The sequence below is a fragment of the Bos grunniens genome, chromosome 3, assembly GCF_055505025.1.
Source record: "Bos grunniens cultivar Pamir isolate PY7600 chromosome 3, Bosgru_T2T1.0, whole genome shotgun sequence".
Classification (NCBI taxonomy): Eukaryota; Metazoa; Chordata; class Mammalia; order Artiodactyla; family Bovidae; genus Bos; species Bos grunniens.
This window is the reverse complement of record NC_141167.1, coordinates 22,405,405-22,549,583: the sequence shown is the minus strand read 5'-3', so window position 1 is coordinate 22,549,583 and position 144,179 is coordinate 22,405,405. Positions and strand designations below refer to the sequence as shown.

At 40.4% G+C, this 144,179-nt stretch overlaps 2 protein-coding genes, 2 long non-coding RNA genes and 1 other non-coding gene across 25 annotated transcripts; 3 read left to right on the top strand and 2 right to left on the bottom strand.

The window, feature by feature from the left end:
- Positions 1–34,480: 34,480 nt before the first annotated feature.
- On the bottom strand, positions 34,481–70,722 carry CMPK1 (cytidine/uridine monophosphate kinase 1). Of its 3 annotated transcripts, none has more exons than XM_086387154.1 (6): positions 70,514–70,722; positions 42,992–43,138; positions 39,005–39,157; positions 37,641–37,717; positions 37,308–37,404; positions 34,481–35,568 (listed from the first exon to the last, which is right to left on the bottom strand). In XM_086387154.1, exons 1-6 carry the CDS (start codon positions 70,682–70,684, stop codon positions 35,527–35,529), a joined length of 687 nt encoding a protein of 228 aa, XP_086243280.1. In that variant the 5' UTR covers positions 70,685–70,722; the 3' UTR covers positions 34,481–35,526. The 3 variants fall into 3 exon arrangements, with proteins under 3 accessions (XP_086243280.1, XP_086243285.1, XP_086243284.1); XM_086387159.1 differs by lacking the exon at positions 70,514–70,722 and adding an exon at positions 70,009–70,435; XM_086387158.1 differs by lacking the exon at positions 70,514–70,722 and adding an exon at positions 68,694–68,931.
- Positions 70,140–71,569, top strand: LOC147375289 (uncharacterized). The gene is made up of 2 exons (XR_015158702.1): positions 70,140–70,238; positions 71,454–71,569. It is a non-coding gene; the product is annotated as an uncharacterized LOC147375289 (long non-coding RNA).
- Positions 71,570–83,018: 11,449 nt separating this feature from the next.
- STIL (STIL centriolar assembly protein) lies at positions 83,019–137,085 on the top strand. 17 transcript variants are annotated; one of them, XR_015158693.1, is made up of 19 exons: positions 83,148–83,359; positions 86,611–86,697; positions 90,211–90,318; positions 92,627–92,739; positions 93,417–93,604; positions 94,421–94,668; positions 97,672–97,755; positions 99,090–99,176; positions 105,117–105,267; positions 107,196–107,305; positions 110,200–110,302; positions 111,950–112,064; positions 113,125–113,217; positions 113,907–114,090; positions 117,180–117,345; positions 120,706–120,937; positions 125,141–125,351; positions 126,450–126,700; positions 135,601–136,199. XR_015158693.1 is itself a non-coding variant. In XM_086387129.1 (17 exons), exons 2-17 carry the CDS (start codon positions 86,654–86,656, stop codon positions 136,388–136,390), a joined length of 3,864 nt encoding a protein of 1,287 aa, XP_086243255.1. In that variant the 5' UTR covers positions 83,019–83,359; positions 86,611–86,653; the 3' UTR covers positions 136,391–137,085. The 17 variants fall into 17 exon arrangements, 9 of the variants coding, with proteins under 9 accessions (XP_086243255.1, XP_086243252.1, XP_086243270.1 ...); XR_015158692.1 differs by lacking the exon at positions 110,200–110,302 and having other exon boundaries at positions 111,950–112,052; positions 135,601–137,085; XR_015158690.1 differs by lacking the exon at positions 110,200–110,302 and having other exon boundaries at positions 135,601–137,085.
- LOC147375288 (U6 spliceosomal RNA) lies at positions 111,774–111,880 on the top strand. Its single transcript, XR_015161773.1, has one exon. It is a non-coding gene; the product is annotated as a U6 spliceosomal RNA (small nuclear RNA).
- Positions 137,086–138,310: 1,225 nt separating the features above from the next.
- On the bottom strand, positions 138,311–142,499 carry LOC147375286 (uncharacterized). Of its 3 annotated transcripts, XR_015158699.1 has the most exons (4): positions 142,350–142,499; positions 140,295–140,545; positions 138,812–138,941; positions 138,311–138,589 (listed from the first exon to the last, which is right to left on the bottom strand). It is a non-coding gene; the product is annotated as an uncharacterized LOC147375286 (long non-coding RNA). The 3 variants fall into 3 exon arrangements; XR_015158700.1 differs by lacking the exon at positions 142,350–142,499 and having other exon boundaries at positions 140,354–140,545; XR_015158701.1 differs by lacking the exon at positions 142,350–142,499 and having other exon boundaries at positions 138,311–138,563; positions 140,354–140,545.
- Between the last annotated feature and the right edge of the window lie 1,680 nt (positions 142,500–144,179).

The window sequence follows — 144,179 nt, the reverse complement described above, 5'->3', positions numbered from 1 at the left end:
GAGGATCTTCCGGACCCAGTGATTGAACCCAGGTCTCTTGTGTGTCCTGCATTGGCAGGTGAGTTCTTTACCACTAGTGCCATCTGGAAAGCTCCAGAAATGCCAGACTCACAGCTCATTGGGGAAGGTGGTGATGAGGAGGTCCCTTATTCTTTATTAAAATCTATTTGTAGGAAATACCACCACCTACCACACTGTTCAAAAGAGATGTAACCCTGAGCCTATTTCAGGAAACTTTTCCAAAGTGACAGGAAAGCCAGACATGGCTTGGAGGGAACTAAGGGATAAAAGAGCCTTGTCTTAAAGAGGCTTGTCTGTCTTAGAGCTAGGCAAGTTCAAGGGAGCAGGGCTGAGACTAGGTAAGACTATGGAAGTGGCCCAAATTTAAGGGAGTGCTCACTCTCAGGGTGATGCAAGTGCAGGGTCAGCATTTAAGAGCCAGTGCCTCCTTAAATTTGGAGCCCTAGGTGTCTCTCCCCAGTTTTGGCTGCTGTGGAGGGCCCCTGGGTACAGATGATCAAAGCTAGCTACATCAGCCAGAGGGCCTAGGGCTTCAAATTCCAAACTCAAAGCTCAACAGCCCACTCTCCCAGCTCCAATCTCAGCAGATAATATAACAGCCACCATTACTGAGCATTGTGTATGTGGTAAACACATACATTAGCTCACTTAAATGTGAATACCTTGTGAGGTCGCACTGTAATTATCCCTGTTTTGCAGATAAGGAAACTAAGGTTTTGAGAGGTTAAAAGACTTGCCTGACTTCACAAAGCTAGTAAGTGGCAGGTGGGATTAAACCAAGAGTTCAGTGCACCAGCACACCATCATACCATGATATTTTAAAGCTGAGACTATTGAAATAATTAACTCTAGAGTCCTTCCAGCTCTCACAACTTCATCTGCAAAATTGGTGCCTAGCCTGTCTCTCCTGACCTCCAAGTCAGCATATCCAAGTGTCCATTTAACATAACCCTCAACCCAGGGCACCCCCAAATCCATCTTCCTCCCCATCCTGCAGTCCAAATCTCAGCCAATGGACCCTTTGCCCCTTACCACCCAGATCAGAAATATTGGGCATCATCTCAGGCTCCTCCCTCCCCCATCACTCCCCATATCTGAGCAATCCGCAAGTCCTGTCGATTCCACATGGATCCAAATCCGTCCTTCCTTCAGTTCTCGTGGCCTCCGTTTCACCCACATCATTGATCGAGCACTTCTGTGCCATGTCCTTTGCCAGTGCTCAGGGGAGACAGAGTGAAGAGATGGACACCCAGACAACTACCAACCACTTTGAGAGAGACAGGCAGAGAGGACCGAGAAGCAGAGAGGAAGGAGAAGATGACACTAGAGAGATCTAGAGACAACCACCCTCCCACCACAAGTGAAGAATCAGCCTGGTTTACACACGAAAAGACCCCACCTCGGTCCCCTCTCCACCTTGCATCCTGCTGCCTGGCACAGGCCTTGGGAGCATAAGATGGTGCAGCCACAGTGAACAGCTCACCAAAGAGGAAGGCAAGACGGGCAGCTGCAGCAGCAGAGAGCCTGGCTTCAAGAGCCGAATCCAGGGCCAATTGCTCATTTGAGCCTCAGTTTCCTCACCTGCCAAAGAGGGACCACAATAGACCCGCTCGGTGTTGTTATGAGATTCAAATGAGATCATGTATGAAAGTGCCTGGCCCACACTGGCACCTGGTAGTAGACTTTTTAAATAAGAGATTTATTTTCTACTACACACCTGGCATTTCTGGTATTAAACCAGGAAGGGCAGGAGAGAGGCAGAGCCACAGAAATGATTTTAGCACCTGCGTGTATTCAGCCAGGTGCAGCAGAATGCTGCAGCTATTCTCAGGCAGGAAACCAGAGCCATTGTCTCCCCTTCCCTTAGGGCTGAAGCCCCCCTCCAAAGACCCCTACCATAGCCTCCGGGGGTCGGGAGTAGGTTATGGGAGAATGACTCTTACTACCTCCCTTGGCAGACTGAAATTTTCTTGTATTATCAATTTTCCAGTCCATGTGTAAAGTCTGGGACATATAGTGTATGTTGAGTAAGTGATACTGAATGTATGGTTGGCTGTGCCACTCTTGGGGAGAGTGGGGGCAGGGAGCTGGGCCAAAGGGGTGAGAACCCAGACTTTTCCAGTTCTCTGTGTCTGCCTGGCCCCCTCCTTTGGGCCTGCTTCCCGGAGCCAAGCAGGCCGGTGTCAGGGGGTGGCCCAAGGGCTAATCCTTGTTTTCAGCGTGGCTGGGCCCTCTTTTCACAGGCCCTGGGCCGGACGGGATGCGGCTGAGCATCCGGGCATAAGATGGCCAGTGAAGGCAGCCCCTTTCTCATGGGCCTGGATTCCAGGCGGCCCAGCGTCTGAGTGGAGCCCCTGGGGCGGGAGGAACACAGTGGCTGGGCTGGGCAGGCCTTTGTCTGACCATGCTGGGTGGATATTCAGGCTGGCAGGAGGGATTAATGGCCAGGGATTGGCCCTGGGGCCGGCCTTCCCACTGCCCTTTAGAGGCCAAAGGCCCAGGTCAGGGCACACAGTGTTGATGGCTCACTAGATAGGAGTGGAAATTCCCACCCTGTCCAAAGCTGTTAGCGTCAGCCCCCAAGGCTCCCTGCCCCCAGCCCCACCTCTGCAGAGGCACCATGAGCCAAGAGGGGCTTCGAGGCAAGGAGCAGAGGGTGGAGGCCAGAGCTTCCCAGCCACTCTGCCTGGGAGAGAGGGCTGAGGCTGAAAGTTATCTTGGGTCTTTGCCCCAAGATTCACAGCCACCGTAAGAGGGCCCCCAACTTCCTCTCCAGAGCTCTGGAGAAAAAGAGCTATGTTAACCCAGTGAGGGTCCAAAGGACCAGCCTGAGCTGTCACTAGGCCCTGAAAGGCTTCCTAGGATATTCTTCAAATACCCTAGTTTGACGGAGAAGTCACTGGCAACCCACTCCAGTACTCTTGCCTGGCAAATCCCACGGATGGAGGAGCCTGGTAGGCTTCGGTCGCTAAGAGTCAGACACAACTGAATGACTTCACTTTCACTTTTCACTTTCATGCATTAGAGAAGGAAATGGCAACCCACTCCAGTGTTCTTGCCTGGAGAATCCCAGGGACGGGGGAGCCTGGTGGGCTGCCATCTATGGGGTTGCACAGAGTTGGACACGACTGAAGTGACTTAGCAGCAGCAGCAGCACCCTAGTTTGAGACCACTTTAGTCATTTATTCCTAAAGCCCTCCATCACAGCTGCCACAGAACCCATAGCCCAGAGGCTGAAAAGGGGCTTAGGAACTCAAGGAATTCTTGGAGACACCCCCACCCCAGCCCTGACACCCAGGGATCCCAAGGGCTGCTTCAGGGCCTCTTCCCTCTTACCTCTAACACCAGAGCTGCCCAAGATACTGCTCCTTCCTCAGAAGTCAGGGGCAGAGAGTTGCAGCCTGGTGAGGGGGCATGTTGGGTGCCCAGTCTGGGATGCCTTTTCTAACCAGGCTGCTCCTGAACCAGGGATGAAAAGAGCAGCCCCACCCTTACCCACAGAGCCTGAACTCTGCAACACTCTCTGGGCTGAGTGGCCTGCACCAGCCTTGGAGAACGGAACAGGGGCAGCAGGCCTGTCTCTGGAGAGAGAGCATTAGCGAAGAACCCAGGAGGAGGCTGCCCCTTGTTTTGCGTCTTCATTCCTCAAGCACTCTCATTCAGCAAATTCCAAGCACCTGTGTCTAGACTGTCCTAGGTGCTGGGTCAGTGATGAGCCAGACTGTCCTCTGCCTTCACTATGCCCTGGAGAGGGCAGCCATGCAGCCACTGCCCATACAGGGTGGTCAGTGTGTGATACAGGCAGAGAAGGGATGGTAGGGGCACAGAAAAGGGATCCCACCCAGCCTGGCAAAGCCAGAGGGCTTCCTGGAGAGGGTGGAAGTCCAGCTGCAGGGGGGCAGGCCCAGGCTGGATGAGGGCTCATTCTCTATGCCCCCACCTCATCTCATCACTGCACTTACTGAATTCCATGCGTCTGTCTCCCGCATTACGGGTACTGTGTCTCACTCATATTGGAATCCCTGGCACTTACTATAGTGCCTGGTACAAGTTGATAGTGGATAAATGTGAATCAAATGGTCAGAAGGATGGCTAAGTACTGGGACAAGAAAATCGAGGGTGCAAAGACGAGAGCATATAGTCCCTTCTGGGAAGTGCAAGACTTTCAGTATTTTTCTACGAAAAATGAGATGAGCTCAATATCCATGACAACCTAATTGGGCAAAGAATTTGCAAAAGAATAGATACATGTATGGGTATAACTGAATCACTTTGTTGTATACCTGAAACTAACACAATATTGTTAATCAACTGTGTGCTCCAATATAAAGTAAAAAGCTAAAAAAATTGGATGAGCTGAATACCTATAAAATTCTTAGGACACTGCCTGACACATCAATACTGCTTGTTGGCTATTTTAACTTTTTTAAATGATTATTTTCAATAAAGCTTTAAATTATTTGCTTATTTTAGTGAAAACATTGAACTTTTGAATACATTTATTAATAGAACATAGGTCTTGGTAAGTGGTACCTATGACTCTAACAGCTTTTCTAAGATGAAGAATATGTATTTTTCTGACAAAATTTTGTGAAAAAGACAAAAGTTGTGAACCAAATAATAAATATTGTAAAGCATATCAAAATAAGCAGAGCAAAAATGTGATGAAAAAAATCACTTGGTCTTTTAGTAAAAGTTTGTTATCTAAAAACACTATGAACTGTTTGTTGTTGTTACTATTATTGTTTACTGTGGCTAGTGTAGGACATCGGGGTACTGAGACAGAGAAGGTAGGTGGAGTCAGATTATAGATGACTTTATTTGCCAGGTTTCAGAGATTACATCTTTCTAGAGACAACAGGAAGGCTTGGAGTATTTTCCAGCAGGGGAGTGACAAGGTCGGATCCGTTGTTTAGATCAGTGTGACAGCAGATGGACTGAAGCGGGAAGGGGCCGGCCGCTAAGAGACCAGGCAGCTAAGGCCCAGCATGTGATGCTGTGTGAATCGAGGCTCCAGTTCTGGGGAAGCAGCAGACTCTTCATAGCCATTTACTCCTCGCCAGGGCAGAGGGGGCCTCCAGTGCCCATCTCAGAGAGCGCCTTAAACCCCAGCTGTGTCACACATCCAGGAACTGGCCATCCCCCTCTACGCCTTTCTCTCCCTCTCTGACCACCTCCATTCACCAAGATCCATTAGTTCTCTGAGGTTTGTCTCAAGCACTTTCTTCTCTTGTCCCTCTGTCTTAGTCCTCATTAAGGCCGACATGAGCTCCCACACTGCCGACTGCAGTGGCCTCCTGGCTGGGCTCCCTACCTTCCACTCAGACCCCTTCTGTCCTCAGCCACTAGAGAAGGGCCTCATCGGTTGAACATGGTAGGCGTCTCCCCACCAGCTCAAGAATCAGACCGAGTCCCTAACCCGGCTGGCGGCAGCCACACCACCTGACTCCCCTGAGGCCCCACTGCCTATGTCTCCCCTGTCTCCCCGTGCTCTGCTTCTCCCTGAGCACACACGTGTTCTTTACAGACCCACTGTCAGCAGACTGCCAGGTCCTCTCCCACCCTGAGCCTTTGTTGGCCAAATTGAGCAAACCACTTTGCCAGCTTGGCTACAAAGGCAGTCTCATTTACTTCTCCAGTCAGCCCCTTGATCTCCTAAGATCCTAACTAACAGGAAAGTCCATCTTTCTCTCTGAAAGATTCCACCCAGCCTGCCCAGTGGACCCCTCCTTGTCCTCTGAGAACAGTTCACAGGAGATAGGGCTTCCCTGGTAGCTAAGCTTGTAAAGAATCTGCCTGCAGTGCAGGAGACCCTGGTTCGATTCCTGAGTCAGGAAGTTCTCCTGGAGAAGGGATAGGCTACCCCCTCTAGTATTCTTGGGGGCTTTCCTGGTGGTTCAGTTGGTAAAGAATTTGCCTGCAATGCATGAGACCTGGGTTCAGTCCCTGGGTTGGGAAGATCCCCAGGAGTAGGGCATGGCAACCCACTCCAGTATTCTTCCCTGGAGAATCCCCATGCCGAGAGGAGCCTGGCAGGCTACAGTCCATGGGGTCGCAAAGAGTCAGACACGACTGAACGATTAAGCACTAGCACACAGAAGATAACCATTTTATCCTCCGGAAAACCTTCCCCAGTTTCCCCTTCCTTTCTCCTTCTGCCCGCGCCCCTGACTCAACTGAGCCTTCAGACATGCTCTGCGTCTGTGTTCCTCTGTGCCCAATTCATCCTTGGACCCTGTGCCAGGCCACAGAGCTGCCCAGCTCACGGAGCTTTGCTGAGTGACTGACTGACTACCTCACTGAATGAATGAACAAACCACCACAAGTGTCTGGAATGGCAACAGATCCGGGCACCTGATTTCCAGCTGGGAACCTGCCTCCTGCCCTTGCAGCCTCTCTGCTCAGCTTCATGGCTCTGGGCTGAGACCCCCCACGCGATCCTTGCCTCGGCTGGGTCCAGACTTGATTCAGGCTCAGCCCTGAGGGTGTAATTCCAGCCACTACTAAACCACACACCTGGCATCTGAAGCATGTTCCGTATCATTTGTGGCTGTCAGTGTTCTGCCATCCTCCTCACCCTCAACCTAGGCAGTTTCAGGGTTCTCATGCCTCCCTGCTTCTCATTTCCAGGGTAGCTGATGGGGAGCAGTACTGTCAGCCAGGCCAGCTGATGAGCCAAGGGAGCCTGGGCTGGAAAAGAGCAAGTTAGACTCCACCGCTCATTTGCTATGTGAGCCTGAGCAAGTTGCACAACTCCCGTGGCCCATGTTAGACACATAAACCCGCAGGGCCTGAAGAGGATCTGGGCCAATGATTCCCAATCTAGAGGCCCTTTAGCTAAAACAAGGCATCTGGAAACCACGTGGCACCCTGTGCTGTCTGTAAAGAGGATGCACAGTGTGTCTCACACACAAGTATGAATGTTTTGCAAATGGATGTGGAAGCTGCTGTGACTGAGAAAAACCCACAGGGCAAAGCTTTGTAGTCGTTTTAATTTTTAATCCATCAGTGGATATTAGAAGCACAACTGCTATCATATGGGGCAGCAGAGAGGTATTTGTTAATCCCCATTCTTAAACTACCGCTTTAGTCCAATATGCCTTCTTCACAGTTTTGTATATTGAGGTCCAGGAAAGAAAGAGGTTTGCCTAAAGTCTCAAAGCCAGTCAGTGCAAAGCCAGAAATGGAGCCTAGGTCTCTGACCCCCAACTCCTCCTTCTCTGCATTTATTCAACGGTATTTATTAGCACCTGCCTGTGCGGGACCCTACCCTGGGCACCAGGGAGCCAGTGATGGAGACCCGCCATCCTAGCCTCAGGCACTGACATTCTGTCCGGGAGAGGTGACACTGAACAAAGACTTTATCCTAACTCCCCAAAGGAGCCTGGGAGGACTGGAATCAGGAAGTGATGTGATAAGATTCCTGTTGTCTAATAACCACTGCATTTGCAATGTGGATGATAGACCGGAAGGGTTTTATCATTTAGGATATTATTTAGGATGTTTTGGACTACAGGTACAGAAAAACTCAACTCAGAGTGATCTAGGCTGTAGGGAAATATGTTTTATCCCTGACAAGGTCAGAGATAGGATGCAGTGAGGGCTCTGGCTCTCCTCTGTGATTCTCTTGGCTCTGCTGTCCCTCATGGGTTGGCTTCATTATCAGGCTGGTGATTGGATAATTATAGCACCCAGAACTACAGCAGTGATTTGCAAGTATCCTATGCCTCTTTCTTAGGAGAGGAAAGCTCCCCTCTCCATACCCCAATGTCTCCTCAGCTCTCATTGGCCAGAACTGGATCACTTCCCCACTCCTAAAACAACTACCGGGAGAGGGGAATGCTAGGTTTGACTAGGACTAATCAGTACCTATTTCCCATGAAGTGATGGGACTGGATGCCGTGATCTTCGTTTTCTGAATGTTGAGCTTTAAGCCAACTTTTTCACTCTCCACTTTCACTTTTATCAAGAGGCTTTTGAGTTCCTCTTCACTTTCTGCCATAAAGGTGGTGTCATCTGCATATCTGAGGTTATTGATATTTCTCCCGGCAATCTTGATTCCAGCTTGTGTTTCTTCCAGTCCAGCGTATCTCATGATGTACTCTGCATATAAGTTAAATAAGCAGGGTGACAATATACAGCCTTGACGTACTCCTTTTCCTATTTGGAACCAGTCTGTTGTTCCATGTCCAGTTCTAACTGTTGCTTCCTGACCTGCATACAGATTTCTCAAGAGGGAGGTCAGGTGGTCTGGTATTCCCATCTCTTTCAGAATTTTCCACAGTTTATTGTGATCCACACAGTCAAAGTCTTTGGCATAGTCAATAAAGCAGAAATAGATGTTTTTCTGGAACTCTCTTGCTTTTTCCATGATCCAGCAGATGTTGGCAATTTGATCTCTGGTTCCTCTGCCTTTTCTAAAACCAGCTTGAACATCAGGAAGTTCACCGTCATGGGAAATAGATGGGGAAACAGTGGAAACAGTGTCAGACTTTATTTTTTTGGGCTCCCAAATCACTGCAGATGGTGACTGCAGCTGTGAAATTAAAAGACGCTTACTCCTTGGAAGGAAAGTTATGTCCAACCTAGATAGCATATTCAAAAGCAGAGACATTACTTTGCCAAAAAAGGTCCGTCTAGTCAAGGCTATGGTTTTTCCTGTGGTCATGTATGGATGTGAGAGTTAGACTGTGAAGAAGGCTGAGCACCGAAGAATTGATGCTTTTGAACTGTGGTGTTGGAGAAGACTCTTGAGAGTCCCTTGGCCTGCAAGGAGATCCAACCAGTCCATTCTAAAGGAGATCAGCCCTGGGATTTCTTTGGAAGGAATGATGCTAAAGCTGAAACTCCAGTACTTTGGCCACCTCATGCGAAGAGTTGACTCATTGGAAAAGACTCTGATGCTGGGAGGGATTGGGGGCAGGGAGGAGAAGGGGACGACAGAGGATGAGATGGCTGGATGGCATCACTGACTCGATGGACGTGAGTCTGAGTGAACTCTGGAAGTTGGTGATGGACACGGAGGCCTGGTGTGCTGCAATTCATGGGGTCGCAAAGAGTTGAGGAACATGACTGAGCGACTGAACTGAACTGAACTGAACTGAATCAGTACCTAGGTGGTGCTAGTGGTAAAGAACCCGCCTGCCAATGTAGAAGATATAAGAGACGTGGGTTTGATCCCTGAATTGGGAATATCCCCTGGAGGAGGGCATGGCAACCCACTCCAGTATTCTTGCCTGGAGAATCCCATGGACAGAGGAGCCCAGTGGGCTACAGTCCATAGAGTCACAAAGAGTCGGACTTGACTGAGGCTACTTAGCATGCCTGCATGCATGCAATCAGAACCTACCCACCCGCAGAACTGGGAATGAGTCACTTTCCTATCAGCAGGGTTGCTGTGGGGAAGAAAGTGGATACTGAAAACAAACAGATTCCCTTAGGAAAGAGGGAAGGACAAAGACTGATATAAAGAGACAAGCAAGAAGGCTGGAAGCCCAGCCTCGAGTCCACTGAAAAGACCAGCTTCCATACAGCACTCGCCTCATTGCATCATACAAGACACTCACAGATGTCTGCTTACCCACCAGGCTCTCAGTTCCTTGAAGGCAAGGCCTGGAATTCAACCTCTTGTGGATCCAGGCACTGGAATCACCAGAGAGGAAGAGGAGTGGTTATAAAAGCCAATGTATTCCACTAGCAGGAAGCACGGGCTCCCATCTGAGAAGGGCCCCAAGCACGGACCAGGGAAGATAACCCTGTGGACCATCACCCGGCTGGGTGAGCTGGGGCCATCATCTTGGCCTCCCTGAGCCACAGTTTCTCCTTTAGAGACCTGGGAGAGGATGTTCTTGCTCTTTAACCACACTCAGCTCCCACAGTCTTCCATCTCTATCACCATGGATGAGCCAGTGGGTGGGGGATGAGTGAGGAGGGGTTAAGCAAAAGGGAGTAGAGGGAGACGGCAGGTGAAAAGACTAGAACTGGAGTGCTGGAGCCGGTCGGCCAGCCGGTGAGGTTAGCCAATCTCCTCCCAGCACTGCCCTCAGTGACTTGTTGGTAGTTTGAAATTGGCCACGGTGGGAGGTTTTGCACCAGAAATTGGCAAACGCTACAAATCAGAACCTACTCCCCTCTATTTTGTGCCCCCCCATACCCCAAATCCAGCTGTTAAACATTCAGCAGCCCACCACTTGGCAAAGTTCCAGTGATTAAAATAATAAAGCTCAGATAAGGCTGAGATTCTTCTTTGTGGCTCTCAGGGGGCTCCAGGAGGGAGGGCCTCGAGGGCAGGGCCTGGGAGGGGGTGAGGATCAGGCATTGACCTGTGGTCTCTCTAGAAGCCATTATCTCACACTTCTGGAACTCTGTGCCTGTGTCCAGCACTAAGCCAAGAGTCTTACAGGACATCCCTAACACAGTGGTCTGTGAACCAGGCCTGACCATCGCCGTCATTCTATCCTGAGTTCCAATACTCAGTTCACACTATTTGATTCAGTAATTCCCCTGGCTAGGAATTCACCATAAGGGATGTGCTCAACAAGTCAGGTTTATTCAAGGATGGTCATTCACTGTATTATTTATAATAGGGGAAAATTTGAACCTACTGTCTTGCAGTAGGTTGGGTCTATTCCTGCAAACATTAGGCAAGTAGGGGAAGAAGAACATTTTTGAGGACTTTCTAAGGACATGAGGAAACATTTATGATATAATGTTAAATATAAAAAACAGCATGTAAAAGTTACATAGTACAATACCAATGTTTGTGTATGTGTATATACATGGAAAAAGAATGGGAAGAAAACGCACAACAATATCAAAAGCTTTATCTCTAGACAATAGATTGGGGTGATTTTTTTTCTAATTTTTTAGAAATTAAAACTATAAACATTATTTGCCAAGTTGTGCTCTTAAGACATATACATTTTGCTGTGTTTACATGTGCTAATGATTCAGTAAAAATTTTTTAAAATTTCTACACATCTGATACACCAGAAACCAATAGCAGTTGCCACAGGCAGAAGAAAAACGGTGTGGTTATAAAGCAGGAGTGAGAGAGGGAGACTTTATCCCTTTTCCATTTGTATTCTTTGAACTGGAGATCATATGAGTGTATCACCTATTCGAAGATGGATTGATTAAATTAAAAAAAAACATAATAAGCATGCGTGAGTTCATTAACAAGAGGAAAAATATTAATTTCCAAAAGCATCCTGTTTACAGATGAATGAGTGGAGACTAGCAGAGGTTGGGGTACTGCCCAGAGTCACCCAGCCAGGAGACAGTTCCAAGCCCAGGGCCCCAGGGGCAGCTGTCGCTGGGTGTGTCTGGGGCTTTGAGTGTACAAATTACTGCTTCCCTATAGGCTCCTTACTCATTATAGATGCAGAAGCTGAAGATACTTAAGTTTAGCGTCCACCTCCCTCACCCCACTGCTTCTCAGGTGGTGCCGTGGTAAAGAATCCACCCGATAAAACAGGAAATGCAAGAGATGTGGGTTTGATCCCTGAGTCAGGAAGATCCCCTGGAGGAGAAAATGGCAATCCACTTCACTATTCTTGCCTGGAGAATCCCACGGACAGAGGAGCCTGGAGGGCTACAGTCCACGGGGCCACACAGAATCAGACGTGACTGACTGAGCATGCACACCTCCACCCCACTGTCACCTGGAGTGCTGGTGCCCAGCGTCCCACTGGGCGCCCTTCTCCCCCGACTCTACCCCTGGTGGGCAGGGGCCATGTCCACAGCAGTCTGTAGAGATTCCCCTAGACTGCTTTTATGAGACCCAGAAGGGCAATCACTTTGCCCACCCCAGGCCACCCTATGTCTCCCTAAGGACTAGAATCCAAGGAGGAGTCCAGAATCTTGGGTGGGAAGAAGGAAGGGCTCTCCTAGAGGCAAGAAGCAAGAAGCAGCATCTGGAACAGTTTCTGCTTTGGAGCAAGCGCGCAGTCATTAGTACGGCTTTGGCATGTTTAAGACAATAACTGCATATTTTCTCCAGGGTGCATTGTGAACCACTGTTGCTCAGAATGTAATGAGTATGTTTCCTACGAGGTGGGGATGTTTACACTCCTCCCAGGCCTGCCTGGGCTGCTCTTCTGTCATCTGCTTGGCCGTAGGTTCCAGGCCTCCCTATTTTTATATGGATCCAACAGCGCTGGGACCAGTGGCCGAATGCAGCTGTGAGCGTGGCTTTCATGATGGTACCAAGGATCAGTGGAGCAGCTTACTAGGGGAAGCATCCTTCATTCCAGTGCTTTTCTGTGGTCTAAAGTCACTTCTTTTTATCCGTGTTCAAAGACTTCACCCTGGGGATTTTACAAGCTTTAAAAAAAAACAAAAGGAGTTTTTCTTGTTCTCGCAGAAGTTAAATGGGTGGAAAATACAAATAAAAGGTCAACTCCTATGTCCCCTCCCCTCTGGCCTTAGGCAGCCACTTTCTCCCATTCTCCTTTAGGCCCTTACAAGCCAGGTTCTTCTGCCTGGAGGGCCTGTCCTCCTCTCTCCACATCCACCCCTCTCTGAAAAACTCAGCTCATGCCACCTCCTCCAGGAAGCCTTCTAAATGGGGATACGTCTCCTCTGACTTCCCCACAGTGTTTGTGCTTCCCTTTCCCAAAGCCATTACCTCACTCAGTACTCAAATGCTTGCCTAACTCCTCCCCTGCCTAACTCTGTGAGTCTTGAGAACAGGCGATGGGAATTATTCCTTTACCAATAGTCTGTGTCGAACATGGGGTCAGGGACAGAACAGATGCACAAGTGATACTGACTGATTAATTGATAGAATAAATTAATGAACATAGTAATAGAGCATCAGAGATCAAGGGGGCATCAGCCCCATCATTTTACAGATAAGGAGAGTGAGGCTTAGAAAGGGAAGGGAGAAGGCATGATCAGGAGCCACTGGTTGCAGACGACAGAATACCAAGTCAAACTAACTTAAGAAAAACAAGGCGGGTGTACTGGCGCATTAATCATGGCAAGGATGAAACTGGATTTAGGGACATCAGGACCAAGTAGTCAAACATCCCTTTATGTCAGCATCACTGTGCCAGACCACTTTCTCCACAAGGTTGAGACCTGGCTGTTGGCAAGCCCCAATCTCTCACAGTTCTACAAACAGAGACAAAAGAGCTGCACTTGAAAAAAATCCCCCAAGAGGCACCTTGAATGATCCAATTTGGGACCCATGCTCACGCCTTGCAAATCACTGTCAGAGGGTGGCAGCTCCGAACTGAAGGAGGAGCAATTCTCCCAAACGCACGAGGGCATCCCAGCCATGACCCTTGAGGGATATCAATGTGGACTGGGCAGCCACCACCGTTTATATCTACTAGAGTCACTAGCATTTGTTGAGCATCTCTGTACCCCACCCACGTTAGATATTTTCCCGCCCACTCTCTTACAATAATTCTGTGAGGTGGATATATTTACTCCCATTTCACAAATGAGAAAACCTAGATTTGAAGAGGACAATTGGCCCAAAGTCTAAGAGAGTTAAGGAACCCAGTAAGACACTTAGTCCCACCCTCCGCTGAGTATAAATGAAGAGCCTTCAGCCACCCGCGAGGGTAGGGACTTGCTTGAAGTCACAGAGTAGGTCAGTAGCATAGTTTGGAACTGGAATTCATGAGCACGTGGTCACATCACAGTTTTATATACGTAACAGGCCTCTTCTGGGTATCTGCTCTGCTCATGATAACTCCCTTCTCTCAGAACAGCCCACCCACCAATCCCCAGGGCTACGAGGAATGACGCCAGAGGGTAGTCTGGCAGTCATGTTAGCAAAATGTGGCCCTGTTCTCCTCCCAAAGCCGGTTGGGCCAAGAGTGGGACACCAGCTCTTGTTGGTTCAGTCATCCTCTCTTGGGAATGTGGAAATTCTTTTCACGTGGCTGGACATGACAGGTGCTGTGAGCAGCCACGTTTCCCCCATCTGATCAGTGGGGCAAAGGAGGCCAGTTCGGGAAGAGAAAAGAACAGAGAGGCAGAGACAGAGGCGGGGAGAGTCCCCACCCCTGTGGTCATGAGCTGGGTAAAGTCCTTTACCATGTTAGGTCACTTGAGACTCTAAGTACCTTGTAATCAACCCCCATTTCCTGTGTTTAAACAGATGCTGGTGGATTTCTTTTCTTAAATTAATTTTATTGGAGTATAGTTGATTTACAATGCTGTGTTGGTTTCTGCTATGCAGCAAAGTTAATCCATTATACATATACATATATTAAACAGACTAGTGGAAAGTGGCATCCTTCTACAGTATGTGGCAAAGTGCCTTTACTCAAAGGCGGGGGGTGGTCACTGAGTGAAGTCACATGGTTACTTCAGGTATTTCAGGCGGTCTGGTGAAGAGGCCTGTGTAGGCTGGAATGGTCAGAAGGGCTTTACTGGAGCAAGCAGGACTCCTCTGTCCGTCCTTGAAGGATAGGATGCATGTAAGCAGGGCAAGAGGCAGGAGCACTTCCAGGGGACACTTGAGATGATGCAAGAGAGGCTAATTTGAAGGAGTCAAATGTAGGGCTAAGCAGAGCAGTGAAGGAGCAAACAAGAAGGATGGTGCTCTTCTGGTCCCCTGGGAGCCATGGAGAGCTCCAGTGGATGTCTAGTGGATACGGGGAAGGATTGGGAGGAATTAGCCCCTGGGAGGGTTTCTCAGGGTTCAGTTCAGTCCAGTTGCTTAGTCGTGTCCGACTCTTTGCGATCCCATGGACTGAAGCACGCCAGGCCTCCCTGTCCATCACCAACTCCCGGAGTTCACTCAAACTCATGTCCATCGAGTCGGTGATGCCATCCAGCCATCTCATCCTCTGTCATTCCCTTCTCCTCCTGCCCCCAATCCCTCCCGGCATCAGAGTCTTTTCCAATGAGTCAACTCTTCGCATGAGGTGGCCAAAGTTGGTTACAAACTGAATCACTGCGGTGAAAGCAATTACATCCCACCTGTGCTCTAGGCTGACATCAGGCATTTTGCCATTTCCTGCCAGCCTCTCACTCTCCAGCCCCTCACTCTCCAGCCTCTGTGACTTTGTGCAGTTCTACCAGCCAGGGGACTCAGTGGTAAAGACTCCACCTGCCAATCCAGGAGACATTGGAGACATATGTTCAGTCCCTGGGTTGGAAGATCCCCTGGAAGAGGAAATGACAACCCACTCCAGTATTCTTGCCAGGAAAATCCCATGGACAGAGGAGCCTGGTAGGCTACATGGGGTTGCAAAAGAGTCTGACACGACTAAGCAACTGAGAACACACACGCACACCAGCCTAGGAGCCCTTCCATCCAATCTCAGCCCAGCTCAAAGCCACCTTAACCCAAAGCCTTTCCTGCCACCACCCCAACCCCCAAAGTGTAATCCAGGCTTTCTTTATGTGGTTCCCACTTGGACCCTCTACTGTGTAGTTTACATAGTAATTATCTGTGTAAGTATCTGTTGCCCCCACTAGAATGTGAGCCCTGAGGCCAGGATTCAGATCTGATTCATTGCTTATCTATTGCCCGCAAGTGGAGTTGGCCCCCAGTACGGGAAAGTTTGCTACATACCCGAGGGTAGCCATCGTCCACGCTAACCATGGGAAGAAGTGGTATGTTTGCTGCCTCCTTAACCTCCCGCTCCCACTTACCAATCGAGAGAGAGAGCAAGATGTGAGGGAGCAGGGAGTTCGTCCTCCCATGGAGGGCTGTGGAGTTGGGAGCTGTATGGGGCTATGTGTGCGTGCGTGTGTGTGCACATGTGTATGTGTGCACGGGTCTCTGCTGGGAGCTCTCTCTAGGTTGTCAGTCAAGGAGGGCTCCCCCCAGAGCTGGGCAGTTGGCAGCACTAGCTGTGTCACTAGCTATGGTGGCCACCCCTGGCCCCAAGTGTCATTCTAGTCACATGGTCTTCTGTTGGGCTAGCAGGCATCAGGCCTGGAGGCTGATGGAAGACATAATCAATAGCTCCAGAGCCAACCCCATTTGGCTCAGAGCCCAGGAGGGGCTGGGGCTCAGCAGAAATCAATCTAATCTTCTGTCACATGATGCCCCCAAAGATCCTGTTCATCTCTGTTAACCTGCAGTTGACAGTCAGATTAATCAGATGTTTCCCTTCCTCACACTGCTCCCCAAGGCTTGTGAGCGGCCTGGAGAGGCGGTGGAGCAGCCGCATGAAAAAGAGACTGGATGCTCAAAGTTTGGACAAAGAGGAAAGGGGCCAGAGATGAGCTGGCCTTGCTGAGCACCTACAGATTCCAGCTCTGACCAGCACTTCTTCCCTTCCTCCCAACAGGCCTAGCTGTCCCTTCGCCAGCACACAGACATGGATCCTAGTGCTCTGGCCCTGAGGTGGTTTGCCCTAGGGTGAGTGGCTGTGAAGAGGCAGAGCGGAGACCTGAACCCAGTCTGTCAATGGCTGCCCTCTTGTCATGGAATCCTGTTGTCTTTAGAGGCTCTAGAAGTGGCACCCCAAGCTTCTCCAGCATCTTTTCTTCCCAAAACTTCATGCCCCAAATCCTCATGACGCTACACGTCCAATACTCTCACAAGCAGAATTTTTATGCCAGCTTTCTGCCAGTTGGCCTGCCTGGCCCTCTGTCAAGTCACCCTCATTCTACCTGCCATGTGCTCACCAGCATTTACTGCAGTTGTGTCACTTGGTCCTACAGGTGTGTGCCTGCGTGCTCAGTCATGTCCGACTCTGTGACACCATGGACTGTAGCCCACCAGGCTCCCCTGTCCATGGGATTTTCCAGGCAACAATACTGGAGTGAGTTGGCGATTTTTTCATCTAGAGGATCTTTCCAACCCAGGGATCAAACCCACATCTCCTGTATCTCCTGCATTGGCAGGAAAATTCTTTACCACTGAGCCACTGAGAAGCCCGTCCTATAGGTGACCATTTGCCTAATGTCTGCCTCTGCCACCAGACTCTGAGTCCCATGAGGGAAGGGGCTGTATCTTTTCCGCTGCTGTCTCCCCATTGTTCATTCACTCAACAGAACGTAGGGCTCTGGCCCTGAGGTGACCTGCCCCAGGGTGAGTGGTCGTGAAGAGACAGAGTGGGCACTTGAACCCAGTTTGCGGACGGCTGCCCACTTGTCAAGGAGTCTTGTTGCCTTTAGCGGGTCTAGAAGTGGCTTTCCATGAGCTAGGGTCCACCTGTGTTCCCCCCTTGGGATCTCCCCTCCCCTCCCGTCCTTTAGCTCAGATGTTGCCAGTGGGCACAGCAAGATTCCTCTCTCCTCCTTGAGGTCCTCCAGCTGAGCCTCAGGGATGTTGGGCCCTCGGGCACTTGTCTGCCTTCCTCAGGCAGCACCAGTGACAAAGAGGCCCAGGGAGCAGGCTTTCAAGGAAACACTGTGGTGAGGCATTTGGAGTGATGTTCGGTTGGGCCAGGAGGCTGTTGAGGGTGGCAGGCTCTCTGTGGGCACGGTCCTGGATTCCAGGGAGCCAAGGCCAAGGCAGGCCAAGAATTCCTTGCCTTAATTTTTTGCCTCTAATTCCTCCCAGAAATGAGGCGTGTCAGTCCTCAAATTCTTGGGTTTTTACGAGGCGATTATGGTGATTACTGTAAATCTCCCGTGTGTTGTTTTCAAAGGGGCAATTAAGTGGAGGAACCAGGCACCATTTTCATTTCTCATTAAGTGATTAGGGTTTGTTTGGCAAATCCCAACATCTGTGGCTAGAGGCAGGCTCTGCTGAACTTGACTTGGACAGCATACGGCCTCCACACACGGTAAGCGTCCAGCACTTCCTTTTTGCCCTGGCTTCTCCTGGCGTGAAGGAATTGGAAGGAATCCTTCCATTGTGCCGAGGAAACTCAAGCGCAGGATGGGGGACTCATCCACTAATATTGCACCACTAGCAAGCTCTAGCAGAGAAGGCAATGGCACCCCACTCCAGTGTTCTTGCCTGGAGAATCCCAGGGACGGGGGAGCCTGATGGGCTGCCATCTATGGGGTCGCACAGAGTCGGACATGACTGAAGCGACTTAGCAGCAGCAGCAGCAAGCTCTAGAGCCAGGTCCTGCCTCCCAGAGTAGGTCTTCAGGCAGTACACCATGCTTCCATCTAAAGAAGGATTTTTCGAGAAGCTTGTACCCACTGAGGCAACTTCTGGAAGGAACAGTGAGGACTCCTTCTTTAGCATAGGGTCATCTCCCCACCTGCTGCTTCTTTCTCCTAGAACAACCATCGCATCAACAAGTAGAGCAGACACCGTTGGCTGCCCACACAATAATGATTCCCGGCCTCCTATTCTTTTGCTGGCCTCCTGCTAAAGAGGCTATACCCAGACTGCCTTGTGGTTAGGAGATGCTGTGTGATCCAGTTCTGGCCGACTGAGAATATGGGGGATTCTGCTGGGGGACTTCTGGGTAGACAAAGGTCAAAGTCACTCAAGGAGAAATTTGCTGCATACTCACTCTGTCATGTCCGCTTTTAGATGTGGTTGTTTATAATGATGCTCATAGTTGAGGCAGCCATCTTATAACTTGAGGCAACAGGCTGGAGAAAGAAAGCCAACTGTTCCAGTCATCTTTTGCTATGTAACAAATTACCTCCCCAAATTCAGAGTCTTAAAACAACAGTTTCATATTATCCTTCACCATTTGGTACATTGGCTGGGCTCAAATAGATGGTTCTCACTTGAGGTCTCCTCTGGTAGAGGCTAGGCCAGGAGGCATCTACAGGCCCACCTGGCCCAGACATCCTGGGTGGCTCCCTCACATAGCTGGCGGTTCCTGCCAGATGTCCAGTGAGAGCTCAGCCAGGACTCCTGACCAGGACGCCTGCACAGGGCCTCTGCGTGGAGCCTGGGTGGCTCCCAGTGTGGATGTCCGAGAGCGTTTCACGCACTAGCTAAGCATTTAAGAGGCCCAGACAGATGCCACAAGGATTATGACCTAAACTTCAAAGTTCAAAATGTCATTTCCACTACATTTTATGGGTTAAGCTAGTCACTAAGGCCAGCCCAGATTCAAGTGGAAGAGAATTAGACTCCATCTCTTTATGTAAACTTTATTGAAGTATAGTTGATACACAATTTTGTATTATTAATTTTTGCTGTACAGTAAAGTGACTATAATATATATATATATATTCTTTTCTATTAAGGTTTACCACAGGATATTGAATATAGTTTCCTGTAGGGAACTAAACAGTAGGACCTTACTGTTTATCCATCCCATATATAATAGTTTATATAGGAGCCAGGTCCTATATATATTACACCTGCTAATCCCACATTTTCAGGCCTTCCCTCTCCTCGCCCCACTCCCCCTTGGCAACCAGAAGTCTGTTCTCTGTGTCTGTCAGTCTGTTTCTGTTTCATAAATAGGTTCATTTGTGGTGCATTTTAGATTCCACAAAGAAGTGATATATATTTGTCTTTATCTTTCTGACTGACTTTGCTTAGTGTGATAATTTCTAGGTCCATTCATGTTGTTGCAGATGGCATTATGTCCTTTTTATGGCTGAGTAATATTCCATTTTCAGCTCTTGATGAAAGCAGGGCAGGGTCACACCGCAGAAGAGCAAGGGGCATGGAAAATATTATTGTTTCCATCTTTGGAAAATGTAATCTGCCATACCCACACCCTGAGGATGATTATACGGAAGAGGGAAAGAGTCATGGTCCTTGTTACCTCTGAGCTACCTCACAGTCTTTAGACTTAAGTAAATACCTAATGTTCTAAAGGCTTAAGCCATAGTAGGTTGGATTTTCTGTCAAAGTCCGAAGCAAGAAGCAAACATGATCAGCAAAGACTTTCTGGAGAAGGTGGAGCTTAAACTGGACATTTCAAAATCATTTCAAACTCTTAGACTTTGGTACTAGATACTCCTAGGTCTGAGTTCAGGTTCTGGATTTACTACTAGCTATATGATTCTGAGCAAGTTTGCCTCTGTGAGTTTCAATTCCCTCATTTGAAAACTAGGAATAATAAAACTTGGCTCTAAGTTCATTCTGAGAATTAAATGAGATGATACCTAATAAGAGCTTAGCATGAGACCCGACACAGAGTAAGTGGTCTGTAAATGTTATTTATCATTGTTATTTTATCATGTTATTGAGATGAGGAAGAGAAACCCAGCTTGCTATGTGTGGTTCCTGACATCATTGCTGATGCTATTGAGGGGACGTGTCAGGAAAGCACTTTGTGAGGGACTTAGCTGCCTCTGGGAGTGCCCAGCTTCCACCTTTGGGGGCACAGGCAGAGCTCAGGGGCCCCGTGAGGGAGGCTGCAGAAGGGCTTCTGCCTTGGGAGAAGATGGACTGCCCCTTAGAGCTCAGTAAGGAGGAAGAGGACCTGATGGGAGGGACCTGGGTGGGACCCTGGGCAATCAGCTTTAGAGTTGTTTGTGAGGCCTTCCTCTATGGAAACCAGCCCAAGTTGGGACAGGGAGCCGTCCTCTGCAGGTGTGGTGACCAATTTGTTCCAGTTTGCACGTGTCCTTCCTGTCCTAGCACTGAAAATTCCACATCATCTGGGGAGCTGCCCAGTACAGGGCAAACCAGGCTGGCTGGTCAGCTCTTTTTGCCGGGGGTCCTCCGGCTGGAGCACACCATTCTGCAGAGGGTCCCCTGGATGGAGCACACCAGGACTTAGGGAGTCCTCCTCCGGGAGGCCTGGGATGCAAAGCCACCTCCAGGGCAACCTGGTTTTACAGTCTCTAAGTCAGGGACAACAACAGTCCCTCGGCCATCACAGGCTGCGCTTCCAGGCCCGGGGGTAGCGGGTGTAGTGCAGAGAAGTAGCAGGCGCTCTCCAGCCATAGTTGGCCGGTCTCAGTCCTCTGTCCGACTCAGGCGTGTCCGACTTTGCAAACCAATGGACTGTAGCCCACCACATTTTTCTGTCGTGGGATTCCCCAGGCAAGAACACTAGAGTGGGTTGCCATTTCTTCCTCCAGGGAATTTTCCCGACTTATGATCAAACCACATCTCTTATGTTTCCTGCATCAACAGGCAGATTCTTTACCAATGGTGGGAAGCCCTCAGTTTTCCGGGAGAGATAAATCTGTGCTATTATTACCAGTAGGATCATTTTAGCACCTCAAGGCATGGAAGATACACACTTATGCCTGAGATAGAGCTTCCCTAAGCTAAGTCCTAGAACCGAGATCCCACCATCACTTGCTTTTTCTGGCCACACCACAGTTCAGTTCAGTTCAGTCGCTCAGTCGTGTCCAACTCTTTGCGACCCCATGAATTGCAGCATGCCAGGCCTCCCTGTCCATCACCAACTCCCAGAGTTCACTCAAACTCACGTCCATCGAGTCAGTGATGCCATCCAGCCATCTCATCCTCTGTCGTCCCCTTCTCCTCCTGCCCCCAATCTCTCCCAGCATCAGAGTCTTTTCCAATGAGTCAACTCTTCGCATGAGGTGGCCAAAGTACTGGAGTTTCAGCTTTAGCATCACCACAAGGCATGTGGGATTTTAGTTCTCCAACCAGGAAGTGAACCCGTTGCCCCTTGCAACACAAGCATGAAACCCTAACCACTGGACTGCTAGGGAAGTCCCCCACCATTGGGTTCAAGCCAATGGGACTGTGTTCTCTGAAGTTCTAATCTGACATGCAACCTCAGAGTAGTTTACAGTCCTTTCCTGAGGAGGAGCCCGGAAAGGTAAGAAAGAGGTGCCTGGGGCCAGGGAAGGGGAGAGAGAGCACAGGAGACACACTTGGAGGACCTCACAACTGGGTCAGTGCTATCATCAGCTGGATAGTGAGAAAGAGCTTTGGGCTGACATATCCCCGAGGATGATAAAATTGCTTGCTTGTTTTATCCCCCTTTTTCTTGAGAGACTTTTAAAGTGACTATTAAGGAATACAAAGGATGTAAACCCACAACAATAAAGGTAATGGGTGAGGTAACCTTAGTAGACAGATATTACAACAAATTTCAGGACAATAGAAAGCAGATGGAGGGGGAACTGATGCAGTGAGCAGAGAAAGCCTTAGGACAGAGTGCACAGAGGGGAAGATACGGTAAAGGAATGAGGCAGTTTGACCTGCAGATTAATTAAAAGTCTACATTGAACGGTATCTCCCCAACCTTGGGCACCGAGCACCAAGAGAACAGGGTCTACTCTCCAGGGGGAGACCAGGGGGCTTCTGGAACAATCTAACGCTCCCATGTTCTAGCATCAGGGTTGGGAGTGGAGGAAGTCCACTGCTATAGACTGACCGACTGCCCAATCAACTTGAGGCATACAGACTAATTAGCAGCTCTTTAGTACTTCAATTGTAAATGTGAATGGATAGCCAAAGATTGCCACACATTTGAGGAAAGCCACCAAACTGAGAGTAAGACAAACACGAGTCCAGAGGAAATGAAAGTAATGCAGGGAGCAGAAAAGAACTAAAAAAAAAAAAAAAAAAGTTTCACACTCTTAATAGCATCCTCATGGAGATTCAAGGAGATAGTATATCCATAAAATAAAAACTAGATGGTATGAAGAAAAAAGAAACAACCAGAGTACAAGAGAGAGCTCTTGAAAACTTAAATATATATTTTAAATTTTAATAGGTGTCAATGTTTTCAAGTTGAAATTTCTCAGAGAGTGAAATAAAAAGATAAGGAGGTAGTAAATATGAGAGAAAAGATGAGAGACAGAGGACCAATACAAGAAGTTAAAAATCCAACAGATAGGAATTCTAGCAAAAACAGATAAAAATGGAGAAATTATTTAAAAGTTACCTAAGAAAATTTCCCATAAACAAAGTTCACAAAACCTCCATATTTTTTATAATTTTATTTATTTATTTTTCGCTGTGCTGGGTCTTCATTGCTGCACAGGCTTTTCTGTGCTTGCAGCGAGTGGAGGCTACTCTCAAGTTGCAGTGGGTGGGCTTCTCATTGCAGTGGCTTCTCTTGTTGCAGACATGGGCTCTAGGGCACGTGGGTTTCAGTAGCTGTGACATGTGGGCTCAGTCTTGTGGCTCCCAGGCTCTAGACCACAGGCTCAGTAGTTGTGGCACACGGGCTTACTTTCCCACAGTATATGGGATCTTCCACGGGATCTAACCCATGTCTCCTGCTTTGGCAGGTGGATTTTTTTTTTTTTTTTTACCACTGAGCCACCAAGGAAACCCCAAGCCTCCATATTAAAAGAGCACAATATGTGCCCCCAAAATGAGTGAAAAAGCAGTCTGCATTCGGATAGCATATCCTGAAACTTTAAAACACAGGTTTAAAGAGGAGATCTAAAACCTTTCAGAGGGGAGAAAAATAAAAACAGGGAAAAAGATCACAAAGGAATAGTAATCAGAGTGACTTCAGAATTCTCAGCAGCAACACAGGATAGTAGAAGTTAGTGGAGAAATACCTCCAAGTGCTGAAGGAATAGAGTCGTATGAACCATCAAGTATACAGATATAGTAAAGACAGAGAGAGAGATGCCAGGATTCAGAATTTTTATGTCCTATTCACCCTTCCTCAGGGTTACTTAGAAGGGAAGTGACAGATATCCAGCAGGGATATGTGAAGGGAAGTGACAGATATCCAGCAGGCTTGGACACTAGCAGAGCACGACAGAGCATGAGACTAGAAGGCCTTGGAAGGAAGTCTGGGGAGAGAGGAGACTGGGTGAAAGAGAGACCGGATAAGTATGTGGGAGAGCTAAGAGGCAGTTAGGAATCTGAACGGAAAAAGTGGCATAAGAAAGAATACGCATTCCAGGAATCACCACCTCTTCCATGAATGATGGTAGCACAACTACGTGCACAGCAGTTTATTAGTTTCTGAGTCTGGGGATGCATCTATAAACAAAGCATTAAAGACGACAGACCAGCAGAAGAGGAAGTCAGGAGTTTGAAGCATGAGGAAGAGTATGTCTTTTCTGACTGGAAAATGGAGGGGCACGTGGGAAGGACCTGAGCACAGCCTCGCACTACGTGTGTCCCGTGACTAATGGTCATCAAGAAAACAGGTATCTCAGTCCTACAACTGCAAGGAATTGACTTTGGCCACACTTTTCTGTGTGGAAGCCTGGAAGTGGATTATTTCCTGATTTTCTACATGAAACCTTGATTTCAGCTTTGTGATACTGTGAGCTGAGAACCCAAATTTCTTACCTATACAACTGTGAGGTAACAAGTGGGTGACATTTAAATTCACCAAGTTTGCAATGATTTATTAGGCAGCAATACAAAACGAAGACCTCTGGCATGCCTTTCCCTTCCCTGCCTCCCCCAAACTCTTAGTTTATTTATGTTCTAAGAGGTGTTTTAGCCCACAGGCTCTCAGACTGCAGCTAGGCAGACCTGGGCTAGAATTAGAATTTCACCTCTGTGAAGATGAGCAGTCATGAACACAGTAAACATTCAATAAACAGAACTATGATGATTGTTCTTATTCATTCTGTGAGTCTCAGTTCAGCTGTCACTCCCCTCTGTAAATATTTCCCTGACTCCCCAGCTCATGCCTCTGGAAAGTTTATTACATCCTCTCCTGTACTTTGTACTTACTGTACTATTGCATGCCTCATACTGTACTGATTAAAGCCGTTACTAGAACTGGACATGGAACAACACACTGGTTCCAATTTGGGAAAGGAATACGTCAAGGCTGTATATTGTCACCCTGCTTATTTAACTTATATGCAGAGTACATCATAAGAAACACTGGGCTGGATGAGGCACAAGCTGGAATCAAGATTGCCAGGAGAAATACCAATAACCTCAGATATGCAGATGACACCACCCTTATGGCAAAAAGTGAAGAACTAAAGAGCCTCTGGCTGAAAGTGAAAGAGGAGAGTGAAAAAGTTGGCTTAAAACTCAACATTCAGAAAACTAAGATCATGGTATCTGGTCCCATCAATTCATGGCAAATAGATGGGGAAACAATGGAAACAGTGACAGACTTTATTTTGGGGGGGGGCTCCAAAATCACTGCAGATGGTAACTGCAGCCATGAAATTAAAAGATGCTTACTCCTTGGAAGAAAAGCTATGACAAACCTAGACAGCATATTAAAAAGCAGAGACATTACTTTGCCAACAAAAGTCCGTCTAGTCAAAGCTATGGTTTTTCCGGTAGTTATGAATGGATGTGAGAGTTGGACTATAAAGCAAGCTGAGCGCCAAAGAATTGATGCTTTTGAACTGTGGTGTTGGAGAAGACTCTTGAGAGTCGCTTGAACTGCAAGGAGATCCAACCAGTCCACCCTAAAGGAAATCAGTCCTGAATATTCATTGGAAGGACTGATGTTGAAGCTGAAACTCCAGTACTTTGGCCATGTGCAAAGAACTGACTCATTGGAAAAGACCCTGATGCTGGGAAAGATTGAAAGCATGAGGAGAAGGAGACGACAGAGGATGAGATGGTTGGATGGCATCACCAACTCGATGGACATGAGTTTGAGTAAGCTCTGGGAGTTGGTGATGGACAGGGAAGCCTGGCATGCTGCAGTCCATGGGGTTGGAAAGAGTCAGACACAGCTGAGTGGCTGAATTGAACTGAGACTGCTAATTCATTGAAGGGCAAAATCCTGGTCTGTCTGGAGCCTGCCATAGCCCCTGTCATGAAGAAAGAGTCCTGAGAATGTTTATTGAAGAAGAACAGAGGAACTTTCTAGAACCAGTGAGGGGGGCTGCTTAGGGAAGGGTAAGTTCTATTACTAGGGTAGCTACCTGTCAGGTGGTGCTGGAAAGGGTTGACTTCATGACATCTGGGTTCTTTCTGCCTTCACTGCGTTTTGATGCTGGGATCTGTTCCATAAAAGCACACAAAAAGCCTGGAGGCAGGTGCTAGCTGGTGAGCGACCTCTCCAGCTGAAGTCAGTGGAAGAGGCAGAGTCAGGTGTGAGCGGGGCATCAACTCATCTGTTCAATTATTTTAACACACATGGTTAACTCTGGCTGTCCTACGCAGGCAGATGCTGAAGTAGACTTTGAAAAGTAGGTGGGATTTTGACAGGTGCCCCTGGGAGAGAAGTTTTGATAGAGGTCACATTATGATCAAGACCTGACAGATCCAATTCTCCAAAGAGCACTCTGAGGACTGCGCAAGGGGTTCTGAAGTATGCTTTCAGCTAGGAGGGAGGAGGGAAGGAGACATGTGCTTGTTTCCATGGTTCGAGACAGGGACAAGGTGAGAATGAATACAGGAAGGTGCAGGCTTGTAGGTATAGAAAAAACTGACTGGGAACACTACTAGCAAAAAAAGTGGATGCAGTATGGATCCTGGGTGCCCCTTGGTGGCCACACTGAATAACTACACCTGGTAACAGCCAGGCATAGCCGGTGCCCAGCAGAGTATTTCACTTACCTCTGGACAGGGAGGACCCACTCACCCACCTTGGAAGGCCACCTGTTGCATTAGTATCTGGGGTTGTGTGTCTGTGTGCTTGTGTTGCCCAACTGTGTAGGTATATACATGACTCTGCAACCCATGGACCATATAGTCCGCCAGGCTCCTCTGTCCATGGAATTCTCCAGGGAAGAATACTAGAGTGGGTAGCCATGCTCTTCTCCAGGGGATATTCCCGACCCCAGGGATCGAACCTGGGTCTCCTGCATTGCATCTGAGTCACCAAGGAAGGCCATATGAGTACATGCAAGTGCATTTGTCTGTGTCTGAGTATGTGTGCTGATGCCTGTGATTGGGCACATTTTTATTTTTGCATGCGTGTATGTACTAGTACCCAAGCAGGCATTTGTGTGTGCTGATGCCAGGGTGTGCATCTGTATATTTGTATATTTATCTGTTGTCCCATTGCTCGTGTCTGAGAGCATGTGTGTTAACGCAAATTTGGGGGCCTTGGCTTTCTTTTCTGTCACACATTGAAATAGTTAAGCTCCATAATCTTATTGTTTGTTTAAAGTTTGCTCTTGGATGCAGGCCTGTTTGAGAATAACTAGCAGATGCAAAAAGCATCCATTATGTATTTTTGCAATTAGCCGAAAACCCAGAAACTTTTTCTTAAATAACAGACACAATTCTGTGGGCTGCTTATTGCTGGGAGCCACCTCCTCTCTCCGGCTTGCCTGAATCGGCATTGGGCCCAGCCCCAACCCAGGCCAAGCCAAGGAGGGTTTGCACACTGTCCCCAGCGAGATGGAAAAACCATTAAGAGTTCAGAATAGAACTCAAGGGACAGCTTACAGTGAGGAGGAGAAAGAGAAGAATAAAGAGGAGGGCTGAGGGGAGGAAAAGTACAGCCTCCAAAATCTGAGAAGCGTTTGTCACACCAGCTCGTCCAGCCTAGCAGCTATCCAGGTTCTGGTCTGGATGCAGCAGAACAGACACAGGACAAATCTATATTCTTTTAGTTTTTTTATGGCTTGTTCATTGTTATTTCCCCGCCTTCTCCTTGCATATTCCCGTCTCCTGTTGTTTGGAACACGGTCTCCCCTGCCCCTCGAGCAGTCTCACTGCCATCCTTTTGCTAGTGCTGTTTCTTTCCCTCTCTCGGAACACACTTCTCTCCTCCAATGCAAACCAGGCACCTCCTGACCACCAGCAGTATTACCATTAGCAAACTTCATTGAGTACCTATCCCAGGTGCTGAGAAGGGGCCCTGGGAGACAGAAATAGAAGTTTAGGGAAACTTTGCTTTGAGTTCTTATGTGAAGGCAGAGTCTCATTTCTCAGTTTCTCCTCTCCACTTCTATGGACAGAGAGCTGTTCTGTGTCCTGGGTTTCAGGAGAGATCAGAGAATGTGGTTGGGGTTCAGGTGGACTTCAGACTGAGATTACAACTTGAATAGGATGGTCTGTGAATACATTGCTGGGCTAGAAGAATCTAAAGCATCCTGCAGAGCAGGCTCCTAGGCTCTGCTTCCTCCAGTGATGGGAAACTCATCAAATTCTCAAGCAGATCAGTTAACTGCTGGGTGGCTCTGACTTTCAAAAGTCTTCCTTACGTTGCTTCTGGTGCCCTTGCTCTGCCTGCAAGCCCACACTAAACATAGCTACTCCGTTTTTCTTTAGGCTAAAGAAAGTGACAGAGGCCTCCTGGGCTCACCTTTTGTTTTTTTTTGTTTTTTCACCTTAACTTTCAAGACAGTGACAGCTGCTAAGTGAGATGAAGGCAGCTCCACTATGTCAAGTTGGCATTCATTTGACAGCTTCTTTAGTGGGGGACCATTTGTGATTTTCTCAAAGTATTTCTCTCCCCTAAACCCATGAGCTTCAGATGGCAGGCTAGGCAAATGTTTGATCTATAAGCTTCCATTAAGGTTGTTATCAATTTGTCAATTCATCACACATTGAGCACCATGCTAGGCATTACGGAAACAAATACCAAGAACACGTAGTCCCTTGCCTGTAGAGAAGCAAGGCTGGGGATTTCCAGTACTGCCTCTGGCCACTCTGTTTAGCACACTGGTTCTCAGAGTACCTATACCAGCATCACCTGGAACTTTAAAAGAAATACAAATTCTTGGACCATACCTCAAATAGACTGAACCACAGAAATTCTGGGTATGGGCCAGCAATCTGGGTTTAATAAGCCTTCCAAATGCTTCTGATACATTTGAAAGTTTGAGAACCACTGGTTTAGATTCACCTGGGGAACCCTTAAATCAGAATTTCTGGAGTCTGAGGCATTTTTTTTTCTATTTTTCAAGAGTTTTATTGATAATTTTATTTATTTATTGGCTGTTCTTAGGTCTTCATTGCTGCACAGGCTTTTCTCTAGCTGTGGCAAGCAGGGGCTACTCTCTAGTTGCGATGAGTGAGCTTCTCATTGCGGTGGCTTCTCTTGTTGCTAAGCACAGGCTCTAGGATATGCGGGCTCCAGGAGTTGCAGCACAAGGGCTCAGTAGTTGTGGTTCCTGGACTTTAGAGCACAGGCTCAGTAGCTGTGGCACATGGGCTTTGTTCCTCCATGGCATGTGGGATCTTCCCAGACCAGGGATTGAACCCATATCCCCTGTATTGGCACTGAGCCATCAGGGAAGTCCAGCATTGGTTTAAAAAAAAAAATGGTTTAAAAGACATTGACTAAAATTGAAGCACATGAATAAAATCTATTAAAAACTATAGGTCTGGTGCATCACAAGATGAATTGCTTGCTTTTCCAAGTCCTTGATAGTAATGATGGGGATAATAGCATACTGGTGTTAAGCAATGGGAGCTGGTTCTAGGCCTAATTCTGCTTCTAAGTAACTGGGGGCAGGGGGCATTGAGGAAGACACCTTCCTTCTTTCAATACCAATAAAATGTATTAATAATAAAATCTATTAAGAATATACTCTGTGCCAAGTTAGTTAAGAGAATAAAGAAATACAACTAAGACCTTTTAGAGACTTCTTTCCCAAAGACTCCATTTATCAAGAACTATTATATAATGATAATTACTGAGTGACAACAATGTGCAGGTCCTGGAAAAGAAAAGAGAGATGACAAGACAGACAACTTTTCTGCTCTCCTGGCACTTGTAATCTAGCACAGATCAACAGGAAGTACACTGAGAAAACTTCATAAATTGTGCATATGTGCAATAGAGAAGATAAATGAGGGTAATGGGCTAGTGACAGAGGAAGTCTGGTAAGCTGTTAGAGTCACACTTCAAAACTGGGCTTAAGAACAGGGCAGCAGGGACTACTAGAGAGACAGGAGGCAGATGTGACCAGGTCCAGAGGTCTGGGCTCCAGCTCCAGACTCACAACTATCAAGCTGTAAAGATCATGGGGCAGCTGACTTGGGCTCCTTGGACCTCAGTTTAATCACCCATGAAACAGGTTGGTAAGTGAATCATCGCAACCTGCCTTGTTGGGAAAACAAAATTAGATCAGCGGTAAAAAGGTTCTCCATAATTAAAAGCACTCTACAGAAACAGAAGACAGTTTAGAAACCAGGGGCTGTATACTGTATTCCTAACAAGTCTGCCTCAAAGATGTTTTGAAGGAACGGATGACCAGATTTTTAACTGACTCTCTGATCTCAGTCACAGGGTTAGCATCTCTGACATTTGGCTTGCTATGTGATCAATTAACTCAATGAAGATGGCAGATCCTTGCATGAATGTAATCACACACTGTAATAATGCCTCCTGTTGCATCTATTATTTTAGCAACTGGCCATAATTTGTGTATTATCATATAAAAGAATGATTTAGCTGATGACTATAAAATGGCTGCTTTCTTAAGTCAAAGACACAATCTAAACTCAGAAACATCATGAAATTACTAAAAGTTAAAAGTAAATAGACAGATGGTGTTAAGGGCATCACCTTAACAGCTGAAACCCATTTTCATTAACAAAACACTCATGGAGAGGAGTGGGAATGAGATTTATGATCAGGAAGACTTCTTGACAGATTAAGAATTGGTGGTTGGTAGGAGTGATTATGGGTGGAATAAGTAAGTTCCTACAAAAGCCAACATGTATGAAGTAGTTCAGTTCAGTTCAGTTGCTCAGTTGTGTCTGACTCTCTGTGACCCCATGAACTGCAGCATGCCAGGCCTCCCTGTCCATCACCAACTCCCGGAGTCTACCCAAACCCACGTCCATCGAGTCGGTGATGCCATCCAACCATCTCATCCTCTGTCGTTCCCCTTTCCTCCCGCCCTCAATCTTTCCCAGCATCAGGGTCTTTTCCAATGAGTCAGCTCTTTGTATCAGGTGGCCAAAGTATTGGAGTTTCAGCTTCAGCATCAGTCCTTCCAATGAACACCCAGGATGGACTGGTTGGATCTCCTTGCAGTTCAAGTGACTCTCAAGAGTCTTCTCCAACACCACAGTTCAAAAGCATCAATTCTTCGGTGCTCAGCTTTCTTCACAGTCCAACACTCACATCCATACATGACCGCTGGAAAAACCATAGCTTTGACTAGACTGACCTTTGTTGACAAAGTAATGTCTCTGCTTTTCAATATGCTGTCTAGGTTGGTCATAAGGAGTAAGTGTCTTTTAATTTCATGGCTGCAATCACCATCTGCAGTGATTTTGGAGCCCAGAAAAATCAAGTCAGCCACTGTTTCCCCATCTATTTGCCATGAAGTGATGGGACCAAATGCCATGATCTTAGTTTTCTGAATGTTGAGCTTTAAGCCAACTTTTTCACTCTCCTCTTTCACTTTCATTAAGAGGCTCTTTAGTTCTTCTTCACTTTTTGCCATAAGGGTGGTGTCATCTGCATATCTGAGGTTATTGATATTTCTCCCAGCACAGGGCTCAATCAACTCCACTTCTCTATACAAATGGTTTTATTCTCCCTACCCTCCCTACCCTAGCCCATCCTATAAATTTGTGAATCCTCCATTAGCACACAGTAACAACGACAGCCTCAAGTCAGCTCCTTCTCTAAAAGGCCCTGAACAGAGGAAGGAATCCAGATACAGTCTCTGCTCAACCATGTTTGATATTAAATATGACAAAGACATTCTGACACAGCATTTGACGCCAGGGGTTTTTTGATACCGTTGTTTTAACTTGGTCATCTTGATGTGGGAATACTGACTCAATCTAAAAGTTAGCCATGAAACTTTAGCATATTCCCCCTCAAATAATGTAAATAATGTGTTCATCTTGACCACCATCCCAGATGAGGATAGGATGATGGTTGTGCTTTTCTGCATATTTTGACAAAGCCATTTTGATGCAGATCTGTAACGCTCATAGGTACTCTGGCCAAGTTCTGGCAGCTGCTTTGGAGCCACTTAAACTAATAAACAACGTAGGGTGAGCCATGCACAACAGCTTTGTGCTTTTCAGCACTAATTGCTGGACCGATTCAATGTCTTTTTCCTCTGGCTCAGGAAGCCCTTGGAGCCAGCTGGCTGTGGGATGGCCAGTTCTACCCGTAGTCCTCAAAGGGTTGCAAGGATTTACCAACTACTAAGGAAACTTATCCAATTCAGGAGTTTTCTTGGAAGTCCATCCTGAGTCCACTGTAGCAATTTCCCCCCCTTAATTTCATAGACGCTGCTACTGAAAGTATATTTCTTCCAGGGAGCCTTTTAAAACTAACTGTATGAGTCTTCCCAAAGCTCACATACATGGCTTTTTTTTTTTTGGTTGGTGCGACATGTAGGGTTTTATTTCCTGACCAGGGGTTGAATCCTCACCCGCTGCAGTGGGAACACAGTCTTTAACCTCTGGACCACCAGAAAAGTCCCATACATGGCTTTTTTTGAATTTTACTTTCTCAATTTAAATGTGGTTAATCAACCAAATGAGAATATATCTACTATTTCCACAGTATGCTGCTTAACTGCTTGATTTCACTGTGGAGAAGACAGCTCTTAAAGTTTCTTAGGGTTATCTCCCATTAGTGTTAGGATACAGTAATCTGCTATTCCTCTGGTTGGTGTCAAAAGCCAGTGTTAGGAAGTTGCATGAAGTTACCTCAAAATGTATCACACAAAAAAACACAATTTCCTGTGACTGCAAGAACCTCACCACCTAGAGAAATGCTGATTTATTACCCTTGTCTCCCTCAATAGTACAAAATAATTGAGCACTCTTCTCTTATGCCTGGGTCTTAGGCAAAGTCATAAAAGCCTCTTAAAGAATGAATGAGATGGCAGGGATCCCATAAAAGTTTGAGTCCTGGTGATAGCCTGCAGCTGACATGGCTGACATAGAGCACAGTATAGTAGCCAGAAATTCAACTTACTCCTTCAGCTCTCCCCAGAACAGGAAAGATGGTGACCTGCAGAACTTAGCTAGGGTTCAGAATTAAAATCACAATCAAAATAGCCACACCTTTTCAAAGGAAAGTAGACTTAAATCCAAGAGAGTATGAAATCAGAGATGAAGAAATAAAGGGATAAGTGATTAAGACCATTTTTGCCTTTTCCTTTGGTGTACAATGAATTAACTTCCTTTCTTTCATTTAAAAAAGTGTTCAGAATTAAGAAGTACTTAATTAAGCTGAAGTGTGAAAGCAGGCTATGGAAAACTGCAATAAGCTACATAAGAATGACAAGTTAGCCAACAGAAAACATCTGAAGTTCTATCCGTATCAGAGTCTTAGTTTCATACAGAAAACTCTTGGAAGACAGAGTATAAGTTGTAGCACTATGGCCTGTGCAATTAGTAAATATCTGTAGATAAAGCACCAAACCTTCAAGACGCTGACCTTGTCTGGCCAATACTGTCAGCCACTATTATCTCCAGGGACCACTGGAATGTCAGGCAACCACTTAAATTACATGGACAAAGCTATAGGCCCACAAAAAAACCTGCATCCTGATACATGTTGCTTGCTGCCAATTTCCCCCTCAAAGAGACAGCAATTGATATTGCAGGCCAGTAATGAATTAGGCTACTTGTGCCTCAATCTTGATTACGTCTTGAAAGAACGGGATAAAGTCATGCTTTCTGCTTAATTCAAGACACATAAACATAACACACAGAGCAGAAAATTCTCTTGGATTCTGAACTCTGCTTTTCCTTTGAGGACTCACATGCTAAATATGATACTTCTTGACCTTCAATATGCTTGAGAGAATAGAAATCTGAACCAGCAAAAGGCAAAGGCCATAGCACAAAATTTACTGGGATTACTCACTAAATAATTCATACACATCCAGTATCACTGAATGAAAATAATGTTGGCTAATTTTTTTCAAAAACAGCAAGGATTTCTTTGGGATCCTTAAAGTCAAAAGGTTCTTGATAACTATCTTTAATAAATGGAACGACCAAACTGGTCAGATGTATCTCAATCAACTCCTAAACTCAATATTGCTAACATGTTTTCCTACTTGAAAAGCAAAGCTTCATAACTCAGTAATTTAATTACCATGTTTCTAGGTTTTTGTTCTTAAATGCCACAGAAAGATATTTAATGAAGGGAAGCAAAGCACCTAGTCTCAGCAGTCTTCTTAAAAACCTTAGTTTGCTTTCACAATATCAATGTAAATATTTAGATTCCCATCAGATGGGGATTTCTTCACTTATGTGAGTAGGAATGGTCTCAAAAATCTTAAGTCTTTACTCTTGCTTCAGACTACAGATGTTTGAACTACCAATAAAATCCTCAGTATTGGCTAGACTGAATCACTAGATAAGAATTCTTTACAATCTCTTCCAAGAAACCAAGGTAATCTTAACACAGATTTTAGTGGTCAATATGTTACAGTACTTATGGATACTTTGTTTTCTGTGGTATGTTGCAAATTCATCATTAATAAATTTCATAATAGAAATAATAAACCTATTCCAATATAACATTCATAAACTGTCCTCACTATTCCCAATGACTTTAAATATAAAATCTAATTACACAGAGTCTACATTCCTTGCCCAATTTAACCCCATATACCAAATAGTGTTAAGTGCTGAAAATGAGAAACATTTTAATAAATTTCATATTAAGAACTTTGGATACCACTCTGCATTAGTGATGGCAGAAAAAGATAAGGAGAAAACAAAATTTTCAGAGATTTTTAAAGGAAGAATAAACTTAAGAGAAAATTCCTTTGGATTGTATAGCTCTTTAAAAATTCTCTACCTTTTTCTTCAACATGATGCCAAAAAAAAAAAAAAGAATTTACTGAATAAAAGTAGCCAGGAAGGGAATCAAACATTTATAAGATAAATTTATTATTTTTCTGGCCAAAGTGCAATGATTTTTAAATCTTCTTAAACAACTATGAAAAAAAGTATTCAAGACAATAAAATACAAATGGAAAATTTAACCATTAAATTTCTTCTGCTTTGTACTAAACCCTATACTTAATCTAGAAAATAAAAACATTTTGAAGTATTACTAAAACACTAACCGAATCACTTTTATAAATCTAAGTACATGCATTTCAAGGTTCCACTGCTACGGATTTTGTTAAGATCAGTTTAATCATTAATAACATTATATAATAGAGCAAAAGGAACACATGTTGTTAGATGTGATCCCTGACCAATACCCTCAAATTTATATCAGAATAAAGCTGACAATTCCACCAGGCTTTGAACCCCTAGTGCCCCTATCCCAATCCTGGAAGCAAAGACTATGCCCTGTCACACAACTTTGTACAAGCTGTAGTAAAACAAAGTCTAAATTTTCTTACCTTTCTATAGGAAACAGTCAGTTATTTGATAAATACTAAAACACTTCTAAGACTTAATTTTATGAGTTTGTTTACCAAACACATTGTGCAAGAACTGACTACACAAAAAGTTCCTTTGGAATTTGGTCCACAAATTCACTTATGCAGGTTGGAAATTTAAAACCTGCAAGGGAAAGAAGACATGGGGAATCCCTAATTCAAACATATTGCAATTACTACAGGGATATTCACACATACTAAAAAGTTTTGCTCACAAAAGGCACAAACTATATAAGGGATATTCTTTCTGAATAAAAACAAAGAACTACTTAATACCCTTCTTTGTTTTGTGAGCACCATAGCTAAGATGAAGTTAGACTCAAATTCACTGTCTACTCCCGTGACCAAAAAAAAAATCTTTTTAAATTGAAGATAAAAAATTTAATTTGTCTTACTACATACTTTCCAGCCATTAACTGAGATATAATTATGAAACATTAAAATTGCCTTAAAAGGGGGTTGTGACAGCAGCTATCAAAGCAATATTCAAGCATGATTTCAAGGATGCTTTCGGGTTCAGAGTTAGCCTTCTTTGTCAAAAATCTTCACAACTTCATCAAAAACCTAAAATGGAAAAAAGATAATAATTTAAAAAAGCAGATATTGTTAAAACATCATATGTCTAAGTTTCTGTTAAAACAGTAAATTTTATATTAATTTTCAAAATGGATCATTAAAAAACACATAATTTCTTAGTTTCATCTGCTTTACTTTAGACAGTAGTACAATATCATAAACAATACATATAAAATTATGAACATGATGTTTCAATTTTATTAGTGCTTTAGGACAAAACAAACTTCTTAACAGGCTACCAATAACATGATAGAAAGTAAAGTGGCTTATCTTCCTAGTTCTGATTCTAAAACACTATGTCTTCTAATGTATTCAGTTCAGTTCAGTCGCTCAGTCGTGTCCGACTCTTTGCAACCCCATGAATCACAGCATGCCAGGCCTCCCTGTCCATCACCAATTCCCAGAGTTCACTCAAACTCATGTGCATCAAGTCGGTGATGCCATCCAGCCATCTCATCCTCTGTCGTCCCCTTCTCCTCCTGTCCCCAATTCCTCCCAGCATCAGGGTCTTTTCCAATGAGTCAACTCTTCACATGAGGTGGCCAAAGTATTGGAGCTTCAGCTTCAGCATCAGTCCTTCCAATGAACACCCAGGACCGATCTCCTTTAGGATGGACTGGTTGGATCTCCTTGCAGGCCAAGGGACTCTCAAGAGTCTTCTCCAACACCACAGTTCAAAAGCATCAATTCTTCGGCGCTCAGCTTTCTTTACAGTCCAACTGTCACATCCATACATGACCATTGGAAAAACCATAGCCTTGACTAGACGGACCTTTGTTGGCAAAGTAATATCTCTGCTTTTATTACCTCACCTCTATAGGAAGCGGACATGGATAATAAGTCAGAAATGACTATATGATGTAAAGAAAAAAAAAAGGTCCAGGGACTTCCCTGGTGGTCCAGGGGTTAAGAGTCCACCTTTCAATGTAGGTGACATAAGTTTGATCCCTGGTTGGGGAACTAAGATCCCACATGCCACGGGGCAACTAAGCCGTGCGCTGCAGCTACTGAGCCCATGAGCTCCATCTAGAGAGGCCATGTACCACAACTAGAGATGCTGCATGCCCAGTGAAAGATCCTGTGCACAGTAACCAAGACCCAACACAGTTAAAATAAGCAAATTAAAAAAAAAAAAAGTCCGGAGGAAGATGATTCAGGGAATCAGAGACACTAGGACTTAAGAGAAACTAGAAATAGTGACTGAACACTGAGGGCTTGCAAACCACAGTTCAGAGACCACTGATTCACGAAGGAAGAGACAAGCATTGAGTTGTGGAAACCCTGCACCTCTGGAGCTACATACTCTAGGATGGAAGTGGTGAAAACAGTTGGGGCAATTCAGCTAGATGATTTCATGTTACAGATTTTTCAAAAATGATCATGGTCCAAATCACAGCTCTGAAGATGCCAATTTTCCAGTGCTCAAAAAAAGAGGTTAGAAATAATAAACCACCTACTTCTTACAAAGAACAAGTCTGAAATTGTAAAACCGACTTTAGATTCTATTCAAAAATATACCTGAAACTAACACAATATTGTAAATCAATAAAACATACATATATCAATTAGAAAAAAAAGAAAAAGCTTAGCATTTCCTTCAGTCTCCAGTGTTCTGAAAAGCAAAATAATCTGTCATAACACTGTATTTCTTTTTCTCCTGCATACTGCTTCCCTCCCCTCCCAAAATCACATTTTACTTTACTTTTAGGCAGGTTAGGGGTACTCACTTCATCAACAGATTTAGAAGCATCTATTTTCCTGACTTTCCCCATTTCTTCATACAAGTCAATAATTGGCTTTGTTGACTGAAGATAGGTTTGAATTCTGCAAAAGAAGCAAATATTGCAAGGTCCTAAGTATACTTCTCTCCCTGGCTATAGATCAGGGGACAATACAGAATAAAACCCAAATGACACCCTCCCTTATCATCTTTTTAGACAAGCCATTCTATATTTAAGCGTGACATTTTCTATTTCTGGACCAAAATGCGTTAAGTGTTGAATCTGTTACTCAAGTTTCAAACTGAGGCACAGTGGGTATGGGTAAAAACTGCAAAGTACCTCTTTTCCAAGCTCTCTCTGTTGTCATCACTTCTACCACTACTCTTTCCCCTCTCAAGACATCGTTCAACACAGATCTAAAAACAGAAATGTATAAAAGTTATTTTTTAAAAGATATTAATTTGGCAGTCTTCTGGCAATCTTTTAAACCTGAAAAGAGAACAAAGTTTGAAGAGATTACCAACAAAACCCTGCTTTAAACCCAATGTGTCTAATTCATTAATCAACATGCAAAGTTGAAACATGTGGTTCAATTTATATAAACTAGGTTAAATAAGTACAGAGCATAATAAGAATTCATTCATGACTCAGTTTTTCCTGTGTACTTTTTTTTCAAACCGCAATAAAAAGATGATCTCTATGTGTATGGTTCCATCTAGGATATATTATTAACTTATTAGGTATGAATTACATGCCTCAAACTTTGTTCCATTTTTGCTTATTTTCAATAATTCCATAAATATCTAAATACTTGAGTCAACATATTTGCATTTGAATAAAGTATCCCTTGTTAATCGTGAATAAACATTCCTTAGTTATAAAGCTGTGGTAACATTCTAAAAGTAACTTTGAAGAATAAGTGAAAACATATTTTTGGGGGTTGGAAGAAGAGAGTTACGTTTTAAAACAACTCAAAAGCTGCAGCAAGTCTCTCCACCACAAGCACATTTGCAATTCAACCTAAGAATAGTCAACTTCCTTCAAGGCACTACTGCTGATTCTTATTCTTTCAGGCTGTTGGCATTAATTTAATAAAGTTTATATTACAGCTGTCAAACAGAGTCAGGTCTTTTAATTAAATGATTCCCCCCGCCCCAAAAAAGGATTCCAAGAAATTCATTCAGCTATTCAAAAGTACGTCTGAGTACGTTATTAGAAGTGCCAGAAAGAAAGTCTTCTTTCCTGCTTTTTTCAATATCATTTCACTCTTAAAAGACAAATCAGGCTATCTTAGATGTTTCTTTAAAAAAGAAAGATTTCCCAACTTCCCCAAAATGTGTTTCTTTTCCACTAAGCAACACTCTAAGGCAAGATACTCTCTGAAAATAGTGTCTACTCAAGAAGTAACAGTGCAGCTTCATTACCTAATATTATTATGAGTCAATTCTTAATTCAAAACAAAACAAGCTCTTGTTATTTTGAAAATAAGGCAAATTTTAGGCCCACAAGGTTGCTGATGCCAAACAGCTTTCAATAATTCAACAGTAAGACAATGCTGTTCTGTCCATCCAACTTACCAGTTCAAAAAATACTGTTGCCAATATAAAATGTAAATGTAAGTAAAATAAATCACTTTCTTTTTCTCTAATAGTTGACCATCAGCTGTTTAAATGCCCATGTTGGCAGATGAAGATTTTCATTACCTCATTATTACAGTCAAAAAATAAAACAAAAGATACATCAGCTTTCCCATCCATGGTCTTATTCCAGCCTTGAAGGTTGTCCTGATTTCTTGGAAACCCATCAATCAAGAATTTATTCTTCTGAGCATTGGCTGCCATTGTCTGATCCATTTCCTAAAAAAAAAGGAAGATTTGAATTCAATGCTACATTAACAAAATGCAATTTCTTAAGCAGAGTATGTTTTATTATTATTCTTTATATCGTAAATGTGGAGAGTACACAGGAAAAAAAAATTTAAAGGAAATAACATGTTTGCCTCCAGCCGACAAGAGTTATGGATATGTATCCCTCTCCCATTTTATACACATACACACACAATTTTTTTTCTATAGTTTAAAAATTTTCTATAGTAAGCATATATTATTTTCATAAAATTATTAACAGCAAGAAAAGAAAAATAAGCATTAATCAATATTCTTGCTCCAGCTACTAGAGACCCATATCTTACTTTCCTTTTCCTCTTCCCAAGTCATTTAGCTATGGTAGGGAGTACACTGCTTCTATAGGTACTCAGATTCTCTGCAGTAATTCAAGTACAACTGCAAAAAACTTTGGACATATAAACTGTTAGCAATGCTATTAGTGTAGGAGTAAATACTTTTTTTTTCATAACTGAAGCTAATTTAAACCTAAATGCCGGACTTCCCTGGTGATCCAGGGGCTAAGGACTCCGAGCTCCCAATGCAGGGGGCCCTGGTTTGATCCCTGGTCAGGGAACTAGATCCCACATGCTGCAACTAAGACCTAGTGCAGTAAAATAAAGAAATATTAAAAAATAAATAAATAAACCTAAATGCCACTGGCTACCCCAAAACACAGGTAGCAAGAGAAACAATACATTCAGAAAGATAGCAAGAATTATTTCACCATCCTCTTCCCAAGTCTGAATTCAGGTAGAATGTGGAAATCTGTGAATGGGAGATACAGATCTTGAGTCTCTAATTCTTTTCACTATCAACCACCATGGGATAAGCACAGATGTATGACCTTGGCAAACTCCAGAGGAGTTTCTATTCTAAAGCAAACCAACAACCAGTTCCCTCAGTGCTCAAACAATCCTGGTTCCTCAAGAAGAACAATGGCTGTCAGGACGTAAATTCCTTTATCTGGGGGTTGGCTTTATCCTAGTATCTAGCATCTCCAATATTCACAAAACTTTCACAGAATGCTTTTGTGTCCCTGCTATAGCATTTCTATCCCAATTATGGTAGTAGAAGATATCTGAAGAGGCACACTGATACTCTACTCACTCAACATAACACTCATTTAAGGTCTAACCATCACGGAACATGAAGAGCAAGGTCATGGCCTCTGGAAGGCTTATAGTCCAGTGGTTAACAAATATGTGTAACTCAGTGTGCTAAGTTCTATACTGAGGTATGCAAGGATGCTGTGATAAAACCAAGAAGCCGGCACAAACTACCTGTGGAACCACCAGAAAGAGTTTTACTGAAGTGATGGCAGTGAAGCTGAATTCTGAATAATAAAATGGCAGGCAGGCAGGGATCAAGGTACTCCAGAATGTGTCAACTGGATGTTAAAGGCTCAGAAATGAGGAAGCATAACAGCTTTGATGAATCTGAAATAAGCTGGTAGAGGTGAACCTTAGGATGCATGTAGAGAGTGGCAGGAGATATGACTAGAAAGTTGTTTTTTCAGTCGCTAAATCATGTCGACTCCATGAGACCCCATGGCCTGTAGCACACCAGGCCTCCCTCTCCCTCACTATTTCAAGTTTTCCCAAGTTCATGTCCACTGAACTGGTGATGCCATCCAACCATCTCTTCCTCTGCTGCCCTCTTCTCCTTTTGCCTTCAATCTTTTCCAGCATCAGGGTCTTTTCCAACGAGTCGACTGTTTGCATCATGTGGCCAGACTATTGGAGTTTCAGCTTCAGCATCAGTTCTTACAATGAGTATTCAGAGTTGATTTCCCTTAGGATTGACTGGTTTGATCTCCTTGCAGTCCAAGGGACTCTCAAAGAGTCTTCTCCAGCATCACAATTTGAAAGCATCAATTCTTTTGTGTTCAGCCTTCTTTATGGTCCAACTCTCACATCCATATATGATTACTGGAAAAACCATAGCTTTGACTATATGGACCTATGTTGGCAAAGTGATGTCTTTGCTTTTTAATACGGTGTCTAGATTTGTCATAGCCTTCCTTCCAAGAAGCAAGCTAGACTAGAAAGTGGGTAGGGCCAAAATTAATGAAGAACTTGTACCACACTAAGCTTTTGGTTTTTATTCTGCAAACAATACAGGACCACTGAGAGATTTTAAGCAGTAGGAGAACATGTTCCCATCACCTTTAAAAAAAAAAACCTCTGACCACACCATAAAGGATGAATAAAGAGACAAAGATGGATCAAGGGCAAAAGACTAATGATAAGGCTCTAGTGATAGTCCAAGTAAGAAAAAGAGAAGATTTGAATTAAGATGATAGTAGCAATAAAGAAAAAATGCTAAATAGAAGAGGGTAAAGAGAAAGATAATTGAAAGGATCTACTCACTGAACAGATTTGGGAAAGTGAGGAAAAGGTAGAAATAAAGGATGGATCCCAGATTGCTGGCCTGCGCAGCTGGGTAGATGGTATTAACCAGGATACGAAATAAAGGGTGATCACATTTTAGATGATACAGTCAGCCTTTGGCATGATGATTTTGAGACACTTGTTGAGACACTCAGATGGATGCCTAATAGTTAGAAACATAGGTCTGGTTCAGAAAAAAAAGATCTGTGCTAGAGTTACAGATTTTGGCATCATTAGCACAGTGAAAACCTTGGGCATGGATAATACCATCCAGCAAGAAATGTATAAAATAAGAGGCGCACCAAGGATGAAACCTGAGAAGCATCATGGTTTGCAGAAGACTTATTAAAGGAGACTTAAGAAATAGCAGTCACTGAAGGAGGAAGAGAATCAAGAGACATTGTGTCACAGAGAACAAGGAGGAACAAGTTTCAAAAAGACAGTAAGTTAAAAGAAAAATGACTGAAAATATCCCCTAGATTTGATAAGAGAAGATCACTGGTAATATCAGAATAGTTTAGGTGAAAAGGGAAATAGAATCTTGGTGCCAAGAGCTGAAGAGCAGAAACGGAAAAAGTAAAAAATATAGATTACTCTTTCACAACTAGGTATAAAAGTGGAGAAAGGGCATTACATTCAGAGGATAAGGAGAGAGGATTTTGTTAGTCTGAATGGTAGCGGGTTACTCTAATCTCTGAGACAAGAGGTAAGAATGTGTGTGAATGAGCCACTCTTCAAGTTTCTCTGGTTCCAGTCAGAAGCTCATACATCTCTTTTCCATCAACTTTCAACTATTTCTTGCTGTTCCCACTTATCCATTTCTCCTTCACATTTCTTGTACGTGAAAATGCCTATTAATGATTATAATCTTGAGAATCTTTAGTGGAGAGTCATGTAGACCCAAGGTATCTGGTTTTCAGATGGGACCTATTTTAGTCTGATAGCTGTTAGTCTCAGCATTTCGCACTGAAGATGGGGATGAATATACCAGAAAAGGAAACATCACGACTGAGAGAATGGCAACAGTGGGAGGGTCATGGGAGGGAGGGACAGGGGGAAGGAAGAAAGGAAGGAAGGAAACAGAAAAGAGAAAGGAGGAGGGGGAGAAGAGGAGGAGAAAAGGAAGAAGAAACAGAAACAGGAGGATGGACTGTCTGCACACTGGGAAGGGTCAAGTGCACACAAATGAATGTTGAGTTGTAGCTGATCCTAGACCAAGGCAGAGAATGCTTCCTTCTGTCCAACTGCTTCCCAGGCGAAAGTGGAATTTCCAGTTCTGCCATTCTTGACTACCATGACCACCCTCCACAAGCAAGAAATTCAATACTCTAATTTTTCCATTACTCAAAGAAAGGGAAGATTTAATTTCTCATTTCCTTGTTGGTTTAAATTGGTTGGCATTCACACTTCTTACCCTCCTTAACAAACTGATGGTTATCTCAACTGGCACAATCTTTCCATCTTTAATGTACTTTTCAATGAGTTCACCATACTGTGAATCTGGGTTTTTCCTTTCATCACGGAGAAGTTCTCCTGCAGAAAGGTGTGTGTAGCCATATTTCTGAAAGAAAAAACACATAGAAAAAAATAAAAATACATTCAACCCAGTGATAGGACTATTGCTTTTTTCCCTTCATGGAAATTTCTATATTCTAATTTTTCTACAATGAACAAGCTTTGCTTATATAATAAAATAAATAATAAGGAAAAATTTTAGAGAGATTTCATACAATCCCATTTGCTTAAAAAATATCCTTAACCTACATAGGGCATGGTAGCTATAATGTTCAAAATCATGCAATCATCCCCAAATTTATATAACTATTTAAGGATTAATACTCATTATATACCTTCACAAATACAAAGTTTAAATGTAATCAAGAATATTCAAAGAAAGGCCTAAAAAAATCTATATAATTCAAGGCAAAGCACCCCCCCCCCCGCCACCCAAATCTTACCCCAGTTGGCTGTACCCACCTTCTGTAAAATCTTTCCTTTCCTTCCTTAAATTCAACACATCTAAATTGAACTTGTCAGCACTTACACAAACCCCATTCTTCTGCTTTGTTCCCTTTCTCAGTAAATAGTACAAGTCCTACCCCCGCCACAAAATTAGCTTTCCTGACCACTCTGGAGAGTGGACACACAATTAAATAGTCTTAGAATATCACTGTCTCTCCATCTAGATCAGTATTTTCCTTATCATTCTCAAAGTCCATTTCCTACCTCTCTGGGTGTGACTAGAGAGGTCTCATCTGTAAAATGGGAATACAGATACCTATTTTGCAATTTAGTAGTGATGATTAAATAAGATAATGTATGTAAAATGCCTACCAAAGAGCCTGATATATAGTAGGAGATAAAAGCCAACAATTATCTCCTTGCCATCATGAAGATACTTAAATAATTTGGAAACATTTTTGTACTGTATATACACACCATCTTATATTATTATATATATGTTTGTATGCATGTATATGTATTCACTTTAGAGGTTCAGATAGAAAGACCAATAAAAGGACTTAAGAGTGATAATAGATATGAATATATTGCAAAAGGTCAGTAGTACATTAGTAGTATGGCTAGTAGTATGACTGTGATGACTGTATTACTGAGGTTTACAAATGATGTATTAGGTCAGGGTATAGGTTAATAGTTGAACTATTACATAAAACGATATAGTGTTATTCTGCCACTTCTGCATGGTTAGAAAGTGAAACCAATACAGATCTGAGAGACAATTACTGAAAAGCTTCTTCCCCCACATGAACTTGCATGTTTTCTTTTATTAAATCAAAAGAGCTATAAAATCTATTTTTACTCTCAAATATCAGGATATTGAGATCTATATTCAATGTTCAGTTACAACAATCATCACATCCCAAACTCTTAGAACTCCCTAAATGAATTTTTATCTCATCCATATTAAATGTACAGTAAACATTTGATAAATTTTATCTTTAATTTCAATGTTAAGATTTGAGACAGTTCACACTCCCACCATTCTCCCTCCAAAATAGAATGTTTCAATCATACATTTTACAAAAAAAATAACTCTCTCAATTATTCATGCTATAGTGAGTTTTCTCTCTGTGTTTTTCTCTTTTTTTGGACTGCAGAAGCCAAACATTCTTTACCCCTTTTCCATTTCCAAAAATTGCTGGCTAAACTTGCTCTTGTTTACTAAAAGTAAGCTAACAATAAGGTAGTCAGCAAAGGAAAACAAACTCTAAATAGTTTATTTGCTGACTAAAATTGGATATAAAGTTTGATGAGAGTAAATAAAACCACAGCATTGCTCATGTCTCTCTTAGGCATATAGCTCGTTGCAATAGAAGAAATGATCCAAAGTGTATTCAGTTGTTGTAACAGGCTTTTAAAAACACTCCCATCATTTACAGAAAATGGAAATACAAAAGTACCTAATTATTTAAACTGTTATTTTAAAATTATCTTCACACCACACCATTTTAAAATGCCGATTTTTTATCACCAAGTATAAGCTATACCAAGTATACTTTTGAAAAACGAGTATGGAAAAGACTATTGAGAAAAATGAGATGTGACCTACTTTGCCATTTACTATGTACAAATTTCAGAAAGCATTTTGCAACTACTGTCCACAAAACTTTATAGCAGCTTCATTTCCCACTGCTTACTTTGGCTCCTACTTGGAAGTCTCTGCTTGCCGGATGCTTTCATCTGGTCTAGAGATTATAGCATATGGTTATATTGAATAAATGCAGAGACAAACAGGACTACCCGACGGCAAACACTCAGTGAAACACCACCGATACAGACTGCTCTGTACAGACTGCCTTGGATGGAGGAACAACACATACATTTAGAAACCCAGCTAGTAATTTAGAAATTAGTATACACACTTTTTGTTTCCTAACACTGAAGAGCTCAAATTTGCAAGCTTATATTACATTACAATGGGTTTTGGCATGTCACTTTTTAAAAAGAGAGACTAGCTGTACATTGTATAAGTGTACAAATAATATTTTTTTTAAATTACATAAAAAACAACCTTATTGGCAAAGTTCAAGGAGACAAGGAATTTAAATAAATATAATCATGTCAAATCTGTATATATATCTTTCTATTTCTCATCTACATTCATTTATAAAAACTATTCTATCTACCAGTTACTTTTTTATACTATATTTTTCTTAAGGATTTTGCTGAAGCTTTCCTCTTACCACAGAGTTTCTACAACAAAAAAGCAACTATCACTTACACACTAGTTATTATGGTATCTAATAATAGGTAGACTTTAAACAGCATGTTTTCAAAGCATTCTGCTGTCATTAAGTAGTCACTGATGCCAATTTTGAGGAAAGCAAGAATGGCTGTTTCTCAGGTTTAATCAAAATGTTTTCACATTCTCTGAAATTTCCTAGTAATTAAAATCTAGTAGGTTACTAATTATAGCCTTAAAAGCAACACTCAAACCACAGCAGGTTATAAATACTATAAACTATAATAACTGCAATTACAAGCTACCGTTCAGCTAAAATTAGTAGTTTTCTAGTGACAAATGTATAAACAATTCATTTATTAGAGTAATCATCAAAATTTTTACTTTCATTTTCTCCTTTAAGATGTTGAGAAACAACTCAATGACTTCTACAAATCAGGCACTAAGATTAGGAGAGAGGAAAAAAGCACTACTTCTCAACAAGTACAGAATAGCACCCTATGTTACTACAAATAGACAAATGTTGACAACTTCATAGTATCAAATTTCAAATTATCTCAATAACTTCTCTTTCCATCTTTCTAAATTCAGGCAATGTCATTCTACGTGAATAGAAATAACAAGAAAAACAATCAAGACCAAAACCAAAGGAAAAAAAAACAAGTTCAAGGTACAAATGATGCATAAATGGCAAGTCCTTGGGGCAGGAAGAAATCCAGATGCCAGGCAATTCCTCTTGTGAGTATGGCAATTAGAAAGTAGAAGGAACACAGCAGAGATAGCAGATACAGATATATTTTTAAAGCAACCAAGTGAGTTAAAACTGTTGGTGTCCTTTAAACAGCTGACACATGTATGAAGCATCTAAGTTTACTTTGCACTCCCTGTAAGATTCCTGAACTTTCAAAATCTAGTTCTGATTCTGTACTGTCAACAATGCACCTTCAGCGTAACGCCTAGAAATGCTACCTGGGGCCATTCAGACTCATCGGTTTGGCACTTGTTGCAAACAATAGCTTTAGAGCTTAGGGCATCCCAGCAACATTTCATGTAAGGCTGTCATTTACTTCAAAGGCTTTTCCAATAGAACTTCTTCCAATTGCTGAAATGTATGACTAGCAGTTTTCAGTAACTTTATCTGCCAGTCTTGGAGAACTTTCTTTTGACTGTAAGAACTGCTATACAGTGCCCAGATGCTTAAAACTGGTCAACTGTTTAGGGCTCCTTCCAGTTTTACCCAGAGAGGGTTAAAAAAAGGATTTTTCTTATCATCACCATTATATGGAGGTTAGGAAAGAGAGAAAGAGGTGTGGATAGAGAGAGAGAAAGGGAGGGGGTAGAAAAGAGGAAGGAAGGAGGGATGAAAGGAAGGAAAGAAGACAGAGCGACTATCCAGTGGGAGAAAGGCTAAAAAGAATATCTGATTCAAATTGCCAGTGGATTTCCAATCTCATTTTTAGTTCGCCCTCACTGTATTTCCAAATATGTACATCACATTTGACCATGCCTATTTAATTACAAATCGGCATATTAACTACAAACTATGAAAGTTATAAACCAAGCTAAATCTTTTCTTAGGCAAAATCTTTAGCAGACAGACTCCAAATTAACATGAAGCATATTTCTTTCTCTAATTAAAGAGTGATATTTTAAAAGCTTACATCCTGCAAAAGAGAAAAGAGGAGGGATATAACCCATTCAACTGTAGACAATTAAAGCACTATTTCATTTTCCTCAATGTTTGCTACTCATGTAAGAAAACCTTAATTCAGGCAATACGTGGAACTTATTTTAAATCCACAAGTATTTACTGAGTCTCTACAAAGTGCCAGGCAAAAACGCTAATTTGGGGAGATATTTAGGTTATACTCACAAAGGATGTAATAGTGATTTACATATTTAAAGTGAGTTGAACTCTACTATTAATTAATAGAGTCAATTTTTCATATTTGCATTAACTTTCCCCAAGGAATTCAGTCTCTACCAGCACTGTCTGCTTGGGGAATGATAAGAAGGTTAGCAGGTTGGTGCAAATGTAATTGAGGCTTTGAACTGTGACTTTTAAATCATTATAACTAGGCTTAAATATCTTTATTAATCAAAATAGGAACCATTACAATCAACACAATCTTGCCAATGAGAAATGTTTATTCCTGTAGCATAAAAATCCATGCTTAGGGATTCGAAGAACTCTTGGAAAGCATTTTCTGTCTCCTGCTGGTTGTGGAAGCATTTTCCCTGCAAAATGTTGTTGAAATGCTTGATGTAGCAGTAGTCAGTTGGCAAGAGGTCAGGGGAATACGGTGGATGATGCAAAACTTGGTAGTCCAATTCATTCAACTTCTGAAGCGTTGGCTGTGCAACGTGCACTCAGGCACTGCTGTGGAGAAGAACTGGGCCCTTTCTGTTGACTAATGCCAGCTGCAGGCACTGCAGTTTTCGGTGCATCTCATCGATTTGCTGAGCATACTTCTCATATGTAATGGTTTTGCCAGGATTCAGAAACCCGTAGTAGATCAGTCAGGCAGCAGACCATCAAACAGTGACTATGACCCTTTTTTGGTGCAAGTTTGGCTGTGAGAAGTGCTTTGGAGCTGTTTGCCAGTCCAACCACTGAGCTGGTCATCGCTGGTTGTTGAATAAAATCCACTTTTCATTGCACAGCACAACCCGATTGAGAAATGGTTCATTGTTGCTGCACAGAGTAAGAGAAGACTTCAAAGAACACTTCAAAATGACGATTTTCTTGATTTGCAGTCAGCTCATGAGGCACCCACTTACCAAGTTTTTTCACCTTTCCAATCTGTTTCAAATACCAAATGATTGTAGAATGGTCGACGTTGAGTTCTTCAGTAATTTCTTGTGTAGTTTTAAGAGGATCAGCTTCAATGATGGCTCTCAGTTGGTCGCTGTCAACTTTTGATGGCCAGCCACTGTGCTCCTCATCTTCAAGGCTCTCGTCTCTTTGTGAAACTTCTTGAACCACCACTGTACTATATGTTCATTATCAGTTTCTGCGCCAAATGCGTTGTTGATGTTGTGAGTTGTCTCCGCTGCTTCACGACCCACTTTGAACTCAAATAAGAAAATCATTCAAATTTGCTTTTTGTTTAACATCATTTCCCTAGTCTAAAATAAATATAAAACAAGTAATAAGTCATTAGCAAAGAAATATGCACTTAAATGATGTATAACATAACCGCATTTAAGAATGTATTTCAATATCAAAAAGCAAACTTCAAAAATGCAAAAACCGCAATTACTTTTGCACCAATCTAACAGAACAATAAATAAAACTTAAAGAGCGGTTGGTCTAGAAGCTACGAGACAGACTGTTCTCTCATTTGTGTAGGCCTCAATGCTCCTCTAACATTTTGCAGGCAGCTTCTCAGAACAGAGGACTTTGGCACCTGATTTACATACCAAACGGCCCCTACAGCAACCGTGAATGGGAATTTTCACATTCCAATTTCATTCTAGTTGGTCATTTCCAGTATTTTTATTTCTTTTAAGTCATTTCATCCATTAATTAATTAATGGCTTAATCCACAGTCCCTATATCAGAAAGGGATGGAAAACAGTCGAAGATGAAGGAAGGTGAGGCCCAGAAACCTCCAGTGGTTCCAGGAGATTAGGGGTAATATTTTGAAAATTTCCAACATTAATGGATAGGCACAGAGGTCTTATTAACCTTAACCATTTATCTTATTAACTAAATGATCAATTCTTAAAGTCACTGCAGAGCCTACAAACAACACACTCACATCAGCACAATACAAATATTGTTGCAGGTGGTCTAAGAGCCTAGAATTCAGGAAATTTATTTAACCTTTCTTAGATCTCAGTTTCTTCATTTCTAAAATAGAAATAATATCTATACTACCAGAAATCATACCTATACTGTACTACACAACAGCCACAGCCAAACATCATTGTCAGCTGTTAAAATCAGAAGCCTCTCCTGAAGAACACGCTCCTAAAAATGTGGTCTACACTACTAGATTCAAGACCTACCATGAGAGTACTCAGATCAGGGAAGAGTTATAGTAATTTGAATAGGCTATTCTTGGAGCAAACTCCAAGATAACCAGTGGCTAAACTACAAATTACATACCAATAAAGGTGCAAAGTCAAAGAGTAACTACAGAATAAGAAAAGTATGATACATGAATCCAATTCACTATGCAAATATCCTCAAACACACAGGCTCCAAAAACTGGCATCATAGATGTATTTAAGTACACTAAAAACTTATGAGAACCTACAACAATGTGTTTATCTTGTTTACTTTCTTCTTATAAACAAATAGGTCAATAGCCTTCCAATCAACTAGCGATGGCTAATTAGAAGATGTACCTTTTAAAAGATCCTATTCAAGTCAACTTACCTCAGTTTAAAAAATCCTACACAGTACTAAACAGTACTAAAAACTTAAATTTAGGGATACTAATATGTAAGAATTATATGGAGAAACTAGAAACACTTAAAATCAGTATCATAAAAAGAAGGCATAGATAATGGATAGAAAGATTCAATACAGTAGATATATAAATTTTCCACAAATTAATCTATAAATTGATAGCAACCTCAATCAAAATTCAACTGGGATTATTTATTTTTTAATGAAACTTGATGAGTTGATTCTCAAGTTTAATATAAGGGGTAAATGTGAGATCATGACCAAATTCAAAAATATTAACAAACACAAATGTGAACTTGTCCTACCAGGTGACATAAAATATTACAAAGCTATAGTAATTAAAGCAGTATGAAAAAAATTTTTTTTAATTTTAAATGGACATGAATTTAAAATAAATAAATAAAACAGTATGATACTGGTCTAAAAATAGCCAAACATAACAATGAAACTCAACAGAGTCCAAAAACAGACCTAAGTATAAATGGGAATTCAATAAATGATAGTTATTATCTAAAGATCAACAGAGAAAAGATGAACTATTTAATAAATGATACTATGCAACTGGCTACCATCTGAAAAAAAAATTAGATTCTTGCACATCATATGCAAAACTAAATTTCAGGTAATTAAAGTTCTATAACAACACAATACAAGCAAAACAAAACAACAACAAAACCCAATCACAGGACAGTACCAGGGGGAAATAAGATTGTGAGAAAGACACTCCAAAATAAGAATCAAAATGGCATGTTTGACCATATAAATAATAAAAACTTCTGAACAAAGAAAGACAACATAGATATAACCAAATGACAAGCAACAGACTGGGAGAAAATACTTTCACCATACAAAGGTGACAGGGTAATATACACTGTATATAAAGACGTCCTACTAACAAAGAAAAATGCTCAATACAAAAGTGGGCAAAGGATAAGAACAAACAATTCAAAGAAAAGGAGAGAATAGATGCTCAACCTTACCAGTAATCACGAAAATGCAAATTAAAGCAATTTCATTTTTCACACATCAGATTGGTTAAAATAAAAAGATGTATCTGGCTATGGCAAGGACCAGGATATAAACTGCCTAAGCAGTTTTAGAGGGCAATTCGGTAGTCTAACAAAATTTAAGTCTGTATACCCTTTGGCTCAGTGATGCCATTTCTAGGAGTTGAGCTACTGAAACAGTTGTGCATGTGCATAAAGACACATGTACATGGCAGTTTATGTTAGCATCATTTGTAAACAGAAAATCTAAATGCCCACAAATATATGAATAGTTAAATAGATTATTGTATATATTATGAATAGAGTAGAGCTATCTACATGTGCTGATATGGAAAGCTATCCAAGATATACTGTTAAGCCAAGAAATGCATGGCACGGAACAAAAGGCAATATTTGTGCATGCATTTTTATCTGTGTATAAATATATCAAAAAAGGACCAGAAAGCCACACATAAAAATGCTGATAGATGATTACATAAGGAGAATAAGGAAGCTAAGGTTAATTAGAGAACTTTCAGTTTTTACTTTATGTACTTTCAAATTGTTTGAATCTCAAAGTACATGTATACATATAAACTTTAAAATTTTTTTAATTTAAAAAAGGTTATATTCTATCTACACGTCTCTAAATGGCAAATATCACAAAGTAAGACTGATGATTTAAGTGTTTTATTAATACCAGATCCTAAGAGAACAGCAAAATAAATAGCCTAACATTAGGAATAAATATTTCTACATAAAAAGTTATCCAATTCCATGAAAAAAGAAAAACAGTACCTGCACAATCACAAACTTATTTAGAATTTAAAACTACATCACTGTTGAGAATAGCAGCAAAAATCAATTCAAATGTTTGGATAAAAATTTCCTTGGAAAGTGATCCATTCCTCAAACAAAGGAGAAACAAAGTATAATATAGCAACACAGAAACACACTGCATGGGCATGAAGTCAAGAGTTATAGAAGGAGACAGAAAACAGTCCAGTTTTATAGCCTAGAAACAGATGGAAATTTAGAGACACACTGAGTTGAGGATCCAAAAGGCACAGCAGCAGAATTTTAAAAGGAAACATATTTCAGTGAAGCCTTACACTAGGCACTTGAGTTCAAAATTATAAGCAGGATGTTCTGGAAATGACACCGCCATGGCAGACAATGTAACCACACTACTTCTAGTCTCCAAAATGACCCCTTGGCGCATTTTCAGAACTTTACTGTGCCAACCTCTCTCAACCGTTTTTTCTTTTTCTTTTTAAGAAAGAGAAAATTAATCTAGCTTAGACAACAAAGAATCATCTTCATTTTTAGTTCATCAACCTGTGCTAATAGGAGGTGTGAAGAAAATCAATATTTAGCTTCAAAAAGTAGTACGTTTTTAAAAAAACTTTGGTATAAAATTTACCTTTATGATTACATTTTTCTTAATCGAAAATTAAAGTCAGTCTACAAATACATATTTTTGATGGTATAGCTATCAAATTCTAGCCTGGCCTGGGATTTAACATTGACTACAGACAAATTAAAAGACGCTTACTCCTTGGAAGGAGAGTTACGACCAACCTAGATAGCATATTAAAAAGCAGAGACATTACTTTGCCAACAAAGGTCCGTCTAGTCAAGGCTATGGTTTTTCCAGTGGTCATGTATGGATGTGAGAGTTGCACTGTGAAGAAAGCTGAGTGCAGAAGAATTGATGCTTTTGAACTGTGGTGTTGGAGAAGACTCTTGAGAGTCCCTTGGACTGCAAGGAGATCTAACCAGCCCATTCTAAAGGAGATCAGCCCTGGGTGTTCTTTGGAAGGAGTGATGCTAAAGCTGAAACTCCAATACTTTGGCCACCTCATGCGAAGAGTTGACTTATTGGAAAAGACTCTGATGCTGGGAGGAATTGGGGGCAGGAGGAGAAGGGGACGACAGAGGATGAGATGGCTGGATGGCATCACCGCCTCGATGGACCTGAGTTTGAGTAAACTCCGGGAGTTGGTGATGGACAGGGAAGCCTGGCGTGCTGCAGTTCATGGGGTCGCAAAGAGTTGGACACGACTGAGTGACTGAACTAAACAGACAACTATACCCATTTATATAATGTAGACCAGAATATAAGGGATTCTTGTTTCTTGATGAGAATCTGACTTTCTCACATGCAGGAAATGTCCTAGTAAGTGATGAGCTTATGGGTAATTTTTATGGAAAACTTTCTTCCCTGACGTAACTACACAACAGGAAGAATGCTGGAAACCACTGTGAAAAATGGACAACCTCTCCCATCTCTCTAGTCTGACTTGGTGAAAGTTGCTCAGTTGTGCCCGACTCTTTGAGACCCCATGGACTATACAGTCCATGGAATTCTCAGGCCAGAACACTGGAGTGGGTAGTGGTTTAGTTGCTAAGTCGTGTCCGACTCTTATGACCCCATGAGCCATAGCCTGCCTTTCCCTTCTCCAGAGCATCTTCCCAACCCAGGGATGGAACCAGGTCTCCCACAATGCAGGCGGATTCTTCTGCAGCTGAGCCACAAGGGAAGCCCAAGAATACTGGAGTGGGTAGCCTATCCCTTCTCCAGCAGATCTTCCCAACCCAGGAATTGAATGCAGGGGTCTCTGGCATTGCAGGCAGATTTTTTACCAACTGAGGTTAGACCCAATTATGCCCTGGAATCAGTCAAGGAAGTAACACAAATCTATTACTCCCACTCTTCCTTTCTGCCTACACTATCCCCTCTCTCTTCCACCCTCAACTCTCAGTCTCAGGCACAATACAGACACTCACCAATTATACCTCTTTTACAGTTTTGGCCTCACTATCAATCTTTTAATCTCTGCTCCATAGGCAATAGAAAGCATACTGTATGTTCTAAAGTGCAAGATATCAGACTTCATCAAAGTTAAAATTTCTGTGCTTTCAAGGGCACTACCACGAAAATGAAAATATGACCCACAGGATAGAAAAAAACATTTATAAATAATATATCTGGATAAGGGACTTATACCAAAAATATATTTTTAAAACTTTACAATTTAGTAATAAAAACCCAGCTTTAAAAGTTACAAAAGACAGTTTTTAAAATGCAATATTCTGCAGGGAAGAAAAAGGACAAATGATCCAAACAGACATTTCTCCAAAGAAGATAAAGAAATGGCCAATAAGTATGGGAAAGTTGCTCAACATCATCAGTCATCAGGGAAATGCAAATCAAAACCATAATGAGACACCAATTCACACCCATTAGGATGGCTATTTATTTATTTTCCTTATGCCTTGATTCAAGCAATTTATTCATGTGAATTTCCTCTCCCTATGTGGTCACTGCAGAAATTTCATTTCGGATGGCTATTTAAAAAAAAAAGGCCATGTGAGACATGAAAGATGCTCACAGCATTAAGGCATTAGGGAAATGCAAGTCAAAACCACAATAAGATACCACTGTACACCTACTGGAGTGGTGATAATTAATCAAACAAATATAACATGATAAGTGTTGGTGAAGATAAAGAAACCACACATCATTGGTAGGAAGGAAAAATGGCACAGCTGCTGGGGAAAATAGTTTGGCAGTTCCTCAAACAAGTTAAACAGAATTATATGATCCGACAATTCCACTCCTAGCTATATAACCAAACGACTGAAACAGACGCTTGCATGTCAGTGTTCACTGCAGCACGACTCAAAATAGTGCAAAGGTGCAAGCGCTCATCCAACGACAGATGAATGGATAAACAATACGTAATATACATATAGAGTGAACCATCATACAGCCATAAAAAGGAATGGATGAAACTTAAAAACATTATGCTAAGTGAAATAAGCTGTAAAAAAAAAAAAAAAAAAAAACAGGGGGGAACAAATACTGTATGATTCTACTCACACAACGTACCAAAAACAGGCAAATTCAGAGGAAAAATTAGACTAGAAGTTACTAGCGGCTAGGGGAAGGGATGAATGGGAAATTATTGCCTAAAGGTAGAGTCTTTGGTGTGAAGAGAAAGTTTTAGAAATCGTGGTGATGGTTGCACAACATTATAAATGCAATTTATACCACTGAATTACACACTTAAAGTGGTTGAAATAGCAAATTTCATGATATATTTTGTGTGTGTGCTTAGTCGCTCAGTGGTGTCTGACTCTTTGCGAACCCATAGACTATAGCCCAGCCAGGCTCCGCTGTCCATGGGGATTCTCCAGGCACGGATACTGGAGTGGGTTGCCATGCCCTTCTCCAGGCCAATCTTCCCAACCCAGAGACCGAACCCAGATCTTCGGTATTTCAGGCAGATTCTTAACCATCTGAGCCATCAGGGAAACCGTTGATATATTTTATCACAATTTAAAAAAAATTAGTAACATAATAACATATCAAAACCTTTGAATTGTACACTTCAAGTGCATGAGTTGTATGGTATGTAAATTATATTTCCAAGTTATTTTTTTTAAAAACACAGAATATGATTTCTGAAAAATCAGAAACAAAATGTCTAAAACAAAGAACCAATTAATTAATGTATGTAATCTATAGAATATGATATCATCATATAGATTATGTGGTAAAAGTACATTTACTAACATGATAATATGCTTGTGATATTATAAGTAAAAAGCAGGTTTCCAGAGTATGAGCCTACTAAAAAAAAAAATCTCTGGAAATATATGTCCCCAAATATTCATTAATGGTGGTCTTTTCTGGGTGGTAAGATTCCTGGTGATTTTTACACTGTTGTTTTACTCATCTGTATTTTCTAATTTTTCTATAATGTATGTGTACTATTTGTATAATTAAAAAGTAACCAAAAGTAAAAGCACTTGCATAGTTAATAAGACAGTTAAGGTATATATCCAGGCTTAGCTTAGACACCCAGTCATTAGGTCATTTGCTCCATTTGGCATCGAGTAACCTATTTTGAATATAAAGAGCATTTATACTATAAGCTTTTCCCTAAATCTAGTTGCCCATTCTAGGATTTTTAATCTAAGCTAACTCCAAATATTTTCTCTAAGTAGAAAGACCTTTCATATTTGGTAGACTCTAAAATACCACCTCGAGTTTTTAAAAATCTGTAAACTGACTAGTGTGGGTAATCATTTCCTTATGCCATAGTAAACAATGGGAATACAATGCTTCCTTAAACTACTTTAATCTAAATTACTCTTTGATCTCTTTACCATAGACCTTTTCTAAAATAATGTTACTCTTTACACATTTTACTGAGGGCCATGTACTGTGCTGAACACAGTAGATGCATTATGGCATTTCATCTTTATAACAACCCAGTGAAGCTGGCATTATTATCATCACTTTACAAATGAAGACACAGAATCAGAAAAGTTAAGCAATATGGCCATAAGTGGCAGACTGAGATTTGAGCCAACATCTGATTTCAAAGTCTACATTCTTTCTAATACTATACTATATTGTAACAAAGTTGGCTCAACATCCCATTTCTTAAATATTTTTAATTAAAAAAATTCATACACACAATTGTTCCATTTCAAAAAGCTATTCCTTTTCCCGCCTTTACACATACTTTGTTACCACTCTGAAGTTCTATGTAAATATGAAATTCAGTGGGAATTTATTAAGTACAATTCCTTGGTGCTCCCATTCATATAGCATACAATGGCAAAGAATATATACCTATTCATAGTGACTGAATAATATACCTCCTGAATGTGACTACATAGGATTACAGGATTACTATCTAACATTGAAGTCTCAGTATAGAGATCTGTTTTGGGGCTTTCCAGACCATTTACTTTCAAACTCCTCATTTTACAGAAGGGGAAACTGAGATAAGCTGACTTGCTAATTAGCGGAAACTGGCACTTGAACCCAGGTCTTGTGACTTTCAGTGACTATTACTCCACAGTGGACCTCTGAGGTAATTCCTAGGTGACAGACAAGGAGACAGAATCTTGCCATCAAGGTACTGTAGTCTTTGCATGCAGAATCTGCTGCTGCTGCTGCTACTAAGTCGCTTCAGTTGTGTCCGACTCTGTGGGACCCCAGAGACGGCAGCCCACCAGGCTCCCTCGTCCCTGGGATTCTCCAGGCAAGAACACTGGAGTGGGTTGCCATTTCCTTCTCCAATGTGTGAAAGTGAAAAGTGAAAGTGAAGTCGCTCAGTTGTGTCCGACTCTTCATGACCCCATGGACTGCAGCATACCAGGCTTCTCCGCCCATGGGATTTTCCAGGCAAGAGTACTGGAGTGGGTTGCCATTGCCTTCTCCACAGAATCTGCTAGTGGAAACTAAAACGGAGACTTCAAGTTGATGGACTTTATTATTTTGTTGTATCCTAGCAAGGAGATGAGATCAGGAACTTTATCCACATACAGAGTCAGGCATATCTGACCCACCACTCAGCCAGATTCTGACCATCCTTGCTTCATTTGCTTCATTCTTGCCTTTTCCCACTCCTGACACCATTTCCACTTGCCTCATCCAATAATCATTCAATAAGTAGCAAATAAAAATTTCCAATTTAAAAACCTAAATTAGGACTTCCCTAGTAACACAGTGGATAAGAACCTACCTACCAAGGCAGGGGACATGGGTTGGATCCCTGGTCCAGGAAGATTTCACATGCTTTGGAGCAACGGAGCCTATGTGCCACAACTATTGAGCTCTAGAGCCTGGGAGCTGTAATTATTGAAATCCATGCCTAGAGCCTGTGCTCCGCAACAAAGAGTAGTCCCGGCTCACCACAACTAGAGGAAGTACATGCAAAGCAATGAAGACCCTGAATAGCCAAAAATAAATAAATGAAAATTATTTTTAAAATAAAAAACTAAATTAGCCATCAAGTCAATTCCCAATTACATATTATCTGGGCTGTCTCTTTACTCCCAGTAGACACCAAGAGGAAAAAATTCATGTTATTATCAATATCTACCTAAACTATACTTAATTATAAAGGTAAGTCCTATAGGCCAAATTAAATACACAGAACTTTCCAGTGACAAACACCAATGACTACTACTTACATCATGGAAGTTCCAAACAAAAAGTGAGCAAGGAAGGAGCCTTTTTGTGAAGTCCCAAACTGAGCATATTTAATTGCTTGTTGGTATAGAATACACCCTAATGATGAATAGAACCAACTTACTGGTCTTCTGGAGATGGCTGATGGAAACCAAGCAGGGAACCCTGTATTTTTTGGGGACCCAGTCCCTCAAAGTTTCTGAGAATGGAACATAGTAACTGGGAGTTCTTCCTTTACCAAAGTTCAACAAGCAGCAACAACCTGTCAGCAAACAGTATGTCCAATCACACCTGTTCTCTATTAAATTCTAAACGCTCTTATCACATGTTTAGTCTGTAAATATGTTCTTAATTTAACTGAAATGTTAGAGTCAATACATTTTCATATGGTAACTGGGCTAAAAGTACTAGCTTTAAAGCTAAGAAGAGTCAGTGTGATCAAGTTAATATGACACAAAGAATAAGACAGTTATCCCCTGCCCCCTGCTATGGTTTTTTCAGTAGTCATGTAAGGATGTAGGAGTTGGACCATAAGGAAGGCTGAACGCTGAAGAAATGATGCTTTTGAACAGCAGTGTTGGAGAAGACTCTTTAGAGTCTGTTGGACTGCAAGAAGATCAAATCAGTGAATCTTAAAGGAAACCAACCCTGCATATTCATTGGAGGGACTGATGCCGAAGCTGAATCTCTAATATTCTGGCCACCTGATGCAAAGGGCCAACTCATTGGAAAAGACCCTGATGCTGGGAAAGACAGAGAGCAAGAGGAGAAGGGGGTGACAGAGGATGAGATGGCTGGATGACGTCACTGACTCAATGGATGTGAGTTTGAGCAAACTCAGGGAGATAGCGAAGGACAGGGAAGCCTGGTGCTGCAGGGTTGCAAAGTGTAGGACATGACCTAAAGACTGAACAATAACCCCTGCTTCCACCCTTTTTCCCTTATCTGGTCTAAAAGTCTCACGACAAGAGAAGTTTCTCTGAAATGCTCTGAATTTCAATTCAGAAGGACACGGTTACAAATACGATAATCCTAAAAAAAAAAAAAAAAAATACTGTACTCCGTTGTGACTTTCAAAGAGCTTTCAGATTGCAGTCCTCTCCAATTAGCATATTAACTAGAATGTGGTGTTTACTTGACTACCATCACTAAAAACATTAACCCGAAGGATGTCAATGAAGTAGATTTCAGTGGGAATAAGGATACGGAGAAGAACCAGAACTAAAGAGGTGTTCTGAGCTAGGGCAGACTTAGGTAGAGGTGTCTAATTTTGATGGGGCTGGAATATTCATTCAAAATCCCTCTGAGCACAGCACACTCATGTAGTTATTAACATATAATGTTATTATTATTACCTTTCAAAGCATGACTGAGCTGGCCAAAAAAGACTAATTCAACTTCATATAAATAAGAAAGCACAAGTCCAGAGGAATCAGAGAGTGCTGGATTTGTGGCTGCCCTGGGGATGTCCCCATCCCCAAATCACAAGTGGCTGGAGCCTAGGATTTAATAGGCCACAAAGAAGGGAGAAGAGACAAAGACTGAGGCCTAAGTAGGATTGGAGTTCAGATCAATGAGTTCCACATAAAGTCAGGTGCTTGACCTAGGAAAAGAGAACCTACCATGCAGAGAAAACAGCAAAATTTCCTAACCACAAGCCTATACTGATTAAAGAAACTTCTAAAGGATATACTTCAAGAAAGAAAATGATCTCAGTGAGAAGGTCTGAGGTGCAAAAATAAATTGTTAATAAAGAAAGTGGTATGTATTTTTATTTTTATAACAATTTATTATTATTATAATTATGCATATTATTCCCGGAGAAGGCGATGGTACCCCACTCCAATACTCTTGCCTGGAAAATCCCATGGATGGAGGAGCCTGGTAGGCTGCAGTCCATGGGGTCGCAAAGAGTTGGACACAACTGAGCGACTTCACTTTCATGTTTCACTTTCACGAATTGGAGAAGGACATGGCAACCTACTCCAGTGTTCTTGCCTGGAGAATCCCAGGGATGGGGGAGCCTGGTGGGCTGCCGTTTATGGGGTCGTACAGAGTCAGACATGACTGAAGCGACTTAGCAGCAGCAGCAGCAGCATGCATATTATTCCAAACAAACATTTGTATAAAACATTAACAGGTCATTTGTAGGGATTAAAAAAAAAAGTCAATATAGAATTTAAAATCCTAAAAAAAAGAGAAAACAGAATAAGATAGAAAATAGAGTCAAGTGTCCTAAGGTCTATTGTTTAGAGAAGAGTAAAAATATTAATATTAGACTCAAGTTAAATAATATGTGTGCTTAAAATTTCTAGTGTAACCACTAAAAAGAGACTGTATAGCTTCCAAAGTAGGAAGGAATAAATCACGAGGAAAAAAAATCTTAAGCAACTCAAAAGAAGGTTGAGGAAGTAGGGGTGGCAGAAAAGCAGGTAAAACTAACACAGGAAAAGTAAAATGATGATGATAATAATAAACATATTTATAAAGGACTTACCATGTACCAGGCACTGCTCTAAGTACTAATATGTACATTAGCTCATATACTCCTCACAAACCATTCTGAGGTAGATAGTATATATTATTAATATTCCCATTTTACAAGTGAGGAAATTGAGGCACAGAAACTAAACCTTTGCTAAGATCTCACACACAGCATGTGTTATGATCAAGATTCATACCTGGACAGTCTAACTCTCGAGTCTCAACTCTACATGCTGCCTAATAGACAATACACTAGTGTGACAGTTTGACGTTTGTTTATGTCCTTTCAAATCCATTTTTCTTCAGTGTAACAACCAAGAATGCCAACCAAAGTGTAGCTACTTACATTGCTCAAGATACTTCCTTCACTGACTATGGACAGGCAAGCACAGAACAGGGAAGGAGAGAGACGCCCACGTTATGAGAAGTGACTAATGCAAAGCAGGCACTGTGCCAGACATTTTACTACGTGGATTCTCTTGGTTAATCCTCATAATCACCCTAAGAGTAGATTAGTATCACAAATGTCCAGAGGAGAAAACCAAAGAGCCAAAAATTTAAATAACTCACAAAATGGCAAAAATCTTTTATGACTGGCTTTAAAATCTACTTAACAAATGTTTATTGAGCATCAACTTATGCCAGACATTGTACTATACACTAAAGATGTGAGAGTAAATTTAGAAATCTTAAGGCTCTCACCCTTATGGAGCTTATGGTCTAATGGAGGAGACAATCCAATAATCATAAAGTTAAAGGTGGTCTGCAAACTGTTATGTTTGCATATGTATAACTATATGTTATAAAGGACAACATAATTAAAAACTGGTAACTATCATAAAGGACAAAATAATTACAACTGATAGAGCCCAAAATTGAGAAATCTGACCTAGTCTAACAATTGAGGGCTAGTTTCACTGAGGAAGTAATTTTTAGCTCATGGTTCCCAAACTGTATGCCACAGTGCCCTGGAGCACTGCAGCGAATTCACAAGAGTGCCCTGGATTTACATTTTTAAGCAAAACAGAGCAACACTGAACATCTATTAGATATCATGTGAACTATTAGCTCAGGGTAGCTCACAATTTCAACTTTAGATCATGCACATTCTTTTTGAAGACACATCTTTGTGATGCTGACTTTTTGGTGGGCAGTTGCTGTAATAAAAATAAGTGCCACATGAAAATTAAAGTGGAAAAGGAAATGAGGATGGAAGTGGCCAATCTGATTCCAAGGTATGAGAAACTGGACAGTGCCTAACAGGCACATATTAGTAAGTGATCGAGAATGAAATAAAGCTGCTTTATTTTAGCTTATTTAGCTAAAATTTATTTAGCTGCTTTATTTTTCTTTTAGCTTATATGTACTTTTTCTCTAAACAGCTACTAGATTGTTAGAAAATACCTAAGCATTGTTTGGATCTAATTACTGGATAAATATAATTAATTAATAAATAAATATAATTACTTAATAAATATATTTATTTTGAACTAAGTTGTTTGTGAAAAAAAGTACAGAGACACGAAGGACACTATGAACTGTGAATGTTTGGGAATCTTCGTATTACGCTAAGAACTGAAGAATAAGTAGGCTTTTCAAACACCATGCAGTAGAATGAGCAACAGCAAAAGACAGGGTCCCTATCCTTGAAGACATTACAATCTAGTTTGGGAGGCAGAACTAAAAGATAAATAATTTTTCGTTTGTTTTGTTTTTGGCCACACTGCATGGCTTGAGGGATCTCAGTTCCCTGGCCAGAGACTGAACCCAGGCTACAGCAGTGAAAAGTCCAGAATCCTAACCACTAGGTCACCAGGGAACTCCCAATAAACAATTTTAAAACAATTTGTTAAACTTTAATATTTGCAAAAATCTTTCATATCCTTTCTCATGAAATTATATTAAGTACATGTCTATCTTCACTGTAAATTAAGAGCCCCTTACTCCTTGGAAGGAAAGTTATGACCAACCTAAGATAGCATATTCAAAAGCAGAGACATTACTTTGCCAACAAAGGTCCGTCTAGTCAAGGCTATGGTTTTTCCAGTGGTCATGTATGGATGTGAGAGTTGGACTGTGAAGAAGGCTGAGCGCTGAAGAATTGATGCTTTTGAACTGTGGTGTTGGAGAAGACTCTTGAGAGTCCCTTGGACTGCAAGGAGATCCAACCAGTCCATTCTGAAGGAGATCAGCCCTGGGATTTCTTTGGAAGGAATGATGCTAAAGCTGAAACTCCAGTACTTTGGCCACCTCATGCGAAGAGTTGACTCATTGGAAAAGACTCTGATGCTGGGAGGGATTGGGGGCAGGAGGAGAAGGGGACGACAGAGGATGAGATGGCTGGATGGCATCACTGACTCGACGGACGTGAGTCTGAGTGAACTCCGGGAGTTGATGGACACGGAGGCCTGGAGAGCTGCGATTCATGGGGTTGCAAAGAGTCGAACACGACTGAGCGACTGAACTGAACTGAACTGAGAGGTTAGTATTTCCCAACACAGAGCAAATAGTTTGCATTTAGGAAGTGTTTTCTGGGTCAGTCTCACTTGCATCAGTTTACTCTCCTTAGGCTTTTCTCAGAATTGAAAGCTCCAACTCCTCTGTGCAAGGGTAACTCTGCTTTAAGTGTTCTCCACTACAACACATCTCCTGGCTGCTTCTTTCCTATTGTCCTTCAAAAGTCAGCTCATACATATTCACTGCCCCCCAGGAAGCTTTCCCTGACCAAATGAACTATAATTTAAATGTCCCTTATCTAAACGGTCTATTTGGTTTCTTTCCATCATAGGATTTACCACTCTTTTCCTGTAGTAGTCACTGTTTAACTTTCATATGTCCCAGCTCATTGTAAACTTTCGACAGCAGGGTCCATGCCTTATTCACCTTAGCAACTATCATAGTGCCCAGCTCTCAAAGACTGTTTTCTGAATAAATAACAAGTACAGGGAAATTTTTTTTAAGTCTAATTATGCCTTTCACCTTAATGGACTTCTTGGGGAAAAAATGAGTTATTCAGGAAAACTCTGAGGAGGAGATTAACAAATATGCAAAAATTAAAATGACTGATAACTATCCAGTGCTAGTAAAAAAAAAAAAATCATACACCGCTGTAGAAATGTAATTAAGTACAATATTTTTGAAAAGTAATCAAACTATTATCAATTAAAATTAAAAATGCATTTATCTTCTGACTTAGCAATCCTATTTTTAGGAATCTTGCTTGCAAAAATAAAAGCATCCATATGCAATATTATATTTACAAGGAAGTTTACTGAAGCACTGTTTGCAACAGCAAAATAATTCCTGAAAAGTATGCTAAATGCCTAGCAATAGTGGGGGAATGGTACAACTATGCTACGGTAACATCCATATTATGGACTGTTCTGTAGCTACTGATAAAAATGAGTTAAGAGGAGAGCCATGGTACATTCCATAAAAAATAGAATAATCCCACTTGGAAGTAAAAAAGGTAAACATATGCACTTTTATTTGTAAAAGTACTGAGAAAGAGTTAATACCAGACAGTTAATACTGGTGACCTCAGGTTAGAGCCAACAACAACTATGTATTACAATTGTAACAACTATGTATTACAATTGTAACTTAAAACGGAAAGAAAAAAAAATAGAGTTTTCAAAAGTAAGAACAGTAAATAATCTGAATATACTCTCCCTCCTCCAAATTCTTAAGGACAACAAAAACTCCACAATACAGTTACCTTTAATGAGATGACAGTGATCTGGGAGAGTTGAGGATTCTATGGACTCTCTTTTTAGAGACGATTTAAACTTTTCTTTAAACTTAAAATCTAGTTGTCCAGTGGATCTTCCTAGTTTCTTTAATGAGTGATAGTTTGCTTTGGGGATTTGTAATCAGGAGTTTGATAATTTTAGAATGCTCATCAGATTTTTACAACTATACCATTTACTCACTGAGAGTAAACTGAAGTGTTAACATGAGAAATCAGAGGAGGTTTCAAACGAACACGATCCTGAAACTGGAAGCACTGCTACTTGGGCGCCCCCTGGGGACTGAGTTTTAAATTTTTTTACATCCTCAAGACAAACTGGTGTGCTATATAACTGTTCGTTCAAAGAACACTTACTAAGCACCTATTATGTACCAGGCACAATGTTCAACACTAGAGACAAAAAGATAAATAAAATAGAGTTTCTGATTTCTATAATGCATACTTAAAGTATCACCCAAAACTTTCTAAGTACAGCAGGAAACAATGGAAACAGTGTCAGACTTTATTTTCTTGGGCTCCAAAATCACTGCAGATGGTGACTGTAGCCATTAAATTAAAAGACACTTGCTCCTTGGAAGAAAAGCTATGACAAACCTAGACAGCATATTAAAAAGCAGACACGTTACTTTCCCAACAAAAGTCCATATAGTCAAAGCTATGGTTTTTCCAGTAGTCACATATGAATGTGAGACGTTGGACCATAAGGAAAGCTGAGTGCCGAAGAACTGATGCTTTTGAACTGTGGTGTTGGAAAAAGACTCTTGAGAGTCCCCTGGAAAGCAAGGAGATTAAGCCAGTCAATTCTGGAAATCAACCTTGAATGTTCATTGGGAGGACTGATGTTGAAGCTGAAGCTCCAATACTTTGGCCACCTGATGTAAAGAACTGACTTACTGGAAAAGACCCTGATGCTGAAGTGGACGACAGAGGATGAGATGGTTGGATGGCATCGCCGACTAGATGAACATGAGTTTGAGTAAACTCTGGGAGCTGGTGATGGACAGGGAGGCCTGGCGTGCTGCAGTCCGTGGGGTTGCAGAGTCAGACACAACTGAGCGACTGAACTGATCAGCATGTAGAATACAAAATATAAACTACTCATAGAGGTCCTGGAGGAAATTATAACACAGAAGATGATAAAAATGCTGTTGGGGTGCTTCAAAAAGGAATTTGGCATGAATATAAGCTTTAGCATAATTTGTTCATTTAACCAAAATGTTCACCATCTTTAAAAGACAGTAGATTTAAACATCTCAGATAACAGATGCAAAATTGTGGTTATTGTTTTTGGACAAGTTTAGGTTATGGCATCATGATTTTTCTTGGGCCAAAACAATACAAACAAAGCTTAATTTAAAAAATTAAAAACTGACATGGTATCCTAACATCAGATTTTTGTTGTTGTTGTTCAGTCTTTAAGTCATGTCCCACTCTTTGTGACCCCATGGACTGCCACACACCAGGCTTCCCTGTGCTTCACCATCTTCCAGAGTTTGCTCAAACTCATGTCCATTGAGTCAGTGATGCTATCCAAGTATCTCATCCTCTCTTGTCCCCTTTAGTCACAATAATAATAACTCCACTCTGAGAACTTGAGTCTTGATTGCACTGATTTAGGAAATGGTTAATCTTCATAAACAAAATGAGGATGAGAAAACAGACTTAAAACAATTAGTTATAAAATGAAACTGATTTTCCAGGCAAGAGTACTGGAGTGGGGTGCCATTGCCTTCTCCGGAAACTGAAAAAGATCAGTTCAAATAAATGGGCAAAATTTAACCTCAAAGCCTCCTTCCAATCTTTCCTTCCCAGTTCACAACACTTTCAGAAGATACTGTATCAGATTTGCCTTTTCTTCCTCAAGGTCTGGGAGAGCAAGAAGCAGAGGTAGAATTCACAGCCAGAAAAACAAAACAACAACTAACAAGCAACAGCTTCCCTCTGTGACACAACCACAATCCCAAAGTCCCAGGACATTAGAGAGCCAGACAGTCTCAGGTTCTGTGGCCAGGGCCCAAAGAAGTACTTCTGGTGGCCTGAGTTGGAAATCAATTTAATTTTCCCAAAGGAATAATTCTATTTCAGCCACATTTCAGGTACCCTGTGAGCTGAATTAGCAATGGCATGATAGTTGGGGACTTCAACCTTTATTATATAACTTTTTCCCTACAGAAAAATAATTAGTTCCAAAAATTATATTGTTTGGGATTCAGCTTACATTTGCCTGTATAATAAAGCATTGAGTCAAAATGCAATAGACTCATAAAAGAAAAAACAAAAACAAAAAACCTCTGACTTGACTGACCATAGACATTCCACTGTTTAATCTGCTAGAAGACAGCAATTACTAAATTATAAACTATTTGGAATAAAAAGTAACAGTTTAAAAGAGTTTAAGTTCATATAATTGTTGAAATTTTAAAGAATAGGATAATATAGTATAGAACATATTTCATCACGGAAATCTTCTAATTCTTCTAATTAAGGTTTAAAATCTTGCCAGCCATTATCAAACAGAGTAAAGAATAAATACTAGTTACAGAATGTAGAGATAATGTTTAATCCAGTGGAGTAATATGGGTATCATTAGCTTGGGTGTAAACACTTAAAAGTCACATCATGAGTCAGAAACAAAATATTTAAATGCTTTCAAATACATCAATCATAAACCAATTTTTAAAAGTAATACTACAGTGTACTTTGAAGTAAAAATAACCAATCTCATAAATTAAGAACAGGAACTCTAAAATAGAGGTAAAAAATTATTTGTATCTACTTATACCAGATATTTTATCTCATTTTATATTCACAAATGCCATACCAGATAGGTATTATTTCTCCCTTTTACAGAGGAACCAAGCTAAGAGTAACAATTTCTCTGGGACTAAAGTGATAGCAAATGGAATAGTTAGGGTTATAGTCTGAACCTACATTTGTTTTAATTCTAGTAAATGGCTCATCAGAATTCAAGAAAATATTTGCAAACAAAGTAACAAGGGATTAATCTCCTAAATATACAAATAGCTCATGCAGCTCAATATAAAAAAAAAAAACAACAAAAATTCCAATCAAAAAATGGGTAGAAGATCTAAACAGACATTTCTCCAAAGAAAACATCAGATGGCTGAAAGGCATCACTACATCATCACAAACTGTTAGAGAAATGGAAATCAAAGCTACTATGAGGTGTCGCCTCACACCAGTCAGAATGGCCATCAATAAATCTACAAACAATAAATGCTGGAGACGGTGTGGAGAAAAGGGAATCCTCCTTCATTGTTGGTGAAATGTAATCTGGTACAGCCACTATGGAGAACAGCACGGAAGCTCCTTAAAAAACTAAAAATAAAGCTACCATATGATCCAGCAATCCCACTCCTGGGCATATCTGGAGAGAACCATCATTCAGAAACACATGCACCTCAACGTTTACTGCAGCACTATTTACAATCACCAGGATATGGAAATAAACTAACCATTCACAGAGGAATGGATGAAAAAGATGTGATACATATATACAATGCAGTATTAATCCACCATAATAAAGAAGGAAACAGTGTCATTTGCCACAACATGAATGGACCTAAAAACTGTCACACTGAGTGAAGAAGTCAGAGAAAAATGAGAATCATATAATATCACTTACATGTGGAATCCAAAAAATTTGGTACAAAACAGAGAGTCACAGATATAGAAAACAAACTTACCAATGGGGAAGGAAATGAAGGAGGGATAAATTGAGATATTAGGATTGACATACACACACTACTGTGTATAGAATGCTTCCCTGGTAGCTCAGCTGGTAAAGAATCCACTTACAATGCAGAAGACCCTGGTTCGATTCCTGGATCAGGAAGATTCCCTAGAGAAGGGAGGGATAGGCTACCCACTCCAGTATTCTTGGGCTTCCCTGGTGGCTCAGACAGTAAAGAATCAGCCTGCAATGTGGGAGACCTGGGTTGGGAAGATCCCCTGGAGGAGGGCATGGCAACCCACTCCAGTATTCTTGCCTGGAGAATCCCCATGGACAGAGGAGCCTGGTGGGCTATGGTCCATGGGGTCCCAAAGAGTCAGACAGGACTGAGCAACTAAGCTAGACACTAACGTATATAGAACAGATAACCGAAAGGGACATACTGTATACTATAGGAAACTCTACTCAATACTCTGTGATGATCTGTATGGGAAAAGAATCTTTAAATAGGTGGATATATGTATCAGTTCAGTTGCTCAGTCGTGTCTGACTCTTTGTGACTCCATGGACTGCAGCATACCAGGCCTCCGTGTCCATCACCAACTCCCGAAGCCTCCTCAAACTCATGACCATCGTGTCGGTGATGCCATCCAACCATCTCATCCTCTGTCGTCCCCTTCTCCTGCCTTCAATCTTTCCCAGCATCAGGGTCTTTTCCAGTGAGTCAGTTCTTCACATCAGGTGGCCAAATATTGGAGTTTCAGCTTCAGGATCAAGTCCTTCATGTAAAACTGACTCACATTGCTCTATACCTGAAACTGTCACAACACTGTAAATCAACTATACTCCAGGAAAAATTAAAACAAAAACAAACAAAAATAAAGTCTTTTCTCCTTCCCCTATCATGCCATTTACATGAGTTATTTCATACATACAACAAAAACTTGAAATAAATTGTCATGTCTTTTAAAAAGTGAAAAGAACCAACAAAAATAAGGAGAAACTTTTTTTTATCTATTTCTTGGTTGATTTAGTTCCACTTATATTTCTACAACTGATCAACAATTATCAATACAGCTATAAAACACACAATGAAGATATTTATGTTACCATCTGACTATTTCTGGATGCTCTTTAGAGAATAAAATATAGTACAGGAGTGGGTTGTATGAACCTGAGAGAGGAGTAAAATCCCAAAGCTAATAAAAGCCATGAGTTTGAGCAAGCTCGGGCAGTTGGTGATGGACAGGGAAGCCCCGCGTGCTGCAGTCCATGGATACGACTGAGCAACTGAACCGAATTGAATAAAAGCCATTTCCTGGAACAGAGGAGGGAATAATTTTAGAAGTTCTGGGTCAAAATCTTTTGGTCTGAGTTTCACAAGAATTCTCTGGTGTTTTACAGCACGACTGGTCCCCTCTTCTGTTTCTAGATATCTCTTGTCTTCCTCCTCTCCCAAACATTCCCCGGATTCTCCAGTAAGTCTTTCATCCACACTGCAGCTAACCACATATCTATTCGAAAATTGTTAACGGAATTGAACCGGTAACCTTATCACACTTTGGGGGGGAGGGGGAGAATAACACCATTTTAGAGTTGGGAGGCATTTCACATTGAGTTTAAATCTGCGTGCACAGCCTCTACTATTCTAGTGGGGACAACGGAGACTCGGAGAGAGGAAGTGACCTGGCCACAGACTAGGCGTGAGTTGGCAGCTGGGCCAGAGGTTGAAGTTTCATCTCATACTCCACGCTTTTCCAACCTCACGAAAGCGGGTTGGGCTTTAGGGCTGGGTACTAGCCATGACGGGTTTAGAAAAAGCAATCAGCAGATCCCAGAACACCTAAAGCCCTGTCGCCCGGGCTCCTTTCTAGAGTAAAGACCAGTATAGTTACCTGTTTAGAGTTCAGAGGGCCTGTGGGAAGGGGAGGGCTGAAAAAACCGGTCTCTCCTGAGGCAGCTGTGGGCACACCCCGACCTCTAACCCAAATCGACACAGCTGCCGCCTCCACCCGCCCCACAACCAGTGGTACTCCGACCTTCTACGCGCTCGGGGTCCATGGAAGCGGACCCTCCTGGGATCCCTCTCCCAGCCCACTCTCGAGACGAACTTGGCCCCCAAAATGTAAGGGAAGAGGGGTGCAGGAACAAAGCAACCCCAAGCGATCCCCTTCCTTTCTGGGCGCCCCCGGGGCGGGCGGACGTGGACTACCAGTCCCGACATGCAGCGCGCCAGCGGCCCCTCGACCACCGCCAAGTCCGCGGTGCATCGGCCGCCGGGACTCGTAGTCCGCGGTTCCGGGGTGGGGTGGGGGGTGGCGCGGACAGCCACGCGCGGCGGGACGGGCCAGCCCGGTGTCCGGTCAAGCCCAGGGAGCCTGCTGGCTGCCCGGGCCTCACCTCAACGATGCGGGCGCACTGGGTCCCCTTGCCGGCGCCGGGACCGCCAAGAACGAACACGACCTGCGGCTTCATGAAGCGATGCGGGAAGAGGAAAAGTGGCCGGCCGGTCAGCAGCGGAAAGCTAAGGCCTAGGACGTGCAGCAGCCGGCGGCCGCAGCGGCTAAGCATGCACCGCGGCTGTGTTGGACGCTGAGAGAGCTGACAGCAGCCGGGCCGGCGTTGGCGCGGGGCGGGGCGCGGAGAAGGGGGCGGGCCGAGCCGGCTCCTGCCGCGGCCCCGCCGCCTTAGCTGCCGAGGCGTCCGCGCTGCAGACGGAAGGGGCGGGGCTTCCGCTGCTCTTTCGTTGGCCGCGCCCGAGTCCTCCCCGCCCCTCTGAGGGCTCATTCATTCGTTCTGTCCGCGGGTGTTGAGCCAGCTAGTGTAGGGCTTGTGCTGGCGCCTGGCACATGGCCTACGGGAGAGCACGATCCATTGTATCTGCTCTCAAGTTTAAATTCCAGAGGGTAGGCAGCCGACCTGAACAAATCAACACGAATAAATAAATGCAAATAGCAATATTGGCTTTGAAGGAACCAAACGGAGGAATAACAAGAGATGAATGTAATTTGGCTATGGTAGTCAGACTTCTGAAGAGATGATATATAAGCCAAGACGTAAGGATAGGAAAGAGCAAAGCTAGGCAAACACTGAGACAGAGGGTCCCACAAAGAGAAAAAAGGCTAGTTTTTGCAAAACACCTAAGACTTTAAACTGAGAGCACTTGAAAGGCCCATACGATCAGTGCTATGTGAAACGAGGGAGGGAATGAAAGGCGGAAGAGTTTGGCTGATGATCGGTCAGTCAGGCCCTTTGGTTAAGGAAAGGAGTTTGAATTATATGCTAATTGCAGTGGGAAGTCCTTCTAACTATAACTCCATTTCCCTGCCCCTTGCATTAGGAAACATTTTCGAGAAGAAAAAGAGTTCAGTGAATGAGTCTTAGTGAGTAGACCTTTAAATGTTGGAGAGAGGAGGAGGAACCCAAGAAGGCAGAGCCATAAAGGTAAGAAGAAAACCAGAATACGTTGTTCCAGCAAAGAGAGTGTATGGGGTGGGATTGTAGTGGTGTAGTAGTCAACACTGTGTTAAACACAAATGAGTACAGATAAAACAGCATTTGGCAACAGGGGGACTTACAAAGAGTTCTGCCCAAAGCAAGTCATACATTATATCTAATTTGAAGCCTGATTGAAAATGGAGTGGATAGGAGATGAGTAAATGAAAATAATAGAGAAAATAAGGGTCAAGACAAAGTTTATTTAGGATGGGTTATAGCAGCCATGCTGTCTAATATGGTAGCCCTTACCACATATGGGTATTTAAATTAATTACATTAAAAATAATTAAAAATTCAGTTCTTCAGTTGTAATAACAACATTTTAACAGCTCAGTAATCACATGTGTTTGTTTAGTGGAAATTGTATTGAACAGCATACATACCAACCCTGTCATCACAAAAAGTTCTGCTGGTCAATGCTATACTCAAGCTCATGCTTAAGGGGTTAGGAATGATTTGAAAGAAAGAAAGAGAGGTAACCCCTTGAGGAGAAAAATCAGATGAGCAAGTCCAAAGGACTTGGACACATCTAAGACACCTGGAGGACCTTAGATGACTTGAAAGTCCTAGATAGGAAGATGTTCATTTGTAACAGGAATAACAAGAAGAGTAGAGTTCAGGAAGATTTGAAGGTAGGAAGGGTTCCTGTCTGATAACTTTCTTTTTCTTGTAATGAAAGGGCAATATTACCTGAGGGGAAGGGGAAGGGACTAGGATATCTGAGGAGAGAAAAGGTATGAAATAGACATCTTTGATAGTATAAAGTGTGTTTTTCTAAAGAAAACTAATCAATAGGACTTCTGGGAAGTATTAAAAGCTCATTTGGTTTTTGAGATCATGGATTTAAAATCATTAAAGACATTAGACTATTCAGGCACAGGCAGAGAGAAGGGCAGGCAAACAGTTGGGCTAATCCAGGATTGGGGTTTTGCTAGGCAAGTAAAACAGAAAGAGAGAAGACTAAGGGAATGTTTGCAAGAGAATGTTTTTGATGGTTTATGCAGAATCAAGGACCTTCCTGGTAGCTCAGATGGTGAAGAATCCACCTACAATGCAGGAGACCCCGAATCAATTCCTGGGTCTCGAAATTCCCCTGGAGAAGTGATAGGCTACCCACTCCAGTAATTCTTACCTGGAGAATCCCCATGGACCCAGGAGCCTGGCAGGCTACAGTCCATGGGGTCGTAAAGAGTTGGATACGACTGAGCGACTGAGCCAGCACAGCACATGCAGAATCAAAATCAGGCAGAAAAGCAAATGGTGGCATGTGAGGGCTAACAGTGGAGAAGTGGACAGGAACCAGGGAAGATATTAGAAGTACTGATGTCAAAGAATGGTGGCAGTGGAGTACTTGAGCACATGAGCTGGTGATCTGAGTGGAATGTTTGGAACTGAAGTATCAAAGGTTGTGAGTTTCTGCTGCTGATGATATCTGGGATGAGCCCATGGGAGTGGAAGACTGAAGCAGATACACACCCTGTTATTAGAATTGAGAGGCCAGGGTGTTCAATTTATCATCCAGGTAGAAGTTTAAGTGAGATAGTACTGGCTTGAAGAGAGAGACTACAAGAGTGAAATTAAGTTCTTGAGGGCAGAGTGCCAGGAAGGGATACAGACAGGAGGGGAGGATGGTGGCACAGCCTTATCTGGCTACCACCACTCTCTTTCTCCCTGTACAACCCTTTTCCTCTTCCCTCACACACTATTTTCGGCCTCTTTTCATCTTTTCCCCCATCTTGTCCACTTTTTTTTTTTTTTACTTATTTCCAATCCTCCTCCCCTTCTTTTCCCATTTCTGACTTCCCTTCCTTCTCCCCATCTACTTCTCTTTTCCATTTCTTCTCTCCACCCTCTTTCTTTGCCTCTCTAATCCCTTCTCCCTTCAGTCCCTTGTTTTTCCCTTGTTTATTGAGCCCTATCATAGTTACTATTATATTGATTTAATGACATAGATGTTACTATTATACTCATTTTGCAAATGAAACCAAAGCCAAAAGTTGTCTGAAGACAGCTGGCCAGTAAGCAGCAGGAGCTGGAATTCAGCTGGATGTTTTCATTGTTGTTGCTATAGAGTCAGCATTATCTCCTTTAAAAGCAGAGAACATCAAGGCTGAAAGGAATGGTAGAGTTGTTAAGTCCAAAGTCTTCATGTTACCATATGGTGTCAGGTAACAAAGTACATTCCTGGTCCAAGATCTTTTCCCACTTAGTACAGTAAATATTAGGACTCAAGGAGGATTAATAGGCAAGGACATCTGACTTAGAATAGGGAGACCTAAGTTTTAGTCTCTATGCTACCAATAAATCACTGTAACCTTAGGAAACTCCTGCTAATCTTGGAACTTCAGTTTTTCATCTTCCAACTAGGAAATGGAGAGAATGGTGAAATGAAAGCATTGGTATAGATGACCTCACACCATCCTACTGTGTTTAGTTTTTTGATGAGAAGAAGGACAGTTATCCAATTGCTGCTACTGTGCCTCTTGAAGGTATGTCCTGGTACTTAGCATAGGGATCTGCGAACTTTTTCTGTAAAAAGCCAGACAATAAATATTTTAGGTCTTGGGTGGCTTAGCATCTCCATTCAGCTACACAACTTTGCCATTATAGTAAAAAGCAGCCTCAGATCATACATAAACAAATGAATGTGATAATGTTCCAAAAAACTTTTTTTATGGACACTGAAATTTGAATTTGCACCTGCCTCAAAATGTTATTCTCTCATTTTTTAAATCCACTTAAAAATGTAAAAACCACTGCTAGGGTGTAAGTCTATACCAAAACAGGTGCCCACAGGCTATAGTTGCTGCCCTCTGGCCTGGCAGAATGCCTGGTGGTAAAAGTCCAATTCAAGCTCAGAGGAAGTCTCCCAATCTTCCACCTGCCAGGGAGGAGGATGTAGGATATATGTCAGCTGAAAATGAGAATGACTGGTCATATTATTATGAGGTGGTAGGAGTACAAAAAAAGGCCATATTGAAGCAAATGTGCCTCTTTTCTTTTGGGCATGACTTTTCTCTATCTCATCTGGTATAATTGCCAGAGCTGAAAGATGTTACAGGGATGGGATCTGTGGAAAAGGGTCTAGGAGGCTATTCTTTGGTTTTTGATGAAGGCCTTGTGCCCTTTTTACATAAATTAGGAAAGAGACAAAAAGATAATCATTCTAGCTCCCACGATAGAGACCACCAGAACTAAGGATTCCACATAGGAAGGAGTCTGGGTGCAAAACTTCATTGTATACTTATAGCAATTTGTAGTAACTTTTCTTTGACTCCCTGGAGAATTTGACTACAAGGGCTCAGTACTTAGTATCTTGCACTGTGCCCATCTCCTGCCAACCATGTTAGGCAACTAAGGAAAATTAACTAAAGAAGAAAGATATTAAAAAAATGAAACCTAGATACCCATCTCTACCAAGGGTTTTCCAGAAAGATCAGGGCTAAGCAGAAAACAACGTATTATTTGTTGTCTCTTTGGGCCTACTCTGGTTATCTTTTGCTATATAACAAACCTTAATGGATTACAAGGAATGTTTGGTATGGGAACCCTGCCCCCAGCCCAAATATCACACACTTTTGGTGACCAGAGTGTTCAGTGTGAGTAGTGCTGTGGGTAGAGAGGAGACACATGGAAGAGGTTTTCCAAAACACCTGTTTATTACACCAGGTGGTCCCATGGAGCCAAGCCAAGGAGGCAAGCATTCATAAAAGACACTGTGCTACTCTGATGCTCGAACATTTAACCTGTCTGCTTGTCCACAGTGAAAGGTCTAATTCTTAGCACCTTAGTCCTGAATTTGTCCCCAAAGAATTCATTTTGCTTTAGCCTTATATCAGTGCTCTTAATCTGTGGAGGTGGCAGAGATTCAGTGAGTTCCCCCTCGATGCAAACAATCAGACCCAAAATAGGAATGTGCCAATGAGTATATATTGAATAAATGGCTATCACCTAATAGAAGCTATTCTCTACCTAAATCCATAGATTGAATCCATAGATTAAATACATTCGATTAATATCTATTGAATATCCACTATGTGCCAAGCATTTCACTCTATTACTTAGTTTTGGGATGACATTCAAACTTTTCAATAATTAATACAATCAGAATATTTGTTGCGATTTCTGTGCCAGGATTTGCTATGCCGGCGTCAGTCCTCTAGTTGTGGGATCATGAGGAGGTCCTAGGTGTCCCAAGTTCTCAGGGAAGTAGCTATATCCAACTCACATGGAAATAATTCACTTTTAACCACCAACACAATATTACCAGTTGTGTGTTGGCTGAATATTGGCCTTGCCTTATAAAATACACATAATGAAGTTAGTGCTGTCATTTTGCAGATGGAAAAAGAGCCAGGAAGTGGAAGTACTTTATTTAAAGACACAGAGGCAGTTAGCTAGCAAAGTCAAATTCAAACTTAGAATGTACAGCTTCAAAATATGCCTTCATCCTATACAGTACTGAACCTTTAGGAGGTAAAAAGTTCCATAGGCACAAAATCCATTCAAAGTAAGTTCTGTAACAGATGTGAAGACTGATCTCGAAAGATGTAAAAATAAGAGCTATCCTCAAAACTCACTCCTACCCATATGTGTTTATTTATCAAGTACATTAAGTCTTTGGAACATATATTCAGTATGTGCATATTACCACCAGAGTATAGCTGTGTTCATAGGGAACTCTCAAGGGTCTTAAGAAGTAGGGCCTTTTCACCACTTATGTCCTATTTATCATACTTGCACTTTAAATATCTGTTCCATACTTTGATTTTTCCATTTTTGACAACATCTGTTTGACGTGCTATTCATTTTTCAGGATTCAGCTCAGATTTTACCTCCTTTGGGAAGCGCTGTCTAAATTCCCAAGACTGGGTTAGGTGCCCCTCTTTTGTGTTTCTACACCCACTACCACCACCCGGCCCACACTTACTCCATCCCATGTTTACTTCTGTTGTAGCACTGTGGTGTACTGTGTATCCACACACTTGGTTTAGAGCTCCTTGAAGGCAGAGACTATGTCTGATGATTCTATACAACATAACAAATGTGTTACTGTTACAACGTGATTTACTCTCTTAAGGAAACTCCAAGGTTCTTGGAAGATTTAGAGTATGTAACTTGGCTCCTGCCACTCAAGTTCTATCTACAGTGGTTTTTGACAACTGCTGCCCTGTAATTCCTTTCTTGAGTATAGCTAGGAACTGGTTTCTAGGATCAGTTTGGGTGATGGAGCAAAGACAGGGCAGGTGTGTGGGTGGCACAGGTGGGTAGGTGGCAGGCCATATGCTTTGCCCTGAGGCCTTCATAGCCATCTATTACATTGTGATCTATTTCCTGGAGGGATGCTTAGCCCATTACATAACCTGATGCTTAATGGAGGTTCTAAAAGGAAGACTCGATGTTATTCAGATTTGCACTTATTGCTGTAATGTTTTATCAAAGTACCTTTTATCAAAGATTCTGAGAGCACTGGTTAAAAGAAACATGATTTTTTAAAAGCTGATGTGCCAAATGTGGCAACAGACAATTCACCTACCCTCCTGGGAGTGATGCTGTCAGCTGAGCTCAGTCTGCATACTGCAGAATGGCAGGCTAACCAGTGAAGGGAAATGATGGTCTTCAGCAGGTCTTCCAGCGTTTTTTGCCTATTACAACTTTGCAAGCCTAGGTAGTTTGCTTATACCCACAGTTTCTTTGCCTGCAAAATCAGGATGGTGGTTAAAAAAAAAAATCAGCTGAGCCATTATTTACAGAGAATTTACCAATATGTTATTTGATCTTTCTTGTCTTTATTCCAAAACACTTCAAGCTTTCAAAAAATAAGTAAAATGAGTCAACATGACTTGACACATTGTTATTATTACCTCTCCCAAGAGGTTTGAGTCTCAAAGAAATTCTACATAAATTGACAGATTAACAATCCTCCTTAAAAATATGATGTTCCTTAAAAGCAAAGCTGTAGTCATTTTCTAAAAGCACCAGTCCAGCTTAGCTTAGAAGTGTAAATAGAGACAGGGAAAGTTGGGTGTTTTGTAAATAAGGGCAGAACTGGTAACTGATTCCAGCTTCCCTGTTCCTGGTGATAACAATAGCTCTTTAATTCCCATGACGAGCCTGTTAGCAGGCACATCAGGGTTTATAACACTGAACATTTACCAGGTCTAATCTTAAAGACCATGTCATATGTTCAGGGACTGTAAGGGAATAGGAAAAATGAAAACAATTGTTATGTTAGAATGTAGAACTTTGGATTAATTTTTCCCTTTACATTTTTTTTTTAATTTATAGTGTTGTTTGTGCAACAACTTTAAAAAACACATTTTTTAAAAAGCATGACATACTGGAAATGATTCTCTGTGAAGCAAATTAAAGCTCTTAAAATTTGAAAAATAAGACTGATAGCTTTTCTGTGTAGGGGCCAGTAGCCGTAGCAATTCCATGGTGTCCTGAAATGACATAAAACAGGTGGATCAGTGGTAAAGAATCCGCCTGCCAAGTAGGAGATACTTGTTTGATCCCTCGGTCAGGAAGATCCCTGGGAGAAGGAAATGGCAGCCTACTCCAGCATTCTTGCCTGGGGAATCCCATGGACAGAGGAGCCTGGCAGGCTACAGTCCATGGAGTTGCAAAGACTTGGACGTGACTTAGCCACTAAACAGCAGCAGCAGCCTATATAAACAAGGATCAAAGAATACCACGGTATGTATTCAGTCTATCTAATAGGCTGCAATCTAACAATAATTCATATTTGCTTTGGATAATTACCTCTTATTACATGCCCCTATAAAATTGGGCTTTCCTTGTTCTTTGCTTAAGAACACATCCTTCCAATCCCCCATGCCATTTAGCACAAAGCTTAATTTGTAGTAGAACCTTGGTAGAGCATCTGTAGATTTGAGTTCACTAAGCTTATTCTCTAATTTAACAAATTACTCCTTTCATCTTTATGTATGTACAGCAATGTGTTGCTTATTTATTAACACTGTCAGTTGTTAGTACAGCTGGTACACTTAATATATATAGGTAGTCTTTTAATTAATTTTCACACTATTATGATTTAACTCTTTTTTATGATGATGTACAATATGCAAAAAAGGAAAATCAATCTTAAAGAGTTTAAATGACAGAACTGGGGCCAAATGCCCAGGGTCAATGCTTGTTACATTGTATCATATTCCACAAAATTTTTAATACCTAAGGAATAAGCCCTTTGGATTCCTCCAGCTTGTCCTAAATAGGAAGCTGAATCATTCCAATTCAAAAATGAAGTCAGTAATTACTTGTAATTCAGTTTTAAGAATATCTACTCTATCCATCAGAGAAGGCAATGGCACTCCACTTCAGTACTCTTGCCTGGAAACTCCCATGGACAGAGGAGCCTGGTAGGCTGCAGTCCATGGGGTCTCGAAGAGTTGGACATGACTGAGTGACTTCACTTTCACTTTTCACTTTCATGCATTGGAGAAGGAAATGGCAACCCACCCCAGTGTTCTTGCCTGGAGAATCCCAGGGACAGGGGAGCCTGGTGGGCTGCCGTCTATGGGGTCACACAGAGTCGGACACGACTGAAGCAACTTAGCAGCAGCAGCAGCACTCTAGCCATAGCATTTTTTTTAATCCATAGCATTGAATGTATATCCTGCTTAGAAGTCCAGTGGTAATAAAATGTTTAATTGAAGTCTGAGTTATTATATCATGAGAAATGCTGGGCTGGAAGAAGCACAAGCTGGAATCAAGATTGCCAGGAGAAATATCAATAACCTCAGATACGCAGATGACACCACCCTTATGGCGGAAAGTGAAGAGGAACTAAAAAGCCTCTTGATGAAAGTGAAAGAGGAGAGTGAAAAAGTTGGCTTAAAACTCAACATTCAGAAAACAAAGATCATGGCATCTGGTCCCATCACTTCATGGGAAATAGATGGGGAAACAGTGGAAACAGTGTCAGACTTTGTTTTTTGGGGCTCCAAAATCACTGCAGATGGTGACTGCAGCCATGAAATTAAAAGACGCTTAGTCCTTGGAAGGAAAGTTAGGACCAACCTAGATAGCATATTGAAAAGCAGAGACATTACTTTGCCAACAAAGGTCCGTCTAGTCAAGGCTATGGTTTTTCCAGTGGTCACGTATGGATGTGAGTTGGACTGTGAAGAAGGCTGAGCACTGAAGAATTGATGCTTTTGAACTGTGGTGCTGGAGAAGACTCTTGAGAGTCCCTTGGACTGCAAGGAGATCCAACCACTCCATTCTGAAGGAGATCAGCCCTGGGATTTCTTTGGAAGGAATGATGCTAAAGCTGAAACTCCAGTACTTTGGCCACCTCATGCGAAGAGTTGACTCATTGGAAAAGACTCTGATGCTGGAAGGGATTAGGGGCAGGAGGAGAAGGGTACGACAGAGGATGAGATGGCTGGATGGCATCACTGACTCGATGGATGTGAGTCTGGGTGAACTCCAGGAGTTGGTGATAGACAGGGAGGCCTGGCGTGCTGCAATTCATGGGGTCGCAAAGAGTTGGACACGACTGAGTGACTGAACTGAACTGAGTTATTATTAAGCATATAAGAAGGCATTTATTTATTGCTGTTGTTCAAAAAATTAGCATATACTTCAATTCTCCTCTTGCCCATTCCTTTCTTAGTTTTTTTTTTTTTTGATAGGTAAGAAGTGGATTTGTTTAGAGAGAAACACACTCCACAGAATGTGGGCCATCACAAAGGGCGAGTGTGGCGGCCCCTTTCTTCTTTTTAAACAGACTTTATTTCTAAGAACAGTTTTAGATTAACAGGAAACTTGAGAATATAGTACAGATTCTCATTACCCACCCTGAGAGTCCCCTGTTATTAACAGGTCATATTTAATATGGTACATGTGTTATAGTTACCTATCCAATATTGGTCACTATTATTACTTAAGGTCCAGAATTTATTTACATTTTCTTAGTTTTCAACCTGGTCTGCTTTTTCTCTTTCATGATTCCAGTCTTGATACTGCATTACATTTAGTTATCTCTTTAGGCTCCTCTTAGTTAGTTTCTCAGACTTTCCTTGTTTTGATAACCTTGAGTTTTGAGAAGTACAGGTCAGACATTTATTAGGGTTCCTCACTGTTGAAATTTGTATGATGTTTTTCTCAAGATAAGTTTGGATTTATAGGTTATTGGAAGGAAGACCACACAGGTAAAGTGCCATTTTCATCATATCATATCAAGTATATACAATATCAGCATGACTATTAATATTGACCTTGATCACATGGCTGAAGTACTAATGGTCAGGTTTCTCCACTGTTAAGTTACTCTTTCCTCCACTCCTTAACATACTGTCCACTTTGGAAAGATGTCACTATGTCCAGCCTACACCTAAGGAATAGGGAGTTGTGTGTTATGCTTGCCCCTTCCTTTTTGTTTAATTCATATCATCTTACGTTTCTCTTTCAGATATTTTAAAGTAGTTCTTAAAAAAAAAACACAAATCATAAGGAGCCCACACAAAGTTATTTTTTACATCCTAAGTTCAATCTCTAATCAAATTTTGAATCTGCCTTCAAAATATATGCAGAATCCAGTAACCTCTCACCACCTCCATTGCCACCATTCCAGTTCAAGCTGTCAATCTCTCCTTTATGTCATTGCAGCAGCTAACTAGTCTCCTTGCTTCTGCCTTTGCCCCCTACAGTTTATTCTCTATGTGGCAACCATCAGTTCAGTTCAGTTCAGTCGCTCAGTCGTGTCCGACTCTTTGCGACCCCATGAATCCCAGCGCGCCAGGCCTCCCTGTCCATCACCAACTCCCGGAGTTCACCCAGACTCACATCCATCGAGTCAGTGATGCCATCCAGCCATTTCATCCTCTTTCGTCCCCTTCCATAGTGATGCTTTTAAAACCTAAAATCAGATCTTGACAGTCCCCTATTTCAAATCTTCCTTTGACTTCCTGTAGAACTCAAGACTGTAGCTAAGTCCTTGAAATGCCCCATGATCTACCAACACCTCCTGTCCTTCAACTGTTGATAGTCTTCTAACCCATTTTGCTCAGCACAGACTGGTCTCCTGCCCTTCCTTGAAGATGTCAGAAAATGCTCACCCCAGGGCCTTTGCACTTAATGTAAACCATGGCAGCCATCAAAGTGTGTCACTTGGATCTATCTCTAGAAAGAACGTGACAATTAGCAGCAAACAATACACTTGGCTGGCAGCCTCTTGTTGTGGTCTTCCAGATCTGCCTTAACGATGGTGCTTGCTCTTTATGGTAAGTTCCAGGCAATGACTGGGCACAGCAAGGGTTCTGGTCATTTCTGCCTAATGTGGGATTCCTCTCATGGGCAATCTTTGCTCTAGAGTTCTCCACTGGGTCATCCAAGGCTTTGTCAGACATGCATCACTGTCTGAGGCTCTTCCTGCTCATACACCAGATCTGAGGAACTCACCAGCATTTCTCTTAAAATGTGTTCCCTAGATTCTAGGAATTTTTCCAGGAAAGCAGAGATTGACACTGGAGCACATATTTCTTGGCTTGTTTGATACATTTTTCAAGATAGTGTTTTCACTCTCTCAAAAGGGTGGATGCACAGTCGTACAAAACAGCCTACAAGTGCAGTTCAGACATTAAGACACTCCCACATTGCTCAGGAAACTAACAAAAGTCTAGAGAAATGTAAGTGACATTTCAAATCTGGACTCTGCACTATCTACCTGTGTGATCTTCTACATGTCCTCCCTTGTTAAATAGGGACAGTAATACCTACTTCTGCTATTCAGACAATCGATTAAGATAATGGCGGTGAAGGCGCGATTATCAACACTTGTGAAGATAACTATAAATCATCACACTAATACTAATATCATATGTCATATATACAATACCAATACCATACCTAATACCAATATTCATTATGGAGGGTGGTGGTTTAGTCACTTGTGTCCAACTCTTGCAACCCTATGGACTGTGGACTGCCAGGCTCCTCTGTCCATGGGATTTCCCAGGCAAGACTACTAGAGTAAGTGGCCATTTCCTTCTTCAGGGGATCTTCCCAACCCAGGGACTCCTGCATTGCTGACACATTCCTTACCAACTGAGCCATCAGAGAAGCCCATTCATTGTGAAGGTAAGTATAAATAGCTTACAAATGGCCACGTTCTTTTCGGTTCAAACAGGAAGGAATTAAAATCTTTTATGTTGAGAGGCGAGTATGATTCTTAGGAAAGAAATTGGAAGAAGTCGGAACTTCCCCTCTTTTTGTGCATTTAATCAAGGCGTTTGGTTCACTTCTAGCCGCCGAGAGTGAACCAGAGAAGCCAGTACTTCCGGCTTCCTCTGCCATCTCATCCGCCCGGCGGGGCTTTTTCATTGCGCGTGCGCAAGTCCCGCCCCACCCCGGAACTTAACCGTTGACGAAATTGAAGTGTTTAAATCCTCCGGAATCTGATCCAGGAGCGCGGGTGGCGCCCTTCTTTCTCCACGGAGGTTTAGGATTGGTCGGCGTCGGACCGGTGCAGGGCGCTGATTGGCTGTTGCACCATAGCGTCGCGGAGACCGGGAGTGTCAAGTCCGGCACCGCCCCTTCTCCCTGATGGGTTGGGCTTCCGACCAGTCAGCAGGCGTGGCGCGGGCTTCGGTTTCGCGAGCTTGTATTTGCCGCCCCGGTTCCCGCGACCCTCAACGTCCCAGAGGCGGGGCGAGTTGGCAGAGGTTCTCCTTGGACTCTGTTCCGGCCCAGCAAACAAACCTCAACTCGGCGGAGATTGCGGTGAGTATTTTTGTGCTTCAGTTCCCCCGGGGGCCTCTGCGAGCCTGGGGGACGAGGGTGGGCAACCCTCTGCTGCCTGTTTTGGGTTCAGCGGACTAGGAGCCTGGACTAATGACGCAAAGGGAATCGGGACGATGAATTCCTTGGGAATCATTTGTACTTAGGTATGTGAACAAAGTTTTCAATCGATAACATGCTATCATATTAAGTTTTTACTGTAAAAATGTCTGGACGGAAGCCCAGTATGCTCGGACAGCTGCATAGTATTGAGTGATAGTTGCTCATTCTTGCCTGACTCTTTGCAACCCCATGGACTGTAGCCTGCCAGGCTCCTCTGTCCATGGAATTCTCCAGGCAAGATTGCTGGAGTGGGTTGCCATTTCCTTCTCCAGCTACATAGTAAGGGATCGGTTAACGTTTAAAGTTCGTGGTCGGCTGGAAGTGATTTATAAATAACAAAGCGTGAAAATGCTGTGGGTGTGAACACAGTCGGTAGTAACACCACCATGGTATCTAGGAGACGGTTTCACAGAGGAGTTGATATTCGGATTGGATTGTGAAGGATGATGAGTTTACCAGGGCCTTCCAAATAAAAGGGACAGTAGGTGTGCGTGGATACTGCCAGTATCCACTGAATGTGATGTAGGAGTGAACGGATGTGTGGGATAATAGGATGGGGCCAGGTTCTGAAAGTCCTTTATTCTGCAGAAGAGCCGGAGCTTCCCTGGTGGCTCAGACTGTAAAAAGTCTGCCTGCAAATCAGGAGACCTGGTTCAACCCCAGGGTCAAGGAGGATCCCCTGGAGAAGGGAATGGCAACCCACTCCAGTGTTCTTGCCTGAAGAATTCCATGGACAAAAGAGCCTGGCGGGCTAGTCCATGGGGGTCACAGAGTCGGACACGACTGAGTAATTGGATGGACATTGAAAGAAGACGTAAAGAAAGCTGAATGCTGAAGAATTGATGCTTTTGAATTGTGGTGTTGGAGAAAACTCTTTGAGAGTCCCTTGGACTGTAAGGAGATCCAGCCAGTCCATCCTAAAGGAAATCAGTCCTGAATATTCATTGGAAGGACTGATGTTGAAGCTGAAACTCCAATATTTTGGCCACCTGATGTGAAGAGCTGACTCATTTGAAAAAACCCTGATGCTGAGAAAGATTGAGGGCAGGAGGAGAAGGGGAAGACAGAGGATGAGATGGTTGGATGGCATCACCGACTCAATGGACATGGGTTTGGGTGAACTCCGGAGTTGGTGATGGACAGGGAGGCCTGGCGTGCTGCAGTTCATGGGGTTGCACAGAGTTGGACAGACTGAGTGATTGAACTGAACTGAATTGAAAGAAGAGCCATCAACTCTTTAAGCCAGAGAATAACTTGGTCAGATTTATATAGCAATAATTCCCTGGTGGCTCAAATGGTAAAGAATCTGCCAGCAGTGCAGGAGATCCAGGTTCCATCCCTGGGTCGGGAATGGCTACCCACTCCAGTTTTCTTGCCCGGAGAATTCCATAGACAGAGGAGCCTGGCTGGCTACAGTCCTTAGGGTCACAAAGAGTTGGACACAACTAAGCAACTAATGCTTTTCAACCCTTTTTGACTGAGCACAAAGGCAGCCCTTCTGGTAGCACTGTGGAGACTTTTCAGTAAATCTGGTGAGAGCTAATAAAGTCAGGAACTGAGGCAGTGGAGATGGACAGTTTATATTGGGGAAGAGGGAGAAAGGAGAGAGAAGGATGACTTGATGGTTTCCATTTGATACACAACTATGCCATTATCCAGGGAGAATGTTTTGCTAGGTATAAGTGTTACATGATATTACTTTCACTACATTAGCTTTAATTGCTTGTGTGTTACTATCAATTAACTGTCTCCTATGGGTTTTTTTTTGAAATGAGAAATAATAGGTCAACATTTTTGATTTATCTTAATGCATAAAGGAAGAAGAGACAGATAAGGAGTTTTAAGACTCTTTTGTTTAATAAAGAAAAACGGCACTTTATTACTTCTGAAAGTTACAACTATCAATCTGAATATTGTTGTCCATGACAACCAAGTAGCATAGAAGGACTTTAAAGTTTAAAACATGCATTCCATAGAAGCTGCATGAAGTCCAGATACCTCTAAGAGGGACATTTTATCAACCTTACAAGGGCACTTTAAATAGGATTTGGTTTTTGTAAATATTTCCAGATTCTGACTTTAACTAAAAAAATTTTCTGAATGACTTCTGCACCAGAATGAATAACTCTCTCCTTCCTTACCTTGCTTTTAAACAATTCTTGTTAGGATTGAAGTAGAATACACAGGGCCTAAAGATTCTAACTCTAAGATTTGATAAAAGAACATAGCAAATAATGAGCTGTGAAGAAAGGACTTTGGGGTCTGTGTTTTGCTTTTATAATATTTAGATGTCGATATCCGATGGGTAGGACTTCCCAGCGGCTCAGTGGTAAAGAATCCGCCTGCAATGCAGGAGACCTAGGGTTTGATTCCTGAGTGGGGAAGATCCCCTGGAGAAGGAAATGGGGACCCACTCCAGTGTTCTTGCCTGGGAAATCTCATGGACAGAGGAGGCTTGTGGGCTAGAGTCTACAGGGTTGCAGAGTCAGACTTGACTTAGTGACTAAACAGCAACAAGAATCCAGTAGGCAATTAGAAATACAGATGTGAAACTTGGAAGAGAGGCAGACACTGAGAGTTTGGTATGTTTGCTTCGGAAGCAATGGGAGTGGATGAGATTGCCCAGAGAATGTATGAGGAGCCAAGAAAAGACCACTGACTTGGCACTAATACAGGTTAGTTTGTGGGTATGCAGTATTTGTCTCCTATCTCCACAAGCTTGAAAATTTGTTGACTTTATTATAGACCAAATAAATATCTAGCCCAAATTGTTCCTATTTGCTGTTTTGTGGTTTTCTGACTATTATGAAGCTTTTGGTTAAAGTCTCATGTATTAAATACTACCTGCCCTACCCAGCTCACTAAATTAATACAAGGATCTTGGTGCAGAATCTTAATAAATAGATAGTTGGTGGGATTTGCTGCCTAGAATAAATATTAACATTAATTTATAGGCCGAATACTACAAAGTAGTGATCCGAATTCATAAGCACTTTATCTTATTCATCTATGGATGAAGACACTTCATATAAGTAACCTAATTTTGTCTGTTATTTTGCTAATATGTGGTTAAATCATGTTTCTTTTTATTTTTTTGTCACTCATTAGTAATATTCTCTTTATTTCTTTAGGTTTCTGAGCATGTGAAATTGAATAAATCATTCACCAACTATCATGGAGTCTACATATCCTCTTGCAGGGCCCCAGATAAATACCAGGTATAGAAATATTTTTACAGAATGTGCTTTTCACAGTTACTCACATAATTTGGGTTGGAAGAGAGGAGAAAAAAATAATCTTTAGAATCAGGAAAATCTGGGTCCATATCCCAGCTTTACCATTTATTAGGTGGGTGACCATGATCAAGTTATTTAACTTCTCTAAGCTTCAATTTCCTCATCTATAAATTGGGGACAGTAATCTCTATCAGAAGGTTATTGTGAAGGGTTAAATAAGACTACTAAACTAAAGGGTCTGGGACATTGTAGACATTCAGTAAATCTTAGTCGCATTTCCTCCTTTCCTTATTTTAGTTTCACAGAGGGTCTTTGTATTGATGAAAAATAGTACCTGAACTTTTGAGGCTAAAGATCACATACATATTTATTTACATCCTAGACAAATGGGAAAACGGTTGAGTTCCTTCCCTCTTATAAACTCTAATTATTTGATCGGAAAAATTTCACACTGAATGTACCTAAACCTTTTCCCACTCAGTGTGGTGTGAGGAGGAGGAGCTTGCCACCTGTCTCCTAATTTTCTCAGTCTGTCACTACTTTGAGGAGCAGACAAAATGGCTTGAGTTATTTGGCTCTTTGGATCATTTATTGTTCTTTTTTCCCCCTTGAGAAGAATGATTATTGCTGACATGTAAATTTCTTTTCTTCTAAACTAGAATTGCATCGATGAGTTACCTTTATTCTCTGTGTTATTTTTCTTTGTGCCAGATGTTCTTGATGAAGACAATGGGAAACATGACCCAAAGAGGCTATCATATTCTTTTGCTTAATTTTGGCCCTTCTGTTCTCTCCTGTTGCTACCTCTTACTCTTTGAAACTTTATCAGCCTTTGTTCTTCTCTTTAATTTTATTATTGGGTCAAATCCATTCCTTACATTCTAGGGAAAATAATTCATTTATTGAACTCTGGTTTTCAGTAATCTGTGGGCTTTTAGGGCAGCAGTTTTGAATTATTTTTGTTTACAAACCCCTTTGAATGTCTAATAGCCATGAATTTCATTCCCTAAGGAAAAGTACTTTTATACATACATGCAGAACTTTGCACCCAATTTCAAGGTGTTTTTATCTTTCTTGCCTCTCAAGTCTGTCTCCCTGTATACTTTAGATTAAGGAAAAAATTAATAACAACCAGGTTCTGTGCTAATAGGCACTTTGCATACATTATTTTTATTTAATCCTCACAACAAACCCATGAGGAATGGGTACTATTATTATCCCCCTCTTTTTTTTTTTTTTCAATGAAGAAACTAGCATAGAGATCTTAACCAACCCAAAGTTATACAGTTGGTAACTGGTATAGCCAGTATTTACAGCTGAAATGATTTCTACTGTGCACTATAAAGAAGTAAACCTGAAGTAGTGCAGGTTGGATTTTAAACCTGCACTACTGCTTACAGTGAAAAGAAATGGACTACTTACAACAAAAAGAAATAGCTAACCTTGAGCACTTACTGTAAGCCAGGATTTTTTCTGAGCATTTTATATATATTGACTCATTTAATAAGTATTCACTATAACTCTCCCAGGAGATACTGATATTATTTTATTTAACAGTTGAAGAAACTCAGGCACAGAGACATTGATTGGATCATGGTCACAGAGCCAGCAAATTTTGAAGCCAGGTTCAAAAATCAAAGACCTAAGCAGCTGATAGCCAGGCTTTGCTTTTAACCCTTAAATCATTCTTCCTCTCTCCAACTGGTAAATAATAAATATATTAGATGTAGAGACATAGATAAATTGACAGTTTGTCACTTAACTACCTTTGTGACTTTGAACAAATTTCTTTTTTTTTTTTTTAATATTTATTCATTTATTTGGCTGCACCAGGTCTTAGTTGCAGCATATGGGATCTAGTTCCCTGACCAGGGATTGAACCTGGGCCTCCTGCATTGGGAGCTGAGAGTCTTAACCACTGGACCAGCAGGGAAGTCCCTAAACAAATTTCTTAATTTCAGATTGTGTCTTTATTTCAAATAAAGAGAGATTAAAAATCCTTATAAAGATTTGCAAGCACATAGTTAAGATCGATGGCATCCCACTCCAGTACTCTTGCCTGGAAAATCCCATAGACGGAGGAGCCTGATAGGCTGCAGTCCATGAGATCACTAAGAGTCAGACACGACTGAGCGACTTCACTTTGACTTTTCACTTTCATGCATTGCAGAAGGAAATGGCAACCCACTCCAGTGTTTTTGCCTGGAGAATCCCAGGGACGGGGGAGCCTGGTGGGCTGCCGTCTATGGGGTCGCACAGAGTTGGACACGACTGAAGTGACTTAGCAGCAGCTAAGATTGTGGTAGAGCTAGACTGAACCATGGTCTAAAGCATTACATCATTCAGTTTCTAGTAGTACAAGCTTTGAAATCAGCCACACTTAGATACACATTCCAGCTCTGCTACTTAGTTGTTGTATCATGTTGTAGAAGTTGGAGTTTGTTATCTCTAAAGTGGACAGTAAAGTGTCCGAGAAAGTTTTAGTGAGAAATATTGTACATGTAAAGTGCCTAGTAGGATGCCTGGTACATAGCAGATGATCTGTGGATCTGTGATGATCTATGGATCATCATAGTAGATGACTGGGGCCAGTATTTTAGTTGGTGAGTTTCATCAGGTGATACATGAAAGTAAGATCTAGAACAAGATATTCTTAGTGTGTGATATGATAAATAGTTTTTCAATTCAACTATTTAATAGTCTACCACCATGCAAATGCACTTTTGTAGGTAGCTCACTGTCAGAGCTTTCTTGCTTTAATTACATGTGACTTTAGCTGATATTTTCTCCTAGTGCTTTCTTTGCATTATTTTTCTTATTGTAGTTTTCTCAAATTACTCACTTATACAAAATAAAAACTCTGTGATGGTACTCTATATGATTTAACATTGCTTTATGTTGCTTGCATGATCTTTGTTGAGGAATTATTGATGTTTTTCTGATGCTTCGGTAATTAAACATATGTGTGGGACTTCCCTGGAAGTCCAGTGGTTGAGACTCCACTGTAGGAGGCACAGGTTCAATCACTGGTCAGGGAACTAAGATCACGCATGCCATGTGATGCTGCAAAAAGAAAAGACCTCATGTGACAGGGCCTAAAATACCAAGTTTGAAAGCCCTGAAAAGGTTTTGTGTTTTTCATAATTTTTTAAGTGTTACCCTGAAATTAGTTCAGAAAGACAGATACTAATTTAAAATTTAAATTCACGGTTTATATTCATTTTCTGTTACTTAAAGAAGATTTTATAGAATTTATACTCAGTTCTTTTTTAAAAGGCTCATGTGTATATAAATGTATATGTGAATAGGAAAAAAAGGACATAACTTTTGAGTGTTTATTCACTTGATAGTAGAGTTACAAGAGATTTTTCTTTTATTTTTTAAAAATGTTTTTCAAATCTTCTAAAGTTACAAAAGTAATCAGAAAAGCCCTGTTATTTAAACTGTTTCTTGTAAGATTTGTCTGTTTCTCATTGTGCTTTGGTTTTTTTTAAGGTTTTCTTCAAGCAGGATGGTGCCTTTCTATTTTCCTCCATCAAAATGTGCACTTTGGAACCCAGTGCCAATTGGAGATTTCATCTACTTACATCTCCGTTACTACAGGTATAAGATGCTTCTATTTTCAAATTAAACCAGTATAAACAGGAATCTAAAGAATATGTAAGGCAGTGGTTACTATGAATAATTATTTTTTTAACGTTTCCATCTAGGCTCCCCTGAGGCAAAATATTCTTTCTACTTCTTAAACCTGTTCCTTATGATTTTGAGAAGTAGTCCTAATTTCACAGTTAAAATATTCTGTAAATCTAAGGTACTAAGTATTATAGGACTTCAAGAAGCAAAATATAATAAAAACTGAGTTTTTCATCATACTTCAGCATGGTATTTGAATAACATTGAGAAAATTGAACTGATTTTGAGTGGATAGACCATTTAAAAGGAATGTAAAATATTAGAGTTATGACCAGGATTGTGAAAGAAAGACATAGAAGCTTAGGCTTCAAGTAATAGAAAATAGAGATCCATTGAAATATTGTATATAAGAGAGTTACTTGTTAAAAGCAGAGTTCTAAGAAGGATAGATCATAGTGGGGAGAGCTTAGAGTCAGCCCTAAGCGGGAGATGCTTTTCTGTAATCTAAGTGATAGATTTATACCATAGTGATTTAAGGTGTTAAACTAGAGCCAGACTTCTGGAGGGTCAGATCCTGATTTACCCTTTCTTATTAAGTGACCTCAGTAAAGTAGCCAAGGATCAGTTTCCTTATTTATAAAATGGGGGGCTTCCCTGGTAGCTCAGTGGATAGGCATCTGCCTGCCAATGCAGGGGACAGGGTTCGATCCCTGATCCGGGAAGATTCGATATGCCATGGAACAACTAAGCCTGTGCGCCGCAACCACTGAACCCAGGCTCTAGGGCCTGCAAGTCTGTGTGCTGCAGCAACTGCAGCCCGCATGCCTGGAGCCTATGCTCTATGACAAAGAGAAGCTGCCGCAGCGAGAAGCCCAGGTACTCCAAGCAGAGTGGTCTCTGCTCACCACAACTAGAGAAAGCCAGTGCAAAAAACAACAAAAACCATTGCAGCCAAAACTAAACTAAAAATGGGACTGTGACACTTGTTTCACAGTACTCTTATAGGTATTAAATGAGACAGGTTTTAAAGCAGCAGTTGGCACAATGCTTGGGCATAAGAGGTAGTCAATAAATGTTAGGTATTATAAGGGTTTAGAGCAGTGTAGCAGCATTGAGACCAAGAGGAAAGGATGAAACAAGGTGTTTTGAAGAAATGTTTTATAGCATTTGGTGATCAACTGAATAGAGGAACTAAAGGAAATTACATGTCAAAAAGTTTTTAAGTTTTAAACTAGTTGGCAGAGAAGGGTGATATCATTGAATATGTAAGGCAATGATTACTATAAATAATTTTTTAAATAATATCTTGTGGAAGTTCCGTTAAATATTTGTTAGACCTGTTGATTCTTTTCTACATGTCTCTTAACCTATGTTTTCTATTGCTATCTTTCTGTGCTACATTTTGGGTATTTCTTTTGTTCTTCAGCTCTCCTAATTTACTCTTTAGATGTGCTACTTATTAGTTGCCGTCTAACCTGTTCATTTAGGTTTTTAAATGTATATACTATACATGCCAAAGGTAATATATAATATATATACACACATATATAGTTTATATACATATATAACATGTATATAACATATATGTATGTATGTATATAACGTGTATATAACATGTATATAACATGTATATAACATATAGTTATATACATATATAACATATAGTTTATATATACACATATATAGTTTATAGAATAATAAATTTGGTCTTTTTTAATAGCATCTTGTTTTTAATGTATATACTTGTATATACATTATATATGTATATACATATATATACTTTTTTTTATAGAATAATGTATAGAATTTTTATATAGAAGTTTATAGAATAATAAATTTGGTCTTTTTTAATAGCATCTTGTTCCTTGTTCATATTTTAGAGTCCTTTTGATATTTAAGCATGTGAATTGTATTTACATTTTGTATTCAGCAATGCTGGTAACTGAAGTTCATAGATAATATGTAAACAAATGGATGTGACTATTTCAATCAAAGTTTATTTACAAAAATAGGAGACCTCATAGTGTCTTGATCTCTGCTGTGGTTCATAAAATTAAGCAAATGCCTCAAGAATAACTGTAACCTCAGTGTCTGCTTATTGCAGTTTTGCTTTCCAGGCAGCCCTCCTTACACCTTGCCTTTGACCCTAGGATTTCCCAGCAGTGATCTTTCTGTACATTTTAAAAGATATATATAGTGCCTTAGGCAACATTTCACTACAGAAGGATTTTTTAGGTATCAGATCCATCACATTCATAAAAGGCTTGTTATTTTTCAGAAATCCAAGGCTTGTGGTAACTGAAAAGACCATTCGACTTGCTTGTCGTCATGCTAAACAGAATAAAAACAACTTGCCATGCTTTTTACTTGGTTCTCTCACAGTAGATGAAGGTAACATACTTTGAAAAATTATTTTTATGACTATAATAGACTCTGTGTTTACTGCTTCAGCCAATTATTGTAATACACTTTGACCATTTTTTCTTTTTTGCTGTATACCAATGTTAGGAAGATGAGTTAAAGTTGACACTGCTTATCATAGACGTTGCAGTCTGGTCATGTTGATGAATATATATGCAAGTTATTTTTTTTAAATGCAAGTTTACATATATATATGTATGGCTGAGTCCCTATGCTATTCACCTGAAACTATCATATTACTTGTTAATCGGCTATACCACAATACAAAATAAAAAGTTAAAAAAAAGTTTTTTTTTTTTAATTTAAAATGAGAGTTTAATGTACTGTTAGTATGAACAAAATGCTTTCCTATAATCTGGGCTTGCTTGGTTGATTTCACATTTCATAATTGGCGTTCTAAATAATAACTGCTGGGCTTCCCTAGTGGCTCAGTGGTAAAGAACCCACCTGCCAATGCAGGAGACGTGGGTTCAGTCCTTGGGTCAGGAAAATGCCCTGGAGGAGGAAATGGCAACCCACGCCAGTATTCTTGCCTGGGAAATCCCATGAACTCTAGCAGGCTACAGTTCATGGGGTCACAAAGGGTCAGACGCGACTTAGTGACTGAGCATGCATGCACACATAATAACTGCTGTTTTGTTCTACAGATGAAGAAAGTATGACATTGACAGTAGATCGTTTTGATCCTGGTCGAGAGGTACCTGAATTATTGGAAAGAATCCCTACTGCTTCTCTTCCTGGGGACTTTGTAATCCCATGCAAAATTCATACTCAAGGACTTTGTTCAAGAGAAATAATAACTCACAATGCAGATGACTTTAATTCATCTTTCAAGGTAAGATTTGTTGATAATGTGATTATTCCTAATTCAGCAAAGAATCAAATTATGTGTACTGTGTTGTATTTTAATAAACCCATATTTAATAGATATTCATAAAAATTTCTGACTAAATGATTGTTGACCTAAAGTGCAATTAACTGTAGTTTCTGAGGATGGAAATTGTAGGTGGATAACATGGGTAGCATTCTGGAAGAGGAAGCAACATGACTAAGATAGCAAAGTACAAGGGTAACATTGAGGGTGGAGATTTTTGCTGGATTTGTGGGCAGTCAGACTTCAGAACTAGTGTGTCTAGATCAGAGAGAGCCCTGTCTGCCAAGCTAAGGAATTTTAACTTTGTCTAATGGGCTGTGTTTTTCATTGACAATTTCTGAAAAGGAGATACTGTTAAATCAAGGATGATTAATGTGATAGGGCAGGCTGAATAGAGTCAGAATAGTTAGGCCTTGCAATAGTCAGGGATGTATTTGCCAATAGTAGAGTGGTGGCAGTGAGACCAGAAAGGACAGTGTACATGAGCAACTACAGAGGAAGAACTAACTTGACCATATGGGGTAATAAGAACATAATCAAAGAGGAATGGGACTTCTTTATATAGATGGAGTATAGAAAATCTTGTACAGTATAGTAAATCTTATTTGATTTAACATCATTTTTCATGTAACCTTCTGGTCACATGGAAGAAATAAGAGAATTGAAATATTGCAAATCAGAAATTTTTTTGTTAATGCAAGATATATGAAACAAATACTTTAGAGATGTGTACAGATTTCAAAATTTTAAAATAATCGTGTGATGTTGATTCCTCAGGCTCTGCAGCATCATGTGTGTAGCAAAGAGCCCTTGGACTGTGGAAAACTACTTGCCCTGAGAGCTCATATCACTTCCAAGGAGAGTTTGGACACTGTGGATTTCGACTTGGATTGGGCAGCAGTAACTCTAGCAAACACCTTTAAGTGCACACCTGTGAAACCCATCTCCATCATTCCAACAGCTCTAGCAAGAAATTTGAGCAGTAATCTGAATATTTCTCAAGTTCAAGGTACCTATAAATATGGGTAAGTAAAAGACATATTCATCCAGAATTTTAAATATTGGTCACATTAGTATATTTTCATGTTATTCATGTAATATGAAATAATTGTTCAGTCACTTTACATGCCTGATATGTGATGGCTAGAGAAATAACCAAGGAAGGTGATAAAGTGGTTATTTTTTTAAAAATTGCTAATTTTTTTTGCTTGTTTATTTGGCTACACCGGGTGGTAGTTTTGGCATATGGGACCTCCGATCTTTGTTGCGGGAGGAAGGATCTTTAGTTGAGTCATGCGAACTCTTAGTTGCAGTTTGTGGGATCTAGTTCCCTGAGGAGGGATCAAACCCAGGCTCCCTGCATTGGAAGTTTAGAGTCTTAGCTTCTAGACCACCAGGGAAGTCCCTAAAATTGTTAATTTTTGCTGAATTAATTATTTTTCTGATAATGAGCCTAACGGAGGCTAGAGAATTATTTGTAATATGCAGTTTTACTTGTGGATAATGAGCACAGCAGATAAAGGAGATAATTAAATTAAAATGTTACATACTCTTGCCTACTAAATTGTCAACCACTTGAGGGTGGAGTTTCCTCACATTGCTGCAGCAGCATCCTCTCCAGCCTCCTATCCGCCACTCTTGGTTTCTTAGGAAATGCATGCCAAATTGCTTGCTTTCTGGTCCTCAGCAGGGCTGCTTCCCTGAATCCTCATCCACTTTCTTTAACCATTGTCTGCTGACCTAGGTCAGACAATGTAAGCACCCACTGCTTTAAAGTCTAAGCAATTCCTTTCTGGCTTCCTTTCCCACTGACTCCACCCTAGTTCCTGTTAGGTCTCCAGAGCTGAAACTGTTTGGCAAGGTAAACTCAACTCCAAGTCTTGTCTACCAAAATGCCTCTTCAAAAAAAGATAAGAAAAAGGTTTTTCTTCTCTGAGTGTCCCTGAAATAGCAAGAAAATGCCTACATACTGATCAGAGCACCTTTCTGGTTGTAGTGGCACAAAGGAAAAAGTGTTCCAAAATGATGGAATGGTCAAAAGACAAAGTGATTTTTAAGTGTTTGAACTAAATTGAACATTTAAATTCTCTTGGAGGAATAAAGTACTTCTCAATGGGGACACAGAAATGTGTGTTAAAATTAACCAAAAAATTAGTTTATTTTCTTTAATATCTGTGTCCATCTAGTAGTGAAGCAGAAATTTATCAGGTTGTCAAGGCAGAAGAGCTCTCAAAGCAGGTGTAAGTGTCATTTTACTAATGTAAAACTCTTGCCAACTCTGGCTTAATCATCATGGTTTGATACATTCATCATCTTTGTGTTTTAAGGTTATTATAGCAATAAAACCCACTCCAGTATTCTTGCCTGGAGAACCCCAGGGACGGGGGGAGCCTGGTGGGCTGCCGTCTGTGGGGTTGCACAGAGTCAGATACGACTGAAGCGACTTAGCAGCATAGCAATTAAAATGTATCTTCTGTGGTATTGTCAAGACTTTACATCACAAATGGAATTGTTTTTACTTTGGTGTTTTAAAGCCATAACAGTAAAGTTAACTCTTTTTTTTTTTTTTTTTTAAACTTTACAATATTGTATTAGTTTTGCCAAATATCGAAATGAATCCGCCACAGGTATACCTGTGTTCCCCATCCTGAACCCTCTTCCCTCCTCCCTCCCCATACCCTCCCTCCGGGTCGTCCCAGTGCACCAGCCCCAAGCATCCAGTATCATGCATCGAACCTGGACTGGTGACTCGTTTCATACGTGATATTATACATGTTTCAATGCCATTCTCCCAAATCTCCCCACCCTCTCCCTCTCCCACAGAGTCCATAAGACTGGTCCATACATCAGTGTCTCTTTTGCTATCTCGTACACAGGGTTATTGTTAGCATCTTTCTAAATTCCATATATATGCGTTAGTATACTGTATTGGTGTTTTTCTTTCTGGCTTACTTCACTCTGTATAATAGGCTCCAGTTTCATCCACCTCATTAGAACTGATTCAAATGTATTCTTTTTAATGGCTGAGTAATACTCCATTGTGTATATGTACCACAGCTTTCTTATCCATTCATCTGCTGATGGGCATCTAGGGTGCTTCCATGTCCTGGCTATTATAAACAGTGCTGCGATGAACATTGGGGTACACGTGTCTCTTTCCCTTCTGGTTTCCTCAGTGTGTATGCCCAGCAGTGGGATTGCTGGATCATAAGGCAGTTCTATTTCCAGTTTTTTAAGGAATCTCCACACTGTTCTCCATAGTGGCTGTACTAGTTTGCATTCCCACCAACAGTGTAAGAGGGTTCCCTTTTCTCCACACCCTCTCCAGCATTTATTGCTTGTAGACTTTTGGATTGCAGCCATTCTGACTGGCGTGAAATGGTACCTGATAAAGTTAACTCTTGACAGTTGTACTGTAGTTATCATATTCTTCAAACTTATTGTCAGTAAATAAGTACAATAATGAAGTATAAATGTAGTATAATGTCCTTTTAGGGAAAAGTGAGCTTTGGGGTTCTATCATGATTTGCAAAATTCTTTGATAGCAGTTGGAGGAATATAGTACAAGGAAGATTGAATACCGCTCACCTAATTCAGTGTCCTTCGTTGACAAGTCACATCTGTTGTAATCTTGTCAAGTCACCTGGATGCTTGATCACTTCCAGCAATAGGAAGTTCATTTCTCTCAAGGAAATCTATTTGGTTCTGAAATTGTCAGCCTTGATTTTAATACTTTTGATTTTTAAAAAGTTGACACTTTCAGAGCAAGCTTTTTCAAAAGATGTGTAATCTTCATTGACCATTTTAATAGATAGAAATTTTAAGATATTAAATCTGTTCTATTTTGTCCTTGGAATTGCTGGAGTCTTTTTCTACACTTTGAACTCTTTTCTTTGTGTGTACGTGAGAGAAATTATTCATTTGAATCCTTTTCTCTGCCTGAAATATACTTCTTTAGCATTCAGATGATTCTCTTTTAGGTAAAGTACATAGTTCCAATTGTTTTTATATGAATGTCTCTTGTTTAGATATCTCACCATGGATGAGACACGCAAGCTGTTACTTTTGCTGGAATCTGATCCCAAGGTCTATTCTCTACCATTAGTGGGAATGTAAGTATTGCATTATTTATAAAAACCTTTTCAGCCATATATGTATTTAAATATATATGATAAACATGTGAATCATTTGTACTATAAATATGTCATTAATACTTGGATCAAGGGAAAGGCTACCCACTCCAGTATTCTGGCCTGGAGAATTCCACGGACAGTCCATGGGGTCGCAAAGGATCGGACACGACTGAGCGACTTTCACTTTTACCTTATAAAATCGTGAATGCCAATGATGCTTAAGCTTTCTTATTTTAATAGCTGAACCAATTAAAGCAAGATTTTTGTCCAATCTTAGAAAGAATTCTAGTATATAAAGAAAAGCTGAATTCTTCTGGTTGAAGCTGAAGCCCTAGAGCCCTGTTTCTTTAACCTTACTCACTATTCCAGTCCTTAAGGCAATTTGAAGAATCCAGGACTCAGAATATAACCTTGTTTAAAATGCCAGACAATTTTCCAGAAATTCTCAGTATTTATGGCTGTCTCTTTCAAGTTAGTGGTTAATGACATTTCGGCAGATTATTCAGTCAGAAATTTATCTTAATTCAGTATTTATTGAGTGCTTACCCTATACATAGTCTTGTGTTTCATACTGTGTTGGGATTTAAAGCTCAAGGAATTTATAATTTACTATGAAATAAACAGTTTAGAGTGCGCACTATTGCTGTTTTTAAGAGAGATGATGGGGAAAGGCAAACTTGAGCTGGACCTTACGTGTGTGGCCAATAGAAGGAAGGACTGATGGGGTAAGGAACCCATGTGTGGGAATGGTATGTGCAGAGTTAAAAAATAAGAGTGCACAAATGTTTTGTGGACTATGAAATCTATTTACTGTCTGTTCACTCTGGTCTTGGCAGTGGCTGTGTGTTGGTCCTGCTAAGTGAGTATCTGTTAAGAATTTTCTGTGTTTCAGGCTACCCTGTATATTTATAGAATTCAGTCCTTTCAATAACTATGGTTTTAGGCTGCTAACTTCATCCTCCCTTATTTTAGAATATTCTTTCTAGTGCAGGCTAATTGATTAATTCTTGTTTTCACCTCTGTTGTTAACCATTTTCTCTCTCACCATTTGACTACCATGTCAGGTGGAAAAGGACAGAAAGTAGTGCTCTCTCTATAAGTATCCATCTATAGTTATAGCTATATCTATAGTCTTCCCCTTAATTATCACCATGGTTTAATGTTCATAGATTTCTTAATTATGAGCCCTTTAATTTATTCCTGGTGAATGCCAAGAATCTCTGCCACATTACCTTGAGAAGAACATAATCTAAAGGATGTTAAATGCTAATTTGTAAATGACTATAGTTCTTAATTTCTATTTTTTGTTTTAGCTGGCTGTCTGGAATTATACATATCTATAGTCCTCAGGTATGGGCCTGCTGCTTGCGATACATGTTCAGTTCTTCTATTCAAGAAAGGTAAGTGATGTTTTTATTTTGATAGGGTTTTATTTTGATCTTTTCCTCTACTCATGTTTTATTGGTATCATTTAAGATTCATGCAATGCCTTAACCTTTTATATTATTTACAAACCAGAAGAACAAACACACCAAGGAAAACAAGCCTTACATTAAATAGGAATAAAACCAGACAAAAAAGATGATGTTGTGCTAAACTTGGAAATATCAAGAAATTCACTTGCCTAACAACAGTACTGTAACACAAAAGATACATTTTTAATGAGTGGAGGGAAAAAAACCCTTGGGATCATCTACTCTAGCATTCTGTTTTATAAAAAAGATTGATTTTCATTGATGTGACTGAAAATAAGTTATAAATTTTTTACCTTACAAGTGTTTTATTTACTCAGTGCTACTGATAGTACCCTAAGAAACACTTGAAGTTTAATGTTCTTGGAACTAAAGTATAAGCTTTGGAAGTAATAAACTTTCTGACCTCACTTCCTCATTTTATTTTGTACATGATACCACTATTTGCCTCTTACTTTCTTCATCTATTAAATGAAAATTCCATATTCTCTTTCTGTCTGCTTTGGTGGCTATAATGCACTTAAAAGAAAATTTAATAGAAAGCCAGTGCAAGTACATGACAATAAATCAGACATACATAAAGATGCATAATAAAAATGTCTCTTCCACCCCATTTCCCCAGATACCCTATCCCTAGAGACAACCACAGTTCAAGGATTGCTTCCTTCTTGAAGCATAGACAGATATCACCCTTCCTGACCTATAAAAGTTAAATCAAAAATGAGATCACACTGTTTACCCTTTTCTTTGTTGCTTTTTTCTTTATGTCATTACAACTTAGAGATCATTACTAAATCTTGGCACATATAGATTTAACACGTATGTTTTACAACTGAATAGTAAATAATAGATACTACATTTTTAAAACTGCTCCTTTTGCTTGCAGATAACTTTGTGTTATACATCTTTGTGTGCAGATACTAGTATATTTGTAGAATAAATACCTAAAAGTGTTTTTTTTTTCTGGGTGAAATAGCATATAATTTTAAGTTTTGGTGCATGCTAAGTCGCTTCAGTCATGTCCCACTGTGTGAGACCCTTCCAGGCTTCTCTGTCCATGGGATTCTCCAGGGAAGAATACTGGAGTGAGTTATCATGCCCTTATCCAAGGAATCTTCCCAACCCAGTGACGGAACCTATGTCTCTTGCATCTCCTGCGTTGGCAGGCAGATTCTTTACCACTAGCGCCACCTGGGAAGCTTTGGTAGATATTGCCAATTTGCCCTTCAAAGGCTACCAATTTATAATCTTTCTGACAGTGTTTGAGAGTGCCTGTTTTCTCCATCCCCTCACTAACACTGTGGAACAAATATTTGTTGAGCGCCTACTATGTATCAAGCACTATTTGTGATATTGGCAGTAAGCAGTACACAAAATAAAGACCCTATAGAGAAAAGCATTAAATAGGAAAAGTAAAATAAATAGTAGTTTACAAGGTGATAAGTGCTGTGAAGAAAAACAAGCAGGGGAGGCAGATATTGTGTTGATACACTGGCAGGTAGGGTTGCAGTTTTAAACAGGCAGTCAGGCAGGAGAAGACCTGAAATGAGGGAGTAAGCCGTGTGGCTGTCGGGGGCAGCGTCCCAGACAGATGGGTGCAAAGGCTGTGCGTGAAAGATCACCTTGCATCTTTAAGGCACAGAAAGGAGGTAGTGTGGCTGGAGAGGAGTGAGGGAAGGGAAAAACAATAAGACCTCAGAGAGGTAACTGGAGGGCCATCATTGGACTTTGATCTTTGCAGATCTGACAGAGGAAAAATGGCCTTTTCTGACGTTTTATCACATCAGCTTCTTGGAACTTCCTAATCATGTCTCTTGCCTTTATTCTATTGGATTGTACATCTTTTTCACATTGCTTTATAACAGCTCTTTTTCTTATTCTCTGTATGTATGCATTTATACAATATGTAAAGTATACAGAGAAAATGGGCTTCTCTGGTGGCTCAGCAGTAAAGAATCTGCCTGCAGTGCAGGAGACATGGGTTCGATCCCTGGCTTGGGGAGATCCCCTGGAGGAGGGCATGTAACCCACTCCAGTATTCTTGCCTGGAAAGTCCCATGGACAGAAGAGCCTGGCAGGTTAGAGTCCCTAGGGTTGCAAAGAGTCAGACACTAGTGAAGCAACTAAGCACACATGCACACACAGAGATCTATGTATTTATTAAAATATATGTGTTATATGCTACAAAGATTTTATATATGCCTATAAATGTGTTATAAAAATGTGCATATGTATATATGTATTGGTGGGATTCTCAGGTGACTTAGTGGTAAAGAAGCTGCCTCCAGTGCAGGAGACACAGGTTCAATCCCTGGGTTGGGAATATCCTCTGGAGAAGGAAATAGAACCCACTCAAGTATTCTTGCCTGGGAAATCGCATGGACAGAGGAGCCTGGTGGGTAACAGTCCAGTCTGTGGGAGTCACAAAGAGTTAGATATGACTGAGCACTCTATAGATACATAGGCACAAGTTTATTTCCCCCAGAATGTCATTTTATTTGACTTTGGTTAATATTTTTTCCCAAATAGATGTTTTTTTAAAGTCAGATTTATCCTTCCTTTTTCTGCTTTGGTTAGAAAGGATTTTTATTAAAAATCTCTTTAGGAGCTTTTACAATTCTACTTTTTACATTTTATTTTAATTGTAAAATACAATTAGTTTTCCTTGCAGTAAAATGGAAAGTAAATGTTCATTTTGGCATATTAGTACAATTAAGTTTTATTATCAGTGACTGGTCTTGCTTTAATTACTTATTGATAGTAAATGCTCGGTAAAGTTAGTTTTGAAGCTCTCTCTGTTAGTCTGAAGCATTAGGCAATTTCTTTGATACCTGGACTGCAATGCCACCCTTTAACCAAGGAGGCATCAGTATTACTTGACATAGCTTAGGTTGATACTTAACAGCATTCTGATCAGTGGTCTTATCTGACTCTCAAGCGAGGAATTGAACAGAATGGGTATTCTGCCTCCTGAATCCCCACTGCCTTATTTTGCTAATAGTATAATATATCCCCAAATCATTTTCATTCAACATTTTACAGAGTAGAGAATTACTAAAAGTATTTTTAAATGCTGGGTTTTGGTGTGTGTTTTAAGGACTCTTGATTACTTTACAAATATTTGTTGAGTCATGTAGTGAACAAAATGAATATTCATTTTATCATTGTTTACAATAGTGAAATACTATAAATAATTTAAATATCCACTTTTAGAAGTCTACGTGAATCAGTAATAGCACATCTATATGTTATATTACTGGATAGTAACTAGCAAAGAATCAGAATATCAAAGGTATAGTATAGAATATACTGTATAGTATAGAATATAGTGACATGGAAAGAAATCCAAGATTGTCAAATAAGAACTAGCAAATGCAATTAAGGAAACAGTTCCATTTACCATTGCAGCAAAAAGAACAAAATACCTAGGAATAAACCTGTCTAACCTGACCTGTACTCAGAAAATTATAAGATACTGGTGAAAGAAATTGAATATGATGCAAACAGAGAGATGTGCTATGTTCTTAGACAGGAAAAATCAGTATTGGTAAAATGGCTGTACTACCCAAAGCAATCTACAGATTCAGTGTAATCCCTCTCAGATTACCAGTGGCATTTTTCACAGAATTAGAACCAAAAAATTATACAAATTTTATGGAAACACAGAAGACCCCAAACAGCCAAAGCAATCTTGAAAAAGAAAAACTGATCTGGAGGAATCAGGTTCCTTGTCTTCAGACTATGCTACAAAGCTACATTAATCAAGACAGTATGAAAAAATATGGTACTGGCACAGAAACAGAAATATCAGCCAGTGGAATAGGATAGAAAGCCCAGAGATGAACCCATACACCTATAGTCATCTAATCTATGACAAAGAGAAGAGTATACAGTGGAGAAAAGACAGCCTTCTTTAATAAGTGGTGCTGGGACAACTGAACAGCTACATGTAAAAGACTGAAATTAGAATGCTCCCTAACACCATACCTGGAGAAGGAAATGGCAACCTACTCCAATATTCTTGCCTGGGAAATCCCATGAACAGAGGAGCCTGGCTAGCTACAGTCCATGGAGTCGCAAAGAGTCAGACATGACTGATTGAGTAAACAACAACAACTAACAGCATACACAAAAATAAACTCAAAATAAAGACCTAAATGTAAGGGCGGACACTGTAAAACTTAGAAGAAAATATAGGCAGACCACTCACTGACATATATTGTAGCAAGATCTTTTCTGACCCACCTCTTACAGTTATGAAAATAAAAACAAAAATAAATAGGTGGGACCAAATTAAACTCAAAAGCTCTTGCACAGCAAAGGAAACCATAGACCAAACAAAAAGACAACCCCTAGAATGGAAGAAAATATTTGCAAATGAAGTGACTGACAAGGGATTAATCCCCAAAATATATAAACAGTTCATGCAGCTCAATATCGGAACCAAGCAGTCAGTATCAGTTAGTCTCTAGTTGTGTCTGACTCTTTGCAACCCTGTGGACTGCAGCACGCCAGGTTTCCCTGTCCATCACCAACTCCTGGAGCTTGCCCAGACTCACGTCCATGGAGTCGGTGATGCCATCCAACCATCTCATCCTCTGTCGTCCCCTTCTCCTGCCTTCAATCTTTCCCAAAATGAGGGTTTTTTTCCAATGAGTCAGTTCTCGTCAGGTGGCCAAAGTATTGGAGCTTCAGTATCAGTCCTTCCAATGAATATTCAGGACTGATTTCCTTTAGGATTGACCAAGTAACCCAGTGGAAAAATGGGCAGAAGACCTATATAGACATTTCTCCAAAGAAAACATACAGACCAACAAACACATGAAAAGATGCTCAGCATCACTTATTAAAGAAATGCAAATCAAAGCTACAATGAGGTATTACCTCACACAGGTCAGAATGGTCATCATCAAAAAATCTACAAACAATAGATGGTGGAGAAGATGTGGAGCAAAGGGAACTCCACACTGTTGGTGCAGATGTATTATAAATTGGTACAGCCACTGTGGAGAACAGTATGGAGGTTCCTTAAAAAATTAAAATTAGAACTACTATATTACCCAGCAATCCCACTCCTGGGCATATACCTGGAAAAAAATTGTAATTCCCAAAGATTTATGCACCCCAATGTTCAGTGTAGCCCTATTTACAATAGCCAGGACATGGAAGCAACCTAAATGTCCATCAATAGAGGAATGGATAAAGAAGACATGGTACATATATATAATATAATGGAATATTACTCAGCCATTAAAAGGAACAGAATTGGGCCATTTGCAGAGATGTGGATAGACCTAGAGATTGTCATAGTGAAGTAAGTCAGAAAGAGAAAAGCAGATATCAAATAATATTACTTATATGTGGAATTTAGGAAAATGATACAGATTAATTTATTTGCAAAGCAGAAATAGACAGATGTGGAAAACAAACCTCTGGATATCAAGGGGAGTGGTGGGTAGGATGGACTGGGAGATTGGGATTGACATATATATACTACTATGTATAAAATAGGTAACTAATGAGAATCTACTGCAGAGCACATGGAACTCTACTCAATGCTTGTGGTGGCCTAAATGGGAAGGAAATCTGAAAATGAGGGGTTGTATGTTGTGTAACTGATGCAATTTGCTGTACAGCAGAAACTAACACAACATTGTAAATCAACTATACTCCAGTAAAAATTAATTGCAGGGGGTGTGGATTCAATACCTGGTCAGAGAAAAGTAAGCATAGGTGTGCTCTTCAGTTTTTTTCCAAAAATTGGACTGTTTAGTCTGTTAACTAAGTTGAGAGACTCAAATAGAATTCTTTGATGTGCTTTTGTTATTTTCAATAAATTTTAAGTAAATGGCATATTTTTTTGTCCAGGGTTTTTTCAGAATCTGGAAATTTCATCATAGTTCTCTATTCTGTGACACATAAGGACCCTGAATTTTATGAATGCCTCCCTTGTGATGGCAGGTTACCTGACCTTCGATTCCAGCTACTAACCAGCAAGGAAACATTACGCCTTTTCAAAGTAAGTGTGATTGGACCACCTAGCACACTAATGACTACTTAGTTATATGTTACTGTATATTGGCCTTTTAAACCCAGTGGTCTCTACCCTTTAAAACAGTAACTCAAAGTGTTAGGCTTTCTTTATTTTTGATCAGTCTTACTTAATATTAATTTTATTCATTTATGGTTAATTTCATTTTGTAAATTTTAGGACATACCTCCAGAACCAAATTCTAATACAGGATCAAATGTTATCCACAGAGTAACTTTTCCATGTTTTTCTAAAACCTTTTAAGGCTATATCAAGAATTTATGTATTGTTTCATTTTATGATGTTGAGAGTTAATTTGTGATCTTAGTGTTTCCTTTGTCCTGAAAGTTACTTTTTTAATTATGGGTATAAAAAATGATTTCTCATAGTTAAAAATCAGCATCTATAATATGTAATCCTTGGAATCAGAGTGGATTGTTGCTGTATCCAATAACATATATAAAAATACATTTAGGTGACAGTCCCAGAAAAAATAGGTCTTTGAAACCATAAGTATCATTATGTAAAAGCATTCTAAGGCTGGGAATTGCCTCGTGGTCCATTGGCTAAGACTCTGTGCTCCTTCCTGGTCAGGGAACTAGATCCCACATGCCACAGCTAAGACACAGTATAGCCAAATAAATGAATAAATAAAAATATAATGTTTTTTTAAATGAAATATATTCTTTTAAGAAAAACATTCTAAGGCCAATAATAAAAAATAATTCTAAAAAAAAATTATGTATCTTTTTACAAAAATATTGACAATCCCTAAATAATGGTGTGTTTCTACTCAGATCTTATTTTGTGCCTTTAATTTCATTTATAGGTTGTATTGATTCATGAATCAAGTTTTTGTATTTTAATTATAAGCATAATCATCTTTGAGGTATAATTACTTATTTCCATTTTAGAGACATATATCATTCACTCATTTTATTCTTCAGATTGTATCCTCAGTTTAAAGTTACTATTTAACTGAATCCTGGTTATTAAGTTGTAAGTTATATAGCAAAATTAAGTTTTCACTTTCATTTATATAGTAAGCAGATAGTTTTTTAAAAGGTTGAATAAAAATAGAATTACCATATGATTCAGTAATTCCACTTCTGGGTGTTTATCCAAAGGAAACAAAAACACTAACTCAAAAGGATACCCATACCACCATGTTAATTGCAACAGTATTTACAATAGCCAAGGCATTCAAATAACCTAAGTGTCCATGGATGGATGGATAAAGAAAATATGATTTATATTATATCACGTTTATATAATGGAAAACTATTCAACCATAAAAAAGAAAGGAAATCTTGCCATTTGTGACAACATAGATGGACTTTGAGGGCATTATGCTAAGTGAAATTAATAAAACATAGACAAACACCGTATGTCACTTGTATGTGGAATATTTAAAAAAAATTAAAACATTTTATTGAACTCACAGACAGAGAACAAATCGGTGATTTGCAAGAGAGTAACAAGGGTTAGGGAAGGTTTGAGGGCAGCCAAAATGGCCAAAGGTGGTCCAAAGACACAGACTTGCAGTTTTAAAGTAGTGAGTCATGGAGATGTAATATACAGCATGGTGAATATAGTTAATAATACTTTATTATATTTTGAAAATTCTTATCATAAGAAAAAATTTATCATCTGTATGGTGGTGAATGTTAACTAGACTTAATTGTGGTGGATGTTTAACAATATATTCAAATATCAAATCATGTTGTATACCTCAAAGTATTATAATGGTATGTCAATTATATCTCAATTAAAAAATATTTTTTTAAAGAAAGATTACAGTTACAGAAATCATAATTCCCCTTCCCACCCAGTGTTTCAGAGCTACTTTTCATCTATATAGTGTTCTCTGGTGTTTATTTAAGTCACATCTCAAAGTATGACCTACTTTATTTCAGAATGTTGAACCTTCTGACAAAAATCCAGTCTGTTTTGAACTGAGAGCTGAAGACCAGAATGCAGAAAGAGAGTTTTTTAAAAAAGTTTCTAAGAATCTTTCAATTAAGAGGTAAAAGATATTTTTATTATCATACTTTTTTTATTACTTTCATTAGTTTTTAATAATTAAAGTAAGTCCCTAGTTATTTCTGAGGGAACTGTTGGTAAATCTTATACCACAGGTGTCCTTACTATAAATGCATTCCTTCATATTTGTAAGTTGGATGATAATTTTAATGAAGTGACAACTCTAATGTGGTTCTCATTTGACTTGATTTATTACATAGGGGAACAAAAGTATTTGTCAAGAAATTATCTTACTTAAGAAGAAACATCCTGTTTTTGTTTAGTTTGCCTTCTGTCTTCCCTTCCTTGTAGTATTAAACCTAGGGCTATCAGATAAACTACTATAAAAATAACTCCTACTATAAAAATAACTCTTCTACCTAAAACAGAAAACTTTTAAAGCAAATGTACTAGGAGAATATTAAATAATGGCTTGTGACTTTTTGGGTCCAATATCTACTTTTGTGATAAACTAAATATTCCCTTTGTATTAGGGTTCTCCAAAGAAATAGAACTAACTAGTGCATAGAGATTGGTTATTGGAGTCTGTTGCTATTCTAACAGATTACCACACACCTAGTGACGGCAAACGATATGGATTTATTACCTTCTAGTTCTAGGAGTCAGGAGTCCACAATGGGCCTTTGCGGCTAAAATTAAAAGTGATGGTAGGGGCTCTGGCCATATCAGCCTGAAGGCGCCCGATCTCATCTGATCTTGGAAGCTAAGCAGGGTTGGGCCTGCTTAGTAAAAAAAAAAAAAAAAAAAAAGTGATGGTAGGGCTGCATTCTCTTTGGAAGTTTTAGTGGTAAATCCATGTTCCTTCTTCCAGCTTCTAGAGGCCGCCTGCATTCCTTGTTGTCTGGTGGTCCCTTACTGCACCTTCAAAGCTAGAAGCATAGCATCTTCACATCTCTCTCTGACTTCTGTTTCTTTCCTCACATCTCCTTCCCTGACTCTTATCTTGACTCCATCTTATAAGGACTCAATTGTGTTTACATTGAGCTTATCTGATCGTCTAGGATAATTTCCACATCTCAAGATTCTTACCTTAAGGACATCTGTAAACTCCCTTTTTCCTTGTTCACTAACATATTCACAGATTCTGGGGATTAGAAAGATGTCTGAAGTAAACTCTATCTTTGGGCATTTAAGTTATCCTTGAAACAGGCTAGGTCACCAGAAAACTATATTCTTATAGACTTGCAGGAACACCACCATTGACTGAAGGTTTAAGGCTTTTTTCAAGATTTTATTGAATATTTGTGAAAGAAAAAGACAAGTTAAGGGGACGCTTGGTAATTTCTTTAACATTGTTGAAAAACAATGTCTGTTTTCAGCTCTGACCAAAGCTTTGATAAGGATCAGTCATTTTTAGATTTGAATGTTAGTGAAATGTTTATCCCTAGATAACTTTTGTTGAAATTATACATTAAGTTTTTTTATTTTTTGTTTGAGTGCTAAAAAAAGCTCACAGTGAATCTTTTTTTATTTTTGGCTGCACCACACAGGATATGGGATCTTAGTTCCCCAACCAGGGACTAAAACTGTGCCTACTTGTTTTCTTTTTAAAAGTAATTGGGGGAATTCCCTGGTGTTCCAGTGGTTAGGACTCAGCACTTTCACCGCTGAGGCCTGGGTTTGATCCCTGATCAGGGAACTAAGATCCACAAGCCATATGGCATGGCCAAAATTTAAAAAGTAATGTACTTAATTTCCATTTTGAGCCCCTCTTCATTATGCGAGGTTATGGAAGCCAAATTTCAATCAATTCAAGGTCTGTTTATCCTGTTTCCTCTGAGGTTTCATGTAATTTAGAGGGGACTAATGCTATGCCCTGGCTTCCCTGGTGGCTCAGAGGTTAAAGCGTCTGCCTGGAATGCGGGAGACCTGGGTTCGATCCCTGGGTTGGGAAGATTCCCTGGAGAAGGAAATGGCAACCCACTCCAGTACTCTTGCCTGGAGAATCCCATGGAGGGAGGAGCCTGGTGGGCTACAGTCCATGGGGTCGCAAAGAGTCAGACAGGACTGAGCGACTTCACTTTCACTTTCAATGCTATGCCCTATGCTTCTCTGGTGGCTCAGATGATAAAGAATCCGCCTGCCAATGCAGAAGACCTGGGTTCAATCCCTGGGTTGGGAAGATCCCCTGGAGAAGGGAATGGCAACCCACTCCAATATTCTTGCCTAGAGAATTCCATGGACTGTAGCCCACCAGGCTCCCCTATAGGCGGACTACCTTCTGTGTGGTCACAGAATCGGACATGACTGAGTGACTAACATTTTCACCAACCCTGTGCCACTACTGGTGGTGTGGGGTGACGTGATTCTCATCCACCCAACACCACTCGGCCACCTGCTGAGATGTTTTCTTTTGCATCTGGTCTTTGGCAGTTGGTTTGTGCAGGTTCCTGCCGCAGCCTCTTTAACCTGTTCAGGTCACTGGTTCTCTGTGTCTTGTCCATGCTGTGCGGAGGCATATGGAATATCATTCTGTATTCTCCATGTCCTTCTCGGGTATGGCAGGAGAGCTTTGTGGGATTGTTTCATTGCAGCCCCTTGGCACAGAAAGAACTCTGTGTTTGCCTCTCCAGACTGCCAGGGTTTGGGACAAAGGTCTGTTTGCTGTCAGATCTTCCACATCTGCCTAAGGGTTTCTGTTGTTCAGCCTACTACAGAGACAGGACCCTTTCTTCAAAATTCCATTAATGTCTAAGCTCTCTTAGCTTCCTTCTAGCTTTTCTGTCATCTTCCCTACTTCATCCTATTGAGATTTTATTTAGTTTAAGATGCACAAAAGCTTGATGTATATAGTCTTTCAAATCGTAGTCTTAAACTCTAATTTCAGCATTTGAAATTCAGTACCAACACTCAAAACTTTTTCTGTGTTCTATTGAGGCATGATACATGTGACGCAGTAACTACAACTGACTAAATGGAGGAGGTACTTCAGTTAGTCTCAGAGTAGATTACCATCACAGATATAAGTACATAGGAAAAGGTAATTCCTTACTTGATTTTTCTTTCTAACACAGTGAGTGTTTAATGTAATATGTTTAATATAGTGAGTATACATCTCTTTCATCAGATGATAGATTTTTTTATGGTAAATTCTGTATCTTATGTATTTCTATGCTCCTTAAAGTAGTTAATCAGAAAATGCTCAGTAATTTGCTTAAGAATAACTGGGTTATGGATGCAACTAGAGATGATCATACTAAGTGAAGTAAATCAAAAAGAGAAAGGCACATACCGTATGATATATGTGGAATCTAAAATATGAAATAGATGAATCTGTCTGTGAAACAGAAACAGAATCAGGGACATAGAGAATAGACTGGTGCTCTCCAAGGCGCAGGTGGGTTGGAGAGGGCTGAATTGGGAGTTTGGGATTAGCAGGAGCAAACAGGTATATACAGAATGGGTAAACAACACAGTCCTACTGTATAGCACTGGGAAATATATTCAATATCCTGTGATTAAACTATAGTGAAAAAGAATATGGAAAAGAATGTGTATGTATGTCTATGTATATATGTATGTATAACTGAGTCACTCTGCTGTACAGCAGTAATTAACACAACATTGTAATTCAACTATACTTTAATAAAAAAAATAAGTTAAAAAAAAGAATAAGTGGGTTAAACTTGCCATGGTCAGGAGAAGGGGATACATTATTAAGCATGAGTCTGACTGGCTCAACTTTCCTGATCATCTGACCCTGGCTTGAAAAATAAAATAATTTGTGGTTGTCAGATACTAAATTAAGTGATAAAGTACCTTCGGATCAGATCAGATCAGTCGCTCAGTCGTGTCCGACTCTTTGCGACCCCATGAATCGTAGCACGCCAGGCCTCCCTGTCCATCACCAACTCCTGGAGTTCACTCAGATTCATGTCCATCGAGTCAGTGATGCCATCCAGCCATCTCATCCTCTGTCGTTCCCTTCTCCTCCTGCCCCCAATCCCTCCCAGCATCAGAGTCTTTTCCAATGAGTCAACTCTTCGCATGAGGTGGCCAAAGTACTGGAGTTTCAGCTTTAGCATCATTCCTTCCAAAGAAATCCCAGGGCTGATCTCCTTCAGAATGGAGTGGTTGGATCTCCTTGCAGTCCAAGGGACTCTCAAGAGTCTTCTCCAACACCACAGTTCAAAAGCATCAATTCTTCAGCGCTCAGCCTTCTTCACAGTCCAACTCTCACATCCATACATGACCACTGGAAAAACCATAGCCTTGACTAGACAGACCTTTGTTGGCAAAGTAATGTCTCTGCTTTTGAATATGCTATCTAGGTTGGTCATAACTTTCCTTCCAAGGAGTAAGTGTCTTTTAATTTCATGGCTGCAGTCACCATCTGCAGTGATTTTGGAGCCTAGAAAAATAAAGTCTGACACTGTTTCCACTGTTTCCCCATCTATTTCCCATGAAGTGATGGGACCGGATGCCTTATTCAGCTTCAAAATGAAAGAAGAGTGCTCACTTCAGCAGCACATATACTAAAATTGGAATGATACAGAGAAGATTAGCATGGCCTCTGCACAATTGTGACATGCAAATTCATGAAGTGTTCCAGATTTTTTTTAAAAATAGAAAGAACAAATGAATACTGATTACTGAAGACTTACTTTTTCTCCCATCTGTTCTTTAGCTCTTCCCAGAAGTTACCTCCAGGGAAAATGCCAACGAATGATCATGACTCTGGTGTTGAAGATGAAGATGTTTCTCCAAGACCAATTCCTAGTCCTCATCCGGTGAGCCAGAAGGTATCACTGGTCTTAGAACTCACCTTTGTAATTAGAAACCTAAAAGTCTCTTCATGTTAAAGCACTCAATAATATATAAAGATAAATATCATATATTCCTCACAGGTACATTTAATTATTATATGTAATAATATGTACACATATTGTAATAAGTAAGTATAGTATTTCCAGAGAAAACCAAGAAAAAGAGGTTAAGTTAGCTCCCTAGGATTATATAACTAGGAAGTAGTAAAGCTGGAATTCAGGAAGTTTAGGATTTGGTAGACTAGTAGTTTAAGAGGTTTAGTTTCAGAATCTGGTGCTTTTAACCCATGTAGAATCAACATTCTATACTATCACCAGCACTTGACATTGTTCTTATCACCATATTTTGAGAAAACATTCTACTTGCTTTTGGAGATTGCTAGCAACCCATCATTATTTTTTTTATTGAGGCGAACTAGTGGGTTATTTTAGAATTGTTCTGTTTTAATTGGACTAATTACTTATTACAAGAAAAAGGAATGGGAAAGTTTTCTTAAATTAATATTATAACCAAATTCACCACAGCGAGTACTTTACTTACTCTATTTGGGTCTCCTCCAGCTCTTTTACTAGATATCAATAAAAAGAATAGCAGTGAATAATTTCACTTAGTATGATATTTTTAAATACTTACTGGAAGACCCTTTCTTATTAAGATGAAAAAACACTATTCTTTGCTAGATGTATTGAAGCATCTGGCCTGATGATTTTTTGTTTTTGCAGAGAGGGTAAAAAAAGTCTGTTTCCCATGTCGAGTTCTGTAACCTAAGCAACGTCAATCGGTGTTCCAGTGAAAAGAGTTTCATTGGTAAACAAGTCTGTGAGGGCAAGGACCTTATTTATTTTGTTCACAGTTGTGTTCCTGGTACTAGCACATAGAAGATGCCCAGCAAATATTTGTCAATTGTCTAAATAATCAATACTTTTTAATTAATAACTGGATACAATTTGGAAAATACTAGCTTAAAGGAAAATGAAGCATATATCATTCTCCTGAAAGGCACTTTTTCTTCTTTCATTTCTTTCCCACTTATAGGTTTCTAAGATCCAGCCATCAGTTCCTGAACTTTCACTTGTGTTGGATGAAAACTCCATAGAACCAACCCCTGTGCCTAACCCATTGGAAATGGTGAATAATGAAAATCCTCCTTTGTTGATTAACCATGCTGAGCACCTTGAGCAGTCACAACCCCAGCTTTGTGATGAGAAACACAGACCAGAAGCAGAAGCTGGAGAGCCTTCCTTCAGAGGGCTACCAAATCCTTTAAACCAAGACACTGCTCCTTTGAGACACTGCAAAGTAAGACAGCTGTCTACCTGTAAGAAAGGGAACTCTCATATCAGGAACAGTAGTAAGCCCTCTTTTAATGGACTGTCTTCAGATACATCTGAAAAGCTTCAAACAGTTTCTGCTGCAAATGTACACAAAGAAGAGTATCCTGTAAGATCCTCCACGTTTAATTCCAAGCAGTCTTCTCTTGCCCCACAGTCCCACCCACACAATTTTGTTTTTTCACTCCATAATTCAGGAAGACCGATGGAATTTCAAATACCTACTCCCCCGCCACCCTCTTACTATTCCACAAATGTTTGCAGTTGTTGCCAGCATCATGGCCATATTCAGTATAGTCCAATAAATTCTTGGCAGGGAATGAATACAGTAGGATCTGTTCAAGACCTCAAGTCTGAAACCCTTCACAAACATTCATTATTTCATCCAAGTGGATGTCCAGCTCAGTACCATAATGCATTCTTTTCTTCAAGTAGTCCTATAGCCTTGAGACCTCAGGGAAACATGAGGGGTTGTTCTTCCCACAGCAATGTAGAACCATCACCTGTGGCAAGACTGCCTCCACACGTGGACTTCTGTAACCCATGGCCTTGTGCAGTATGTATGCACACACCCAAGACTGGGTCAGATGATGGGATGATGGGACTGTCTCCAGATGCGTATAGGTTCATCACAGAGCAAGACAGACAGCTGCGACTACTGCAAGCACAGGTTTGCTAGCTTTCTTCTGTTAAATTCTTGAATTTTTAAAAAGTAACTGGCAACTCTTCAGTAACTATAGTTTATGAAGTGGAATTGCAGAATGTCAGAATTAGAAGAGACCCTGGAAACTGGATTCTAGTCCCTGATGTTTTACACATTAGGAAAATGAGGATTTGAATAAGGAAATGGCAACCTACTCCATTACTCTTGCCTGGGAAACCCCATGGATGGAAGGAGCCTGTCAGGCTACAGTCCATGGAGTTGCAAAAGAGTCAGACACGACTTAGCGACTGAACAACAACAATCAGGATTTTATTTGTTGCTTTATTTTGTTTTGTTATACCAGATAAAATATTTTTTTCTTTTTATCCTTAGATGACTGACTCCATATATTTACTGAATAATGTATCTTTTTGTTAATGATTTAAACATGTATTTTTTATTTTATAATGAAAGTATCATGTGTTTGTATCTATTTCTATACTGCACTCTCCATTGATCTGCCTATCTATTCCAGCACTACTACCATTTAGTTTAATCTCTATAACTTTGTAGTAAATGTCTTATCAAGTATTTCATATGCAATTTCTCTAAACCTCACTTTTCTCAGCTGTAAATTGGGAATGCTGCTGTTGCTGCTAAGTCACGTCAGTCGTGTCTGACTCTGTGCGATCCCATAGACGGCAGCCCACCAGGCTCTGCCGTCCCTGGGATTCTCCAGGCAAGAACACTGGAGTGGGTTGCCATTTCCTTCTCCAATGCATGAAAGTGAAAAGGGAAAGTGAAGTCACTCAGTCGTGTCCAACTCTTCTCGACCCCATGGATTGTAGCCTACCAGACTCCTCCATCCATGGGATTTTCCAGGCAAGAGTACTGGAGTGGGGTGCCATTGCCTTCTCTGAAATTGGGAATAATGATCGGTGTTATTAATATATGTAGCTTTGATAGTTAAATGAATTTATATGTGTATATATACACACACACACACACATCTGTCTATCTATCTAAAGTGCATAGTGTAGGATGAAGCTTTAGTAAACAGTCAGCAAATTACAATTATCTTATTTGTCTCTTAGTCCTTACAACTACCTTAGTTTTAGGTAATATTGAATCTCACAGTGGCTAAATAGTTTTTCCAAAAGGTAACAGAGTAGGAGTTAAGTTATGTCCTCATGACACTAAAGTCCATGCTCTGAACCACTATAAGTACATATTCCTTTTTGTATTATTAATGCAGGTTGTATTTCTACTGATGTCAATAATTTATTGATAATACTTATTTTCCTATATTAATAAAGTTAATCTGGTAAAATTAATGAGATGAGTTGAATTCAGCAATGTAACTTATGGGCTTCCCTAGTGGCTCAGACGGTAAAACATCTGCCTGCAATGCAGGAGAACGAGGTTCGATCCCTGGGTTGGGAAGATCCTCTGGAGAAGGAAATTAATCTGCTAAAATTAATGAGATGAGTTGAATACAAAGTGTAACTTATAGGGAAACAAGATTACAGTGTTTAAAAAAGGAGGCTTTTCCACTCCTAGGTGTATATGCAAGAGAAATGAAAAAATATGATCACACAAAAGCTTTTACACACGTGTTTGTAGCAACATTGTTTACAATAGCCAAGGGTGAGAACAATCCAGAGTCATCAACTGATGAATAGATGAACACAAATGTGACATTATATATACAATGGAATATTTCAATCATCAAAAGGAGTGAAGTACTTATAGGTACTGATAGGTACAGATGAACTTTGAAAATGTTATGCTAAATGAAAAAAGCAAGATATAAGGCCACGTGTTGTTTGGTTTCATTTCTATCAAATGTCCAGAATAGGCACATCTGTAGAGATACAGTGGCTTCTCAGGTGGCACTAGTGGTAAAGAACCTGCCTTGTCAAAGCAGGAGACATAAGAGATGTGAGTTCGATCCCTTGGTTGGGAAGATCCCCTGGAGGAGAGCATGGAAAACTCCAGAATTCTCTGGAGAATCCCTTGGACAGAGGAGACTGGTAGGCTACAGTCCATAGGGTTGTAAAGAGTTGGACATGACTGAGGTGACTTAGCACACACACACACACACACACACACGTATAGAGATAGAAAGTAGATTAGTGGTTGCCAGAGGCTAAATTGTGGAGCCATGGAGAGTGACAGCTAGTTGGTCCAAAGATTTTGCAAAGGTTAATGAAAATTTTGTAGAGTTAGATGGTGGTGATGGATGCAGACTTTGAGAATATACTAAAAACTATGGAATTGTATACAGGAATAAGTTGGTTGTTTTTTTTTTTTCTTTTAAATTGGAGGCTAATTGCTTTACAATGTTGTGTTGGTTTCTGCCATACAACATCATGAATCGGTCATAGCTATATATTCCTTTCCTCTTGAGCATCCCTCCCACCCCCTATAAAGGGATAAGTTTTATGGTAGGAAGGGAAGCTTTTAGTGCTTGAACTTCAGCTTTGCTACTTGTTAATTATGTGACCTGGGCAAGTAACTTTATATTGCCTCAGGTTTTTTCTCTGTAAACTGTGCTTACTAGTAGTACATATTCACGGGGTTGTTGTAAAAATCATACATAAAAGCTCTTATTGTAATGTCTTGTAAACAGGAAACACTCAGTGTTAGAGATTGTTATTAATATTTCCAGTTTCAGCATGACCAAACATGGACAATTCTGGGTGACCTTTATAAAATGAATCTTGTGTAAAAAAAATTGTTCACATTTGGTATGTAGAATTAGAGAATCTCCTCTATCTTACTTTTGATTGATAAGTGAAATAGAAATAAAATGTCAGAGTGTTAACATTAAGGCTTTTCTACATGAGTGTCAATTTATGAATGTTGATCTAAGCACCTGTGTTTTTACTTTGAATAGGTAGCCCATTTAAATGCTTCTTAATAACTAATGACAATGATTTTCAGCATTGAATAAGTTTTATGATATAATCTAGTTGAAATGTGAGAAAATGCAGTTAAAAGTCGGTTATTTATAACTGGGGCACTCTGTAATTCATTTTTAAACTCTTCTGTCAGTTTGGTTGTTTACTTCACTGTCATAAACATACATAAAAAAGTGTTTTTAATTGATACAGATTCAGCGTTTGTTAGAAGCACAGTCTCTGCAGCCCTGTTCCCCTAAGACAACCACTGTTGAAGACACAACGCAAGCTGCAAGACAAATGGAGTTGGTTTCCATGGAAGCACAGTCTCCCCCTGCTTTGCACATGAGAAAAAGTGTAAGCATTGCTGTGAGCACAGGTAATTTCATTTTTCTTAATTTGTACATAGTACACATAGAATTTAAACCAAGGTGATGAGTATGTAACTTAACTCTTTGTGTGATTTTACTCTTTATGAAATAAAACTCTACCTGTAAACAGATTGGAAACCACATAACGTAATGTGTTGTTTGTTTTTGCTGCTTTTCCAAGCTGGACCCAGTTCTAATGAGAGAAGTCATCTGTGGTTTAGGGGATCAGGGAAGATTTCATCCATGCAGTGTTACTGATTCTGGGCCTTGAAAGGAATGTAGGATCTTGGTGGAATTGAGAGATGGCAGAACAGATTAAGTAGAGAAAATACAGGCTCAGAGAAACAACACAGAGTTCTGAGTTGTCTAGTACTCTACCCATTACTATGTCACAGAGAGCCATTACTACATCTTTCACAAAGCTGTGTCTGTTTCATCTTGTAAGCAAAATAGAAGGCCTTTTTAAAAAAATCAATAATATAAATGACATCTATGTGTTTACATATTTCCTCACAATCAGACTATGAGATCTTTAAGAACATTTTCGTGTGTTTAGTATCTAACAAGATGTTTAGAATATAGTGTGGTGGTTATAAGACTGAAGAGGAAGAGTCATGTACAGTGTTGATAAAATTTGAAAACTAATTGGATATGGCAGTTGGAAGAGGGAAGATTCAAGTTACTTTAGTTAAATGCCGTGTTATTATCCTGGATTGGATCCTGAAACAGAAAAAGGATATTAGTGGAAAAATTGGTGAAATCCAAACAAAGTCTGGAGTTTTAGTTAATAGTAATGTACCAACACTGTTTTCTTGATTTTGAAAAATGTACCATGATAATGTAAGATGTTAACAACAGGGAGAACTAGGTGAGGAATACACAGTAACTCTCTGTTTTATCTTCTCTGTGAATCTAGAATTATTCCAAAATTAAACATTTATTAAAGGTGAAAATAAAAGTTACTTCATGATTTTGAGCTTGGATGACAGAGGGAGGCAAGTTAGAGAAGCAGAGGAGAGGAGATGAGTTCAGTCTAAATATCTGTTCAGATTGAGCTACTTTTGGAAATGTAGATAGTAATACTCAAATGTTAGGAGAGTGGAGTGGATTGATGACATGAGTTGTGAAAGTAACAGATGAAGGTTTGAACCTGGAGAATACAAATTTGAGAGAGAGCATTAACAAGGAAGACAGATTGCTGTATTCTTTATCTGTACCCAGATGTTATCTAAACTTCATGAAGAGGGCAGCAATGAGGGAGGGTAGTGGGAACCTCATGTACGTTTATTAAATTCAGGTGTTACTCAATATTAAGAATTTTTTAGCAGCAAGTAACATAAGCAACTTTGAACTAAGCAAGGAGGGGGAATTTACTGGAAGGATATGGGGATGTTTCATGAAAACCAAGGCCAAGAATTGGGCTGGACTTCAGAGAAAAACTAGACGTAGAAACTAGAAAATCACTGGAGTATCCAGTTATTACACATGGCTGTTTTATCAACTCTATCTGGAGTCTTCACTGCTTTACATTTTAAAATACAGCTCACCCAGAGCCTTAGAGTTTCTGTTACACAGTTCTACCCATGTACACAAACACATTATGATCCTTCAGTCTCAACTTCAAAATGCAGAGAACCTGAATGGTCTAGTTTGGATTAGATTTTAATCCCTGGTTCAGGGATAAGGGGATTGAGAAGCATGTAATAGGGGCATATCTGTTGGAGTCCCGTCTTTGTTAATTGCAAGGATGACAATTTCCTGCATATGTGTGTTGTAGAGGGTGGTGGTAAAGGAGTATTAGGAGATAAACAAACCAAAAAGTGCAGTTTCCTTCTATGTCCTCTTGTGAAGTGCTGTACTTACTATATTCCAGTTGTTCATCATCTGTATCTGTCACTGGACTGTAAACTTTTATTGACTGTTGTATCTCATTACCTAACCTGATGCCTAAATCAAACTGATATCCTGAAATTATTTGAAACAAGTTTTCAAGCATGATGTATATTTCAAATATTTTGAAACCTCATAGAGTCATATTTAGAGCTTTGACTTATATGCAGAAAAATGAATTATTAGTCATTTGAATTAAGAGGCTCTCTATGATAATACTTAATTCTTAAGGGTGTACACTGGTGGGTATTCAGGAAGAGTGGCAGCACTCACATAACTTTTCTAAATTGTCCTTTTATTTTTGGGTGGGCTGTGCTGTGTGGCTTGCAGGATCTTGGATCCCTGACCAGGGGTTTTTTTAAATGCTTAATGAATACAAAAATAAATCATCCTTTTATTAATTTATGTTTATAAAATCACCCGAATTGATGCTCAAAGTGGAAACAATTTTGACTTGAATTTAGTCTTTGGTTTTAACTTTATTTCTTTAAATCATGTATGTATTGCAATATTTCTCAAAATGTAGAATGCATATTGCTCAGATTCAAAAGATGATTTGGTGTAGTATACAGATTACTATTTTATACTGTGTAGATTTATTTGTTCCTATAAGTATTAGAAAAAAATATAACTAGCACATAAAATGGAGAAGGCAATGGCACCCCACTCCAGTACTCTTGCCTGGAAAGTCCCATTGATGGAGGAGCCTGGAAGGCTGCAGTCCATGGGGTTGCTGAAGGTCAGACACGACTGAGCGACTTCACTTTCACGCATTGGAGAGGGGAATGGCAACCCACTCCAGTGTTCTTGCCTGGAGAATCCCAGGGACAGGGGAGCCTGGTGGGCTGCCGTCTATGGGGTCACACAGAGTTGGACACGACCTGAGTGACTTAGCAGCAGTAGCAGCACATAAAAATCTATGATTTCACAGAAATGATGCAGCTCAGTAAAACAGTGAGTTGATTTAAAGAAAATCAGTAAGCAAATAATAATACATGCAAATAATTGTGCAAATGATCTATAAAATTTGGGAAATATTTGGTTTTTACTTGCCTTATATTACATATATCTGATATAACCCTGATATAGTCTCATACATATTGTGTTTAAGAATCAAAATCAAAGAGCCCAGGGATTTGCATTTTATATATTTTCTCCTGTTTTTCAGAACAGCAGTTTTCAAAACACACATATACTCCAAATCATATTCAGAACCTTGACAGGTAAAACCCGTCCTGAGAGCCACACCTCTTGGAGAGTCAGGGCCTGAGAAGTCCTCTTTCCCTTTGTACTCAGTTTCCTCTCTTTACTTGTCATTTATTTCTTCATGGCATTTCTGAGAAAATATAATCTGAAAACAGTTCTAGGTAATTGTGTTAAAATAATATAGCTAATGTTACTTACAAAAGTTTGTCAAGAGAATTATTTTCTATAATTGAGTGTCTGTTTCTGCATCTTTTAAATCATCTGTTCTCCAGGTGCCAGCTTGTTTTGGAATGCGGCAGGTGACCATCAAGAGCCTGAATCTCAGCTGAGGCAAGATGACACCAAGATTTCCAGTGAGGACATGAATTTTTCTGTCGATATTAATAATGAAGTCACAAGTACGCCAGGTAGTGCATCTTCGCTAAAAGCTGTTGATATTCCCAGTTTTGAAGAGAGTAACGTTGCTGTGGAAGAAGAATTTAATCAGCAACTTTGTATATCCAAGTAAGATCTCTTCAATTCAGTATTCATCTTCTTTTTTTCTTTTTAAATTCTAATATTCCTCTGGTATTCTAACTCAGAAACAAGTTTGTTTTGTAAAAGTATTTCATGGTGTCTTTCCTAATGCGATTCCTATGTAACAGACAGTTCTTTGGCTGCACCACTCGTCATACGGGATCTTAGTTTCCCCGACCAGGGATCTAACCTATGCCCCCTGCAGTGGAACCATGGAGTCCTAACCACTAGACTTCTAACCACTGAAATGCCAGGGAATTCCCTGTAAAACACAATTCTGAGCCTTCTGTGACCATTCCCAGATGTCAGTCATTGGATGTATGAAACAGTCTGACTGAATCAGAACAGTTGAAGATCAGAAATATGTATGTCAGGCCTCACTGGAGAGTCTGACACTAGGTCCCAGATGGAGCCAGGGTCCTGAATTTTTTAAATTTTTATAAAGATACATACTGCAATTATATGTGTATAATAACAGAGTCTTTATTTCTGAGAGATGTAACCTGTTATTCAAGATATACTCGGTAAGCTAATGGGGATGAAATGGTAAAGGGTAGAGCTGAAGTAAGATAGGCTCTGAGTAGATAATTTTTAAAACTGATTGTACATAGTGGTTTGTTAAACTCTCTTGTGTTTGAAATTTTTCATTCTGAAATTTTCTATTAAAAAAATAAGGATTCTGAAGTAATTCAGATCATTTGCAAATTTGTAAACAAATTCAGCAAATATTCTTTGAGCTTCTGGTATATGCTGCCAAAAAACTAAGCCCTAGAAATTGAGCAGTAGGTCAGACAAAGCTCCTAACTTCATGGAATTTCCATGAGTTCTGGAGACAATAACCGCATCAGCAGGAAACATAATTTCATATAAAGACCACTGCCTGAAGAAAATAAACCAGGGTGACCAAGTGGAGTGTAACTAGGAGAGTGGCATGGGAGTGAAGTGGGTATATTAAGTAAGATGGTGAAAGAAGCCTTCAGATTACGTAGGGCTTTGGAGGATGTAGAAGTTCTGAATATATTCTGCATTCATTAACATCAGGGAGGATTTTTAAATGACATAGTGGTACGATCATTTTTGTTTCTTAAAGGCCATTCCAGCTGTTTTGTGGCAAGTGAACTGAGGGGGTTAAGATTAGAAGTAAGGAGACTGGTTAGTAGACTGAAGACCAAGTGAGATGACGGTGCCTGGGAATTAGAAGTGGTGGCAGGGATCAGGTATAGGATAAATTTTGAATGTAAAGGAGTAAGGTGGGTTAAAATACCACAGTGTAATATCACATGAAATAGTTTTAAAAGAGGTGAATTCAGTGGTAGGGGTGGCATGGGCAGGCAGTTGATTACTTTTTAAAATTTTAAGCCTTTTGGTAATATTTGATATTTTAAATTATCTGATTACAATAATGATTAGAACAAGAAACACACCCATCTAGAAAACCAGAAATATTTATCTGCTTTGCTCAGTAGAGAGTATGTTTTAACCTTAAAATTCAATTAAGTATTCATAATATGTACCACAGTATATTAAAAAGATCTGTATACCTGTCTCAACCCCCACTAGACTGAATTCCTTCCGGTTGTGGATCATACTCATTTCTGTACCTTTAGGACTTGAACAAGTGTCTATTTCCCCACATCAGCTACTTCACAGATGTTTGGGGATAGGAAGAGCAGTTTGGGGTAAGCCCCCAAGATAAGTTCACATTTCACTTGGAATAGTTACAGAAAATGAGAACAAAGAGACATGAACCGTGGTTATCCTTGTTTGTTCTCCCTGTGGTTATCCACATTTATTCTATCTGTATTTCCTTTTGTAAATTGTAGACTACTTTCAAGGATTAGTTTTTCCCTCTGAAAGTAGAACTTTAAAAATCTCTGATCCATTGTGGTTCTTAACTTCAGAAACAGATCTGAGTTAACTGATAGAATGCAATTAATTGATTTTTCAGGGTGATTAACCAACTCTGTGGATTCCAACATATAACTATAACAAAGATCTGATCTTTGTTCTGCATAGATTATGATTCGGATTAAATAGTATCTCCAGTGTTGTGTACGGTGGTTTCAGTGCTTTTCTAGGATTCTTCCCAAACATCTGGTCTGATTCCTGCTGTGGTTCGTGCTGCTGAGTATTCATACATGGCACCTGGCCACCTGAGTCCCCTGTCCCCTTTGGATGTGTTGCTGGGTTAGTCTAATGTTAAAGCAGTTTGTGAAAGGTAGATTTGACTTGCAGCATATATGGTAATCGGTTGCTTTTTCCCAGGGAAGAACCATGTGTGATATCCATAGATTTTCTTTTGACACAATACTTTTTCCCTTTTTTTACGAAGTCAGGCTTTGGACATGCCTGCTAATACTTGCCATATTAGAATCATCTTTAAACAATTTTTAAAATTTGAAATTGTTAATGTTTTAGTTCTTTTCTTCTGGAATTTTTAGCTTTTATTTTTGTTTGGTAGGTTAGACACCAAAACAGGTATTTTTAAATTCTTGAAAAGGCAATATAGCAGAGTGATTAAGAGCATGGAGCCAAACTGCCTGGATTCAAATCACAACTGTGTGACCATGGGCAGGTCTCATAATTTCTGAATGCTTCTGTTTTCTATATATGGAGACAGTGAAAGTACCTATCTCAGGACTGTTGTAAAGATTAGATGAGTTAATATATGTAAAACACATAGAATAGTACCAGATTAGTACCTTAAAAATTAATTGTCATCATTTAGCTAAAGGTAGAATAAGTCTAACTCAGTGACTGACGTGAACTCTCTTTAAAAAATAAAGAGCTTTGCAGATGTTTGCATGATAAAAATCCTGCTCGGTACAAGTACTTTCCCCAGAAGCCATACAATCTCTGAAGCCTGGCTTTCTGCTTCTACATTTGAGTTTTGATGTCTTCATTAAAGTGCAATCAGTTAACATGATTGAAGATAAAGGTTCAATGTGCTGTTTAGGAAGTAAGGGGATAGCAGCAGGAGATGAAGAAAACTAGCAATTACAGACCCCCACTAGGTTTATCTGGTACCGTGCTAGGCACTTTGTATCTCCTTTAGTCCTGTCTCATGTTTTTCAACCCAGGGTGGTAGATGCTGTTTTTCCCATTTTATGAATGAGGAAGCTGAAGCCAAGAGAGATTAAGATATTTGCCCAAGATATAATGAACACACAGATACCTTTATTATAAATGAGAGTATATCTTCCCTGGTGGTGCAGAGGATAAAGAGTCTGCCTGCAACGTGGGAGACCCAAGTTCAATCCTTGAGTCGGGAAGATCCCCTGGAGAAGGAAATGGCAACCCACTCCAATATTCTTGTCTGGAGGATCCCCATGGACAGAGGAGCTTGGTGGACTACAGTCCATGGGGTCGCAAAGAGTCGGACATGACTGAGCGACTTCACGTTTTTATATGTTTATAGGCTTCCCTGGTGGCGCAGAGGTTAAAGCGTCTGCAATGTGGGAGACCTGGGTTTGATCCCTGGGTCGGGAAGATCCCCTGGAGAAGGAAATGGCAACCCACTCCAGTATTCTTGCCTGGAGAATCCCATGGACAGAGGAGCTTGGTGGGCTACAGTCCATGGGTCACAAAGAGTCAGGCACGACTAAGCGACTTCACTTTCACTTTCACTTTAAGAGATAAAAGAAAGTGCTAATGGAGGTTGAAAGAAGCAAGAGGACATATCCAATTAACGTTTTAGAACATCGTAGAGGAAGTAAACTTTTAAAATGTCCCTTGAACAGTGGATAGGATTTTGATAAGAGTATGTCAATTTAAAAGCATTAGAACAGTAACTCTTGGCTCCAGGGCATTTGAAAATACAATAAATTGGGGCACTCCACCAGTTGAGAATCTGTGTGGGGAGAAGTCCAAACAGTTGTGTTTTTAAAAACTTTACAAATAATATTGATGGTGTAATTAAGATTGAGAACTATTGCATAGTAGACAAAATTTATGGGCAGAAGAACTCAAGAGTATTGTTCGTAATCCAATTTGTTCAGAAGATAAAACAGGGAGCACTGATCGAAAGGGACTGGCTGAAAAGCCAGGTTGACTATCAAATTTCAGAGAGCTTTGACTGGCATAATAAGGAATTGTTTTTGTTTTAATAAACCATTTACGATTTGTTTGTTTTGTTGTTGTAAAACAAAATAACAGAATTAACTAACAGTTACTTTATGTCCTTTCAAGCAGCTCTTCTCCACTTGAGAGAAAAGAACCTGATGTACCCGTATTCTTTCCGAATCCCCTGCAAGCGGAGTGTGGAAGCATGTGCTTCCAGAGTGGACCAACAGAGGGTGCCACTAATAGCTCTGGAACATCAGGGGAACCCCAAACCGAGCAAGTAATGCAACCCTTGCCTCATCAACCATCAGATAACCAGCAACTATTCCAGGACGTGTTGGTAAGAAAATGTAAAGCATTCTGTCTTTTGTGAGATGGTGATTTAGTCTAAGGTACACTAGTTAAGCCTTTCCCATCTTTAAACTGATGGGGACCTTGCTAGGAAAAGATTTTCCCCTAATTCAAGTTCGAAGTTAGTACCAGAAAAAATAAGCAAGAGTTTGCAGGAGGTTTGAAAATTGGAAAGTAATAGAATATTTATGATAATTTTTGCTGATTTCAGCTCATATAAGCAGATTTTTATGGAATACTTAGCTTAGTCTAAGAAAATGAACTGAGTAAAGTGGGTAATATAAAGATGAACATGACAGTCTCTGCCTTTGAAAACTTAAGGGAGATAACACATGCATACCAGTAACAAACGACTAAAGTGAATAGTACTGTAAGCAAAAGCAGCACACAGTAAAAAGGAGTTGATGTGTGGCAGAAACCCGCACAATATTGTAAAATGTAGACTGGGACTTGGAGGTCAAATGACTGTGGCTGTCACTTACAATCAAATTGTAGATTTTAGAACACTTGATTTCTCCATTTATAATTGAAGACTAATTAAACATACTTAGGCCCCTAAGTATTCATCAGTTAACTCAGATTTGTTGTTTGCCTGCTAGGTCCTACACTGGTGCTGGCAGCCATGTGCTCAAGGGAATGAAATATGCTTTAATGTCAGGAAGGCAGAATTACAGGTCATTCTCATTCAGAGTGAGAAAAGAGGAGTCAAATTCTGAAAGTAACATAAAGGTTACACTTATAACTCTAAAACATTATCCTTTTTCAAATGAAAGCATGATTTTAAACTTTTGTTTATAAAGATTTCACAATAAATCCTTGAAAATACTTGAAATATTACTCAAATGGTTTTAAATCTGTTGGCTTTAAAATGAACAAGTTCTGAACAAACATTCTAAGTTTTCTCTAGGATCTTCATTCATTAGAATGGACTTCTTTTATAAAAATTCCATAAAACTTGGGAAATGTACTTGATACTTTGTAGAATTTAGCATGATAATTTTTTACTCTGGCGTTACTTAACAGTATTATTTCTATTTTTGTTTCCTAATAGTGATTTTCAAATACGTCCTTTTTCTTCTTTCATCAGAGTCAAGGGAACCACCTACTGAATAACTCCCCCAAAGTAACTGAGGAGCCATCTACCAAAGCAGTAATTATCAGTGATGAGTGCACCAAAAACCAGAATGTTTACCATACTAAGAAAAAAAAACATGATCCAGGATCAGTGGACAAAGAATGTGTTCTTAATGCAACTCTTAAGCAACTTAGAAGCTTTGGAGTAAAAATTGATTCTCCAACTAAAGTGAAGAAAAATGCACATAAAGTGGATCATGCAAGGTAAGTTTAAAATTTGTTTTAAAAGATTTAAAAAAAAAATGTAAATGCATTGCAGCTTCCTCTTGAGAAAAGGTATAAGCTTGCCATTCAATTCAACTGGCTTATGATTTATTCAGGGTCTATATTAATATGTATGTAGTGAATAAGAAGAAATCATATCTATCCTATAGAGGTTCCATTTTAGTAGTAGAGTAGGTTATATACTTAAGTAATTTGAGAGACATAGGGATAGCTCCTGAGTAAAGATGCCAACAAAATGCTCTAGGAGTCTTAGAGAAAGAGAAATGAGCTGTTAGTTACTTTTGGTGTCTAGAAAAGTTTTCCTGGAGTGACGGGGTCTGTGTCAACTACTGGACGTACAGTTAATGCAGTTGTCATCTAGAAGGCAAAACCCTTCCTTTTTGTAGGACTGTGTTTTGAAGACTATAGTTATGTGAACCTTACTTATTTCTCACCAGTTCCAACTGGCCATGTTCTTCTGTTCAGATTTCTCTTCATCAAAGATCAGCTCAATATACACTTGCTTTTAAAGAACATAAAATCTGGAAATTCTGTAATTAAGCCTGCTGCTGCTGCTGCTAAGTCGCTTCAGTTGTGTCCAACTTTGTGCGACCCCACAGATACTCCAGGCAAGAACACTGGAGTGGGTTGCCATTTCCTTCTCCAATGCAGGAAAGTGAAAAGTGAAAGTGAAGTCGCTCAGTTGTGTCCGACTCTTTGTGACCCCATGGACTGCAGCCTACCAGGCTCCTCCATCCATGGGATTTTCCAGGCAAGAGTACCGGAGTGGGGTGCCATTGCCTTCTCCAGTAATTAGGGCTAGTGCTGTGTTTAGTCACTCAGTCATGTCCAATTCTTTGCGACCCCATGGACTGTAGCCCACCAGGCTCCTCTGTCCATGGGGATTCTCCAGACAAGAATACTGGAGTGGGTTGCCACACCCTCCTCCAGGGGATCTTCCCAACCCAAGGATTGATCCCAGGTTTCCTGGATTGCAGGAGGATTCTTTACCATCTGAGCCACCAGGGAACCCAAAATAAGGCTAGTATGTTTTCTATTAATTATTTTTGGTGTTTTTTAATATAGTCTCAGCAGCAGCAGCAGCATGATTTTAAAAAATCAAATAAAATGCATGAATATCAAATAAAATGCAAAAAAACCCACTTCCCAAACTCCTCAGTCTGACTCCTTCTAAGTTATTTCTCTTAACTATTTCTTTGGTATTCTTCTAGAAATGCTCTAGGCATGTTCAAGTATGTATCTGTGTGATGTGTTGCAATTTATGGGTTTTTTTTTTTGCATAACATAGATACTTTCTGGGTATATGCAATTCTTCCTCAGGCATTTAAACGACTACAATATTCTGTTGTGCCCATGTACTATGATACAGTGAACCCCAGTTCTCTACTAATGGGTTTTTAGGCCGAATCTCTTATTCCTTATCTCAAACAGTGCTAAGTGAACATCATTCTATAGGCACTTGTACAAGTGTTTTTGTAGGGTGAATTCCTATAAGTGGTGGGATCAAAGGAGGTATGCATCTGAAAGTCTGGCAGATGTTGCCATTGCCCCCCAAAATAGCTGTACTAGTTTATATTCCTGCCACCAGTGAAGTGAGGCTAGCATTTTTGAAGGTCTTATTTCAGTACTCTTAGGATAGAGGCTTTATGACATCTATTAGAATGCTTAAATCAACCTGCTATCTTTGTGGAACCCTTAACATTTGGTATGGCTGCTTGTGAGGAATAGTTTTTAAGTAATGTATTTCTTCATAGTGGCCACCCTATTTTAATGTCTTAAGTGTCAAACATTGAAATTAATAAATTTTCAGTATACAATAAACTTGATACAGTTTTTACATGCCTAGAATGAAATGGAAAGTAAAGCCATTTGCTCTATCAGTATGGGGTGGTCAGATTGTTTTAATCAATTCTTCTGCCCTTTACTTAAATGAAAATTCATATTATAAATTTATACTATAAAAATGATACAAACTCAGGGTTGGAATTTTAGAAAATGAAGAAAATGTCATTTGAACTAATAACACCCAAAGGAAATTAGGAAACATAGTTGAAGGTTTACTGTATATATAATTTTGTTTATTTTTCTTTACTTACCATTATAAAATAGACATTTTCATGTAGTATTGTGGGCTATCCCCATTTTTGAAATTCATTTATCTATATGATTTGAAAAATCCATATACACCCATAGATAGGATTTTAGTTTCATGTAAGATGATTTTCTCAAGGAAATGAAAGCTAAGGTGAAAAAAAATTGTTTTCAAAAGCAATATGTTAAATTAATTATTTCCATAGAGGGGTAAGCTGGCTAAATGTTAGAATAACATAGTTATATCTTCACATGAAAACTTTTTTTCCAAAACTTTATTATATAAATTGGGTAAAATATTATAGAGCTTAGGGAATAGAGTTTGATATTTGTTTTGTTTCCATTACCAAAGTAATGTAAGTTTATTTTGGACACCTTAGAAAATTTAGAAAAGTAGACCAAAACAAATAAACAAACCATATTCAGAGAAAGTCCTTGGCAGTCCAGTGGTTAGGACTCTGCTTTCACTGCTGAGGGCCTGGGTTCCTTCCCTGATGGCGGAACTAAGATCCCACAAGCCTCGAGGCTAAAAAAAAACAAACAAAAAAACATATTCATACCAACCAACGTAATTTATTATTAAAGAATTTGTTCTTGTATTTCTTTTTATTTTTCTAAAATTATTTTAACAGCAGTCATTTATTGAGTGCACATAAAGTGTGAGGAACTGTGCTAAAGGTTTATGCAGCATTATTTCAGTTGATCCTTGCAATAATCTATATGATAGATACTCTTATTATACATGTTTTATGAATGAAGAGGGCCTTCCCTGGTGGCTCAGATGGTAAAGAATCTGCCTGCAATGTGGGAGACCCGAATTGGATTCCTCGGTCGGGAGAAGGCAATGGCAACTCACTCCAGTATTCTTGGCTGGAGAATTCCATGGACAGAGGAGCCTGGTGGGCTACAGCCCATGGGGTCGCAAAGAGTCGGACATGACTGACCAACTAACACACATACACACAGACATCAATGAAAAAATTAAGCACCAATTTATTCAAGGCCCAACACCTGTAATTTTAAACCTCCTCTTCTAACTCCAAAGTCCATAGTTTTGTTTTTGTTTTTTTACTGTTTTGCTCTATGCTACTGCTTGTTTAAGTCTTTGGTAGAATCTTACAGTATGTACATTTTACTGCTTTGTGTTTTGACCATACTGTATATACTGCCCCCCCCCAAAAAATTGGTCTTATATTGGAAAATAAGCATGTTTTCAAAGTTGTTATAATGTTTTCTAAGCATCATCTTTAATGGGGATTTAATAAACCAGTAAGTGAAACATAGTATTTGTTTACTTCACCCTTTCCCTCTTGTCAGAACTGAGTCAAAGTGTTTTCAGTGTCTTACTGTATTAAATATTGCTATGATAAACATCTTTTTGTAAAGATTGCATTTTTAGGTTTAGTATTATTTTTTCAGAATAGAATCTCAGAAATGGAAAGATTAAGCCAAATAGTAGGAAAATTTTAAGGCTGTCGCTATACTGCATTCTGAAAGAGTAAGATTTACAGTCCTTTCAGCTATATATGTATTAGTAGTTCAGCAATCGGAGAAGGCAATGGCACCCCACTCCAGTACTCTTGCCTGGAAAATCCCATGGATGGAGGAGCCTGGTGGGCTGCAGTCCATGGGGTTGCTGAGGGTCAGACACGACTGAGCGACTTCCCTTTCACTTTTCACTTTCATGCATTGGAGAAGGAAATGGCAACCCACTCCAGTGTTCTTGCCTGGAGAATCCCAGGGATGGGGGAGCCTGGTGGGCTGCCGTCTGTGGGGTCACACAGAGTCGGACACGACTGAAGCGACTTAGCAGCAGCAGCAGTTCAGCAGTACTTTCACTCATTTTACTTTAGTAAATATATTTTATATTTTACTCATTTTACTTCAGTAAATATATATATATGTATATATATATATGTGTGTATATATATATATATAGCTTGTACTGTGAGCCAGCTATAAGAAATATCATAGTATATAAGATAACCTAGGAAAACTGTCTTTCCCCTCATAGACCTTAAAGTTCAGTAGAGAAGATGCATAGGTAAATAGTCAATTATAACATACTCTGATAGGAGAGGTACCTAGCATATTTTCATACTGTTTTATAATTATCCTATATTAAAATTGATGATTTTTAAAGATTTGTGCTAATTTAGACCAATAATTGTTAAATTATCTTTAATTTATATTTTATTGATTATAAGTGGGTTCTATATATTATTGTGATTAAAAATAAACTGCACTGAAACTGTCTCTAACACATACGTCATATATTTTTATTGTCGATAGTCTTGGGCTGAGAGGAGACTCCAGGTGTAAGACTGTCTAAAACCCGCCTAATTAATTCCTGTTTCACAGTCTGTCTTGAGCTTAGTTTTTTAGTGTAATCTCCTACCACATTCCAGTTTACCCACCTTTAGCATCTGCAAAATTCCTTGCTATTACTTTCACCTGGGATGTTCTTTTTCATCTTACTGCTTGCCACAGTCCTCCTTATCCTTTAAAGTGGAACTCAAAAAAAAATAAAAACTAAAGTGGAACTCAGATGTCACCTTCTTTGTCAATGTATCCAGGACCTCTCACCAGATTATTGATGGTTTGTATCTCAGAATACCTAGTGTCTAATAGATTATACAGCCTGTTCTTGTGATCGCCTTTCCAGCGAGATGGTGAGGTTTTTATCTATCTGTGAATCCTCATGGCCTCTGTCACACTTGGTGGGCCTTCGTGGATTGCCAAAGGAATGAAATCCCACCTACTGGGGTCATCACTGAAGTTTACAATGAATCCTTTACTCTTAATACCTCGGTAATACTTACTGTCAGCATTTACGGCCTTGTGTTATCTTTTCTTTTTTTTTTTCTTGTGTTATCTTTTAACACATATTGGTGTACTATAGCTGATGTGCGAAAAGTTCAAAAGGCAGTTGTTCAATAGATTTTTCCTATGATATCGTGTATAAATTGTAGTTTAGTATTCCAGGAAAGTAATCTTAGAATCCTTGCATGCCCATTGTTTTTCTGATTCCGTAAACCAGCTAGCCTTTGTCATTGTACCTATGTGAAAACTTACTTCACGTTCCAGTTCTGGACCCCAGGAGCATTACCCTCCAGCCACAAGAGTAGCTGAGACAGGGGAAGCAAGATTTCCTTTCAGCTTTCCAGATCCAGAACACTGCAGATTAAGAAGGTCCAAAAGCAGGAAAACAAAAGAGGGTCCCAGACCTACCTAGAAATTGTAGGGAAGATGGAGGACCAGCAGCAGCCTCTATGGGCATATTCCCAACCGGAGTGACGTTTTGAATTCAAAATAGATCTTAAGCAGTCTCTGTAGTTACTTCTTTGCTCTCTACTTGGAAACCATATGTGTTCTCTAGTGGAATACCCTACACAGGGTAAGTAGGAGATAACTAATCGGGATTCAGATAGGACAATAAGTCAGGGTTGGTTTTCATCCTTAAGTAAGTTGGAATAATTCCCTTAATTGTTGGCATGTGACTCTCATACTCAAACATAAATGGACTTTATCCTTTTGTAACTGCACATCTATTGAGATTCTTAATATAGTATATCTGTGATCAGGGCTTTTAGGACTTATCAGTGGAGTGTCTTACTTTTGCTTTTCGTCTTAATTACCCTAGCATTTCTATGCGTTGGTTCCACGTATTACTGATTTGTTTTCAAAGTCAAGGTGTTTCCCCCAGCCCCCAAATTGAAACTAGCTGGCTGTGTTAGTGAAGCTTGAAGAAACTTGTAAACTGATATCAATTGTTTTCATGGATTTATATAGATCTTTTAACCATTCTATAAAAGAAGATCTGTTATTACTCAGCCATAAAAAAGCAATGAAGAAACTTCCCTGGCGGTCCAATGGTTAAGAATGTGCCTTGCAATGCAGGGGGCACAGGTTCGATCCCTGATTGCGGAACTAAGATCCCACATTCCACGTGGGGCAACTAAGCTCTTATGCCGCAACTACTGAGCCCTCATGCTGCAAATAAAGTCTGTGCGTCACCCCAAAAGGTCCTGCGTGACACAGTGAAGACCCCACAGGCTGCAACTAAAACCTGACAGCCAAATAAATGTTTTTTTAAAAAAAGAGTGAAATACCGCCATTTGTAGCAGCATGGATGGACCAAGGGATTATCATATTAAGGAAGGTCAGACAGAGGAAGACGGGCATCATATGGTATCATTTATATGTGGGATCTAAAAAAATAGGAGAAAGGAACTTATTTGTGTAACAGACTCACAGACATAGGAAATAAACTTATGATTACCAAAGGGGATGGGGGAAGGAGATTGGAATTTAGGAGTTTGGCATTGATGTATACACATTACTATATATAAAGCAGATAAACAACAAGGATCTACTGTACAGCACAGGGAACTATATTCAGTATCTTGTGATAACCTATAATAGAAAAGAATCTGAAAAAGAATATAAATATATAAAAACTGAATCACTTTGCTGTACACCTGAAACTAGCACAACGTTGTAAATTAACTATACTTGAGTTTGAAAATGATTTTTTAAAAAAGATTTCATTCAAATTAGATCTACTATTTCTCAGTATTTAACTTTTTTTTTTTTTTGGCCGTGCCATGCAGCATGCGAGACTAGTTCCCCAACCACGGATCAAACCATTCCCCCCACAGTGAAAGTGTGGAGGCTCAACTGCTGGACCACCAGAGAAATCTCTCAATAATTAACATTTTGAATTAGAAATTTGTTTTAATTTGATGTGTTTATTTTTGGCGGCACTGGGCCTTCCCTGCTGCTCAGGCTTTCCTTCAGCTGTGTCAGGCGGGGGCTGCTCTCTAGTGTGGTGTGCGGGCTTATTGCAGTGGCTTCCTTTGTTGTGGAGCACAGACTGTAGGCGCACAGGCTTCAGCAGCTGTGACACGTGGGCTCAGTACCGCGGCCCCCAGGCTCAGTAGTTACGGCACACAGACTTAGTTACTCCACGGCATGTGGGGTCTTCCTGGACCAGGGACTGAATCTGTGTCTCCTGCAGACTTGGCAGGCAGGTTCTTTACCACTGAGCCAGCAGGGAAGCCTGAATTAGAACTTTTTATTTGCCTTTTCATGTATTTACATTAATGATATCTATAGATATTATACTTAGATATTTTTAATATGTACAAATCTGATTTAATATTGCAAATAGCTTATAATTTAAAGGAAATGGGCAAAGAAAGTAGAAAAAAGACTTTATATTCATATTAATGCTATGAATGTATCATAAAAGAACATGTCTAGATAGATTGGTAGTACCTCTTCCATCTTAGTAAGACAGTCTCCAGACTTCCCTAGCTGTCCAGTGGTTAAGACTCCATGCTTCCAATGTGGGAAATGCAGGTTCAATCCCTGGGTCAGGAAGATTCCCCTGGAGAAGGAAATGGCAATCTGCTCCACTGTGCTTGCCTGGGAAATCCCATGCATGGACAGAGGAGCCTGGTGGGGCACAGTCCTTGGGGTCACAGAGTCAGACGTGACTGAGGAACGAAACAACAACAAAAGGAGAGATGCAGGCAGTGTCTGACTTATGTAAAACAGCCGAACTGCTTCGTTGGGTGCTATGGAAAGTCATAGCGTATTCACTGACTAGGGTATAATAATAATATAGTATATTATAACATATAATAGTGTACAGAAGACTCAAGGGAATAGAAAAACTCTGATAGCAAAATACAAGTTGCTGAATACAGTACAGTGAACCAGTGGTCATAGAGGCCAAGAGAATAAGGCAGACCTGGTCTCAGCTTGCCAGTTACTAACTGTTCAACTTAAGGAAATTTGTTAAAGTCTCTATTGCTTAGTTTTCTCAACTGTAAAATAAAGATGATAATAATAATACCTATTTACTCATTCAGTAAATATTTATTGAATGCCTGCCTTGTGCCAGGCACCACAGATGCTGCAATGGCAGGAGAAACAGAAATCCCTTGTCCTCATGGGGTTTCATGAGGGAGCTAGACAATAAATAAAAAATGTGAGTTAAATATATAGATAGCCATAAGGGCCCAGGAGAAAACAGAGAAGTTGAGGAAGGGGAATGTGAATTGTTGTAATGGTGAATAAGGTTGAAATACATGATTAACCTCCCAGAGGACTAAATGAGGCACTAAATGTTTAGCAGAGTGCCTGGCACATAAGGCACCAATAAAAAACTAGCAGCTGTTATAGTATAAATGATATGAAGGAAAAGCCAAGTCAGTTAATTACTGTTAATAAAATAACACCAACCAAAGAGAGTGAGGATTATATCTAACGAAAGAAAATTACCGTGTACACACACACGCATGCACGCACGTGTGCATACACCTTCATATCCAGAGACTGGTTAATATTTTTCATTCATTACAAATGGAATCTCTTCTATGAAAATGTAATATTCTGAGCTACATCAAATCTTATAATGTTACATTGTCAATTGTGTTTTCTGTTTGATTTTATTTTTGTTTTACTTTACCAATATTAAAAAGCTTTACATTGTAAGGTCTTATATATGGTCTTAAAACCATAACATGTTAATTTAGGAAAATTAATTTGTGTTCCACTTTTAGTCTTTGAATCATAGATTACCTTCTAGATTATTGTATTTATCCCTTGAATGTATCTGTATCATCAAGACTTAGATGTCGAGCACTCAGATAAAATAGCACTATCCAGCTTAAAGCTGAAGACCTTTTGTTACTTTCATAAAGTGAAACATATTTACAATAATACTGTTTAGTACTCGGAATAAGATAAATGATGGCCTGCCCTGTTCTGTCTTTCAGTGTGTTGGCATGCATCAGCCCTGAAGCAGTGATCTCTGGATTAAACTACATGTCATTTGCTAATGTTGGCATGAGTGGCCTAAGCCCCAGTGGTGTGGACTTGAGCATGGAAGCAAATGCTATAGCTCTGAAATATTTAAATGAAAATCAGCTGTCACAACTGTCTCTCACACGATCAAGCCAAAATAATGGTGATTCACCTTTTAGCCTTCTACATATTAATACAGACAGAAGCACAGTGGGGCTTAGTTTAATTTCACCAAACAACATGTCATTTGCAACCAAAAAATACATGAAGAGATACGGACTCATACAAAGCAGCGACAATAGTGAAGATGAAGAGGAGCCTCCAAACAATACAGATGGCAAGAGTGAACATTTAGTGAATCAAAACCTCACATACATAGCTGAACAACTTGATTGTCAGAAAGAGCCTTCCAGGAATGCTGGTGAGATAACTGATTGCTCTAACTGTGACTCCATGGGCACCCACACAGGTACGCCAGTATTGAGAAACATCACAAATGAAGCTGTTCAGCCAAAAGCAACACAGCAGTTGAATGAAAACCCCACTTTCTTATTAAAGAACCTTAAACCAAGCCCTGCAATGAATCTCCGAATTGGAAAAGCAGAATTTACCCAGCATCCTGAGAAAGAAAATGTAAGGGACACTCCAATTTTTCCTGAAAGTTTGAAACCTTCTGAAACCTTAAAGCAAATGAATAGTATGAATTCAGTAGGCACCTTCTTAGATGTAAAGCGTCTTAGGCAGTTGCCAAAATTATTTTAAACTTTTAACTCCCCACCCTCCTGATAAGAGGATGGGACATCTGAAGATACTTACTGAAGTCAGAGCCTTTTGACAGTTTTGGAATTCCTAATCACTCTAGGGATCACTCTGTTGATAGCAGCTTATGGCAAAGAGCTGAACAAGTGGCCTGACTGAGATGGCTAACTGGTAGGAGGCCTAAGTGTTCTTTGTTCAGATAGAGTTGTTAAGCATCACTGGATCTTTAAAAAAAAATCCTGAGATCAGTTATTTCAAGAAATTTAGATAAGCAGATGCTATCCAGCTATGAATCTGAGTTGCCCTTTTATACTGTACATTTTGAAAAGTGTTTTCCTAGCATTTTGCATCTACCCAGTACCACCTAAAAGAACGTAAAGTTATCATGACCCTGACTAAATTAGCTAAACAACCCTTATTGAATTTAAGGGGGGAAAAGTTTTATTTTTTTAAAATAACTTGCAATCTTTTATACAAGGTGTATATATATATATTCTCTTCAGATACACATTTGTTAAATACTGTGGAAGTAAACTTTTGCACTCTTGTGGGTTGATGTTAATGTAACATTTCAACATGTAGCACTAGCTATCATAGAATAAGAAAATTATGAGTATGAGTGTGTTTTATAAACTTTGTGAGTTTTTCAAATGTTTTACTATTTTTTTAATGGAACTTAATAAAAATGTCTAGATTGACTGCTTTCCTTCGTCCTCCGTTATAGCATATCCTTGTCCACTTAAAAAAAAAAAAAAAACTTTGTAGACTCCCCTAAAATTCCAAAAATGATACACAGAATTCAGGTGTATCCTTCATCTAGCAACGCCCAATAATGCTATCTTACACAACCATAGTAAATGATCAAAACCAAGAAATTGACATTTGGTGCAATATTAGTAACTAAACCACAGACCTTTCAGGTTTCACAAGTTGTTGCACTCATTTATTTACATTTTGGTGTATAACTATGAAATTTTATCACATAGATTTACATAACCACCACCACAATCAACATATAGAACCGTCCCATCATCACAAAGAAATTCCTTAGTTCTACCCTTAAAATACAGCCTGCCTCCAACTCTAACTCCTGACAACCAATGATCTGTTCTCCATCACCGGAGCTGTGTCATTTGGAGAATGCTAATAAAAATGGAATCAGAGTATGTAATTTCTTGAAGGTGGTTTTCACTTAGCATAATGTCCTTGAGATCCATCCAACTTTTTGAGTACATCAATAGTTGCTTTCTTCCCCCACCTTCTTTCAAAATAAATTTTAAATTATTTCTGAATATAAATGAAAAATGTCCTCATTCACTTGAGTGAGAAAATTCTTCTGCTAAAGTTAAATTAAGACATCATAGTCTTGTATAAAAATTTGAGATGTTAACTGCAAAGAAACGGACTTTCGGTCTCTAAATACCCAGCTTGGGCCCTCTGAGATGATAATCTGATGAACCAGTTTAGCTAGCCAGCAGAAGTGTGGTAGCATGACAGCTGTCTGCTGCTCTCAACAGGAGCCAGGGACCAGTTAGTGCACATTTTCCTGTTGCATTGCTCTTTGAGGTTAAAATTCAGATGTAGAAATGTCACGTGATTCTCAGTGTTTTGTCCCCATTGGTCATCATTTGGGACTTCGGTTATTTTAATAAATATTTTCAAAATCCACTTATAGGTTTCACTAGAGTAAAATTTTAAGTAATGGAATTGTGATCACCACTTCAAGTGCATTGTTTCATTTTAGCCATCAGTGTTTCACCTAAGAAGTGAGTGTAAGTACAATTTATATTGCATATTATTTTTTAAAATCTGAGAGAATGCTAATTTATGACAGCCTCGTTAACTCTACCATAATCACTGGGAATCCTGTAATTGTCACATGAAACAAGAAACTATCCGAACAATGAAAACTGAAGCTGAGACTTTATTTTTAAAATAATTTATTTTTGGCTGAACCAGGTTTCACTGCTTTGTGTGGGCTTTCTCTAGTCGCAGTGAGCGGGGTCTACTCTTCATTGTGGTGCTCGAGCTTCTCGTTGAGGTGGTGCCTCTTGTTTTGCAGCACAGGCTGTTGGCTTCCAGGCCGGCTTCAGTAGTTGCAGCTCATGGGCTCTAGAGCTCAGGCTCCGTAGTTGTGGCACGTGGGTTTAGTTGCTCCACGGCATGTAGAATCTTTCTGGACCAGGGATCAAATCTGTGTCCCTGCATTGGCAAGTGGATTCCTAACCACTGCACCAGCAGGGAAGTCCTGAAGCTGAGACTTTTTAGGCAAAATCTAATTCTATCACTTCTGTTACCACATTTAATTTAGGATTTCTGATAAGACACTTTGGCAGTTTTGGAGATTGAATTTAGACTGAAGATTAATTCAAAATACTAACTAAATGGGCTTCCCAGGTAGCTCAGTGGTAAAGAATTGCTTACCAATGCAGGAGATGTGACTTCTATCCCTGAGTTGGGAAGATCCCCTGGAGAAGGAAATGGCAACCCACTCCAGTATTCTTGACTGGGAAATCCCATGGATAGAGGAGTCTGGTGGGCTACAGTCCATGGGCTGCAAAAAGAGTTGGACATGACTTAGTGACTAAACAACAATAAAAACTAAAAACACATCTAGAGAAGAGGGACCATTACTGAAGCCTCTCTAGAAGTTCTCTAAGAAGATGTTTCACTTCACAAGCTATTTGACAAATTAGTATCTATGATAGCTTTTTGGCATCTTTGGAAGAAGTATTAGTACTGGAAAAATTGGATTAAGGACGAGATGATTGCCTCTCAAGTGACATTTGTCTGAATTTCTTTGATTCAGTCCCACACAACACTGTGTATAGATATATGGGTGTTACGTCAAATGGAATAAGGAAACAATGGAGTTTCTAGTACCTGGGAAAGGAACCTATTAGTCTAGGTCCTAGCCGATTGGCACCTCCACCCCCCTTCATCCAATGTCCCTTCACTCAATCTCTGAGCCCCCTCTACGCTTCATGCTCTCTTGTCCTCTACCTGCCCTGCCCGTGCTAAATAAGCTCCACAGAAGTGGATGTAGACATATGAGACATAAGCCTTGCCTTTGCCAGCTGTAAAGGCTTCAGAGAAAATAGATACACACTGGAAACAGTGGCACAACAGTATGAGACAGCGTATGATGAAATGCCATAACCAGTGACCCAGACTGAGGAGACACAGTGGAGCGATCGCGATAGCTTCCATCTTTTAAGACTTAACCACGTGCTCACAGGGCACTGTGCAGAGCACTTCACACCTTAGTGCATTTAAGCCTGGCTGACCCCAGCTGGTAACCCTCAATACTTGAGGGACTGACCTTAGGGAAGTAAATTACACAAGTAAACTGTAATCAGATTCAAGCTCAAACTCCTATTAAGCCACTGAGAAATGCAACTTATCTGAGGCCTGAGGACTTCAGGAAGAGCTTCCTACGAAACCCAGATCTTGAATGAATGCTTTTGAATACTACAGCCAGTGCTATTTCAGATATGTGCTGACCTCCAAGCTACTGGCCTTATTTTCCCACCCCCCGCCCCCAAAAGTCCCCCTGCCCTTTAGCCAAGACCAGAAACCACTGCTTTTATAGACAAAGTCCTGAAGTAGGCAACCCCAGCACTGTTAATGTTATAAGGAGTTCGATGATTTTACGTCATGGTACTACTATCAGGGCCCCAGGAAGTTAGAGGAGCAAGACTTTTCTGTGCCCTTGTTTTCTAGACGTTACTCTTGTGAGCATAACCTAGTTTAACCGAGAGACCTTTATGCTTGCAAAATAAATTTAATGGTAATGTCTTAGGTTTGCAGACTGCTTCACACTCTTCAAAGTGCTTTCCCACACATTTCCTCATATAATCCTCACAACCAAAACCCAACGGGAGTATGTGTGGCAGACATCATTTACCTCTTTGTACACATGATGAGACAAAACACAAATGAGGTATAACTGGGCCAAGATCACACCTTGAGAGTTAACCTGGTCCTTCCATAGCATCCAGTCCAGCATCAGCCTTTCCGTCTGTTCTTCCTCTCCTCACCTGCACTTCTTTTACCCCTCATCATTCAGCAGGTGTTTAATGTTGATTCTGCTGGGCTCTGAGCTGGATGCCAAGTCTAATGTGATGAACACGACAGCTTGTCCTGTAAGATCTTGATCTAATGGGGAGACACATGCAACCATTAGCCATACAGAGACGTAGAGTTTATAATAAAACTATATGATGTGTGAGGATATATTAAGAGAAGCTGGGGGGATGGTTATCTTGAGAATGCTCCAGGTTTTTCCAGAATCTTGCAGGAGCAATATGGAAGAGTAGGGGAAGATGTGCTGTTTTTGAAAGAGGGAACGGCTTGTTGGAAAGCATGGAGATCTGAATAGGTATGGCATTGGAAGAGGGGGCTGAGGCAGGAAACCAAAGATAGGAAAGGAAAAAAATATACGTGTAAAAAGAACACTGAATTAGAAGTCAGCAACAATTGGGTTCCTCTTGTCCCTCTGCTCCAAATTCCATGACATGGGCAAGTCACCTCACATCACTAGGCTTTAGTTTCTGAGAATTATTGAGGTGAAGGGGTTAGCTGTGTATCTCTAACATGCTGTGATTATAAGCGTTGATGCAGAAAAAGAAATAGAAGTCCAGAGGAGGGAAAGGAGGGAAAGACAGAGTGTTAGAACCAGGCCTTGAAGTATTTCAAAGGGTTTCTACAATCGTCGATGAGGAAAAGATTTCCTTACTATTAATAATACCTACTATTTAACAATTTAAAAAGAAAAAGAATCCTGTTTTCACCAACAAAATGTTGAGTAATAATATCTGTTTGAAGAGGTACTGATGTGTCTTCCTCCAGTTCTGAATTAACACATTCCTTGCCTGTAAGGAGCTCAAATTCCAGTGTGAAAACATCAAACCCAGGGAAAGGGGTTTAAGGGTTTGGAAGCCTGGGAGATGTTCCCTGTCTCCTCTCTGCTCCCCAAACCGGAACTGTTTGGATCACAAAAAAACATCCTCACAGGAAATCCTGCTTTCCCACCTCCTGGTAAGAGGCTGAGCTCCAGGAAAAGGATGGATTTGGGGAAGAGCCCTGTGTCCTGCCTCTTCACGGGAGGTCTGGGACCAGGAGGACAGGAGGAACTAATTAAAAACACAATGGAAAAGGCAATGTCAGGTTTTCAGAGCTGCTGGGGCCCTCAGAAATCACTTGGTCCTCACTGTACAAATGAGGACACAGGGGCTCCAAGAAAAGGGATTCGCTAGAGTTCACACAGCTTAGGAAGCACAGTGCTTGGGCTGGAACACGGGACTCCGGCCTGAGTTCACATCATATGCTGTGGTATTTGAGTCAGTAAATCAGGTGCCAGACAATCAAACCTAGCTTCCCCTCCCCCGCCCCATTACCCTTTATACCATAAAGGAAGGAAAAGGCTATGTGTGCACATGGGCACGTGCACAAACACACACACACTCCAACTGCTCCCTTTGCCGCTACACCCTCCAGGGGCTTAAAGCCCTATGAACTCATAAAACGCAGCTTAGAGGCACCCCTGCCCCACAACTCCTCCCCACCCTGCAGGAAAGTGAGTTTTTTTCCCCCTTTTGACTTCCCATTCCCCTTTCTCTAGTCTTCCTTTTGTCCTCTTGCAAATGATGACAGCCAGCTTGAACGCTGGTTGTGAGTACCCAGGGCTGGGAGGTTCTTAAGGGCCAGGACCACGTATGCTAGCCTTATCCAGGTCTGCTGAATGTTCCCGCTCTGTCTGGGGCCTTGTGCTGGACTACTGGAAACAAAAGGAAAAAAAGAGAAAGTTCTGGCAGACCCCGCCATGGTAAACATGCCTCTGCGCGTGCCGCATCACACTCATCAAACATTTATCTTCGTCCTACTCAGAGTCTCATCAGGCCTCACCCAGCCCTACAAGGTAACAGCGGCCAAGGCCGCAGCTTCACAGGCAAACACTCACAGAGGTACTCGGGATCACAGAAAAGTGGGATCAAAGCAGAGGAAAAGACTGCCCCGAGTGACAAGATCCTGCTTCAGGGCTGTGGGAAGGGGGAAAGGATGACAGGATTATCCTTAGAGATCCTTCTGAAGATCAGAGACTGCCTGTTGCAGAGTCAGTACAGTTCGCCTGCTGCCTGGCCGATCCTTCAGGTCACAGACGAAAGCACAATTATATTTGTTTTCTCATCTAATCACCATAATGACTCAGAGACTGAAGAACAATAGTTAACATTTACTGACTACATCTGCTGTGTTCTAAGCCCTTTTACATTGTTAGCTTACTTCTTCCTCACAACAACAACAGTGTGAGGTAGATACTCCTAGTATCCCCCGTTTTAGGGAGTGGGAAATAAGAACAGGGAGGTTAAGAAATTTCCCCCGAGGTCACACGGCCAATGTGAAGAACCAGGATTCGAAGCCTGACAATCGCTCTTCACGCAAGCATTATGTGGGACTAGACTTGGTGCTAAAGTGCTGTGGCTGAGGGCACACAGGTGAAGCCAGGGTTTAAACTTGGGCCTGTCTGGCTTCAGAGCACATGTTGCCTTCTCTCCTTTTTCTCCTCCTTCTCCCTAAGAGCAGAGGGTTAATTGAAGGAAGCCTGTGTTTCCTTTCCCTAAAGCTCTAGTTCCTACCTTGATATGGTGATACTAGCTGATGGATGCTGGCTGGGAGGGGATCAGGTCCATGGACCACAGCTGAGTCACTCCCGATAAGTGGCTTGCTCCAAACCCCCAGAATCACCCCAGGGGTTGGGTGTGCTGTGACTCTTCCCTCCCCTCCCCTTCCCCAGCATGGACAGTACCTTGGAGCCAGGGAGAGTCCAGCACCCCACCCCCATCAAGGCCAGCATTCCCTGGGCCACCCAGGAACGGGCTGCGAGCCACAGCTTGCGTAATCATGGAACAATTTCTCTCTCCTACAAGGGCCGTATAGGACTCACTTGCACGTTTTCTGGCACTGGTTTCTAGAACCAGGAGGACTGGTCAGTTCTCCCTGCTCTAAGCTCATCGCCCCCTCCCTCGATTTCTTTCTCCAGCTCCATTTCTGTTGCTCTTGTTTCTTCAGCATACATTTGTGTGCCTCCTGCTCTGTCTCCATGATAAGCTGGGACGTGGACAAGCCAGACAAGGTCCCTGTCTTTGGGGGCCTCAGTAGGAAACACAGAAACCCAGACATGTGTGGTCGGAACCACAATGAAGGGATGTTTAAGGACCATAGGAGAAAGAGCTGAGGCAGGAACCCCTGGTCTGCTGGAAATCCCAGGCCAACCAGGGTCCCTGGCTCTCCCTGTCTCCCTCGGGGAAATTTACTTGGTGTTTTTACCCACCAAGTAGATTTACCCACGTCTCCTCTCCCCCTGCCACTCCGTGCAGCAGGGCCCCAGGGCCCAGTCCTGGGAAAAGAAGACAGCGGAGACACAAATCCAGGAGAAGCAAAGCACCCAGCTGTATGCCACCAAAGGCCCTCGGTCATGGGTGTGATTTCATTCAATGCCTCTCCATTCTCTGAAGAGTGAGCCTTGGCTCCTTGAGGGTAGCCCAAGTGGGGTATGCCTCCTCTCCCATCCCTGGCAGCCAGCACAGGGCCCAGGACTACTGCTCCACAAGTGTTCACTTAAGATGGACAAACGAGCAGAGGCTATGCCCACTGTGCAGATGAGAAAACTGAGTTCCAGACAAGAAAGGTACTTGCTCCGCCACCATAGCTTTTAATAACAGAATGAGAAAGAACCCAGGTTTCTTAACCTAGTACAGGGACTTGCTGTCCAAGAAAGGGGAGCATGTCT

Bases quoted from the DNA above. Each gene is read 5' to 3' on its own strand.
- STIL (XM_086387126.1), top strand. From the start codon at position 86,654: ATGGAGTCTACATATCCTCTTGCAGGGCCCCAGATAAATACCAG. The intron at 93,605-94,420 runs GTAAGATTTGTT...TTGATTCCTCAG, and splicing joins ACTTTAATTCATCTTTCAAG to GCTCTGCAGCATCATGTGTG. The intron at 120,938-125,137 runs GTAAGATCTCTT...TGTCCTTTCAAG, and splicing joins CAGCAACTTTGTATATCCAA to CAGCTCTTCTCCACTTGAGA.
- CMPK1 (XM_086387154.1), bottom strand. From the start codon at position 70,684: ATGCTTAGCCGCTGCGGCCGCCGGCTGCTGCACGTCCTAGGCCTTAGC. The intron at 43,139-70,513 runs GTGAGGCCCGGG...TTTTTCTTTCAG, and splicing joins AGTGCGCCCGCATCGTTGAG to AAATATGGCTACACACACCT. The intron at 37,718-39,004 runs GTAATGAAAATC...TTCTGTTTTTAG, and splicing joins TTTTTGACTGTAATAATGAG to ATCTGTGTTGAACGATGTCT.